The 108,129-nt window shown below is 47.9% G+C and overlaps 9 protein-coding genes, 1 long non-coding RNA gene and 3 other non-coding genes across 34 annotated transcripts; 5 read left to right on the forward strand and 8 right to left on the reverse strand.

Annotated features, from left to right (window-relative positions):
* Window positions 1–24,792: 24,792 nt before the first annotated feature.
* TRNAR-CCU lies at window positions 24,793–24,865 on the reverse strand. Its single transcript has one exon. It is a non-coding gene; the product is annotated as a tRNA-Arg (tRNA).
* A 313-nt stretch (window positions 24,866–25,178) lies between these two features.
* TRNAQ-CUG lies at window positions 25,179–25,250 on the forward strand. The gene has a single exon. It is a non-coding gene; the product is annotated as a tRNA-Gln (tRNA).
* A 651-nt stretch (window positions 25,251–25,901) lies between these two features.
* Window positions 25,902–37,208, forward strand: LOC112903374 (probable inactive protein kinase At3g63330). 9 transcript variants are annotated; one of them, XM_025972620.1, is made up of 20 exons: window positions 25,902–26,322; window positions 27,038–27,287; window positions 27,402–27,511; window positions 27,598–27,732; window positions 28,582–28,813; window positions 29,772–30,142; window positions 30,701–30,777; window positions 30,927–31,080; window positions 31,458–31,638; window positions 32,289–32,514; window positions 33,373–33,807; window positions 34,013–34,070; window positions 34,190–34,277; window positions 34,594–34,665; window positions 35,120–35,203; window positions 35,314–35,457; window positions 35,912–35,987; window positions 36,404–36,486; window positions 36,586–36,640; window positions 36,814–37,208. In XM_025972620.1, the coding sequence occupies exons 1-20, from the start codon at window positions 26,025–26,027 to the stop codon at window positions 36,871–36,873; spliced, it is 3,189 nt and encodes a 1,062-aa protein (XP_025828405.1). In that variant the 5' UTR covers window positions 25,902–26,024; the 3' UTR covers window positions 36,874–37,208. The 9 variants fall into 9 exon arrangements, 5 of the variants coding, with proteins under 5 accessions (XP_025828405.1, XP_025828403.1, XP_025828406.1 ...); XR_003230792.1 differs by having other exon boundaries at window positions 25,909–26,322; window positions 35,120–35,244; window positions 35,381–35,457; XR_003230795.1 differs by lacking the exons at window positions 36,404–36,486; window positions 36,586–36,640; window positions 36,814–37,208 and having other exon boundaries at window positions 25,909–26,322; window positions 34,594–34,655; window positions 35,381–35,457.
* Window positions 37,209–37,272: 64 nt separating this feature from the next.
* On the reverse strand, window positions 37,273–41,901 carry LOC112903375. 2 transcript variants are annotated; one of them, XM_025972625.1, is made up of 5 exons: window positions 41,266–41,901; window positions 39,190–39,836; window positions 38,768–38,964; window positions 38,247–38,635; window positions 37,273–37,688 (listed from the first exon to the last, which is right to left on the reverse strand). In XM_025972625.1, the coding sequence occupies exons 1-4, from the start codon at window positions 41,831–41,833 to the stop codon at window positions 38,257–38,259; spliced, it is 1,791 nt and encodes a 596-aa protein (XP_025828410.1). In that variant the 5' UTR covers window positions 41,834–41,901; the 3' UTR covers window positions 37,273–37,688; window positions 38,247–38,256. The 2 variants fall into 2 exon arrangements, with proteins under 2 accessions (XP_025828410.1, XP_025828409.1); XM_025972624.1 differs by lacking the exon at window positions 37,273–37,688 and having other exon boundaries at window positions 37,851–38,635.
* A 1,629-nt stretch (window positions 41,902–43,530) lies between these two features.
* LOC112903303 (ADP-ribosylation factor-like protein 5) lies at window positions 43,531–46,308 on the forward strand. The gene is made up of 2 exons (XM_025972543.1): window positions 43,531–44,028; window positions 45,759–46,308. Exons 1-2 carry the CDS (start codon window positions 43,837–43,839, stop codon window positions 46,119–46,121), a joined length of 555 nt encoding a protein of 184 aa, XP_025828328.1. The 5' UTR covers window positions 43,531–43,836; the 3' UTR covers window positions 46,122–46,308.
* A 5,347-nt stretch (window positions 46,309–51,655) lies between these two features.
* LOC112903161 (pentatricopeptide repeat-containing protein At4g13650-like) lies at window positions 51,656–61,734 on the reverse strand. 10 transcript variants are annotated; one of them, XR_003230744.1, is made up of 5 exons: window positions 59,638–61,734; window positions 57,009–57,114; window positions 55,632–55,814; window positions 54,113–54,301; window positions 51,656–52,073 (listed from the first exon to the last, which is right to left on the reverse strand). XR_003230744.1 is itself a non-coding variant. In XM_025972377.1 (2 exons), exon 1 carries the CDS (start codon window positions 61,712–61,714, stop codon window positions 59,660–59,662), a length of 2,055 nt encoding a protein of 684 aa, XP_025828162.1. In that variant the 5' UTR covers window positions 61,715–61,734; the 3' UTR covers window positions 58,467–58,602; window positions 59,638–59,659. The 10 variants fall into 10 exon arrangements, 3 of the variants coding, with proteins under 3 accessions (XP_025828162.1, XP_025828164.1, XP_025828163.1); XR_003230743.1 differs by lacking the exon at window positions 51,656–52,073 and adding an exon at window positions 52,522–52,687; XR_003230742.1 differs by lacking the exon at window positions 51,656–52,073 and adding an exon at window positions 52,576–53,991 and having other exon boundaries at window positions 55,632–55,801.
* LOC112903162 (beta-carotene isomerase D27, chloroplastic) lies at window positions 52,101–57,292 on the forward strand. 2 transcript variants are annotated; one of them, XM_025972381.1, is made up of 7 exons: window positions 52,101–52,592; window positions 53,835–53,974; window positions 54,150–54,242; window positions 54,509–54,570; window positions 55,659–55,765; window positions 57,019–57,108; window positions 57,192–57,292. In XM_025972381.1, exons 1-7 carry the CDS (start codon window positions 52,286–52,288, stop codon window positions 57,230–57,232), a joined length of 840 nt encoding a protein of 279 aa, XP_025828166.1. In that variant the 5' UTR covers window positions 52,101–52,285; the 3' UTR covers window positions 57,233–57,292. The 2 variants fall into 2 exon arrangements, with proteins under 2 accessions (XP_025828166.1, XP_025828165.1); XM_025972380.1 differs by lacking the exon at window positions 57,192–57,292 and having other exon boundaries at window positions 57,019–57,182.
* A 5,509-nt stretch (window positions 61,735–67,243) lies between the features above and the next one.
* On the reverse strand, window positions 67,244–70,041 carry LOC112903131 (serine/arginine repetitive matrix protein 1). 2 transcript variants are annotated; one of them, XM_025972347.1, is made up of 3 exons: window positions 69,815–70,041; window positions 68,449–69,702; window positions 67,244–68,365 (listed from the first exon to the last, which is right to left on the reverse strand). In XM_025972347.1, exons 1-3 carry the CDS (start codon window positions 69,977–69,979, stop codon window positions 67,526–67,528), a joined length of 2,259 nt encoding a protein of 752 aa, XP_025828132.1. In that variant the 5' UTR covers window positions 69,980–70,041; the 3' UTR covers window positions 67,244–67,525. The 2 variants fall into 2 exon arrangements, with proteins under 2 accessions (XP_025828132.1, XP_025828131.1); XM_025972346.1 differs by having other exon boundaries at window positions 67,244–68,368.
* A 15,393-nt stretch (window positions 70,042–85,434) lies between these two features.
* On the reverse strand, window positions 85,435–89,419 carry LOC112902535 (probable histone H2A variant 3). 2 transcript variants are annotated; one of them, XM_025971655.1, is made up of 3 exons: window positions 89,332–89,419; window positions 89,065–89,201; window positions 85,435–85,860 (listed from the first exon to the last, which is right to left on the reverse strand). In XM_025971655.1, the coding sequence occupies exons 2-3, from the start codon at window positions 89,167–89,169 to the stop codon at window positions 85,564–85,566; spliced, it is 402 nt and encodes a 133-aa protein (XP_025827440.1). In that variant the 5' UTR covers window positions 89,170–89,201; window positions 89,332–89,419; the 3' UTR covers window positions 85,435–85,563. The 2 variants fall into 2 exon arrangements, with proteins under 2 accessions (XP_025827440.1, XP_025827441.1); XM_025971656.1 differs by having other exon boundaries at window positions 89,318–89,419.
* Window positions 89,420–89,711: 292 nt separating this feature from the next.
* Window positions 89,712–94,556, reverse strand: LOC112902534 (GDP-mannose 3,5-epimerase 2). Its single transcript, XM_025971654.1, has 7 exons — window positions 94,349–94,556; window positions 93,277–93,672; window positions 92,308–92,401; window positions 92,079–92,208; window positions 91,856–91,988; window positions 90,345–90,552; window positions 89,712–90,243 (listed from the first exon to the last, which is right to left on the reverse strand). Exons 2-7 carry the CDS (start codon window positions 93,669–93,671, stop codon window positions 90,088–90,090), a joined length of 1,116 nt encoding a protein of 371 aa, XP_025827439.1. The 5' UTR covers window position 93,672; window positions 94,349–94,556; the 3' UTR covers window positions 89,712–90,087.
* LOC112872494 lies at window positions 91,181–91,287 on the reverse strand. Its single transcript, XR_003224688.1, has one exon. It is a non-coding gene; the product is annotated as a small nucleolar RNA snoR97 (small nucleolar RNA).
* Window positions 94,557–94,765: 209 nt separating the features above from the next.
* Window positions 94,766–95,342, forward strand: LOC112901913. The gene is made up of 3 exons (XR_003230432.1): window positions 94,766–94,858; window positions 94,958–95,006; window positions 95,102–95,342. It is a non-coding gene; the product is annotated as an uncharacterized LOC112901913 (long non-coding RNA).
* Window positions 95,343–103,124: 7,782 nt separating this feature from the next.
* On the reverse strand, window positions 103,125–106,517 carry LOC112902799 (3-ketoacyl-CoA synthase 20-like). Its single transcript, XM_025971979.1, has 2 exons — window positions 105,622–106,517; window positions 103,125–104,193 (listed from the first exon to the last, which is right to left on the reverse strand). The coding sequence occupies exons 1-2, from the start codon at window positions 106,381–106,383 to the stop codon at window positions 103,390–103,392; spliced, it is 1,566 nt and encodes a 521-aa protein (XP_025827764.1). The 5' UTR covers window positions 106,384–106,517; the 3' UTR covers window positions 103,125–103,389.
* Window positions 106,518–108,129: the final 1,612 nt, after the last annotated feature.

A 108,129-nucleotide genomic window follows, 5' to 3' on the forward strand; every position in this document is an offset into this window, starting at 1 on the left:
TCGATATGGTAAATTACCAATATGATGGTACAAATGATGGAAGCTAGATCATGAATTTGAAAAACCCCTTTTTTCGGGATAATTGACCCTGAAAAAATGATTAATCGAATATTTAATCCAAACAGTCCACCAAATGACCCCTCATCTTCGGAATATTCCCTCAAAAGACTCTTGACCTTCGCAACAGTAGAACTTTACCCCAACCGCTGGTTATTTAACCCCACGGTAACTGCCAAGTAAAGATTGTGCTTCCAATCTGCAAATTACCAAGAGCCTCAAAAAATCCCCAAATTGAGCCGTGCGCCCGCCGCCATCCTCCCGGCGAAATCCTCCCTCCCCAATCTCCCCGCCCCTCTCCCCGCAGCCCCCGAGCAACTCGTGGCGAGCGGGTCCGGAGATGGCGCCCAAGAGATCAGAAATCGAAGGGAAAAAGAAGGAGGCGCAGCCGTCGACCGGGGAGTGGACATACAGTAAGTGTTCCCTCCATGATCTTAATAGGCTAGTTTCCGAGGGGTTGCTGCAAGACAAGAGTCTTGTCAATTGGCGCCCCTCTTTTCGTGAACCTTTCCCTATGAAAAATATTGACGAAATCATCACATTTTACCATTTTGTCGAATGGGGATTGGCCCTCCCCTCTTGTTATTTCTTCCGCGGCCTTCTGTATTATTACGGGCTGGAGCTCCATCACCTCAACCCGAACTCCATCTATCACATTTCAATTTTTATCCATTTCTGTGAAGCTTTCCTCGGAATCGAACCCCACTGGGATCTTTTCCACTTCCTCTTCCGCGTCAAACCACAGCCCACCTGGAAAAACCTTTCCGTTGCAGGGGGCGCCGGCATCCAACTGCGTCAGCAGGCCGGGGATAAATATCTATCATACAAATTCCCCTCCAACCTTCCCGGGTGGAAAAATCACTGATTCTATATCGAGAGCCATGCCCCCCAACTCCCAGCAAAATCAAACAATCCACCTGTAGTGAGGCCGGAGTGGAATCTTGAACTTTCTAGGGGAGATATGGATCAAGTCGAGGAACTATTAGACATCATAGAGGCACATAAGATGACAGGAGTGACCGGCGCATCTGTCATGTTCTCATTTTTCAAACGTCGAGTCCAACCCATCCAACTGCGCCACAAGCTCGGATTTAAGTACGCGGGGACTGAAGATCCTTCTCGCATGTGCGCAGAGGAACTACCAGACGAAGCCGCACTCCTCTGAGTCCAGCAGGTGCTATTAGACGTGGACGCCGTGCCTTATGTCCCAGGATTGTTTTGCGCACGAAATCCGCCCAAACCGGTAAGTATTCGACTATTTTTTGTTGAAGACGAACTCTGTTCTGCCGTTGCTAACTGAAAGCCTTCTACAGGGACACACAGAACTATACCGCAGCTACCCACTGCAACCCGACATCCCCCGACCAGACCACCTCCTCCCCAGCGCCGCTGTCGAAGCAAAGAGGGCCCGTATAGCCCAGGCTCTGCGTAGCAGCGACTCCACGGAGGACGAGAACCCCCTGGTGGAGAAAGAAGCTGAAGGATAGGCGAGAAGGGACAACTCCTCCGGGCCAGCCGTGGAGTTGACCGAAACTATACCTTTGGTACCGCAGGGTCGTCGGTTAGTGCGGAAGCGGAAAGCTGAAGCAATCAAATCTTCCAGGTATTGATTTGTTGCTTTGGTGAATTGCTGAACATCAATATTGTTATACGCTGACAGTGTCCTTTTTGTAGTCCTTCCACCTCTTCACCCAGGACCGAGCCCGAAGAGGTGGGAGCAGCCCCATCAGCCGCCGCAGCTGTCACCATCGCCGTGGCGGGGACCACGCCACCGGCTGGTGAAACCCCGCCGCCAGCAACAGAACGCCGCGACAGGTATTACGGGTGAAAAGGGCCGTCAAAAAGAAGTCTACACTGTAAGTTTGCATCTAGTTACATAATAAACATGTTGCTTTTTTCGACTTGCATAATGACAGACTCGACTTCATCAGGGCTGCAAGCGCTGTGAACCTCCAGCTGAAACCGGCCTCGACTACCCCAGCCCCCGGGTCATCGACCCGAGAAGAGTCTACAAGCACAGGGCCAGTCACAGCAGCTCCAGCCCCTGAGCCGTCAGCCCCTGAGGGGTCGACGCCCGTGGAGCCAGCCCCCGAGGCGGACGCGACGCTGCCCGACTTGCCGCCTCCCGAGCTCCAACAAGTCGAGACCGGAGCCGGTGGTAGGGAACAAGTCGAGGCCCCTGATGCCGCTCCTATAGATGGCACAGGTAAGCATCTGACCGCCCACGGCTTACTGCCGAGACCCAGGCGCAATATTCTGAAAAACATTTTGCACTTGCAGGTGCCCAGCAGACACCACCTGAAGAAGCCGCCGGGACATCAAAGGGTCCTAGAGAAATGCTGAAGGCCGGGCCCGGATACAAGAACATCATCAACCTGACCTGGTGGATGACCCGAGGCTGACAGCCGAGAACATAAGGGGCTTCAGGAAAGCTTACAAGGAACTGTATGACTTTACCATGGTAAGTCCCGAGTATTCGTCTGCTTGCATGCGTTGTCGAATAGTTTTGACTCGATCTCCTCTTTTATGCAGGATGTGATCACTGACTCCTAGAAGAAATCAGAAAAACTACGGGAAGTTGTGAGTGATCACCAAGAACTTGCTGCTCTAGAAAAGCGCGTCGACGACGAGAAGACGAAGAACTTGTATCTCGAGAAAGCCAACTCCGAGCTCCAACAGCAACTTGAGGAACAAAAGAAGGCGCTCGAGGCACAAAAGAACGCGCACCAGGTGCAACTCAAAGAGCAAAAGAAAGCGCACTAAGGTAAGCCATTGCTCCCCTCGAGTACTTGCACTTATCAATTCATCCTGGATTCTGAAAAACTTTTCACCATAGAACTTAGGAGAGTCTTAATGTGTAAAGAAGAGCTACTTACTGATGTGAAGAACCTGCTCTATCGCCGTACAGATGACGTCGAGAGGCTGCAGAAGGTGATCAGCAATACTGAACAACAATTCGCCGACTACCTTCAACAAGTCAAGACGCTGGGCGAAAAGGACGAGCAGCGGCAGAAGGAGCTGGAAGACCTCAGGGTGGCTGCCCGGGGGCTGGTGGACATGGTGGATCCCCTAGAAGAAAGCGAAGCGAGCCTGTGGCCCCTGCTAGAGCGACTCCGCGAAGCCCCGAAGAAAGTGCTCAAATTCCTCACAGAGGCTCCGGTCGCGTGCGTCAGCAACGCCCTTGCAATTGTGAAGTCTTTTTTATCGGACGCGCGACTAGAGATATTTGCTCAGGACATGGCTATGGATTGCACCGAGGATCAATTCGACCGATACCTCCAAAAAGCCCAACCTGTATCAGAACAAATAGTTCAAAGTGTACTGCAGGATTAGGGTGTAAGAGACAAGTGCTCATTCCCCTGTATTTGATGTCTCTACTTGTGTGTGTGCCTTGGCTGAATTGGAATCCAGGCTTAAAGGCTAAGTAGTAGACACTACCCCGGGTGCAGCGACCCTGAAGGTAGCCATAGCTCCAAGTAGGAACTCATCTAACAATTTAGCGACAACCCATTCGAGCGGGTCTAAACTGTTAGGAAAGAATGCAAGCACCGTTGCGAGATTGCCGTGCGTAAGGCAGAAAAACAGAACTACTCCGAGTGCATCGACTCTGGATGTAGTCGAGGTCGCTCCTCATATGAGCGCGCTCCACGAATTTAGTAGGAACCGAATAAGTGGATCAAACTCGTTGGGAGCAAACGCAGGCATCGCCGCGGGTCTGCCGTGTGTAAGGCAAAATATGAAACTACCCTGAGTGCAACGACTCAGGATGTAGTCAAGGTAGCTCGTCATGTGAGCCCATCCAACAAACTGGGTATAAACCAATCGAACGGATCGATTTTGTTGGGATAAATGCAGTAGTGAGCGACCATTCAAGGTCGTGGCGGAAGTCGATTTGTAGAAGGTAAGAACGGAGCCGAGGCTTCAGTCAAAACAAGAAGTCGATAAGATATGAACGTGGCCGTGGCCTCCATAAAATTCATGACAAGGAGTCAATTTATATAAATGTTGCACGTGGTCGTAGCCTCCGTATGTTCATGAAGAGATGTACAACCCGAATCTTGTGGCATATGGCCTCCAAATTGATTCGAGGAAAAAGACTGCCTAGGCGCTCGGAGATTCAGCTATCCCCGGACATCTTCTCATGGGTAGAACTTGCGCAGGTTCTGGATGTTCCAAGAGTTCGGGATATCTTGGCCATCAGGGTATTCTAGTCGATATGACCCTGGCCTTGTAACCTGCTTGACGACGAACGGACCCTCCCACCTTGAGTTGAGCTTGTGTAGGCCGGACTCATCTTGGATGCGACGTAGGACCAAGTCGCCTATGCTGAATGACCGCTCCTTCACGTTGCGATCGTGATACCGCCGAATCCCCTGCAGGTATCGAGCATATTGAACAAGAGCGGTGCAGCGAGCCTCCTCAACAGAATCGAGCTCTAATTGCCTCGCCTCGTCCGCCTCGCCTTCGTTGTACATTTTAACCCTTGGGGATTTCCACATGATGTCGGCCGGCAAGATAGTTTCAGATCCGTACACGAGAAAAAACGGAGTTTGCCATGTGGCTTTGGACGACTGAGTCCGAAGCCCCCAGACGACATGTGGCAGCTCGTATATCCATTTGCCTCCCTTCTTGCTGTATTCATCATAGAGTCTCTTCTTGAGGCCCTCAATTATCATGCCGTTCGCCCTTTCGACTTGTCCATTGGCCCTTAGGTGTGCAACAGAGACATATTTAACCTCGATGCATGCATTTTTACAGAACTCCCAGAACTAGTTGGCCGTGAAATTTGATCCCAAGTCTGTGATGATGGTATTCGGGAAGCCGAAGTGATGCCAGATATCAGAGATGAAATCAACAACCCGATCTGGTGTAAGCTTGGCTATCGGCTTGTACTCGATCCACTTGGTAAACTTGTCGATAGCCACCAACACATGGGTGAAACCGCCTGGCGCCGTTGTGAAGGGCCCAATCATATCAAGGCTCCAACAAGCAAAGGGCTAGGATGGCGGTATGGTGATGAGGCCGTGGGCTGGAACATGAGACTGCTTGCCGAAGAATTGACAGTTTTGGCACCTGCGCACGAGATCCTCCGCATCGGATACTGCAGTGGGCCACCAAAAACCGGCCCTATATGCTTTCCCCACCAACATTCTTGAAGCTGCGTGGTTGCCGCAGACACCCTCGTGGATCTCCCACAGTATGTCGTAGCCATCTTCCTTTGTGACGCACTTCATGAGAACACCTGAATGGGCACCACGCCGGTAGAGCTTGTTGTCGACTAAGACAAAACCCTTACTTCTGTGCATGATGCGTGCCGCCTCTACGCTCCTGGCGTCAATTCCTGCCGGTAGCCTTTGATCTCGGATGAAGTCGATAAAAGCCTCTCTCCAATCCTCCCGCAGTGCCATAACCTCTCGATCGGGTTGTTGGGGACCCGCATCGATGGTTACCTATGGAGGAGATTTGATGGATGGCTGCTTGAGCTCCTGGACAAAGACTCCCGGTGGAACCTGAGCACGAGTTGACCCCAGCTTGGATAAAATGTCTGCGCCAACATTGTGCTCTCGTAGCACATGATGAACCTCCAAGCCGGAAAATTTGTTTTCCAACTTGCGCACTTCCTGCACATAGGCGTCCATCGTCTCCTTGTTGCAGTCCCACTCTTTGTTGACTTGCTGAACAACAAGAAGACAATCGACATAGACAAGTAGTCATTTGATCCCTAGTGATATCACCAAATGAAGCCCGTGAAGCAATGCTTCATACTCGGCTTCATTGTTGGATACCTCCTACAGGATCTGAAGGACATACTTCAATTGTTCACCTCGTGGAGAAATAAGAAAAACTCCGGCGCCGCCGCCATCGAGCTTGAGGGACCCATCAAAGTACATGGTCCAGTGCTTTGGCTTGTCGACTGGAGTTAGGACTTGATTCTCCCTCCATTCAGCTATGAAATCGACTAGAGCTTGAGACTTGATTGCAGTGCGTGGCATGAAGTCGATTGACAAAGCCCCCAGTTCCACTGCCCACTTTGATATACGCCCCGTGGCATCTTGATTATGAAGAATATCCACCAGCGGGAAATCCGTAATCACAGTGATTTTGTACTCGTCGAAATAATGGCGCAGCTTTCTTGATGCAATTAGAATTGCATATAAAAGCTTTTGAACGACGGGGTATCGTATCTTGGATTCGGAGAGTACCTCACTGATGAAGTAGACAGGCCTCTGCACTCCAAATGCATGGCCTTCCTCGCCTCGCTCGACTACAATAGCACTGCTGACAACATGAGTTGTTGCCGCGATGTAAAGTAGTAGATCTTCCCCCGGCAATGGTGCTGTAAGGATCGGAGGAGACTGAAGGTGATGTTTCAGATCTTGCAGAGCCCGCTCGGCCTCCTCCGTCTATTGGAACTTATCTTGGCGTTTCAGGAGCTTGAAGAAGGGTAGTCCTCTCTCCCCGAGTTGGGAGATGAACCTATTCAGGGCTGCCATACAATCTGTTAGCTTCTGCACATCCTTAATTGTGGCCGGAGCCCCCATATCAGTAATGGCCGAAATCTTTACAGGGTTGGCTTCGATGCCCCGATTGCTGACGATGAACCCAAGCAATTTCTCTGAAGGTACTCCAAAAACGCACTTGGTTGGGTTGAGCTTCCACCAAAATCTACGCAGACTGCTGAACATTTCTTCCAAATCTGCGATCAAGTCATCGGAATCCCTGATCTTGATGACCACGTCATCCACATAGGCCTCAACGTTTCGATGCAGCTGATCCGTGAAGCACATCTGGATCGCACGCTGATATGTTGCTCCTGCGTTTTTCAACCCGAAGGACATGGTTTTGTAGGCATATGTCCCATACGAGGTGATGAACGCTGTCTTGATTTGGTCCTCCTCCTTGAGCACAATCTGATGATATCCTGAATAGCAATCAAGGAAACAAAGAAGGACACAACCAGCCGTCGAGTCGACAACTTGGTCAATGCGCGGGAGCCCAAAGTGATCTTTGGGACAGTGTTTGTTGAGCTCAGTATAGTCGACACACATTCTCCATTCATTATTCTTTTTTCTTATAAGAACGGGATTAGCTACCCACTCTGGATGGATTACTTCTTTAATGAATCCAGCCCCAAGAAGTTTAGCTATTTTCCGCTTAATCGCCTCACGCTTGTCGTGGGCAAACCTTCGCAGGCGTTGCTTTTTCGGCACAGCCTTTGGGTGTACATTCAGACTATGCTCGATCAGCTCCCTGGGCACCCCTGGCATATCCGCTAGTTTCCATGCGAATATATCTTGGTTAGTGAAAGGATCGATGGACCAAGAGGGGGGGTGAATTGGGCCTTTTTCAATTTCTAAAACAAGATAAAACAACCTTAACCTATGCAAAAACTAGAAAGGCTCCAATTCACCAACCGGATAACTAAACAACCTACACAAGCTAGTTAAGATGAAAAGAGATAAAGCCTAGCAAGGTAGAGCTAACTAGTGATCCCTAAATCAAGCACATGAATGAATTGCATGAAAGATAATGCTTGAAATAAGTAAAGTGGACAAGGGACAACCGGATTTTTTCCCGTGGTATCGATGTGTTGGCACACACCCCTAATCCACGTTGTGACACTCACAAAGAGTATTGTCACCTCCCAAGTCACCAAGACGAGGGCACTCACTAAGAGTCTCCGTTCACCATCCCGGTGTGGTGGAGATCAAGCCACGTACAAATCTCTTCTCCGGGCTTCCACAATCCTTGGCAAGCTCCGCGAGAATCACCTCGATCACCAAGATCGCCTAGGTGATGCCAATCACCAAGAGTAACAAGCTAAGGCCTTTACTTGAGCAAGAACCAATCACAAAGAATGAATGCACACAAGCTTCTCTCTACTCAAGTCCTTAATCTTGCTTCTTGAATGATTGAATGAACAAGTGTATGAAATGTTGAAGCTCAAAGTGGCTCTTGGCTAAAGTATGTGTGTTTGGATGTTGCCTGGTGCCAAGAGTGGTAGAATGACCCATTGGAGGGGTATATATAGGCAGCTCACACGAATAGAGCCGTTGGAGAAAAAGCTGCCAGAAAAACTGCGTAGCGCCGGTTAATCCGACGTCCCTCCAATAGTCATCGTCGGTTTATCCGGTGAATGTAAACTGCCACTTCTGAAAACTAGCCGTTACAGCTTGGGCAGATTAACCGTCGTTGCATCGGTTTAACCGGTGAGTGTAATCATCCATTGATCAACAGAAATACCAAGTCACTGGACAACTGCACTGACGTCCAAATTCAAATAGCGTCGGTTTAACCGGTGAGTGTAGTTGTCCACTGATCAACTGAAAACCGAGTCTCTGGACAACTGCACCGACGTCCAATTTCAAATAACGTCGTTTTAACCGGTGTATTGACTTGTCCAGACCTGCTGACCTCGTTTAACCGACGTATATAAAACTTGAGGCGTCGGTTAATCCGGTGATAAGGATTTTTCTGATTTTGCCTTTTCTGACTTGAGTCTTGAATGAAATCCAAATATTCTTGAGATATAAGTTGAGATCCACTTATTTGAGCTTCTGGAAACCTGAGTGACCATTGTGTGCATCCATTTTCAAATGACCATGTCCATGCTCAAGTTACTAAGCCTAAACCCCTCTTAATAGTGCGATCACTACAAAACTATAAAACCTATACTAACCTAAGTGTCCTTCTCAACCTTATGACACTTAGGACTAGAAAGATCCTTAGTCTTGACACGTTATAGAGTTGAATGCCGAGATCGCCTTTTTGAATAATGAAAATTAGGGGCCTCTTTTGACATGTAACCAAATGAGCAATAATGATCTATAAAGCTGCACAAACTCATTAGTCACAATAATGGTTGTCATTAATCACCGAAACATACCTTAAGGGCCTAGATGCTTACAATCTCCCCCTTTTTGGTGATTGATGACAACACTGACATAAATAACGAGAGAGCGAGAAGGATATGGCAAGAATAAACACAGGCAAACTCGAAAGAAAGGAACCAAAGAGCTCAAAGGCTTAAACGAAATCCATAGATATGTCTCAAAAGCTCAGCATGCTCAAATGACAAATGTACATATCCATGAACTAAAACCAAACATAAGACAATATATAATACAATAAGAGACAGCAAAGTCCTGATCGAGCTCTCTCTAAAGCTACCCTCCCCCTGACTCCCTCTCCCCCTTTGGCATCAAAGCACAAAAAGGCTAGCTACTGATCCGGGTGCCGCGGGACGGCGAGGAAGCGATCCGGGTCATCATCATCGTCGTCGTCGTCAGATGGTGGATCCTCAGTGACTGACGGTAGCTGCTGATCTGAAGGGCCTGCTGGTGCTGAGCTGACGGGAGGTGTGGCTGTCGTCGAGGCTGTCGTCGAGGCCCTGGTGCTAGCACTGCCTGGGAGAGGGTCCGTGGAAGTAGTAGCCGGCTCAGCAGAAGATGTGTCAACATCTGAAGTGGTGAGTGCTGATGCTGCCGGCTGTGACGACTGCTGAAGTAAGGACACCTCTCCGCCTCCCCCTGAAGGTAGTGGCTGTGGTACTGCGGGGAGGCCAACTGACTGCACTGCAGAGGGTGACTCCTGGAAGAGTGAGGTCGCAGGCAGTGGAGAGAAGAGGGGACGACTCGCAGACCCTAGAAGTGCTGACAATGAGAACATAATCTCTGGGGTCGCGGAGGAAGCTGGAGCAGTGGAGGCCGGAGCTGGTGTAACTGCGAGTGGTGGTGCTCCGGCGCCCTGAAGGCCTGACTGTCCTGGCTGCTGAGGGGCGAGTCCGGTGTGAGAGTATAGCTGTGAAATCATCCCGAACATCGCCATCATGCCCTGCTGCATCTGCTGAAACTGAGCGTCCGTCCTCTGAGAGACTCTGTCAATAAGGCCGACGAAACGCTCCTCTGTAGCAGCTCGCTCTCGGGCGGCCTCCCTCTGAATCTGTGCAAGCTGGGCCTCATGGGCTCTCCTGGCCTCCTCCTGGGCTCGACGATCCTCTCTCTGCTGTGTGACCAGCTGCTGTAGAAGTGCGGTGAGCTCAGACGGCTGAGACACCTGGGACTCTGAGACTGTAGTAGCAGCAGCTGTCACTGGAGCTGGCTCTCCTGAACCTCCTGCCTCGTGATCATGGCTAGCTGGAGCAGGTGCAGGGAAGTATTCCTCGTCCTCGGAGGAGTCTGACTCTAGGTCTGACCAATGAATCTCATCATCTCCCCCGGGAAGCTGTGCCTCTGCAGCAAGTAATGCCTCGTCCTCCTGGGCCACTCGGGCCTGTACCTCGGGTGAGAGTCGTGCCATGGCAGCACGATCTGCCTGTCTCCCTCTCCTCCTGTCAGAGGGTGCTGTCGGGCGGTAGACGGGGAACCAGGGAACCTCGTCCTGTCTGAAGACTGCACTGACGGGTGACTCAGCTGGCACTATCATGGAGCAAATGAAACTGATCCAGTGAGCATAAGGAAACTGTCGTACTACGCCCATCCCGTCAGTGATAACATCCTCGATCTCTGCCAGAATAAAATCAACAATATCGAACGGCTCGTGAGTGAGGATGTGAAGTAGTAGCAGCTGCTGCAGACCAGTGAACCCCTCTGGGTAGCCACTCCTCGGGAGCAAAGTCCTCCGGAGTGCCATGTGAACTGCGTAAGCCTCTGGGGTCAGCAGGCTAGGAACCCTGGCGTAGGAAGCCGGGAAGGGCTGGCGGAAGCACTGTGAGATCGCCTCGTGAGAAGGTGCAATCCCGCCAATCATGGCCCTGCGAGGTGGATCTGCATCACCGTATACCATCTCGTGCAGGGAGACGTCAACCAGGTCAACTCCTAGAATCCCTGCGAGTGTCGCTCTGGACAACCCAAACACCTGCCCCCCAAACATGAAGTGAACTGCTCTGCGCTCTGGGGCAATCCAAGCTGTGGCGTAGAAAACTCTGACCCAGTCCTCAATATATCTGTTCCTCTCAATCGAGAGCAACCTGGGCAGACCTCTGAAGTGGTCGAAGTGCTCGCGGACATCAGCTCCCCCTGCAGCTGTCCTCAGTGAAACCCAGTCCAGTACTCGGTGAGGGAAAATCCTGTGGCCCCGCCTCTGGTAGGTCTCGTAGAAACTGGCCTGAAGAAGTGTCCAGAATCTGCGATCGACCCGGCTGTCTCGTGTCACGGGAAACCACTCCTCCTCCTGTACACTCCACCTGAGCCTCTTGACCTTCGCCGCATTGGCCTTGGTCAAGTTCTGGAGCAGCACACCTGGCTCCAGACGCACGACAGTGTCCATGCGGAACACTGCGCGCTCGGCCGCTAGGGCCTCGGCTCGTCTAGCTGCTGCTGCTGCTGCGGTGGACCTGCGAGGCTCCTGAGGCTGGTGGCCTCCTCGCGTCCTAGGTCCGGTGCGACGCTCGGTCGCAGGTGAAGTCTCCTCTGCGGGGGACGTCTGCCGGGTGCGGCCAGAACGTCGTAGAGCTGGTGACTGAGGTGTAGCCTGCCCCTGAGACTGCTCTGACTGCTCTGACTCTGAAGCTGAATCGGACTCTGCCGCTGAGAGTGACTGCGCTGACTCTGCTGCTGCTGCTGCGGCTCTGGTGGCCCTGGCACCTCTGACTCGGCCCATTCCTCTGCCTCTGCCTCTGCCCCTGGCTGCTGGATCCCTGATCGCGAACGGACGAGCACGGCCAGACGCCTGCTCCTCGGCGGCCTTAGCCACCATCTCGGCCCTCTCGGCCTCTCTCGCTGCGCGAGTCCGCTTGCGAGCGGGCTCCTCGACAACTATCTCCTTCCCCTTCCTCTTGTCACGACCCATCTCGACACAGTGAGTAACACGGACGCGACGATGCGGTGGCAAGCGGGCGACGCGGTGATGCGTGGGTGGCACAGCGTGGAAAGCGGCAGTGGTGGTGACACAGTGCGTGAGCAGCGCTCGGGCGCAGGCGTGAGAGCGGTGGAGCGCGTGCGCGCGGGTGGCGGTGTGACGGCGCGGAGGCAGTGCTGGTGGTGCACGTGCGCGGCTGGGCGCGCGGTGGAAGGCGGCGGCGGCGCGAGGGCGCACGGGCGCAAGTGAGGGGCGGTGCGCGTGCGCGCGGGCGGCGGGTGACGGCGGCGGCGTGCAGGATGTGCGGGTGCGACGGTGGAAGACGCGCGGACGGCGGCGCACGGACGGCGAGCGGCGGCGCGTGCGGGCGGCGCAAAGCGGCGGACGGCGGCGGCGGTGACAGGAGCGAGGGCGAAGGCGAGGGGTCGAGCGGGAAACGAAAGCGTGTGAGGAGACGCTGGCGGGCAAGAGAGAAATATGACATGTGGACCCCGCAATTTTTCTTATCGTCGGTTGATCCGACGCTTAGGTTTTGAACACCGGTTGATCGCGTCGGTGTAATTTACCAGAAACCCTGCCAAATCTGTGTCTGTACGCCGGTTGAACCGATGATTTGAAATGTGAACTCGTCGGTTGAACGATGCAAATAACAGTTGATTTTCAGGTCAAAGTCGTGTTCTGTTCATCGGTTGATCCGATGCTGCAAATTTTGTATACGCCGGTTGAACGCCTGAAATGACTGAGCTGTGGCTGACACTTAGTAACGCCGGTTAAACCGATGGGTATAGATCCATTGAACGTCGGTTTAACCGGTGAACCCAAAAACCCTCTCTCAGCTCACTTTTCTATGCTAAATCCAATGAACTTATAAGATTCAACTAAACTCAAGTTAATGGACTTGCATAGGCGACTTTACCCCTCAAAATAGGATAGCTTAATAACTTAAATAGTTTTTCTTTTCAAAATCAAGGATAAGTCGCAAGAGAGACAAAGCGCCAATTTAAAATGTATGAGCCATGTCATAAGAATATTGAAGGAGGAAAGCTTCAAACTCACAATGGCATTGCTCACTAGGCAATAACGCACCTAACACTTTACTCTTTTCACTTTTCATGAATTAAGATCTTTCACGTAAAACAAGTCTCATTTTCATCAAGTGATCTCCTTTGTGACTTTTTCGCATGCAATGATAATGCAAATTACAAACACATGCGAAAGAAAGGTAAACATGAGATGCACAACTATTTGACAAGAAATGCATAGAGAGAATTTAAGATCTACTTGTCAAGTTTGATCCCACGGAAAGCTTCATCATGATGAGCCTTTCTACAAGCCTAGAGGAAAACAAGTGGACCACCACCTCTAGCTAAACCCTTGCTCATCACTATCTTACCATGGTTAGACAAGTGTCCTATATGTATGCATTTTTCTATATGACATGGCAACTTACATGACGTTTGCCGCATCTAACACATTTAGCTCATTTCTTAGCCTAACAAAGGTACTCTCGTCTAAAGGTTTTGTGAAAATATCCGCCAATTGCTCCTCGGATCTCACACCTTGAAGGGAAATGTCCCCCTTGGCTTCGTGATCACGCAAGAAGTGATGGCGAATATCAATATGCTTTGTGCGAGAGTGTTGAACCGGATTCTTGGCAATTTTTACGGCACTTTCATTGTCACAAAGGAGTGGTATTCTTCCTAGTTTCACACCAAAGTCCAAGAGGGTTTGCTTCATATATAGAATTTGGGCACAACATGCACCGGCAGCTATATATTCTGCTTCCGCGGTGGACAAAGCCACGGAATTTTGCTTCTTACTCGACCAAGAAACTAGAGAACGCCCAAGCAAGTGACAACCCCCGGAGGTACTCTTGCGATCGACACGGCTTCCGGCAAAATCCGAATCCGAGTATCCCAAGAGATCTAAGCTAGCGCCTTTGGGGTACCACAAGCCTATGCTAGGAGTGTGCTTGAGATACCGTGGAGGTGCTTGGTGTAGATGAGGAAGGTCCTCCCCCTTGATCATTGCCTTCATGCACCTCTTCCGGCTTGATATCCCCAATGGACATCTTCTTCAAGGCTTCTTCAATCTCTTCATCCCCTACATTTTCATAGCCAACAACCTCCTCTTGGGAGCCATTAGATTCATCAAACTCCACATCACATGTTTCTTCAACTAACCCGGAGTTTTGATTGAATACTCTATATGCTTTGGAGTTTGACGCATAACCAAGAAAGAAACCTTCATCACATCTACTTTCAAACTTACCGAGCCTTTTCTTCTTATAAATGAAGCATTTGCAACCAAAGACTCGAAAGTATGATATATTTGGTTTCCTCCCGGTGATGAGCTCATATGGAGTTTTCTTGAGGAGTCGGTGAGGATACACTCGGTTGGATGCATGACACGCCGTGTTGATTGCTTCCGCCCAAAACTTCTCGGACGTGCCATAATCATCCAACATTGCTCTTGCTAGGGTGATGAGTGTCTTGTTCTTTCTTTCCACCACACCATTTTGTTGTGGCGTGTAGGTGGCGGAAAACTCATGTTTGACTCCTTCTTCATCGCACCATTCTTCAATCTTCATATTTTTGAACTCGGTGCCGTTGTCACTCCGAATCTTCACGATTGGGGAATTACATTCCCTTTGAGCTTTTCTTGCAAATGACTTGAAGATTTCCGGAGTTTCACCCTTATCGCCTAGAAACATGACCCAAGTGTAACGTGAAAAATCATCAACAATTACTAGGCAATAGAGGTTACCACCAATGCTCTTGTATGAAGTTGGACCAAAGAGATCCATGTGAAGTAGCTCGAGCGGCTTGGAGGTAGACAACATCGTCTTGATAGGATGATGAGTTGCAACTTGTTTTCCGGCTTGACATGCTTTGCATAGCTTGTTCTTGTCAAAAGTGACGTCCTTTATGCCGGTGATCATCCCTCTCTTGTGGGCTTTCTTGAGGTTGCTCATGCCAATATGAGCAATTCTTCTGTGCCAAAGCCACCCAAGAGATGACTTGGTGAAGAGGCAAGTCATGGTGCTTGTTTGCTTCGAAGAGAAATCCACCAAATAGATATTGCCATGCCTAAACCCCGTGAATACCAATGACTTGTCTTTTTCATGAGTCACTACAACACCATTCTTGTCAAAGGCACACGTTAGTCCAAGATCACACAATTGTGCAATAGAAATGAGGTTAAAACTAAGTGCTTCTACAAACAAAACATTTGAAATGAATAAATCTTTTGAAATTGCAATTCTACCCAAATCTAAGACTTTCCCCTTAGAGTTATCACCATAGGTGACATGTTCATGATCGCCGGGGTCTTCAAGTGAGGTGAACATGCTATCATTGCCGGTCATGTGTTGAGAGCAACCGCTATCAAGTACCCAATGTTTTCCACCGGCTTTGTAGTTCACCTACACACATGAGAATTTATTTTTGAGTTTTCGGAACCCAAACAAGCTTTGGGCCTTGCACATGTGTGACAAGAGCTTTTGGGACCCAAAGTTGCTTGGGGAGCTTCTTCTTCGACTCCTTAGCAATTTTGCCAATGAACTTGGCCTTCACCTTGCCCTTCACTTTACTCAAGAGAAAATGATTATTTTGAAACATTGATGAGTAATTCTTGGGTAATTTAGGAAGAGGACGTGATGGTAAAGTGCACTCCCTAGTGTGGTGCCCGGTGACTTGGCAATGTTGGCAATATGAGCCAACTTCCTTGATGAAGCTTGTCTTGATCTCCGGAGAAGGAGTTGTAGCCATGTTTGGCTCCGGAAATGAACCAAGACCTCTCTTACCATAGTCACGGGCATTGTTGAAGAGAATCTCCTTGTGGATGTATTCTCCCCTTGAGAGTTTCTCCACACTACTCTTGAGGCTTGCCACTTGATCCATCAATTCCTTTTCCCTAGAAGAGCCAAGCTTGGGCACAACATTAGTGGCATATGCATCAATGAGTAGGTCATCACATGAAGTAGAAGCATTGACCTTTTCATTAACAACTTTCTCAAGACTTGGGTCAATTACTTCATAAGCAAATTCAAGTTCTTGATACTTGTGAGCCAACTCCCTATGCTCTTGTTTGAGCTTTTTGTGGCTCTCTTCAACTTGCTTAGCAAGTACAAGTGACTCATTGTGCTTTTTGAGCAAGTCATTGTACTTACTAAGTAAGTCGGAGTGGGCAAGCTCTAACTTGGCATGAGTGCTCTCAAGAACTTTAACTTTGCCCTTTTCCCTCTTGATGACGGATGTATACTCATTGATGAGGTTAGTAAATTCATTTGGATCAAGCTCTTCATCACTATCATCTTCATTATCTACCTCACATACCTTGGTGTTACCTTTTGCCATGAGGCACATAGGAGGCGGAGGTAGAGATGGTTCTTCATTGGTGAGGGCGATGGTGACAATGTCTTCTTCATCACTTGAGTCTTCGCTTGATGAGACATCGGTCACCCATTCTTGTTTCTCCACCAAGAAACTTTTCTTGGTATGCCCTTTCTTCTTCGGGAAGAGCTTGGTCTTCTTGTCATGGGTCTTCTTCTTCCCAAATCTCTTGTTTTTGTTTTTCCTCTCCTCTTTTTCATCATCGCTTGAATCATGGCGATGCTTACTCTTGTTGTCCTTGCTTCTTTTGTCCGGCTTGGGGCAATTTGGACGGATGTGTCCTTTTTCGCCACAATTGTAGCAAATCTTGTTTTTGACATCCATTGGCCGGAACATTCCCTTCTTGGAGTCAAAGTTGAAGCCCTTTTTATTGATCTTCTCATTCAAGCGTGTGAACTTTCTCATCATGAGAGCAAGCTCTCCATCATCTTCAACATCGGATGAGCTCTCATGATGATCATCTTCTTCATTGCTTGAGCTTGAGTCTTGTTTGACCATCTTGAGCTTGCGGGATTTGTTTGTCTTGGTCTTTAGAGCAATTGACTTGCTTGAAGTTGGCTCTTCGGTCATACCAAGAATGCTCATTTCATGAGCGCGAATTTCTCCCACAAGTTCTCCTACTTCCATTGTGGCGAGATCCTCCTTTTGAAGCATAGCATTGATAATGTTATACTTGGGCTTCGGAAGGAGCATGAGGATCTTGCGGTTGATGGATGCACTGTCAATTTTGGATATTTCAAGTGCATTAATGTCCTTGACAATGACATTCAAGCGAGAATACATATCATTGCAATTTTCATGAGCTAGCATTTTGAAGGAATCATACTTAGCTCTAAACAAGTGATATTTTTGTTCACGAACTTTGGTGGAACCTTCATGTATTTCAATGAGTTCCTTCCAAATATCACTTGCTAGGTCCATGCCATTTACTCTAGCAAAGACCTCCTCACTAATAGCTTCGAAAATTGCATTTCTAGCTCTAGCATTCCATTTTAATTGGTCGGGGGTGGGATCTCCGGTGAACCCGACTTTAGTTGCCAACCACACTTCGGGGGCAATCGCATCAAGGTATGCGGCCATGCGAACTTTCCAATAGGCAAAGTTCTTGCCCTCGAAGTGAGGCGGCGAACCACCCATCTTGGCCATAGCTCTAGGCGGTGAAGCCTAATGATCCAAATGAGCAACCTGGCTCTGATACCAATTGAAAGGATCGATGGACCAAGAGGGGGGGTGAATTGGGCCTTTTTCAATTTCTAAAACAAGATAAAACAACCTTAACCTATGCAAAAACTAGAAAGGCTCCAATTCACCAACCGGATAACTAAACAACCTACACAAGCTAGTTAAGATGAAAAGAGATAAAGCCTAGCAAGGTAGAGCTAACTAGTGATCCCTAAATCAAGCACATGAATGAATTGCATGAAAGATAATGCTTGAAATAAGTAAAGTGGACAAGGGACAACCGGATTTTTTCCCGTGGTATCGATGTGTTGGCACACACCCCTAATCCACGTTGTGACACTCACAAAGAGTATTGTCACCTCCCAAGTCACCAAGACGAGGGCACTCACTAAGAGTCTCCGTTCACCATCCCGGTGTGGTGGAGATCAAGCCACGTACAAATCTCTTCTCCGGGCTTCCACAATCCTTGGCAAGCTCCGCGAGAATCACCTCGATCACCAAGATCGCCTAGGTGATGCCAATCACCAAGAGTAACAAGCTAAGGCCTTTACTTGAGCAAGAACCAATCACAAAGAATGAATGCACACAAGCTTCTCTCTACTCAAGTCCTTAATCTTGCTTCTTGAATGATTGAATGAACAAGTGTATGAAATGTTGAAGCTCAAAGTGGCTCTTGGCTAAAGTATGTGTGTTTGGATGTTGCCTGGTGCCAAGAGTGGTAGAATGACCCATTGGAGGGGTATATATAGGAAGCTCACACGAATAGAGCCGTTGGAGAAAAAGCTGCCAGAAAAACTGCGTAGCGCCGGTTAATCCGACGTCCCTCCAATAGTCATCGTCGGTTTATCCGGTGAATGTAAACTGCCACTTCTGAAAACTAGCCGTTACAGCTTGGGCAGATTAACCGTCGTTGCATCGGTTTAACCGGTGAGTGTAATCATCCATTGATCAACAGAAATACCAAGTCCCTGGACAACTGCACCGACGTCCAAATTCAAATAGCGTCGGTTTAACCGGTGAGTGTAGTTGTCCACTGATCAACTGAAAACCGAGTCTCTGGACAACTGCACCGACGTCCAATTTCAAATAACGTCGTTTTAACCGGTGTATTGACTTGTCCAGACCTGCTGACCTCGTTTAACCGACGTATATAAAACTTGAGGCGTCGGTTAATCCGGTGATAAGGATTTTTCTGATTTTGCCTTTTCTGACTTGAGTCTTGAATGAAATCCAAATATTCTTGAGATATAAGTTGAGATCCACTTATTTGAGCTTCTGGAAACCTGAGTGACCATTGTGTGCATCCATTTTCAAATGACCATGTCCATGCTCAAGTTACTAAGCCTAAACCCCTCTTAATAGTGCGATCACTACAAAACTATAAAACCTATACTAACCTAAGTGTCCTTCTCAACCTTATGACACTTAGGACTAGAAAGATCCTTAGTCTTGACACGTTATAGAGTTGAATGCCGAGATCGCCTTTTTGAATAATGAAAATTAGGGGCCTCTTTTGACATGTAACCAAATGAGCAATAATGATCTATAAAGCTGCACAAACTCATTAGTCACAATAATGGTTGTCATTAATCACCGAAACATACCTTAAGGGCCTAGATGCTTACAGTTAGCCCGTAGGAAACTGACGAGCGCGAGTTCCTATTTCTTACCTAAGCCCGCGCCGACAACGGCGATCTTAGATGGATCACCCTCCTAGAGCTGGATCGTCTTGAGGGCCACGTCATCTGTCGACTGGATGCTCGACTTGCTGGCCTTTCTTGAAGGAATCTCCAGCCCAGACTGAGAGAGCTGCTACGCGGCCGCGAGTACTTCTCCCGAAGCATCTGGCACACGAGTAGTCGAAGCGTACTGGATCGCCTCCTGATTGCAATCATACGACTTCTTCAAGTCGCCCCGGAGAGTGAGTACTCCACTGAGTCCTGACATCTTGAGAAGCAGATAAACGTAATGTGGCACTGCCATAAACTTGGCAAGTGCCGGACGACCCAATATTGCATGGTAAGAAGATTCGAAGTTAGCCACTTAAAATTTGATGAATTCAGTGCGGTAGTTCTCCCTCGTGCCAAAGGTGACTCGGAGAAATATCGTACCAAGTGGGTGTGCCGCGTTACCTGGGACGATGCCGTAGAAGGGGGACTTGCTCGGAACCAGCATGTCCTTGAAGTCCAGGCCCATCTTCCTCAGAGTGCTGGCGAAGATGAGGTTAAGACCGCTCCCACCATCGATAAGCACCTTGGCGAGCCTGACCTCTGCCACCACAGGATCTAGAACCAGGGGGAACTTGCCGGGCTCCGAAAAGCTCGTCCACTTGTCGTTGCGGGAGAATGAGATGGGGACCTCCGACCAACGGAGTGGTCGTGGTACTGCCGGCTCAACGGACATGATCTCCCGAAAAAGCAGCTTCCGGTCCCACCTGGAGCCGAAATCCCCATCACCTCCGAAGATGACGTTGACGGTCTTCGAAGCGTCCTGGAACTTGGGGTTGCGCCCTTGGTCCTCTTGGTCGTCATCCTCAGGTTCTTTGTCCACAGGCTTCTTATTCTTCTTACCATCACCAGAGTTGCTGAACGTCCTCTGGAGATGGTAGCAGTCGATGGCCGCATGGTTGGCACCTGGATGCCATGGGCACTTCTTCTGTAGGAGCTTCTCGAACTCTTCCTGCGTTGTCGACTTCTTGCCCCGCGAGGGACGATCCATAGCCGCGATGAGATCATCTGGCTTGCGTTTTCGGGGTGGACCCGAATAGTCCCGCTGGTCTTTGTCGTTGCGGTTGTCGTTTAGGTGCCTTAGATTGCTATCTTGGCGCCGCGGGAACCGCTCCCGCATCTTCTCCTCCTGCTCGGACCAAAAGTGCATCATATCACGAAGGCCCGCAACAGTCTTCGGCCTATTCCGCCCAAAATCCCTGGAGATGCCTGGGTCGGTGATACCGTTGTAGAAGCAGTCGATGATGTCGTCCTCTAAGATGTTCGCGATGGTGGCGCGGACGTCGAAGAAGCGACGTGTGTAGGACCGCAGGAGCTCGTTACGTTCCTGCTTACACTGAGCAAGATCCTGATGAGTACCTGCGCGAGCAATCGCTCCCTGAAAGTTGTCGATGAAGACCCTCTTGAGCCGTTCCCAGGAGTCGATGGAGTTGTTGCTTAGGCTATCCAGCCACGTGAGCGGCGCATGGTCCAAAGCCATCGGGAAGTAGACGACCTTGGTGATGTTCGAGCCCCCTGCGACCTCAATGGCCGTGGAGTAGCAACGTAGCCACTGCTGAGGAGCCTGCTTGCCGTCGTACTTGGTGATGCCGATCGGCTTGAAGCCCTCAGGGTACTTGTAGCTGCTAAAACGTGCAGAGAAAGCTGGGAATCGGTCGCTACAGTTAGTACCTTCGGTTTCGACTTCTTCGCGGACCTTGCGCCTGGAGGAGATCACGGACCGCGCGTCGCGGCCTTCATTGATGTGCTGGCACAGGTCTTCTAGAGGAAGCCGATGGTTGACCTGTCGCGGGTTACCCCCTGGAGGTGGCTGTTGCCTCCCGCAAGGGGTCTGGCTCCCGTGAGCGTTGTCATTGTTGAGGCTGGGCTGAGGTTGAGGACGTCCGCCAGCCGTTCGGCTGCGGCTCTCGCCTACGCGCTCATCCCTGATGGTGGACGCCAGGTTATGCTGATCCAGCTGGATCTAGGCCCTCTGCGCGTAAAGAAGTGCTTGATGCACGTTCGGGTCATTACTGCGCTCGAGGATGGTCGTAACCCTGGCGATGTTGGCCACCGGAGTCCTGAAGCCTCGTTCGCTTACGGTGGTGAACTCAAGATCAAGCTCGCGATGCATAGATCGTCTGCGCTCGTTGAGCCTTCACCGCCGGATTGTGCGGGCCCTGTTCCTGGCCCTCCGTGCCTCACGATCGGCATCGTTCTCGTCGCCGGCGTTGGCTATGACCTCGTCTTCGGAGACTGCTTCAAATTCGACGATGGGAAGATCCCCATCGTCCTCGCCTTCTTCTGCCATTAGCACCTGACGGGAAGCGAGCTCAACGGAGCTCATGTCGACTAGTTCTGTCGACTCCTCTGCCACAGTAGCCAACGGCCTACCCTCCTGGAAAGGCAGAGGCTCGAGATGGGCCACATGTCGAGCCTTGGCCTCGAGTAGATCGGAGAGCCTCATCCCCTTCCAATGTACGAAGCGCCCCTCGGGTGTGGAGGTGATCATTAGATCACTGGCGCCAAAACTACCCGAGGCCCCCCGACATGCGGTGGCTTCGGGCCCTCCAAGTTGGAGCAGGGAATCCAGGTCCTCCTCTAATGCAGAGAAAGACTCGGAGAATTTGGCCCCCTGAAGATCAGTGGCCAAGTTGCGTGAACTGAGTTGAGATCGGTTACGCGGATCCTTAGATTGGAACGAATCCAACCCAAGGGAAGTTGCCATAATGCTAGATGAAGTTGAGCCTGGAGCAGACTCCACCTCAATCTTTGTTGCGGAAGCATGGGTCGACAAGTCGTCGAGCCCGTCGACGAACTTGTCGAGGTCGCTGCGGGGATCCGCAGCGAAAATCTTTGGCTTCATGTCGATGAGGAATCGACGGAAGTTGCCTGCACCGTCTGCGATGCAAACCCACGAGCCAAAAACAAATGTCGTGCCCTGAGAGGGAACTAACCTGGAGAATTGGAAAGTTGCCATCGAGCTCGCCGGTGGATCTTCGATGCGCTCCCCTACCTAGCGCGCCAGCTGTCGGTGTTTTACCGACTGCCCACCGAGGGATATACCCAAGGTGGTAAGTTTTGGTGAGGAGACGCCGAGATCAGGAACTCGAAGGTGCAAGGAACACAAAGCACAGGTTCGGGCCGCTAGGTGCGTAATACCCTACGTCCTGTATGGTGGTTTGTATTGCCTTTGGTGTAGTTTGATCTGTAGATCTTGTTTTGAGAGGGGTCCGTATCCTCCCTTATATATCCGAGAGGCCAGGGTTACAAAGATACTAACCAACACCAGCTAAGGAACCGTACCAAAACATATCTCGAGTAGATTCCCTCTGTACCGGTTAGCTCTATCTCCTACTTAAACGAGATAAATAAGAGATAAGATGGACTTAATCTCTTAAACCTCTTTAAACTACGTTATATACACAATCCCGTGGCCCCGGATCTGACATCACTTTCTCTAGGGATACATGAAGACCTTCCATCAATTGTAGTACCATGGAACATCTCAGCAAGATGATCAAGATAAGTAGGCATAGCCCATATGAATTTCTTTCACTCCGAATACTTTTTCTGAAATGCTCAAATCTAGGCACATATTAGACAAGTGTACTTTTTCTGAAATTTAAATCTATATGAACAGACTAGTGTACTGGATGAATAAGTACCTGTGTGTTTATGACCCACCAAGAATCATCTGCTATTATGCATCCATTATCTCTTCGGCCTAATCCAGATTCACCATTGGACCAATTGATCCACGTGTACATAACTTTGCCTTGGGTATATCTATTCTTCAATTGCTTGATATCATGCCTGAGGTGAGTCCGATCATAATATTTTTGGGCTCTCACCTTGTAAGCACGACTTTTCATCTGCCCATTATGGCAATTCCCTTCCCTAATTTGTTCAAGAGCAAGTTCACATAATATGTGTGTATTTTTTTCGGTCCAATTGGCCTTGTCAAAATGGTTCTAGTAAAGGAAAAAAATTAGCGACAACTAAATAACAGATTATCTACAAGCAACCTAACTAATTGAGCGCCACATTTTACTATAAAGCAAATGATGAATTGGATCTGTAAGAGAAGTTAATGATCTTACCGAATGGTTCTCCTCGTCCACCGAATGCTCTCCATATTCCTCTGTAGGAACGGAGCTGTTCGTGGCAGATGTGGATCCACGGCCTTGGAGAGCAGCCAGCCTTCCACGGCCGCCACCACCCACACCTGGAGGAGAGAAGTAGGGAGCGGATCCTTGTGGCAAGCGGCCGGCTCCCGCTCCATTGTTGACCGTCCTGGGGCGGCGACCTCCTAAGCGCCCAGACTGGCATCCTCCATGGCCGGATCTGCTACCACCACCGCTCGAACGAGGAGGCTGGAACAATGCACGGGTGGATCTACCGCTACCGCCGCCGGCGCAATAGGAGGACGTCCTCCCACGCTAGGAACTCCATCTAACTGCAGCAACCCCGAGTACTAGCCAATATGGGGATAGCCGTCGCTCATGGAATTCAGATCTAGGTTCTCCATTTGAGACCTAGGATACCACGGCTGCTGCGAGAACACTCCAAGATCCTCTTCATCGTTGGCGGCGGCGGAAGCGTTGAGGTGGGAAGCCGTCGAGGAAGAACTCCCCTGAGAAAAAAAAGTTATGGTACCCGCCCCCTTGCCTGTCCATGGTGGATCCGGCGTGGAGAGGAGCGAGGGCGTCGGTGGCGGTGTGGGGAGGAGCGTGGGTGCTGGCGCTGGCGAGGGACCAACGGTGGCGGTGGCGGAGGTGGGGGCAGAGGGCAAGGGAAAAGCGAGGGCGAGCGGGCGTTGGTGGCAGCGTTGAGAGGAGCGAGGGCGTCGGTGGTGGCATAGGGAGGAGCGAGGGCGTTGGTGGCGGCGTGGGAAGGACCATGGGTGCGGGCGCTGGCGGAGGGCGAGACAGAGCGAGCGGGCGAGAGGGAGGAGGGTTCATGAAGAGAGGGAGCAATAATGAGGGGCAGCACGGGTCAAAGTTCTCTTTTAGCTCCTTTTAACTCCTCTTCGTGGGCTAAAGAGGAGTTTTGACCTAAAGTAACTAAAGTTTAGTCAGTTTGCTTTAGCCAGTGGGATCCAAACGGAACCTTAGCCACATGCTCTTGTTGAGTCTGGTCGAGCTCGGATCAAAGCAAAAGAATAGTGGATTTTTGGCCCTAATCCAAACCTGTAAATGATCGGACCTACTCTGTATCAATTTTATCATAGAGTTTGAGCAATAAATGAACGAGCTCGCTAGGTGTATTCATCATAAACTGAGTCTAGTAGTATTATATAGTAGTATTATATGCTATTAGCTGGTCGGGACCGGATTATGGGATTATAGGAATACATGAATAATTGGATTCTTTATAGTCTAACCCATAATCGTCTATTATGGAATAGCTATATATCTTTATTCGGTTTTCATATAACATCTTAAGACTCTAACTAACCCAAGCACCACCCTAATATTCTCACCCTCTTTTTTCCACTCTTATATGGAGAATAGGTGAGATAAGAATCCGAACTATATGTATTTCAAAGCGGAGAACGGGTGTTTAACCGACACGTGTGATGATGTCCTACTTGCCATACAGTTCTGGTGAAATGGGTAAAAAAAATGGGAGACGGGTGGCAGAAAAAAAAACGCGCCAGGTAGGGGTCGAACCTACGGCCTTCTGCTTAGGAAACAGACGCTCTATCCACTGAGCTACAGGCGCCTCATGACTTATTGTTAACTAGCTGCTCCTTGTTCGAGTCACTCCCGGTTCTTTGCAGAGGTTTGAACTTTGAAGCGCGGGCGAACCTGCTACTCTGCCTACGGGCTGCGTGCGTGCAGTTCCGGGCTTAAAGTTCCATGCTTGTTAATGAGCACTGTCGGTGGAAGGTTAAGGATCCGTTACAGTTTTTTTTGTTCAAGTTTTGTGCTATCGCTGGTACCAAACGACTCGAGGTTATGACTCCGCAGGACTTGCCAGCGTGACAAAGTATGCTTAGTTTAAAAAAAATAAGGTCCGCTAACCAGGCAGCTGAGGTCCCATGGTCTAGCGGTTAGGACATTGGACTCTGAATCCAGTAACCCGAGTTCAAGTCTCGGTGGGACCTTTATTTATTTTATTTTTCAATTTTTCCCTTTCAAACATGTTTACATTTTACTATCTCTCTCACCCAAAGAATCGACCAAGCCCTCGCCTCTTCTTTGATTTTGCTGAACGGAGCCGACGCCGAGGGGAGGCAAAGCTGAAAGCTTCCCAATCTGTGTCGCCCACGGATTCCAAACCTGATGTCACTTCCTTTTCGATCTGGAGGCAGAATCTATCCTGTTCTGGTGCTGAAGCAAGCATCAAGGATGACGAGAGATGACGGACCTGGCCTCTACGTTCCCGAAATGAAAACCTTGCTGTTGCAGACGTGGAGCTTTTTTTTTATTTCCCAAGAGAACTTTGCTTACCTTTATTTTCAGGAAAAACAGTTAGCTGTGCAAGCATTGCATTGACAATGCGGAAGCGGTGTCGTGCTTGTGCATCCATCACTCCATCAGAGTGATCAGACCATCAGGGACAGAACTCAGAAAAGAAATGGTCATGCCGCGTTAACAAATTAAGGCTGCGTTCGTTTACCACGGAATGATGGCTTGGAATAATTCCGAGTCGGATTACTTCACAAATTTATATAAACTTTCATCAGTTGGAATAAATCCTGGAATGTTCCGGCACAACCGAACGGCCCCTAAGGAGGAGAAAATCCCGAAGGGGCGAAGGGTGTCCAAGACGGCTGCACTTCCGTTGCGTTAGATTTATCAGGCGTCTGATTTTTCTTGTTTTCTTTCAGTCGCCGTTATCATCCCCTCCTCCCACCCTCGCCGGCGGCGACTCGCTGATGTCCTTGCCCGTCCATGGCCTCCTCCTCCTCCTCCTCGCGCTCCTCGCGCCTCCCCCGCGCTGCGCGGCCGAGTCGGCGACGTGCCTCGCCGTGTACCGGGAGGGCGGCGCGCCGGCGGTGTTCCAGTCCGCGCACTGCCCGCGCTGGACGCTGCCCCCGCCCGGCGCCGGCGAGGGGCATGGCGGAGGGGGCGGGAGCTCCCCGATGGGGTGCCACGTGGCGGCCGACCGCGGCCGCCGGCGGTCCCAGGAGGACCGCGCCGTCTGCGCCCTCGGCGTCCGCATCCCCTTCGTAGGTACCAGCTCCTGCCCCGCAGCGTGAACCGACCAAGTTTCGATTTTTAGTGCTCGAAATCAGCCAGTGATTCATTCTGGGGGATTCCATGAACTGGGTTGAATTGGGGATTCTGTGAACTGAGCTGTGAATTTCTGGGTCATCGTTTTAGCCTAGTATGCTGCAGCACAGCACAGTTATGTGCCATGAGCCCCAAGCTAGAAGTATAGGCTGAAATGGTGTTTTAGAGTTGTAGTTTGGGCAGTAGTTCAGTATGCTTGTGATTGCGTGATGTTGCTTCACATTGTTTCCAGAGAGATTGGTGGTATGCAAAGCACTGAAGTGCTAACTAGATGCTAATTGCAAGATAGTAACACCAGGAGCGTACTCAAGGTTTATCGTGCAAAGATAGTCACCGTAGCTGGGAGTCGAACAGTCACACTGCGTTTTCTTGAGTTACTGTGGAGAAATGCACCATAGATTTTATTTCGTCAATCTGAATTAATTGTTCAAATGCCTTATGCCGACCAGTCTACCCCAGAGGTTACAGCTTCTGGTTGTGCAACAGTGGTGAGGGCCTCATGCAGTCATCCCATGGGATGGCAGATGGCTGTTGTGTGCTCAACTAATATTAATAGAATCTCATTTTTTTCAAAAGCATTTTATACGCGTTACTCTTTAACATGCACTCTATTTGTTTGTAAGTTGCCTGTAGCTAACTTACTGACATAACACAGAGCAGATGAGGATTAAAGAGGTTGATGTGGGAGTGGTTGCTATATTTGATGGTCATAATGGAGCTGAGGCTAGTGAGATGGCTTCCAAGCTTTTTCTGGATTACTTCTTGCTCCATGTTTATTTTCTTCTCGACGGTATATACTCCATGATGTTCAGAAAATCTACTGGGAAACTTACATATAGGGAAGTTGCTATCTTTAACAATGTATTCAATCTGTACAAGGATGACCAACCCAACCACAGAGAGGGGTATGTCTTTCTTTGCAGATGCTATTTTTTCTTTTTCATATATAGCATGATTTTTTGAATGATTCAAGCATGGTTTCAGGGTAACCAAACTTGCTCGCTGATGATAACTTGCAGGTCATGTTGGACATCGCCAGCTATTTTAGACCGATCATTTCACATGGAAATTCTGAAGGAATCATTAACTAGGGCAGTTCATGATGTCGATTTAACATTCTCCAAGGAAGGTCTCATGTTTCATCTGCACAGTTCAGTTTTGTTACACAGATTCATACATCTGAAAAGGATTCTTCTGTGTGTATAATGCAGGAAGCTTCGCAGAAACATTTTGAGTCTGGTTCAACGGCAACTGTGGTCTTGATAGTTGATGGAAAAATTATAGCTGCCAATGTAGGAGATTCAAAAGCTTTTCTGTGCTCAGAAGGACATGATCCACACTGTCGAAATAGTTAGGTTTCTTTCTTCTGTTGTTCAAAGTTCAAACGTATTCACCTCTGCTAGATGGTTCCTTTTTTTTTGTTTTTGGTGGCTTTCATTCAATCCCTCTCTTCCTTCCATCTCTCGATGTTTTAGTTGTTCAATGATATGTAGGTTACCCGGGTACAATTAGCCCTTACCTGCATTGAAATATCAACCCATTTTTTATGTTGTTTGACATCCTTAGATCCCTGTTTTAATGGTATCTATTTACATCATAAATCACATGATTTCACTATACTCCTGTAACAACATGGCGAAAAAGGTGCACAGGGGCTTTGATGTACAAAGTCAAACCATCATAGAAATCATATCATTGATAATTCCTTAGTTATCGTTTAGGCTATTTTTGGATATTGCGATGTTGTCTGCATTCTTTTTCTTTTTATAAGTGTGACCTTGTTCCTGTGCAAGGTTCTCTCCAGCACTGCATCATATTCTACCATAAGGCCTTAAGGTCACATAATTTTGTTTCACTTTACCAGCTGGTCTTGCACGTATTTTTTGTGAAATGGGCTTTAAGGTGACATTGCTTAGCTACCCTCATGTAATATCTAGTTTTCTTCTTGTGGTGGAATAGTTTCTGCTTGGTTGCTGGATAATAATTTCCTAGGTCGCAATCACCAACCACTCAAAACCAATACTGGCTTATTATGCATGAATTGGAGATCCTGAAAAGTAGTATGCTCAAATTTTTCATTATTTTTAGGGAAGAAGAAATGATCCGAGGTCATATTTGCTTTACATATGTCTATTTGCTTATTAGCCTTTGTTCTAGCGCTTTGGACAAATACTAATATGAATGCTTGCATTGTATCAGGGAAACGGAGAAGAAGGAGAAACCCAATCAATCATGAAGAATTTGCCTTGGAAAATTATGATGGACCACTGTATCATGCAAGGGAGCTGACCAAGGATCATCATCCTGATAGAGAAGATGAGAGAAGCCGCGTGGAGGCTGCTGGTGGTTATGTTATTGAGTGGGCTGGTGTACACCGTGTTAATGGTGAGCTAGCGCTCTCAAGAGCTATTGGTGACCTTCCTTTCAAAAGGTTAACATGCAATCTATTGAGCTTCTCTCCATCTCAGCCTCACTTGCCTGTTCCCCCACTTTTCTTTCCACGTATTCACATTGTTTTTTAAAATAAACTAGTCATAGATCTGCATGTTGCTGTCACTTTGTGGCTGGTGGATCTTTAATAATGGATTGATTTAAAGCTCGCAGTTCATACAAAACCATCAGGTCTTAGAGGAAACCCAAAAAAAAGGTGCGCAAGCAACTATCCCAAGCCACAACTGGCATCAGGTTTACCATGACATGTGATATGTCCAACCAAAAGGAGACTTTTGAACTGACTAGCTAGCACCCATGTGAGACTTAAACTGAACAAATGACCGAATACACTAAAACAAGTTAATGTGACATGAAAGCTTGCTCATGTGCTTCAGTTTTTAATGATCAGCAGGGCAGAAGGTGTGTATCAGCATATGCCTGTTTCCCGCAACTCATGCACATCTGCACCACCTCTATGGGGATGAACATGGGTAACATGGTGAGGAGTTGTCACATAGACAGATGACCCATTGTTCCCTAGTTCATAGCAACTTATCCAACTCCAACCCCAATTCCGGACAATACAAGGAAAACTAGATAAAAAATAAATCAAAAACTGACTCGAGGATGCCAATCACTACTGGCCCCTCAGCCAAGAAGATCAGTGTCTGCTTGATATCCTGTTCTGGTTTCCCATCTTCATGTTATCTACGCTGGTTAAGAGGGAACATGTTGTCCATTGTGATTTCATTTAAGGGAATATATTTAATTACCTGTTAACCATTATATGTTGTGGCATTAATTGAAAATAGATTAAGTTGCCCCTGAGGGCTGTGGCAGAGTGCTAGTCCCATGTTAAGGTGGAATTTCCTCAAATGATGAATATAAGAAGTTATTTCTCCATTTAGTAGAGTTGTATGGACTGGCTGAATTGATCCTTCTAATTGTTCTTGCAGGTATGGGGTAATATCGACACCTGAATTGACAGGGTGGCAGATCCTGTCAGAAAATGACACTTTTCTGGTTGCGTCGTCTGATGGAATTTTTGAGAAAATGACTATGCAAGATGTTTGTGACCTGATGCTGCATGCGAAATTGCGTATTAACCAGGATTTAGGATCATCTGCTATCACACAACATAATTTGGCAGACTATGTAGTTCGTGTTGCTTTGCAGAAAGGCACAACAGACAATGTGGCTGCTGTGGTTGTTCCATTGGGACCACCTAGTAGTGCCGGTACGACGTTAGAAGATTGGTCTCAGTTTGAAGGAAATCTCAAGACATCTATTTCACCATTACAGAATATTCCATACCAATTGAAGTTTGGTAGTCTCACTGATCATTTACTGTGCTTGTTAATTTTATTGTAACTACTCCATAGTTTGTGCATTTCCATATGTAATTGCACTTATATACAATTTGATTTTGAGTAGTTGCAAAAGACCCTAACAATTTGCTAATAGTGTTCATTTTCTGCATATCAAAGTTTACATAGTGCTCCGTAGTCAATTGACTCATTTCCCAATTGTTAACAATATACTCGACAACCTAAATAGGAATATCAAATCTAACAGGATAGCAATTGGGATCTCTTTTATTCAGATTCTATGTTGCTTTCCTCTTCTGTTGCTGCCCTGCTGCTTTATTTTTTTCCCCAATATCTGTTAGTCCTTGCTCCTTGGCTTACCCATCCGACTATCTCACTATACACAGTACACCATAAATTGAGTTCAAGTTCTCATCTGAAGTCATGTCTCTAGTTTATTTACATGTATTTTTATGTGGGTAGATGGAGTCTTTTCATCCGTTGTTAGCATGGAGTTATTCAATTGTTCATGAACTCCTTGTACTTGTCTTCACTTACATGTATTTTCATATGGCTAGCTGATGATGGCACTAGTTCAGCTGTAATTGACATGGAGTATTTCAGGCGTTCATCAACAAAGTTCCAGAGGTTCTTGGTAAGTGAGAAATAAATCAACTATTCATTGTGAATGTATCTTCATTGATATTGTCTGTTTCATTTAGCATATATCTTCTTGTTCGGTTTTTGCTTTTCATGATGAGTTGGATGATGCTATTTGAGTTCAATTGCTTCTTCTGAAATTAGGTTGAAGCAAAACTTAAGACACTCGGTTGTTTCTACTTATCCGAGAGTCTGGATGAAGATGTGGACTATATATTTAGGGTACCAGAAGCATACCAGCGTGAAGAAGCCCATGACTTCAATCACGTACCAGCTGAGACTGCCTTGTATTCTGATGGTTAGTTGTCTGTTTTTATATGCTCATGTCATGGATAGATCTTTTCAGCAATAAATCCTTACATCTGTTCCTTTTTCCTGTGGGGGTTAGCTTGTTGGAATGTGTGACCTACTTGTTTGAATGGCTTATCATTCAATCCTAACTGTTTATTTTTTTTGCAAAAAAATCTTGACTGTTTAATCATCTTCCAAGACTGAGTATATTTCATTTACCTATATTAGGGGGACATCCAGCACCTATCTGGGCACCTTTTTGAAACAGTTAAACGAATTGGTTGCTTGAGAAGGCTGTGGAGTTCTGATGTGATGCCTGACTTGTTTGATAGCGTCTTTATCTTGTTCATGACTTCAGCTGTTCCGTTCTACATTTGTGTACAGGTAATCTTGAAAAATACAAGGACAGACATTTTTGCTTGTACCTTGGTCATCAAGATGGTGAAATGGGGCGGTGCAATGGTCCTGAAGCAGTGGCAAATTTTTTTGGTTTACTTGACTCCCTTCCTCACAATGGAACCAATTCAAATGGTTCACACTCCTTTGGCAACAAGATAGATTTCAGGTACCATTCCATTTCTCAAGGAAAATTCGGAATACATATTTTGAGGGGAAGTTCTTGGCTAGTTGGCCTCTAGTACCTTCTTTTTTACATAATTTACACTTAGCTTATCTGGTTATCACCTAATTATGTTATAAAGTTTAGGTTTTTTGTTGTTCATTGGACTTATCACTTAAATTATGCTGAATGAATATCAACTTTTTCTATGTTTACCAACCTTGAGCACATATTGACATTTGTGCGGTTGCATGCTCCAAGTGTAGGAATGATTTCTTGTCAGATGCTATGCAAAACATTAGCTGCTTATCCAAATAAAAGAGCATGTTTAGGGGGGTAAACTGCAACGCAGAATTTTTTTTATCCATTGTCTCATTGTAACATTTATGAAACTACTATCCTCGAGTGAACTGTAAAATAGGACTACTTCTTGAAAGTTTTATTGGTCTGATCAAGGGTGGGATGTAGTTGATGTGAGCTCTGAGGACTGGAATGGTCCTTTGCAATCACTTTCCCTGGAATGTGTATGATGATCTCTGTATGAAGTAGTGGATGAGATTATCAACTACATTGCTAGGATTGGTGTGCAGTTTCATGGTAATAGTTCAAGTTTTATCCACAAAAATGTCATTTTCTTTTCTTTTAAACATACTCAGGTACAAGCTTAAGAGAAGATTCGATCGTGGTTCATATGGTGAAGTCTGGTTGGCATTTCACTGGAATTGCTCTGAAGATATAGATTTTCGTAAAGAGCCTCGGCATTTTACCACTATACCTAAATCAGACTCTTATAACTGCACAAATTCAAACACAATGCCATCTGATGAAGATCATGTCTCAGACACAGTAGATGGTGATTTGTTCATACTAAAGCGCATAATGGTAACTTAAATTTTTTATGCATCAATGAACTACCTATCTGTATGTCAGTAATATTCCCTCTGCATGCCCCATTTCTGCATTAGGGTTAAACAGTAGTAACTAGTAAACTTGAAAAGTGCCCCTATATCTAGCAGCTCGGAGCCTCCTTATGCATGCACTAGAGGAGCATTTGCCGGCAACCTTTAGCTTTAGGGCAAGCTGCCTTGCTTACTACCTCAGCCCTTGCCTGGAAAACTTAAAACTACTGTGTCCCGTGACCTTTCAAATGTGCTCGTGATCATGAAATATAAGCTCTATTTTTCTCTATTTTTCTCTGTTACAAACACGGGTTGTGGTGAAGGTGGATTCATTTCTCCTCTTGGGAAAGAGTAGTCCCATGAAAGAAAACTGACTGAAAAATCAGATGAACCCAAAAGGGCACTCAATGGTATGTTCAGTTTAGAAACTAGCATTTCAGCTGATTTAGCTACTTTTGGCTGAAGCTGGGAAGGTGCCCAGATATCATGGACTGTTGCAGTCCAATCCTGAAGTTTTATGTGGGTTCTACCGTGTTTAGGATTTGTTACAATTTAGGTTATTTGTGATCCTACTATCTTTAGCTGATTTATTCTAAGTGAGGTTAGGTGTGCAGTAATTATTTATGGATTCTGATTCATTTAACTCACTGGAATGTTCTATACTGAACCTCTGTTATATTTTATGCAATTCTATTATTCACAAAGCAAACATTTTTTATATTTTGAGCATTCTGTTATTCACAAAGCAAATATGTAAAATAATTTTTTTATTATTTTTAAAACAAGTACTGATGCTAGAAGAGTCTTATTATCCTATCTTAGACTTGATTCGAAACTGCAGGTTGAGAGGGGAAATGCTGCTTACTTGAGTGGATTGCGGGAGAAATACTTTGGGGAATTATTTTCAAATGCTTCCAGAACTCTTGAAGGTTTGTTAAGGACAGAATCTTCATCGACTATCTTTTCAATGGACATACCATCAGATCCTGATATCCTTCTAGAAAGGAACATGTCAGTTACTGAAGAACCACTCAAGCATGTGGCTAGGTTTATAGAATCTTTTGAATCAGAATCAAGGGAAATTTGGCTTGTGTACCAGAATGAAGGCCGCTCATTATCAAAACTGATATATACAGCTGAAGAAACAAAGTTAGTCACTGGCAACAATAATGAGAGGGTCAGACATATTCAAGTTCTGCACCCATCAAAGTGGTGGTATTGGTTAAGGACAACAAAAGCTGGGCAAAATCAAATGCAGAACCTCTTATGGCAGCTGGTATGTTTACACTGACTCTGGTTCTCCTGTGAACCAAGTGCTATGCATGCGTTTTAGTCGCTTCTCACTTTGATTGTTTTTTAGCTCTTGCTAGATTTAAGCTGTCATCAATAATCTAAAAATAAAAGGAGCAACAATAGTTCTGCAACTTTGTTACTTCTTATTGTTAATTTTGCATATTACTTACAATTTTTCTCTTCTCTAGCTGATGGGACTGAAGGCTTGTCATGATCGTAATATCACTCACAGGGATATCAAACCTGGTACAAATGGCATTGTTGCCTTTTATTTCCTTATTTTCTGTACTTCTTTAATCCTTTTCGTTTGTAGAAAATTTCTATTAACTAAGATGTTAACATTGCTTCTTTTTGCACCATGGAAGAGAACATGATCGTTTGCTTTGAGGATGTGGATACTGGAAAATGTCTAAGAGAGGTTCCATCTGAAGCAAAGCAAAATAAGCTGAACATGTAAGATTAATTCTTTCTATACTTACATGGTTACATGTTCTCTTTTTACAATAAGTTAGCTGCTGAAATGTTGGTAATGTTGGGTAGCTGACTTTAGTGGCTGAGGCACTTTTGCAGCTGTGGGGCCAATTAGCACCCACAGAATGTTGCAAAGAACCCTATATCACATGTCTAAGATCAATGGAAAATCGGAAATTCTTATATGATCCCATGATTTTTCAGTCTAGCTCCACCTCTTCTCCTTTGCCTGTCTTAAAATTGTAAGAAGCATGCTGGATTCTTCTGTTACTAATGAAGCACAACCTTTTGTACACAGGCGTCTGATTGACTTCGGCAGCGCCATTGATGATTATACATTGAAACATCTTTATGGTTCAGGTCCTAGTCGGTGTGTGATAATTTTCCTTTCCTTCCCTTCAGTATATGGTTGGAGCATAAAATTAAGATCTTGATTTGAATTATATAATTATGTGATTTAGGATCAGGAGTAATTATAGGGTCTCTTATCTGAATTTCTTAGTAAGTCTTTACATTTTCCTATTCATCTATCCCATTCGCACCCATGCTAGTGGTCCATTGTAAAGTAGGTCCTTCCTTTGCCAACTCGAGTGGTTTTCTTCCCTGATAGGTTTTATAGCTCAGCATGGCCAAGGACTAAACCCAGTTCAAGAACTTGAAATAATATGTGCCTGTTATTTTGTTTTCTAACAAGATGTTGTATAGAAGAAAGCTTTCCTCACAGCATTTCCATGTGCTTGTTCTTGACCAAGATTTAACTTGGGTTGCATGGTACTACAACTTGTTTGGATCCATTCTAACTCAATCCTGTACTACAACTCCAGATCTGAACAGACTTTTGAGTACACTCCTCCAGAGGCTCTCCTTAATTCAAACTGGTTTCAAGGATCAAAAAGTGCAAGACTGAAGTATGTCTCTTTTATCAAGTTCTTTTGCTTTACTAATGGTGGTATGTGCTAGTATGTTTGGTATACAGCTGCACTGCAACTCACTGAAGTTTTTGTTTAACTATTTACAGGTATGATATCTGGAGTGTTGGAGTTATCATGCTAGAATTGATAGTGGGTTCTCCCCATGTTTTTCAGATAAGCGACCGTACACGTGTTTTGATGGATCACCATCTTGAAGGTTGGAGTGAACAAACAAAGGAGCTTGCATACAAGTGAGACGATGTTTTCTCTCTGTGAAATCTGTATTAGCAAAGTTGATGCAGTCTGCAGTTCTGCTTCTCTTTGCACGCCCAAGGACATCAAAGATATTTCAGATTTAATGGATTAATATAAACTGCAAATATCCTTCATGGCTATTGGGTTATCCCAAAAGATTAGTACGGACAAAAACCGTATAAAGGCCATGCCTTCTTTTCTAGGAAACAAAATAAATTGATGGCATACTGTTAGTGGAAATTTAACTCACTTATTGAAAACTTTTAAATTGTTGTATTCTTGTCATATAGGAAGTGCATTGGTGTTTCACTTTGTTGACATGCCACATTGACAATATCTGATTTTGGGCCCTCTCAAACCATCAGTATCAGTGTAGTGGTAGAGCCATGGATAATATTCTTCTTGAGTAAAAATGATTGGCGTAACATTCCTTTTCTGTTCTGATGTTAGGTTGAGATCATACATGGAGTTGTGTATTTTAGTCCCAGGGATTTCTACACAATATGGCAGTGGAAGCTCAGAACAGGTCAGTACAGAGAAACCCCATTATCTGCTACTCAGCCTGTAGTTGAACTGATATGATCCTGTGCAATCTCGACGCTTCTTTAAAAAAATGGGAGATAAATGAACATATTGTTGCTTTGTTTCATGAGAAGTGCTCCAATACTCCTCTTTATAAGACTGCACAAATCCTGAAGCAAACTTAATTACTTAAGCGATTTTGTTAAATATTTTAATGTTAAGGTACCTGCCTGGGCCTGGCCATTCCAGCTCTTGCCCAGGCAAGATCATCCAAACTTATGCCAGCATCAGCAGATTCCGGCAACGTTGGCCTTTTGGCCTGCATTTGCATTTGCATTTGTGTCATTATTAGTTACTATAGCTGAAACTCCCAGGAGGTTACGTGCTAACTCATGATGGCTTTCTTTTACTCTATTTAAGGGTCAATTTGGGTTAGCTTCATGGAAATGCTCTGAAGAATCATTTGCGCATCAAGTGAAGATCAGAGATCCTCTTAAAATTGGGTGCCGCTTTTTCTCTGGCCCACATTTTTTTATCATCCCAGAATATTTAGACTACCCTTTTCTTATCTAATTAATCCTGATGTTGTTAATGTCTCCCAGCTTTCCTAATTTATGGGCATTGCGACTTGCACGCCAGCTACTGGTGTGGCATCCTGTAAGTTTCTTGAAACCCACTGTTCAATTCTTTCAAAAGGTCTTCTGATTAGAAAGAGAATGGTAGCTACATAGGACAATAGTGGCTTCCTGACATGGTGCTGAATCTTTTGTTATTGTTTTGTTTCCTTTTCCTCGATGTGCTCCTGTTCCATCAACACTTATATTTTGCAGGAGGACCGCCTCAGTGTCGATGAAGCACTTAATCATCCTTATTTCCAGGAGCCACCATAATGCAGAGGTGATGAAAATAACTGACCAACCAGTGAATCTCTTAACACAGGTCGGATCATCCATTCGGTGCGTCTGATCAGCAAAATATGTGAACTGTTTGTAGATATCATGATTGCACAATATGGCGTTGTAAAAATTTGACATGAAACAGAGAAAACACGTGTATAACTAGCAACTTAGATAGATGTAGTCATATAGAGTTGCAAAGGAACAGAAGCGGTTGTGCGAGTAGCTGCTTGAGTACCAACCAAAAATGCCCTTTGGTAACTGAGGCCAGATATAAGTTCAGTTGAATCTAGTGATACTGCAAATAGTATTATGATGCTACTCGATCTCATCTGCTGAATTCGAAGTGAAAAAAGGGTTCTTTGCTGGGTCACAGCTTATATGACAATCACATGAAAACCAAAAATGAATGCATTTTTTGAAATCTGAGAAACATGTGAGACGATGAAAGCCGGTTCAGCTCAGCCAACAATTAATGGCAACAGAAGCAGGTCAAGTTCAGAGAGTCCATCCTAGGATCACACCCCTATTCCAGACAACACGAGCCCATCCAATTAAAGTTCATCGATCTTCTCCCACCGCAGACAGGCTCTACCATCAGCAACCGAGCTATTCATCATGGGTTCGGTCGGGACATGATCGACGGCGAGCACCGCAAGAAATGCAGCAGCACCGAAGGGAATTAGGCTCACCTTCAGCTGGTCAGGCTGAAGCAGCAAGAGCAGATTCAGGCAGGCAAGTTCTGTTCAGCGTCCTCAACTCCTCATTCGGCCACAGCCGTGCCTAGGCTCCAAAGGGTTACCCGGAATCTGCATAAACAGTATGAATGCTATAAGTTCAGACCATGAACTTTGATGGTCAACACTGACTCCTGGAGCCGTTCCTGATCTGGGAACAGCAGCCTGGAATTATACAACAACATATCTCAGTTTCATGACCGGCCAAACACATTCCAAGCAGCAAATGGCATCTCCAGAAGAAGGTAATGACATTAGACTTTAGAGTATAGATATGGGAATCAGCTCCAGGCACTGTGACTATCTTAGGGTACAAAATTTGACAGCATAGCCTCCTTAGGCGAGAAGTTGAGGAAAACAAAGATAAATGTTTCGTAATAAGTACATAAAATTCTATAATTTTATCTATCCGTGTCTATCTGAATACCCAGTCCAGGCATCAACATTCTGACAGTCACTCTGTCACAGCAGCACATGAGCTAAAACCAGCCATGTTATTGTACAAACGTGATGACCTCTTCAGCACAACAAAAAATTAGAGATGGACGTGAGCTAGATGAGTAGCCAACTACTCAGATTATGCCATTAACTGAAATGTCTCTGAATATCTACTACTACTATAGTACTAACCCTTCAGACTTCACTTCCGGTGCGGCGGCTGCCTCTTTACTGAACGGAGCTGCACCGAGTTCTCAAAGCAGTGGTAGAACCCGAAGTGTGGAAACCGCTCATACCATGTCTCCTGAGGGACGTGTGTGTCCCAGTGCTCACCACTGCTGCTGCGCCCGTACTTATGCACCCACCCGGACCCGTTATGCTGCTCACCCCAGGTGCGGTTCCATCGGTCTCCATACTTGCCCGCCCACCACGTCTCTCCCTGCTTGATTCCATGGCCGCTCGGGTCAAAGTGCTCATCCCACTTGTCGCCCCACTTGGACCACCCATCACCCTCTGACCGCTCAGCCCACTTGTCAGTGTACTTAGTGCTTCCACCGCTGCCGTCGTACGTCTCGCCCCACCTGTAGTGCAGAGGAGGGTTGGTGGATTTTTATTTGAGCATGCAACTCATAGTATGAACATGATGCACAAAACACTGAAATTTGTTGTTCCTGGAAGTGGTATAAATCATGATAGGAGTGAAAGCTCTTTACCTTTCATGCCAAACATGAGCATGCCCAACATCCAGTGGTGTATCTGGATCCAAGCTGCACCATTTATCAGCCCATTTTTCAGCTTTACCAGTTGAATCATAATGCTCAAACCATTGCTCTTGCCACTGCTCCCCTTTCCCATTTTGTCCCCACTTATCTGCAGTCTTCTCCATATGCATAACCCCACAGGTGTAATCCTGCAACAAGTCAAAAAAAAAACTCACTCATGTTCTGGGAACGTGTTTACTCACTACAGTTTACTTATAGTTATCCCGGGACAGTTGCAGAGTCACAGATGTGGATATCTCAAGCCAGATAATGCTAACAGACATTAATTGACATACTGCAAATACTTTATAAACTAGATTGAAGATTTTGCATCCAGTGAACAGATAGTGCTACCAAATATGACAGCAATTTACCTGCCACATTGACTCCTTCCAGTATTCCCGCCAAACATTGCCTGCAGCATCACGCCCCGACTTCTCAGAACCTAATTCTTTATGATCAAACCGGTCTGAAGCCTCCCAATACTTGTCTTCCCATTCAACAGCACCGTCAGCACTGACTCCTCTAATAACGGTCCACTTGCAAAGTACACCATCAGGCCTTTGTTCTACACCTGTTTCCTTCCACCACATTGAACCATCAGGATGTATTCCATGGGTTGATTTATCATCACTTTCACTAAGAGCTCTAGCTGCCTCAGCTGCATTTTTCGAGAACTGTTCTTCAAATGTCTCCTTTGCATCAGCCGCTAGATCAGCCTTGGAATCCACATTCTCAGGCTCAGCAAATGACTGGAAGGGAGGAAGAGATCGATCTTCCTTCTTCTCAAAGAAGGCGGTTTCAAAAGGGAGTGATAAATAGTCCGCTGACTTTTCCTTTTCCAACAGATCAGGCTGACGGGAAACAGGATCCACTTTCTTGGATGGCTTCAAACCAGTACCGCTTTTGCTAGGTTTACTGCTATCTCGCACTGGTGGTAACCACGACCAGAAATCTGGACCTGGAGTACCAAGCTTGGAACTTTCCTGCTTGTAAGAAGATGAACCCCCAGATTCTGGCACTGAATGAAGAACAGATTGCTGATCTCAGAATGGAAGCTTACATTGTAAGTAGATGGATGTTATTGCAGTAAGTAAAATGTTATGGCAAAGCATACAGCATAAGACCAAAGATAACCTTCATGTTCAACAAACAGGACAATTTTGATGTGACTTGCAACTAGAAATGCCTTGCAAGTGCACAAAACCTATGACGGGGATTTCCAGGAACCAGTTTATCAGAAGTATAAATGTTTTTAATCCAAATCATCCTTCAGAGAAATTAGATAATTATGGGCAAATTTCTCATGCTGGATGTAGGAAACATAGACTAACAACTTTGCTATATAGAGAGGACTAACAGGTGTTGTATTGGTTAGTTAGCAGTTAGCACTACTTCTAGTTTATTTACTTGATACAGTAGCCACAAGTGATTTGAAAAAAAAAATCATATTTGATACCAAAATTTCCTAAATGGTTTCAATTTTCTATATACAGATAGGAATACCAAGCAGTACTGTTCTGGTTAGTTAGAAGTACTGCTTGCCAGTGCACTATAAATAATCTGAAATAATCAAGAACTTGGCGTTGCATTGACAAAAACAAACATATTTCATAACAAAATTGTCTCAGTGAAAATAAAATAAAAAAGAGTATCTATGTTTCCTAAAAAGTTGCTTCACCTAGAGGTAACAGAAGTGTAAGCACACTACTAAATTTGGCATGTACAGCACAAAACAAAATACAGATCCCTAGCATCTGCATGCTATTGTGAAAACGACAGGACATTCCAACTGCAACTAACAAATGCTAGCGACAATCATCAAGCTCCTCCGGTTTCAGCTCAAGTCATCCACGCATACGCATACCGACACCCAGCAACTTCATTCGATTTCAACATTGGTTTCATTCGCACTGCTTATTAACAGGCAAGCCTTATTCACTTATATGCATACCAACAATCATCAAGATTCTCCAGTTTCAAATATAGTTATATCCACTCATACACATGCGGACACTCAGCAAAATCATTTGATTTCAACTTGGACTTCATTCATAACACTTACTAACAGACAATCCTCCAAAATTCCAATCAGCGCTCTGGGTCCATCAACCAATGTATGAATGTCCCTTAAGGTTCAGAAGGTCCATCAACCAATCGACAAAAAAGATCCCTCATTTAGCCTATTCAAGTTACCATTTTTTTTCTTCCAAGGATTATCCAATATATTTATTTGAAAAACTAGGATTTATCCAATATAATGCACTCATGATTTACCCAATATAATGCTTAACAGAGCACCCTTATTAGCAACTCATGATTTCTTTGCACTCTACCACGCTGACATTAAAAAGGAAGCTCCTTTTACGCGTAATCAGCAAAAAAGGATCACGACGGGTAAAAGGAGTGATCTTTAAACCATCTCACGTACACCCAGTCGAAACCAGTACCTTCCGCCGACTGCGACACCGGCGCCGGCGCCGACGTTCTGGAGCCCCGATCCGATTCCTTCGCGGCGCTGCCCCCAGCCGATCCCACCTTGGCACTCTCCGCCCTCTGCGGCGGCGTCTGGGGCGGGGACGGCGGCGGCGACGAGGCCGGGGCCGGGGCGGGGGCGGGAGGCGGCTCCTTGAGCACGGCGCGCGCGGCGGCGAGCGCGGCCGCGGCGCGGTCGATGACCTGTCGGCGCTGCACGCGGTCGCGCTCCTCCCGCGGCACCCGCAGCAGGTCCTCGAACCGCGCCGTCCGCCTCTCCACGACCTCCACCGGCGGGGCCGCGGCCGCCTCCGCCTCGGCGGGGGCGGGCGCCTGGAGCCTGCGCGCGAGCTCCGCCGACCGCCGCTCCCGCTCCACTGCCTTCCTCCACATGTCCAGGTACGAGCCCCCGCCGGCGCCCCCGCCGGCGGAGGCGGGCGAGGCGGCGGCCGCGCGGACGCGGGCACTGCGGCGGCGGCCGAGGAGCAGGGAGAGGCGCGGGGCGGCGGCCGGGGACACGGATGCGGCGTTGGATGCCGCCATTGCCTCGGGCTCCGGCTCCGAGTCGTCGAGGAGTGTGCCGGGGGGGGTGAGGACTGAGGAGGAGGCCGAGGAGGAGCAAGAGTGTGGAGGGGAACAAAAGGGCGCGGGGCGTGGGCCCGGTCTCTGCTGACGTGGAGCTGAGCAAGTGGAGGAGGCTGTGGTGCGTGTCGCGGCGTCCCACGTGTCATCACATCCAGATGAAGGAAGCTCTGGACCACTGGAAAGTCTGGAATGGACCAGATGGGCCCGGGCTGGCTGGTTCTTGATGACCTTTTCACATCCGGTTCTCTGACCTCTGCCTTCTTGTCTTGTACTAATCCGGAGCAGGATCAGGTTTTCCGTTCTCATTTATTTCTCCATATTATCTCCTATGTACAGCAGTTCACATGAAAACGAAAAACAAAAAATCAGGTTGAAATGGGAGGAGAATGTAGTCCTTCATTTCTCAGGTGGCAATTAGCCCTCTATAAACTCCATCAAAATATTTTGCACCCAAACATCAAAAGCAAAAAACTCCTGTAGCTGATTCACCCGATACACATCAAAATTTTCGAATCGAAAGCAACTTCATATTTGCATCAAGCAGATGGGACACATGCACATGAAGCAAACTAACTGTTTATAATAAGATCATGTATGGCCTATTTGTGGCTCGCTAGAATAGATTCCAAAAATATTCAGTGTGCCTGATGTGGGAGAGCACGAGTCTACACCTTCCCCATCAGAGATCTTTACCTCACTCTCCACAAGATGCAGCCAGTGTGCTACACCTGGATTAACATGTTTTTTTCATAGCGAGATGAACCCGAAATTCATTACTTAGAGCAACAAAATTACACTTTAGTTCACAAATTTACAGGTCTTTCGTTCAACATGAATAGTATTTGTTTTTCATGATACCTAGAAGCATATTAGGGTATCAGAAAATAAGGGGATTTTAAAATTTTAGAGCCGGCCTTATATATAACAGCGCCGGTCCTAAGAGGGGCAAAAGGTAAAGATCCGACTTCAAGCTAAAGATCGGGCCATAAGCAATAAAAAAAATCAGCAAAGGACGACGATGGGACGAGGACGCGTGCATGCTGCAGCTTGGCGTGCAATCGGCAGGGGATTGAGAGAAAGGAAATTAATTTTTATTCGAAACAGGACCCACCTCTTGAGGTCTGATCGGTCTTAGGCTAACCATAATCACATAATCACAATCGGAGTTTCGTATGACTGTGTTTTCAAGAATACCACATCAGCTTCGAGGATGAATGAAATATTATACCTCAATGGAGAGTTTCATTTTACTATTTCCAAAACTAATCAGTGTAATTAAATGCTAGTTGATCTATTAGTGTATAGGATCCTCCATGAAACAACGGCGGTCACAGTGGTCGTTTTACGCCATTTCCAACGTTTTGGAAATGAGTTAGCAGAGTGTCGTCGTGATGAAACTGGTTCCTTCTCTTCCCTCATTAAATCAGTATCATATTATCAAAATGCTGATGTGTCATAGTAATTAATGCTATAAAACTCATCATAAAATCCCATTGTGATTAGCTTATGCAATTATATGCTGGGTGGGGTCCAGTCTGAGGGCGGGAGCGGTCGGACATGCTCCGGATGCTCTTATGCAATATATGATATGCTGCCATGCTGGTAATCTCTATTTAGAAGAAAGAAAAGAAAAGATAGACACGGCCCGGCCCGGCCCGGCCCTAAAGCACGCGCTCTTCCCTCTCCCAGCGACTGACGAAACTTCCTGCCACGGACGGAGCACGGATATTCCCATCCATCCGCCCGCTCGTCCGGCAGGTGACGACGCGTCAATCGATTCCTTCCTCCACCTCCTCCTAACCCGGCGACGCCGGTTTCCTCCTCCAATCCACACCCGCGAGAGATCGATCGATCGCCCGATCGATCCGACCCCCGATCCACCCGGCAACCGACCGACCGCCGGCGCGCGCGCAAGATTCAGATTTGCCCCGGCGCGGGGGAGGGGCCGGACACGAGCGAGGATGGGCGCGTGGATGTCGCGCGTGTGGTTCCTGATGTTCCCGGCGCGGGAGTACAAGCTCGTCGTGGTGGGGCTCGACAACGCTGGCAAGACCACCACGCTCTACAAGCTCCACCTCGGCGAGGCCGTCACCGCCGCGCCCACCATCGGCAGCAACGTCGAGGAGGTCGTCTTCAAGAACCTGCGCTTCGAGGTCAGCTTCCCTCCCTCTCCCTCTCTCCTCCCTTGCTCCCCCGTCCGGGCCACAGAGCACGAGTATTAGACTGGATTCGCTGCGCGGCCAGCTTGCTCCGCACCACGGATCGAGGTAGGGCAAGAGGCGCGTTTGTCGGTTAGGCTTAAGATCTATGCTCTACAGGTGGGGGGAAAGGTGAAATTTTGCTCCTTTTTTTATTTACATCCCTTGATGCACAATTCCTAGGAAGATTGAGATTTCCTGAACTGCAGGGAGATTATCACGTGACCGCAAAGCCACCTGTGTTGATCTGAATAGGGCTGTGTTCAACTGTTCATAGCCATTGTGGGTATTGGGGTTGTGTTACTGGGAGCACATCAGGATTTCATCGTGTAGGATGAATAATGCAGTACCTGAGATCTGCTTATAGCTTGTGTGTCGGTATGATGCCTGTGGTGAATACCGAATGGATTCACCAACACTTAGTATCGAGTGGTTATGAGTATATGATCTGTCCTCGGAAACCGTTTAGCCCAACCTTTCAATCTTCCTGCGATGGCCAGGTGGCATACACAAAGAACAACGGTGTCTCTGTTTCATTGTGGGAATTATTCCAACTCGGTTTCTACTTTCTGTCCTGGCTCAAGCAGACAGCTCTTTCTTGTTTCACTGACCCATAACTGAATATGGTACCCAAAGAAATGAATCTTGTCATGACATATTTGGTTGGGTAACACACTGTAGTAGTTCAACCTCAAGTTCTTAACTAGTGGATTTAATCTTTTTCTTTTGTTGTACTCCTTCAGCCTCCATCTTTGAGGTTTATGGGCTTTGAATAGTTCTGCTATTTCCAGGGGAGGGCATACAGCTCTGGGTAAAGAACAGTTCAATTTGAAATATTAAACTGATCTTCCTTGTACAGTGTGCTGTAACAATCAATTGAACTCTATCAAAAAGGGGCAAAAAATAGAATTTTACCACATGCTTGCTTTAGAAGATTTGAGTCCTCAAGTTACTCTCCAGAAGTTTTAGTTTCCTTTGACTAAAGTGTATATCATAACTCTTTGGTGGCCTGTGCTAAAACTGCTAACAAAATTATGATTTTTGTAATCATACTTTTAATTGGAGAATCTATTCTGTTGACTGCTTGAGTGCAGAAATAAATTAAAAGAATCGATTCCCGGACATTGGACAACTCGTACCAAAGTACCACTTTATGGTTAGTATTTGCACTTCGTAATGGAGGCAATCATTTACTTCATGCTTTCTTGAAGGAAACAAAAACGTCTGTTTTGGGCAGTTGCTAAAAGAAGATGCCATAGAATCCTGCAATTTAAATATGCTTGGGACAGGACTTGTGTACAGTATACACTTGCCTCATGGAAAGATATATTTTGCTGCAAGTTGCGTGATCTTGTGAGTGGCGATGTTTATCATGTTACTTATGTAGTATCAACGTCTTTGGGTTTTTTCATGCTGCAGGTCGATCATATCTTTTACGTTTTGTTTCTTAGCAATATCAGTGTTACGAATACTAGTATTGTGTGTGAATCTGCTAGCGGCCAATAGAATGTTTCACTTGGAAACCTTGTATTTTTCCGGTGCTTCGCCTATTATAAGAATTGTACTTCCATATTAGGATGGTGTCCAAATGATTGTATCTTTAGCTGAAGAACGGCCCATGACCCAATACTTTTTTTGGTTTGTGAATGCATTGTTAGTACTAACATTATGCATGAATGCACCAGGTGTGGGATCTAGGTGGACAAGAGAGCCTACGAACTTCATGGGCAACATACTACCGAGGAACTCATGCTGTCATCGTAGTAATTGACAGCACCGACCGCGCTCGGATCAACATCATCAAGGACGAGCTCGTCCGGTTGCTCCAACACACTGATCTGGAGGGCGCGGTTGTTCTCGTGTTCGCGAACAAGCAGGACCTCAAGGACGCCATGTCCCCCGCCGAGATCACCGACGCCCTCTCCCTCCACAGCATAAAGAACCATGACTGGCACATCCAGGCCTCGTGCGCCATCACCGGTGAGGGCCTGTACGACGGCCTGGGCTGGATCGCCCAGAAAGTCGCCGGCAAGGCTACGGCAAGCTGACGCGGATTGACTCTGTCCATGGATTTGTTGAAGGTGGCAGGATGGGTTTGTTCTTGCTGCCACAACCTTTAGTGTTTGTTTTGTTTATGTTGCAAGGCTGCCTGAAAACTGTGTCTGTATTCCAACCGATCTGAATATAAAAATTGAAAGTAGCAAATTTGCATGGCGTCAAATATGAGATTTTATCCGATTCTTGTGCAAACACTTCTAGTCAGAATCTCATGAATCATGAGTCGAGTTAGGTTTACAGTGATAAATGTTAAGTGGAAAGAGATAAAGAGCCTTTCAAGGTGAGTTGCAGCTGACTTGAGAAACATTTGTACTGTGTACTGGCTCGTTGCACACTCAACTGGCACCTGGAGGCAGGTTGTCAAATGTCTACTCTGCCCCTCGTCGGTTTCATCTGATGCGGCACGAGGTCGCTTCAAGTGGTTATCCTTGCGTGGCTAGAATCGTCCGTCAGCGAGCACAACAGCAGCAGGGATCGCCGGATGATGGGGCTGGCTGCTGCGGCCGTACACTACAGTGATGTCACGCTGGATAGGAGTGATAACGTGTCCGATGTTTGCGTTTGAAGCAACTGCAGAATGAAGGCTGTTGCATCAGCGTACGAATGAGGGCCAAAGGACCTTACAAATTTTACGCTTAATTATGACGCACCGGCAGTCTGTTCTGATAGGATGTCACCAAACGGAACTGTCGTGAAACATTTTTAGCCTCTCATAAAACTCATATTTTGGAAGAATGAAGCGTGTCCTATTGGTTGGATTACAATGTTGAAAATTGTGTCTGCTGCCACCAATCAGAATTTTAACCAAGCAATTTTGCTTCTTTTCTTTTTTGGAAAAATGAGCAAAGGAGGAGCGACATTGTGTATAGGAATTGATACTTGGATTAAAATGTTGAAAATTATGTCTACTGCCCTCAATCAGAATTCAACCAAGCAAATTTTTTTTTGGAAAAATGAGCAAAGGAGCGATATTTTTGCGAGTTGCAGCAGAGGGGTCATATAACGTCGGAGCTATTTTTTTTAGAAAGGAGGCGAAGGAAACATGATTTGCTCTTTCCATTTTATCCTTTTGTTCATGGTGGCGACACCATACCAAAGGGGGCAGAATGTGAGAGACGGGCGTTTTAAAGTCGTGTACCTTTTAGTAGTTAGAGCTACGTCAATTGTGACGCATTTAGCGGCTAGACTCAAGTCAATGATCAAAGTATTAGCAACAAAATTATGAGTTCGAATTTAGGGGAGCTATGTGTGGAAAGGGACGGGATACAAATTGGATAATCTATTTTTGACATCCCCGTCTATATTTTATTACGAGTTCGAATGTCCTTGAATGCAAATACAAATCATAATACTCACGTCAACATATCTACAGGATTTAGTTGTATGCCGATATTCTACAGCTTTAACGAGAAATTGTAAAACAAAAACAAATTGACACGAGCATGACAAGAATCAAACATAAGAAATCATTTTTAGTAGATGATAGAGAACCACTTTTTGCACGAATTTTGGATAATTGGATATGAGATGGAAAGGTTAGGGGTTTTTTTCCTTTGCTACAATGTATGCCATATCATACGAAATAATAAAAGAAAAAAGGTAAGATCGAAAGAATTATGTGATAGAAATTGAACACCAGAAAATATCATAACATCATTCTACTCACTATTGTTTTTCATAAAACTACTTCTACATATTCGGATAGAGCATCCACATTATCCGTATTTGAGAATTCGGATAGATCAATATTCATATTTGGAAAAATGAATCTAGATGTATCTATATTGGCATTCTATTTGTTAATATAATACAAATATTCCTAAAACTTACAGTCATTCGAATACGGATGTCGAATAATACCGGTTTCTACCGTCTATTCCCACCGCACTCTACCATCACCCTAGAGAGACTGCTCATCAAATAATGCTACCTCTGCCCCCTTCCGCTGATCTCACGGCTACTGTGATGACACCCAACAGTACATGCCGCTTCAAACTCCAACTCTCCAAGTGAAGTGCCTTGCTTGAAAGGTGAACTAGCACCTGGAGACTGCCTCTCAAATGTCAACTCTGCCCCCGGTTGGCTTCGTCTAGTGCGGCACCAGATCGTGGGCAGAAATGTCCGTCAGCATCAGCAAGCACAAGTGAGGCAGGGACCGGTGAATGACTGATTGCCCTGGCTGCTGTGACCGTACACTACAGCAATGTCACGCAGCATGCTGTGCGTCTGAGGTTTGCATTCGAAGCAACTGCAGAATGACGGTCGTTGCATCAGTTTACGAATTAGGGGCAAATGGCAGAACGCGTATGATGCCATTGGCAGTCAGCCAGTCACCAGTATGTCCTGGGACGAGATAGGATGTCACCATTTCTTGCCAAAATGCCTCTTTTCGCCTGTAATTGTGCCCCTGAAATATAGGTTTATCGAACCCTTATGGGGCAACGTGATTTCTATTTCTTTTTAAAAAGTACGGGCTCGAAGCTTGACACTTTCTTAGAACAAAGCTCGGAGGACCTCGCTCCCATGTGGTTGACGTTTTTACTTTTTTGAAAAAAGTAGGCAAAATAAATAATTACGAAGCAAGATGTAACAAGTTAGCAACGATGAATCTAGTGACTCAAGTCAATGGTGACAAATATTAGAGAAAAGATGCAAGCTCTACCATCATCTCATCTCAAGACGGTTCGTCAAATGTCGGCTCTGCCCCTCATTCCACCCCATGACTACTACTACAGCAACCGGCGAAGCTGGACGAAGCCACGAAGGTCTCGTCAGCGTACACTGTCACTTTCCAACCACATTTCAAAATTTAGATATAAATCTATTCTAAATTTATAAAATTTTATACACCACCAAGCTATATTTTTATTTATTAGCTCACTCAGAAACTATCTCTCTCGTATGATCAACAATAGTGTATAAATATATTCCATATATAATTATATTAGCTTAATAAATTTATGTCTAAATTATGATTATTAGAATGTAATTCAATTCCAAGATTCCAAACAGGGTCTATATGATTTTTCTTTCAGGCAACAAACAAAGATCCGCTAAGGCTATATAGGTTTGGTACTTACATGATAATAATACAACCAGTCACAAATGCTTGACACTTTGACTGGGATCCGATCGGCTTTAGAGAATTTGACTGTAATAGCTTTTGAAATATTTGGCAGGAAAACGAAAAAGTCGTATGCGAAGATTGTTTTGAAAAGCACTTTCATAGTGTCATACTGTAACTAAATTCTTATAAAAGTAGTGCTCAAAGTTGCACCTCGAAGACAATGAAAAAAACCGTCAAGTACTTTTTACCTAGGATTATTTCTCATTTCCATACGTGGTCTAAGTTGGTCGGCAAGTTATAAAAAAAAAAGCCCTACTAGTGTTTCATTTTGCAAGTATTTTTACGCTGTCCTGCAGGTCACTGCATCATCGCCTTGTTTTCTGAGCCAACCATGTCCTACTAGTTGGATTATAGTGCCCCGGTAGTTTCCAAAATAGTTGTGGTCATCCCAAATCTATAGCTGCTCCCGAGATATTCCCCGAACAAACGATGGCATTCCTGAAATGTCTGAACCTTTTTGCCCGATGACCACTTGGAAAATGAAACATTGGTTGCTAAGCAAAAACCCAAAGGCAACAGGGACACAGGTCTCTTGTCCATTCTCGCGCCATCCCTTGTGAGAAACGTCTGACCTAGTATTATTAGGCTATAGCCACCATTCGAGAAGCACCATGTGGAGTTAGGGGTTCAAATCTTGACACCGACCTCATCCAAAAAAAAAAGCAGTATTTCCGGGTGTATGTAGTTTGAGTTCGTACATGATCCAAAAGTTTAAGCTGTGTTTCAAAAAAAAAACCTCCTAGTGTTATCCCAAATCTTTGGCACGGAGCTGTCCGGAAATATTCCCTGAGCAAACGATTATATTCCTGCTGGTGTGTCCGAACCTTTGTGCGTGAGGTTCAATTTTTTTTTTGAACGAAAGGTTCAATATTTTTATGCCCGAGGTTCAATTAAAGAATGAAATTAACAATGGTTACCAAGTAAAAACCAAAGGTAAAAGACACAAGCCTCTTGTCCATTCTTACCATCCCTTGTAGGAAACGATGACCCAGTACCATGACCCGGGAAGTGCCATTTGGTGGGGTGATGATTGATGAAGCCGAGGTAAGTGTTCAAATAACTCTTAACCCCGACCTTATCTACATCCACATCATTGGAAGATATGTATCCACAGTTTGTTATGTGTTTTATTGCCAACCTATATTTGGGTGTGTTTGCCGCCTACGTTAAACAGAGCCACACCCATGCATGCATAATCTTCTCTTTGTGTGTGTGTTTTTGTGTTTGTAGCTGGCTGCCAAGTCCGACCCATCTAGTTAGGCAGTCCTAACCAATACATTACCCCGCAGCTTCCATACTTAGATCCCGATTAGGTCCAGGTGCTAATACGTAAAAGTGCTAAACTTTAGCACTAGCTCATCCAAACAGAAGTGCTAATAGGGTGGACTAAATTTTGACCAAGACTTAAAAACTTTAGCATATGCATCAGTACTAATACGTGCTAAAGTTTAGCACTCAACTTTAGCTCTTCCAAACACACCATTAAAATTAAAATTATGTCATATAGACGCTACACATAAATTAAAATTATATTTACAATAGGTGGTTTATTAAAAATAAATAGAAAAGATCCAAATTACTCCCCTCAAGTATGGCTAAAGTCCGGATAACCCTCTTAACTATCTCTTGATTCAATTTGGCCCCCAAACTAAATCATCTGGTTCAATTTACCTCCTAATACAATTTTATCTTTTTTATTTCTTCACGTACAAGCGGAATCTTAATTTAAGATTGGATTGCAGCGGGAATCACAATGTATGTCAAAAAATATATTATAAATTTTTAATCATTATTTTTTCTATAATTCTGTATTATAAGTTTTAATTTATTATTAAATATCATATCATATCAAAATAATGATGAAAAAGTCTTGATATATTTTTATAAAATATGCTATATGTCTACTATCATCCTGCAAACTTTAACTCAAGATTTCGCTTGTGCATGGATAAATAAAAAGAGAAATCTTATTAAGAGGTAAATTGGACCAAACAACATAGTTTAGGGGGTAAATTGAACAAAAAATAGGATTTATCCGGACTTTGATGATACTTGAGGGAAGTAATATGGACTTTTTCCAAAATAAATTAGCATCCAATCCTCTATCTCCTCTCTCATTTCCCCTCCCTATCTCCCTTCTCCCCTCTTTTGTTCTCGTGCAAACATGTTTATTGGATGAGAAACCATTTCCTTATTTCTCCTTATTAATTCTCTCGTCACCGGGTTGGGATTGCTCAATAGTGGCTACTCCGCTACTGCCTAGTAAGTGATATTGGTGCACATTAAAGTGGCCAGTGCATAGTTAGTGTTACCAGGGGTTAATAAGGTAAATCAATGGGGCATTAGATGATGATTAGTAGCGCATTAAGCAAAACCAAGCGTCGCGGTAACCGATTCTTCCTCCACCTCAACAACAGCATCATGAAGTAACCATACCAATGGCAGGCCAAGCTGAACCAATCCAAAAAAAGAAGAAAACAGGGCATGCGTGTGGATCGGTTGCGTGCCTCATGTGTGCAGTGCCTTCCTAGCTAGCTACTAGCTCTAGTAGTAGCAAAAGAAAAAAAAAATCTCCGACATGTCACTAGCCCGTGTACAGTGTGGTGTTTACATGGTCGCATGTGCGTATATATGGGTGCAACGTGTACAGTGTACATCAACAGGGAGTACCTTGTTGCAGCCTCGTGATGGGGAGAAAAGAAAGAGGAAGCCGAGCAGTGTGTCGTTGCATGATTCCGAGCCCACCACGGCGAAGATGCCGCCTCCCTGCGGTTTTGGGCACTTCCTGCTGCTGCTCGTCATCACAATTTCCAAGCTGTTTCAAAGAAAAAAAAGAACAAAAATTGCAAGCTGCGCCTCGATCGCTCTCAATATATAAAAGTCAAACCACAACGCCGGCCTATATTACGACACCTGCTGCTGCTAAGCATCCTCTTCCTCCCGCTCCAGCCTCTCTCCTTCCTCGCTCTCTCGACGCACACGAGAAGAAGAGCGAGAGACGGGGAGGTCGCCGCAGCCACTTCCGCCATGCTCCTTGCAGCAGCTCACGCTCATGGCAGCGGCATCCAGCCGGCGGCACCACCCTCTCCGACGAAGCGACGGGGCTGCTGCTACACGAGGAGGGAGCGCGGGCTTTCCGCCGTGCGGGCGGTCATGGCGAGGCCGCATCAGGACGTGGTGGCGGCGCCACCACCGGCCAGCAGGAACATGGTGACGGCGGCGCCACCGTCGCCACCGCCACCGGTGAGGGAGACGACGACGACGGTGTACCGCGACAACTGGTTCGACAAGCTGGCCATCGGGTACCTGTCCCGGAACCTTCAAGAAGCTTCCGGTACTCCTCGCGCCTACGCATTCTCTCTCGCTCGCCACCTTCGGAATGATCGAAAGCTTCCGCGTGCGTAGCCAGCAGCCATGGCGCCTCCATGACTGCGATTGGATTTGCATGAACCAAGCTGAATAATCCCATGCTTTTGGAGAACTGTTCATGTTTTTTTCTTTTCTTTTCTCGGATTCATTCATGCGTCTCTTTTGATGTGCTAGTATTTGGCTTCTTTGCTATAGACGTACAGTGGTGTGTCCTCCTATGCCCATGTCCATATTTTAGCAATGGTTGATGTTGATGATCATGCAAGCGACTGCATGATGTGACGCTAAGTTTTCGTCCCGAGCCTACAGATTCCCTCCTCGACTTCTACGGACTGGTGCCGATGCCTATTTGAACCTCTTACAAATTTTAAATTTGTGTTGAATTTGCAAGTGTTTTTTTTTTAAAAAAAACAATTTGTAAGTGTTTGTTGTGTTACTAGTCCAAAAGATGCGAAAAGCTTGTTAAAATTCATCCAAAAGGGAGGTACAATAAGGTACATATATATAAAATTATGAAACGGAAGTGCATCATCAGCATATCGGCAACTAAGAGAGGTCGAAACCTGCGATTCGCACAGGTGTGAGGTGCGCATTTCTAGGAATCTAGTAGTGGATGAATCTATCCTTAATTTTGGGTTTTCTCCTCCAACCTTTTTCCTCTCTCGGAGCTAAGATACCCAAGAAAATGGTGGTCGACCTCCAAAAAGACATCATGCGTGCAGATTTTTTTCCCTTCAGTAAAAATCAACCACTTACCCTCTTGTAATTTCTACCTGTTTAGAACAATTAAGCATCCTTCACAGCCCACTTAGTTAGCCGGAGGAAGATTCTCTCGTCACTGGAGGAGTAAATTAAGGCCGTAGTAGATCCCTGTACTTCCGCGCCTTATCATAAACCTTAACCGTCGGATCTGAACCGGACGGCCTAGATCGACTGCACAATGGGACCGACACCGCGTTGTCACACCGTGTCCGGTCGTCAGCACAGTGGCCGCCGCGGTGTCCTACACTGTTCTGCACGGTGCCCTCCGCCCCTACCAGACCAAACCCCATGCTGGCCCTCTCAGTTTTTCTCATCCTCTCCCCAGCACGGCGCTGACAGCGGACAAAGGCATGATGAAAAGCATGGGAAAGTTTGTTAACTGGTTTCCCTACAGTCTTGTGATTGATACTCCTACCAGCGTGGATTCAGTGGATGTGTTACGCAGGGCTGAAGAACGGAAAGGACGGCTACGAAGGCCTGATAGAGGCGGCCCTCGCCATCTCCGGGCTGTTCAGGGTTGATCAGCAGTGGCAGACTGTGGCCACCGCTCTGGAACGCGCGTTCCCCAGCTACATCCTCACAATGGCAAGTGGTTTTATGCTCTGGAAAAGTAATGTCCATTGTTGCAAAGTTGGTAAAATCCTTTCAAAATGACAGGAGGTATACAGACAGTTCAGGAAGTAGGGTATTCTTTGAATAGAAGGTAGAATTATTTAATTTTACCTTTGCTTGGATTGACAGCGTTCATTCTGTTGGGCAGATCAAGGTGATGATGCCGCCTTCAAGATTTTCCCGGGAGTACTTCGCAGCCTTCACCACCATATTCTTCCCTTGGCTCGTTGGACCATGCGAGGTATAACACATCTTTCTCCTCCATATTATAATTTATTTGAGGAATGACAAAGGAATAGCCTGAAACAGAGTATTGTTTAAGAGTTCATGCATGTTGAGCATCTAGTGCATATAGTAGTGGAAAATGCAGTCATGGATGCAACATTCTCCAATATGTTTTTTCCTTTTCTTTTTGTGTGTGTGTGTGTGTGTTCTCTTACGTATACGCGTCCCAGCAGTATTCATAAAGTTGTACGAGTAATCATTGTGTCACTGAACGAATGCAAGGTCAGGGAATCGGAAGTTGATGGAAGGAAAGAGAAGAATGTGGTCTACGTCCCCAAATGCAGGTAAACCGTTCAACATCCAGATTCTTTGATTGCATGAATAAGCTAGATGCAGACTGCATTCATTGCATAAGTTTAGCAGGTATAAATATATGGAAAAAGTCCATTTTACTCCCGTCAACAATTCACTTTGTCCGCTTAACCCCCTGAGCAAAATTTAGGCTTAATTTACTCCCCCAACAATTCCAATTAGTCCAATCTAACCTCTAATGCTTTTTTTTGTTTCTCCGCGTATGAATTGAATTTTAAGTTCAAATTTTGTAAGTGGATAGAGAACATGATGCCATATGTTAAAAAATATATTAAAATTTTTCATGGTTATTTTCATAATTTGAAAATATTTAACACAAAATTTTTCCAAAAAATATAATTCTGCATGAAAATATTCATAAAAAATCATAATGTATTTTTCTAGCATAGGGCATCATATTATAAGTTACATTGCAAAATTTTAAGTTCAAATTCCACTTGTAAGTGGAGAAATAAAAAAGAGAAATATCATTAGGGGGTAGATTGGACCAATTAAAATAGTTTGGAGTAGTAGCTTGAGTCTAGGGTACTAAGCGGATAAAGTGAATTGTTGAAGAGAGTAAAATGGATTTTTTTCCCCACTTTTTCCTAAATATATATTGTTCAAACAACTTCTGGGTGTCAAGACTTCATAGCTAGTATAAATTCTTAAGGTCTATCTAAATATGATTAGGATTGCCACGTTATGAATCTGCAGCGTAAATTAGCTCAGCATAAACTTTTTGCAATATGTCAATCTTTACTCAAGTAAAACCACTTGGAAAAGGTGTGGAAGAACTAAGGCTCAAATGCAACATGTACTGCCCATGTCGTAATTGTGGCGAACTGGGCAATCCTACTCATACTCCACAAACTAGCTATATAAATAGGGATACATTTAAAAATAAAAAATAACAAAAGGTACAGGCTAGTGCGATAGACAATTCTATCCATGCAGTGCGACTACTCTTAGAAACAATCTAGAAAAACATAGTAAGGTGCAGGCATATCAAAAAAATGGTGAAGAACAGGATAGTGGTACAGGTATTCCTGACCTTTTCTTCCTTATCTTACTCTGACAGATTTCTGGAAAGCACCAACTGTGTTGGGATGTGCACGAATCTTTGCAAGATCCCATGCCAGAAGTTCATCCAAGATTCACTCGGCACGGCTGTCTACATGTCTCCCAGTAAGTTCCATATGTTCTTATCCATGAGACGATAGCCTGAGAGACTAAACTAAACATATCAATGAGTAAAACAGCGTGAACACTTCGATTTTAGAATACAAGAAAAATAATCAACTCCAGCCAATGAATAAAGTTCGGAAGAAATTAGTGGACTGGCAGTCAATCAATCATCATCTCAAATTCAAATGTGTCAAAACTTTAACTGCAAGTTCCTTTGGTCACTAGCCTAATTGTTCGATAGCTGAACATTATACTGACTGCGGCCAAACATAATTGAACTCAGAATATGACCTTCCACTTTAAGTAGTACTGGTGAAAGTCTTTGTATTGGACATCTCATGTAAGACGTCCATACCCGCACAACTCTTCCTACTATCTCTGAAACGGAATCTTAACGCTGAAAGCAACGCATCAAGATTCTCAGTCACAAAAATACAGAAGTTAGCTACTTAGCTTGATGTGTTAAATCTCATATCCTGCCAGTACACCTTCTCTATTGAGGCACTATGCCTTTTCTGGGCATGGGAATCACAGGCTGCCATTTGGGGGACAGAAAAGACTGAAGTGGGACCAACATGTTTGCAGGTTGTAGAGCAATTGCAATCAAGTTGTACAGAGAAAATGGGGTTCCTCCTACTTGTAATTCTTAGTGGGAAAACTGCAAATAACAGAAACAAGTTGATAGTAGTGTCTTTTCCAACCATTCCACAATTCAGTGGTTACCAAGTACAGTACAAGAACCTTTACTTAACACTACAGAGCCATCATGTTTCAATGATCAGAGCAATATGATTAAATCTTGCTTATGAGAAGCAATTATTGTGAGTGTTGACTCATTCTTGGTGAAATATTTCAACAACACCAATCATTGTTTTGAGGTCAAAAGATATTGACATTTAATGACATCAGTACAGATAATTGGAGATCAATTGGTGTTGGAATTTGCTATGCCTCCTTTTGTCCTGCCAAGTGGTTATCACTGGTAACAGCCATTGAATGTTAGCTTAATGGCACCGCTTATGGTCTGCGGGCTAATCTTCATTACTTTCTCCACTTGCAAGTCAGTGTTCCAAACCTGACTAAAATATTTTATTTCTGAATCATAGAAAAGCAAATTTTATGTTTAAGCAGTTATTTTTGTACTGAACTGGTCAAAATAGGACACTAGCTTATGTTCTGTTACAAAAAGCTCTATATCAGGGGCAACAGAATAGCATGTACTTATGTCTACTGTATTAATTACCATTGTTCAGATTTTGAGGACATGAGCTGTGAGATGATCTTTGGACAGCAACCTCCTGAAGATGATCCAGCACTGAAGCAGCCCTGCTTCCGTACAAAATGTAAGCCTGCACCGAGACATCTGAACCGGTCTAATCAAATTTCCAATTAACGCACTCATACCCTTTTCTTCCTGTATATGCAGGTATTGCAAAGCAGAATCGTCAAGTGAATTGCTCTATTTGACTTGAGAGGAAATGTAAATTATTAGACTAAATATCAGTAAAATGCCCAAAGTTCCATGCATTCATGTTATTCCCTTAGGATGCAGCATCAGGTTCACACATAGATTCTTTTTACTGGCGATAACATCAGAAGGCAATTCTAGTATACATTAAATTGTTAGGAAACTGGTTATATGGTTGATCCAGAGAAATTGAAGAGGGAATACAAGACATATTTTTGGAAAATACAAAGCATTTTGGTGCATCCTTAATAAGTTATACAAGAAGAACCTGAGAAAAATTTGAAGAAGTTGGAAGAAAGGAATCATACCAGAAATGTTCATGTTATGAGGATGGTCGAACTTGTTAACAAGAAAAGAACTTGGTGAACGAAATATAAGCGTGTATTAAGAATTATTTGGTGGAGCCTGTTGTATAGCTCTCAGGTTTAAGACAACTCTCATCTGAGTTATGAATCAAGTTGATATGCAGATTCCTCTATCAAAGTTAAACTACAAGCCTACAGCTGATAGACTGGTTTAAATTTAACTGTCACATATCACAGCTGGTTTCAGATTTTGTGGCTTCATATCAGAGTTTCTCAATGTATTGTGCAAGTGCAATAAAGCAGGACGTTTGCTCAATAGCATGAAATAATTGGAACATGTAGTACTTTCAATTGTAACAGTATGGCAGATTCATAACTTTAAGAATCTCCTAAGTTGTAATGCCGATTCAATATGTTATGTTTGAAGGAAATTTATCAGAATCTTCTCAAATTATGGACTAAACTTCCAGAAAGACAGTCATGATCCTAGGAAAAAGAACAGGTCTTTCCACATCTTGATTCTAGAATCGGTGGTAAAATAAATCATGAGGGTCTTGACTAAAAAAGCAAAAGGTCTTGCAACTTTAACATTATTACAGATGAAGAAAACGTGGGAATGAGGGATCTAGCAGTCTGAAGATGCCACTTTCTGCAACCTTGAGCACTTACAGCATATATTGACATAAAAAATTCATAGAACACAACAGAGTCTAGACAGGGATTAACCATTAGCATTCAGTTACAGACATGGGTTTTGTGCACTCTTCTGGGTTTTGCCTACCGAGTTTTTTTTTTGCATGATTTGCCTTGAAGCTATTAACTTAGTTGATTTCACCACAAATTCGTAGCAGGTACTGATCAAATCTTCCCGGTAAATTTGCTAAAAGAAAGGGTTCTAATTTGAAGAAGAAAATAACCACTAGGCAATGATTATCTGAGGGTGATTTAAGAGGAAGGAAATGAAATAAATACAATTTTTCTAACAATCCATACTGCGATGATATCCGACAAAAGAACTCTCTCTGATGGCATTTAGCAAATTTTCCGAGGCTTTTTTATGGTACCTGAATCAACAGAGACTATGATATATTTATTATGAATTGTAATTGCAATAGCAATAAAATGAACAATCAGCATAAGGCCCAACATAAGCCTCAAAATTTTCAACCTTCTTGATTTGTATTTGACCCTGTGATACTTTAATAATTATAGGTTTAAAACATGCCATGAGCCCTAATAACATAGCCCTCAATAAGACTAGCTCCAGAAATCTCTATAATCCCCATAGTATCAGTTCTCTTTAAGCACTACAGGGTTCAAGAAGAAGTTGAATAGTCAATGTTTACTTGGCCTAACCTAGAAAAGAAAAGTAGGCTAGACAGAATAATAAATGTAAACTAAGCAAACAAAGAACATGCTTTATAGCATGGATCTCAAGTTATTGGTGCAGCTGTGCAATGTGCTCCACTGAGATGGTGACCACTGACTGTCAAATAGAATAACAACAGTAATTATCTTTCATGCACATAGTACAATACTTAGTGTTCATCCTTAGAAAACGCAGTAATAAAGGGACCAAGATGGAAACCTTTTAATGAACACGGATATTTATATATCATCTATTCGACAAAGTACAACAGCCCTAACTCCTAACTCACTCATTAGTTGCAATCACTTAATATTGAATTTGGTAGCACTCAGAGGATCTCTAGGTTTAGCATAATAGTCTAGATGCTTCATTAATTTGCTTTTTCCTGCCCTCTGTTCTCTATAAAAGAGGTGGCGCCAAATGTCATTCTTGGTCTAACTGTAATGATCATATTACCATTTTCCCCTTCATTTAATTTTGATCACGAAAATGTCCATTTGTGAGCTTAATCCTGCCAGGCTGCTTGTTAGCCACAGCAAACTTTCCTAATCTCTCACATGAAATCCATTGATAGACCGGACCCACATCGTCAGTGACACAAGCTGGAAATTTTCAAGTTTGAAATGGCATGAGAGGACCTTATTCCTTAATATTAACACAAGAGATGTTTATATGGAACAAGAAATTCCAACTGAACTTCGTCAATTGACATTTATTGATATAATCATACCTTCTAGCATATATTGCAATCTTTAGCCACTTTCAGTCCAGGTACAGCCTGGTCTCAAATCCAGTTCTCTTGACATCAACAGTCTCAAGACATCATCAGCATTGTCCCTTCTCCCAAGTGAAACATAAATATCAGCCAGCATTTTATAGTTAGCTCTGTTTTCTAGATCCAAGGACAAAAGATGCCTGGCTGCTGCTTCTCCAATCACCAAATCCCCCCATGAACGGGAACCACTTAACAATGTCCCCCACATTATAGGGTTTTTCACGTGTTCAGAACGAGAATTCTGGATCAGGTGGTATGCATCAGTCAAGCGACCAGCACGACAAAGCATATCAACAACACATGATATATGCTCAATATGAGGCTCTAGACCATACTGTTCTTTCATGCACTTAAGAAAGCCAATTCCCTCCTCAACAAGACCTGTGTTTTTATAGGCAGCCAGCACAGCAACAAAAGTATAGTGATTTGGTTGTACTTCTGTTTCCTTCATCAGCTCAAAAAGCTTGACAACTTCTGCAGCAAGTCCATTCCATGCATATACCTGCATCATAGAAGTCCAAGAGATTGCATCCTTGTCCATAATCCCAGCAAAGGCACCAACTGAAAGACTAAGACTCCCGCACCGACCATACATGGAAACAAGTGAATTAGCAATCGTTCGTTCATTCTGGAAACCCCTTTTGACAATCTGAGCATGTGCTTCCATCCCCTTCTTCAGCGAGGGAATCAGCGAGATCATTGGTAGGATCTCCAAGAATGTAACAGCATCCGGATCAATGCCCATCCTCTGCATTTCTATTGCAAACCAGATTGCCTTGTCCATTTGTCCAAGCTCTCCACATCCTTTGATCAGGGCATTCCATGCAACCACGTCGCTTCTAACCTCTGCAGATCCATGAAGAAGACAATCAGACCAACCTAATTGTCCGCATTTTGCGTACATATATATCAGCGCGGTCAATACAGAGGGATCTCTCTTGAATGCACTGCCATTACACAATACATAGTTTTCTTCAATCCATTTTCCTTCTCTCCAGTTCCCCAACTCAGCGCAGGCCATTATCACGTTAAGCAAGATAGACCGTGTGACCAACACCTCCGAATTCAAAACCATCCAGTGGAAAAGCTTAATAGCATGTCCCGGTTTGCCATTCCGAACAAGTCCACCAATCATCGAGCTCCAAGTAACAGAGTCCTTCGCCTCCATATGCCGAAACACCGTCACCGCCTCGCTCAAAGAGCCCAACTCCGCATACATCTCCAGGAGAGAATTGCAAACGAAGAGGCTGCAGTGGAAGCCAGACTTAACCACAACGCCGTGCATCATACCTCTGCCCCTCCAAGGACCGAAGCCGGCATAACCAGAAACCAAGCTCACGAGCGTCGCCTCCGTCGGCCGCGCTCCATCCTCGGACCTCATCCTGCCGAACATCTCCAGGGCCTCACCCAGGCGCCCCGCGCGCGTGTACCCGCCGATCAGCGCGTTCCACGCCACGGCGTCCGGGCGCGGCACTCCGTCGAACACCCCCCGCGCGGCGCCCATGTCCCCGGCCTCAGCGTGCATCCCGACCAGCGCCGTGGCGACCAGGAGGTCGGACGCGAGCCCCGCGGCCGCGGCGGCTGCCCCGACCCGGCGGCCGATCTCGGGGTCCGGGGCGCGCGCGCAGGCCGTGGCGGCGAGGTGGAACGTATGGCGGTCGCGCGGGCAGCCGGGGGGCATGGCGCGGAAGAGCGCGGCCGCCTCGCGCGGGCGGCCCAGGGCGAGGTAGGCCCGCAGCATGGCGTTGTAGAGGAGCGGCTTGGGCGGCGCCGCCGCGGGGGATGAGGAGGAGGTCGCGGCGGCGGCGGCGGCGGCGGCGTCGAAGACCCCGCGCGCGGCATCGGGGTCGCCGAGGCGGGCGTAGCGGGCGACGAGGAGGGAGGCGAGGTAGCCGTTGGCGGCGAGGCCAGAGACGACAGCGAGCGCGTGGGGGAGGCGGGGGTCGGCGGCGGCCTGGGGGGAGGAGGAGGAGGTGATGGCGGCGGCGAGGGATTCCTTGAGGGCCTGGTACCGGTAGGTCACGGTGGGCATCTAGCTTCGGGGATTTTTTTTTTCTCTTCTCTTTTTCTTTAATAATCAGACTCCGTGTTTGAATTTAGGCGCGAAATGGCCTCTCGTCGTAGGGACTAGGGAGCAGGACGGGAATGGGGAAGTGGGAAGCAGAACGGTGACAATGCAGCGGCGAACGGTCGTGATGATCGAACGACCCAAGGAAATCACAAAAGCCAAACAAATCAAATTTATCTGAAATATTGTTTATCTTAGGCCTCTTTGGATTGAAAGAAAAAAGAAGAGCAAAAACATGAACGGTGTGCAATTATATAATATATATATATATATATCTTGTCCAGTTATTATAGCACCATATGCATGGTTTGTGCTCCTTAGATTGTTTCATTTTTATCAGAATTCAAATTTCTATAACTTTGACCGAGTCTATAGATATTATTATAATTTTTTATAAATTTGATCAAAATAAAAAACTGTTTGACGTAGGATTAAAATAAAATGGCTTACATTTTGGAATGAGAAAGTAGTAATGAATATTATATAAAAATGCCCCTTGAATTTCTTTTGAGTCAATTCCTTCTAAACCGCTACGAAAAAATACTTTCATCCTAGTCTCATGCTAGAGATGAAGCAATAGCTCATCCTCGATGTTAAGCTCTAGTCGTATGAGTAATAAGATTATTGTAATAGGAACAGGAAGTAAAAAAAATACTCATGAAATCTGGATAAGAAAACTCTCCAAATAAAAACTTAAACTACCATAATAATTATTATTTTTTATTATTATATAAAGACAAAGAATCCTAACTTTTTAAGGTCCTATGATGCGCTATGATGCGCGTGGAGCCTATAGACAGAAACGAATCGGTCATACAATCCCTTGTGGCTTCGAGAACGAATGGCCATAACATAAATGAAGCTGCGAGGATTTTCTTTTTTGAAAAAAGAAAAAGAAATAGCATAAATTCATAACACATGCGCGTCAATTGAACATCACGCCAGTCCCTTGTAAGGCTTGTTATTAATTAGCTGGTCACTTGTCCCATCTCCTCGTGTGTGCTAGATGGCTAGTCCAAAACTCTCCACAGTACTGCTGCAAACTGAATGTATAATTTGTGAGTAGCTTCGGAAAAAAAGAACAGAAATGTGACTTGTGAGTAGGGGCATGTGCCCCCATCCCTACGCACTCCAACCAGCGCACACAGTATGTTACTATTCATGGTGCCAAAGGAAGGACTTTTAGCGTGACAAATTGGTGGGAGCAACTCAAATACAAAAGGTATTAGTACATATTCGACGCAACGAAGTACACTGTTGTGACAAAGTTCAGACATATCTTTGTTGTGGTACATTTCACATATGCACCAGTGTAAGCCATGCATTGCCACTTGTCGTTACATGTGCATTGCCTAGTTATAATCTTTAGGGTGAGAAATTAGAAACAATTGAAAAGAGCGGTGGGTTGAGCAGTGGGCGGAACTGGCCGTATAAGGATAAAGACATGTAAGGTATAATAATATCTTCTATTGTCCACACTAGAAGAGAGCGAAATTGCGCATCGCATGATCTTATACAACCACAGTTCGATATTCTACACGCGCGCCGGCATGTCGAACGAAACATTCTGCGGTTGGGTAGTCCAAACTGTTTCCAGCTAGTGCTTCTTTTAGAAATAAGGGGGATGCTGCAGAAAATTTTAGTTCAAGTTTGGCAAAATAGCCAATTTCATCTTTCAACTTTCCTCCCAGGCTCACATTTGTCTTGAACTATCAAATGGACCAATTTAGTCCTCAAACTTTTCATTTAGGCTCAATTTAATCTCTAGGGTGACGTGGCATGCCATACACGGCATGCCAAGTCATACGCGTATGTAAGATTCTGGACGTGTTACCAAGTCCAACAACGGCATGAACTCAAGTGGTATACTAATTCATAATTCACTGACATAGCTAAAATAAGTTATTGATGATCTTGTGTCTATGAATAAAAGGTTTACACTTTTGTTTATTCATATATTCTCATTGTTTGTTGAACTATATTTTTTACGAGACATCAAATTTGAGGAAAAATCAGAGGTAAAAAGAGTCTATTTATATCTGTTGTCTCACTTTTACCTTTTGCATCATCCATTGTTGAGTAGGCATGCCACATAAGACTAGCGATATAATTGAGCTTAAATAGAAAGTTTGAGGACAAGATTGGTTAACTTCATAGTTAAGGGATGAATTTGATCCTGAGGCAAAAGTTGAGGGATCAAATTGCTTATTTTACCTTCAAATTTCTACTAAGTCACTGGATTCCAATTTAGCAGTCGCTCGCTAGAGCTATTGCGGGCGCGCGATGCACCTGACGCGCTCCATTCCATGGGGTCCACCTTAGGACGCCCCCACCTTAGTGTGCGTGATGCGCCAATATCCTTCCACGTGACATTTATTTTTTTCTTTTTTTCCTTAATTTCTCAACATGTGGATAGCTACAATCATTAGCATGGCCAGATTATTAGTGCATGAAATGTTTTCTTCTATTTCTGTTTCTTTCCTTTCATTTTCCATATCTTCCTTATTTAACATGTGGGTAGCTACAATCATTAGCTATATGGCTAACCAATTCATATTGAAAAGTTTATCTAGAATGAGTTATGCACAACGTTGTGCAGAAAAAAATGTGTGTATAAATTTAGATGATGCCGATTACTTGTACAAAGTTGTGTTAGAAAAATTATGCGGAGAAATTTTCATTATAAGGGCAAAATTGGTCAATTTCATAGTTGAGGGATGAAGTTGATCCTGAGGCAAAAGTTGAGGGATGGGATCAAATTGGCTATTTTGCCTTCAAATTTCTACTAAGTTATAGAGATTTAGATGGATCCCAAAACCCTCCATCCAAACAAGACGTGAACAGGGCCAGTAGTGCCCGCACGTCGTACGGTCTTGCGGCTGCAGCATGGTCCTCTCGCATTTCCAGGTCCTCATGCATGCATGCACCCACCGCTTCATGAATCATGAGGCTGTTGTATATCGATCAAGTATCCACGCATACAGTGACGTCGCTGGTCCACTGGTCCTAGGCCACCTCGAATCACGCGCGCCGTCGTCGCCTCCTGACCTGATGACCGGCGGCAGGTTTGCCGTGCACCACTCCGGGCGCGCCCATGCACGACGCATGCATGCCAGGCACCTCCCTCCAATCATTACGAGCCGGCGCGGCCGCCGGCCGGCCGGTCGGTGTGGTATGCATGGTAGCCGCTGCCGGAGTACCCGTCTGCCGAGCGAGAGGGATCGGAGGGGACCAATCGGTGACACGGTGATGATCGATCGAATTCGAGTCCATCGGAGTTCGGGCTTGCAACGCTGACGGCGACGGCAAAGAGTGCCGTCTGCTCATTGTTCTAAGCTCTGTTCCTGTGATTCCGTCGGAGTGGACTTCAAACCCAGGCGCCGTCGAGTTTCTCGGCCCAGCTCGGCCTCACCGCCCGTTCGTTCGCGTGTCCGTCCAGTTCAGTCCCCAGGCGCATCGGACCCACCAGGGTCCTCTCCTCCTCTTCCCGTCCGGCCGCCAGCCATGGTCCATGGCTACGCATCAAGCATCACCGTACTCTCACCACCGCCAGACGATCAGAGGGCCGGCTCGCGGTGACGACGGCGCGGATCGACGCGACGTGGGCCCGATGGTCCTCCCCCTCGGCGCTGCCTGGAGCCCTGCCCTGGATCTCCACTACGCACGGGGATCTTAAAAGCTTGGCACCGGCAGCCGCGCGCCCTTCTTTCCCGCCTGACGCAGCGAGAGGTCTGCCCGTGCCCGGCCGTCGTCACCCGATCGGCGCCGCGCATCATCACGTTGCGGCCGCGCCCATGCCATGCCTGCCGCGCCGGCCCTGCGACCTGCGTCGTGCGCATGCATGCGATGCGTTGCGTTGCAGCCGCAGAAGGCAGGCATGCAGCTAGCTCCAATCATTGCAGGCCGGTGGCCCGCTCGCTGCCGCCGGGCGGGGCGTAGGCCGGGGGGACCATGCGCCGGCGGTCATTGATCCTTGATCGGATACATCGGAGCTCCGACGCCGGCAGAACGGCTGCTGCTGCTGCCGTGCTGCGTCACGCGCAGCGGCCTGAGACGATGAGCTACGCGCACTAGCTATCTACTAGTAGCTTGCCAAGGTGCGGTGGGCGCGGCGTGGCAGGCAACGGCTACCGGGCCGGCGGAGTAGCAACTCTCCGCTGGGCAACGGTTAGCCTTGGCCCACCCGATGCGTTCGCTCGCCGCCGGCCGGTCCGGCGCGGGACCATGCCATGGCACGGCGCGGCACGGGAGGCAGGTGGCGCGCGTGACGAGACGCGACGTGCGCGCGCACGGACCCAACCGAACCAATCAATGAACTAACCCAGCGAGCGAGCGAGCGAGCGAGCGGGAAAGCCTGGCGCCGCTCGTGGCGTCGCGCGGCCCGGTCCGGCCCCGCTTGCTCTCCGGCCGGGGGACAGCGCCGCGCGCGCCCGTAGCGCGGGCCGGGCTGAGAGAGGGCGAGCCTGCCGTGGTCCTGTGGACTCCTGGTCCTGCTCCGCGCGGCCCACCGCTGGCGCCGTCGGCGTCTAGCATGTTTCAGCGCCGCACTTTTGATTCGAGGTCGCGCCCGCGTTCACGGCGGATTCGCCGGTGGTGTCGTCCCGCCTGCCGCCGTGGCGGTGTGCGCCACGGAGGAGGAGGTGGTCGGGATCGGTCGCGGCGGTTCGCCGACGGATCACGCACGGCACGGCGCCTCTCACCGTCGATCAGCCTGCTCCTAACGCATCCGACGATTGCCATGACCGATCGCGACCGAGGTCACCGTCCACCCGGAGGAGAAAGGGGACACGGACACCACGGCACGACGCGCTCGACGGAGCACTGAACTCCGAACAGTCGCAGCACGGCGCCCGCCCGTCTTTCCCCAGTCCGACGAGACGGATCCGGGCCCTGTTCCCGGTTCCACGGCGACCACTGTCCACTGCACATCGCACGCCGGCCAACTCAACACCCAACAGCCAACAGGAGCTCTGCTCCGTCCAGCCGCCCAACCAGAGCCGCCGTCGCTCTCATCTCAGCAGCCGTCCCCTCCGGAACGCTCGGAGAGCTCTGCCTTCGCTTGCGTGCTGCCCCCGCCATCAGTTCCGCTGCGGCGCCGCCCGCGCAGCCCCAGTCAAGGGACTGTGCGAGCTTAACTGGCAGTCAGGCGCGGGGCAGCCTTTCAGCTTCACGCCCCTGTGCCGCCCCGTGCTGCGCTGCGCAGCAGCAGCGCCTGCGGCTGCATCTGCACCTTCCTCCCCACGAATAATGGCGCCATTCAAGCTGGCTGTACGACGGCGAGGTCAAGGGGCCGATCAAGGATTCAGGCGCGCTTTACGCCGCCTAGCCCCGGTCGTACCGGTACTACTGCCACGGTCGCCGCTCTTCACTGCCGCCACATGCCCGGAACAGCAACCCGATCACACCATCTTCAGAATTCAGAAGCAGCAATGGCGGCAGCTAGTAACCACTGGTTGGTAACATGCGGCGATGACGCGAGGACAGGGACGGAACGGAACGAAATGGCATCCTTGAGTGGAGTGGTTAAAAACTGCTCCGTCATTACATGGAAACACACCAATTAGCAGTAAATTAACATGGCCTAGGACTAGGAGTAAACACTAAACAGCAGTAAATAACTAAATAATTTTACATGGCTCTCTAATACCTAGTAGGAGGAGGAAGAACAGCAGAGCAAGAAACAGAAATTACTAAGCGTCAAATCCAATTATTTTCTCCCTTTTCGCTCCTCTAATCCTCGCTGACGACTGGCTCCGGCGACTCTGGCCGGTATGATCAGAAGACCAGCTTCCGGCGCGGGAGGGGCCGGTCCGCGTCGGCGAGCTCGCGGATGGTGTCGGCGACCAGGTCCCTGAACACCATCCGCTCGATCTGCAGCACGGCCTCCGCCGCCTCCGCGCCGGACACCACCCGCCGCTGCGTCGCCGCCCACCGCCCCTCGTCCGCCGCCATGTCGCGCCGGATCGCGCTGCACGTGACGGCGTTCAGGTCCTCGGCCTCCTCCTCCCCCGCCGGCAGGCGCGGCGCGGGCTCGGCAGCGCGCCGGACCTCGGCCCAGACGTAGTCCACGAGCTCGGCGCCGCGGAGCCACGCCGCGGGCTCCCAGGGGCACGCCGCGCGCTGCCGCTCCAGCGCCTCCCCCACCGCGCCGCACAGCAGCCTGCGGTGGTGCCACGTGTCGCCGGGGTCGCCGCCACGCTGGCCGCGCCGCTGCTCCGCGGCCTTGTACACGTCGGCCGGGTCCCGCAGCCTGCCGCGGGCGCCACCGAACAGGCGGACCAGCTCCGCCACGTACGCGTAGTCCGGGTCGCCGCTCGCCTCGGGGCCCGCGGGCCATGTCCCTAGGGCCCACTCGTCATCCTCTGGGTCGGACGCCGTCGAGGCCGCCGGCTTTGGGCCCGCTCGACCAACGCTGCTGCTGAAGTCGATGGCACGTTTCGACCCCGACGACGACGACGGCGAGTCCTCGTCGGCGAGGAAGGCCGCCGCGTCGAGCACGGACACCGGGCTCGGCTGCTGGTCCGACCCCGCCGCGTCGCTGCCGGTGAACGCCTGGATGCTACTCAGGAGCTTCCCGCACCGCTCCAGCAGGCCGCGGTCCGTCCGAGAGTCCGGCTGCTGCATTGCGAAATGGAATGTTCAGAGACGCTGCGAGAAACATCGCAAGTTCAGGAGGGGAGGAGGAAATGGAGGCTTACCGGCTCCAAGTCCCAGCGGGAGGACGCGCTGAAGGAGCTGCTGCTGCCGCCGTCGGAGAAGGTGGTGGAGGCCTCGTCGTCGGGAGAAATTGACGCGGCGTTGTGCGCCGCACGGCGGCCAATGCGGGCGCGGGCGCCGGCGGAGTCAGAGCCGCTTGGCCTCCTGAAAGGCGGCGGCGGCTGCTGCTGCTTCGGGGACTGCACGGGCGACACGCGCCGCTGCGGCGAGTGCGGGCCGCGTCGAGCCGGGGATGCCGGGCTCCGTGCGGGGGACGCTGACGGGTCGGGCGACCGTGGGCGGCGGGCGCGGTCGACGTCGACGCGGAGCCGCCGCGCGGGCGTCAGCCGTGCAGGCGGCTGCACCTGCGGCTGCGCGCGGTGGTTCGGGCGCATGACGACGATGGGCGGCGGCGGTGGAGCGGTGCGGACGGGCGGCGGCGGCGTGGGGGTGTGGTGGAGCAGGCCCTTGAGCTGCAGCGCCTCCAGGATTTGCTTCAGCGTCTCAAGATCCCGCGCCGGCTCCGCGATGCCGCGCTTGCGGAGGCGGCGCTCGATCTCGCCGTAGAGCGCGATCTCGCCGTGTGAGCCGGCGGCCGCCGGGTCGGCGCGCTTCGCGGGCTCCGGGAACACCTCGTGCGCGTCGAAGCGGCTGCGCCTCTGGAACGCGCGCGGGCACCCCGGATCCGGCGCCCGCCGCATCGCCGCCTCCGCGGCCGGTGCCGGCGCCGCTGGCGGCGACGACCGCTCCATCAGCGGCGGGAGCGGCGACGCCGGTCGCTCGAAGAAGGCAGGGTCGACGAACCGGAAGTGGGACGGATCCCGCGGCACGCGCTCGGAGGCCGACCGACGCAGCGCGGCCGGGCTCGCGGCGCCGTCCCCAGCCGCCGCGGCCGCCTGGCCGTGCGGCAGCGCGTCGAGGCCCATTAGCCGCGCGACGACGCTGGGCGACCGGCGCTCGTCGCCCGCGCCTCCCCCCGCGGACGGCGACGGCGGCGCGCCGGGGGCGGGCGCCGTCCGGATCTCGCGCGGCCGGAGCTTTCCCCTGGCGTCCACCACGGCGCGGCTGTCGAGCGAGAGCCGCGGCAGCCGCCACGACGGCGCGGCCCAGCCGCCCGCCCCGCCGCCGTCCTTGGGGTCCAGCGGCGGCAGCTGCAGCGACGGCCTCGGCGCGGCGGGCGGCGTCATGTCCGGCGACGACGGCGCCGGCGTCGCCCGGTCCAGCGGCATCGAGCGCTCCGACGGCGTCGCCGACCCCTGCACGCGCGAAAAACACAGCAGAAGCAGCAGCCGCCACCATCATCAGAAACCCCGCCACCAGCGTCAGCCGTGAGCCTGAGAACGGAGCGGGCACGCGCCGCGCACTTACGCTGGAGCCCGAGGACAAGAGGCGGCGCGGCGAGCCGTGGATCCTGCGGCCGGAGAGGATCTGGGGGCGGTCGAAGAGGTGGAGGAAGCCCGCCATGCAGCCCTGGTGCATGGGCCGCTCGTCCATCCGCCGCTCCTCGTCCTCGTCCACGCCCATCGCCACCATCTCCCCCGCCTCCTGCGCTTCCTTCTCCTCGGCTCCGCCTCCGCGCTGCGGCGCTCTGGGTGCCTCGACGCTCTGTTCGGCTCCCGCTTTTGGGAGCGATTTAAAGCGGTGGCGGGTGGGGAGCCCCCGAGTCCCCTCGCTGCCCCCGCTCCTCCGCGCGTAATTACGTCGCCTGCCACCGCCGCTCCGTGCCGACGCGTCGGGGCACGAGCGGGGGGGAAGGCGAGACGTTGGTGGCGTCTTGGGACGCGAGGCGTCGTCGACGGGGGGCGCTAGCTGAGGATGACGCGTGGGGTCCACAGGGCAGGCTTTTCTCCTTTTGTAGGGGTTTTTTTCTCTCTTTTTTCACCAGCGGCTTGTTTAAAGGTTGTCCGTGAGGCAGCTCGTGCGTGCGTGCGTGCGTGCGTGGGTTCACTCGGTCGGCTTTTTCACAGCGAAGCTTGGCTGTGCTTGGGATAAATTTAACGGTGCAGTTGGCCCTGATCTTGCCGTGTTTGGAGATGATACGGCCGGCTGTATGCTCGGGGCAGATCGCAGATGCGCGTAGCCCTCGCGTATTCTGAGCGTGTCACGCCTGCTTGAGAACGCATGGAAGTGTAGCAGAAAGTTGAGACACGAGAGAGATTCTTTTGGCATGTCAGATGGTGTCCAGGCTAGATGCATCCAAACGTTTTCAGTCACGTATAATAGCAGCTAAAGAAAACAAAGCATGCTTTCGCAGCATTGTACTAGTTCGGGATGATGCTGTTCCGTAATGTTTGGAAAGAGTGGGAATATTGCTTGGTTTGTTGAGGCCCGGCACTCTAGACAGCTACCGCGGGGCGACAACCAACTCATAATATTTGACATCCAATTCACAAGATTTTTAGAATTAGACATCAAAAAATAAATGTTCCATTTGGGTAATTTTTAATAGTTTTTATATTATTTTATTTATTTTGTTCTCCTTTCTTTTTCCTTCTCTTCTGGTTTTGGACTGACCCGATCGCTCTCAGTCATGTTAATTACACTCAAAACAGAATTGAGAATCATCGTTATTGCGCCACCTCCTCTGCATATGGCCTAACTGTTGTAGCACGATTCGCTCGTCATGGGCCGCATTGCTCGTGCCACGAGATTGGTGAGCTTGTAGATCAGATCGATCCACGCAGGATTAGTCCGCTTAGGCTATTCGTCGGTGTGATCGGCATCGATGAGCCATATCACCATGCCGAAGATGTCGGAAGATGGTAGAGCAACTCAATATGGGGGATGATGGCTTGGAGGAGTGCGCCGAGCGTGCCCTTGAGGTGTAGCCGATGCCAGTTCCACGGCAAGCACAAAGTCTAGAATGTTGCTCATGTTGGCGCCATGGCAGAAGGTGTCGGCCTCGTCCATATCGCCACACCGCCTCCGATGAACCCCTAGGAGAGGGTGAAAGACGAAGTGATTCAAGGGCACTTTCACGAGTTTAGATTGGAAGGGGAGAGCAAAAGGAGAAGAGAATAAGTTAATGAGAAAAGAAAGTTGAGGTGACAAACACCTGATAAACTAAAGTTTTTGACGCTCTATCATGCAAAGCATGTGAATTGGGTGACAAACCTAGAGAGCGTCACGAATTCCATGTCAGATTTTTGAATCCCGCGAGCCTCCTCGGCCTCCCTTGGATCCGTCTCGACCTTATTCTCCGTCCTCAAGCCCGTCGGTTCGGTGGCGGAGCCAGAATTTTAGAGTTAAGTATTCCTATTTCCAAACCATAAGAAAATACTCAAGAATTCAATGTGCATCCTATCTTACGTGTTTTGAGCTCTTAAAGTTCATCAATTGATTCTTCTTCAATTTATTGAGCTCTACAATATACAGGAAGGACACAAACACTAACTAAATAAATTAAACTAGAAAATTTAAGAAAATGAAATTTTGCTCACTCGATGTTCGATGCTAGACTGTTGTTGGGCGCTGGATTGCCGCCCTGGCGCAACAACTCTCAAGAGGCTTAGTCCTAAGGCCTTGGCAGCCAGGCCCTTATGTTGTCCTGCTGTGCCACCACCAAGCTGCCTCTTGCTGAGTGCCGACGCTCACAGTTCATCACTCGAATGTAGCCATGGAAGGTGCTCCCGCCGCTCGGGCGCTCATCCTCATCGCCACCCTCCGCCGGTTGTTGCTCACGCCGTCATGGCATAGGTCTAGCTCAAATCAATTTTAGAGAACAACGCTATGTAATGTGGGAGATGAGCGAGAGATATGCTGCACCCCTAACGAGTGGTAGTGGACTAGCTTGCGGTCTGCAGAATCAGGTGGAGCGAGGAGAGACTGGGATTGCGCTTTGGACTGAATTCTAACTCGGGAACATACTATTTGACCCAACATAATTTATACTCATGTATATATTTAACATATAGTCGATTTTTGCTGGAGAAAGTTGGATATTCCCAGGAATATCCAGGAATTAATGTAGCTCCGCCCTGCATCGGTCGCGCACGATCCGTCGATCCCGTATCCACTTTGATCGTTAGCTTTGGACTCCATCGTTCGTGCTGGGACGGATCAAGTCGTTCTCGTGGAACCAACTAAACTATCCTCCAGTCCAAACGTCATGAAAGCGCTGCACCCTCGGTGCGAGCTTGACTCTTGGCGCCGCCGCTCGCACGGCACGTTGCATCAATTCATCCAAACCTCGGAATGGCTCAATGGCACCGGACCTTTAGCTAAAACCCGGTCGCACACGTTGTCAGAGGGTTCGCCGTCACACCAGCTGGCTGCACGACCCCGTTACCCCCCGGCCGTCTCCAACGCGCGTCGTCGGGGAACGGCACCGGTGCTGCTTGCCACCGCCGTGCTGTACCACCACCACCAGTGCGTGTCCACCTGCTGCCTGGCACCAGTGGTTGTTCCCGTGCGTGCAGCGGTCGACCCGCCCAGCCCGAGCTCCCAACCTCCAACCCCCACCGGTCAGGTCGGCCTAGCCAACCCGGAGGATCCCCCAGGCACCGGTTCGGCAGTTCCCCACGAACCAGACGGCCACGCACGGACGCACGGCGTACCGCTACGCCTCGGGACGGCGGCGGCGGCGACCAACCAGTAGGCAGTAGCCGACCCGGCCGGTGGACGAGCCCGGCGCGGACTCGGAGGCGGGCGGCCGGGCCTGCCCTGCCCCCGTGCCCTCTGCCGCGCCTGCCGGCCCCCGTGCCTGTGCGTGCCGCGCGGCAGCGGCCGGCGGCGGCTAGCGACCCGCCCGCGCGCGGCCTTGGAGCCAGCCCAGCCGGTTTGTTCTGCTTTGCTGGCCTGCCGCGACCGCGACCTTTGACCGCCCCCGGGGGGGTGGGGGGTGGGGGGCGCACTCACGGCGATCTCGACGCCCGCCCGCCCTGCGCATGTGGGCGCCGGCGTGGGTGCGCGCTAGCTGGGGGAGGCGGCCCGTGTCGCCGCCTGCTCCCTTTGCCGAGGGCGGGCCGGCACGGGCACGGGGCGTGGCAGTGGCCGTGGCCGGGTGCCTGCCCGTTTGCGGTGGCGAGGAGAGCTGCCGCGTCGTCCGCCCGTACCGCTGCGCCCGAGCCGAGGAGGGCTGCAGCGGAGACGACGGCGGCGGACAGGAGGATTTACTCGCGTGGTGTCGTGGGCTGAAACGGGCAGCTTGATCTGCTGCGGTGCAGATGAGGCTTGACTGCAGAGTGAAGTCGCTGAGCTTGACGTTAGAGGATCTGAACTCCCCCAACCCCACCCACCCGATCTCCTGCATGACGCGCCGCTGACGTAGATCCTGATCGAGGGAGCCACAGAGAGAGAGAGAGAGAGAGAGAGAGAGAGAGAGAGAGAGAGAGAGAGAGAGAGAGAGAGAGAGAGAGAGAGAGAGAGAGGCTGCAGTGAAGCTCCGGACTAGCTAGTGGATTCCTACTGTTACCATGCTATTTCCCGGCCTCCGGATGCAGTTAAACTTGCCCAGTAAATCCCGAGCATAGCAACGAGCTGAACAAAAAGATAGGGGAAGATCGCGGGTGCAGGAAGCGGGAACGCCGTTCTTGGGTTCGAAGGGCGGGTGGTGCCCCTTTTTCGCAAAGGCAACGTGGGGGTTTGGGGCTCTCGAGGCCGTGATCCATCATCCCGCACCACGCACGCAGTAATATATGTAAGCCCAACCAAGCTGGATTACCGGCTCGCATTGTATAGTGCCAACGTGCACGCCGCTAATGGTTCGGGTGGTTTGGATTGGCGATGGGGGCCGTGGAGCGCGTGGCCGGGAGATTATTACTCGAGATCGAGGGCTACGGATGGCCTAGCCCACGGGTTTAATTTTTGTTTAGAGGTGTTTCGGATCGCGATCTATCTTACCGGATCTCCGTTGGTTGGGTCCGAGCGGTTATATATGCTAGGATCGTTACGGTTGTATATGCAGTCACTAATCATTGCAAAGATTAGTAAGTAAGTTGCACATGGTAGTCGATCGGTGGTTTGTGAGAGATTTGTTTTGACTTTTGATTGGCTTCGAAGATAGTCACGGGGAAGATACTGAGCCGGCCCGCAACGCGATTAGAGAACGGAAAAATATGTCCGGCCCTCCCGCCCGCCGCCCGCCGCCCTGTCCTGGTCCCCGGAGGCCGCGCCGGAGCCCATCCCCTGCACACGCGCGGAACAGGCCATGACCGAGGACCGGACCGGATCGGATTGGCGCGGCGGGCCGGGAATATTCGGGGCCGGCCGGGTGACGCGACCCGCCATCCCGAGCGCCCCGGGGGGGGGGGGGGGATCCGCTGAGGTCGGCGGTAACGGACGCACGCACGCCCCGTCCCCGTCCGTCCGCGCCGGCGTCGCGTCACCCACTGCACCCCGCTGGCGCACACCACCCGTCCCGTTGCGCTACGGCCTGCGGCGCCATGCTGCCCCATCATGCGTTCAGGCCACGACGCACCTCTCGGAGTCGGAGCAGACGCCCCGCCCGGCAGAGCATCTTGGCGCCCGCGCTCGATCGCCGTGACTCGACGGCCGGCAGCGCGACGGCGACGAGCAGGCATGCATGCATGGTGTTACAGTGGCAGGCGGAGACCTGGTGAGACCTCGGTAAAGGCTCACTTGGAGTAGGCCTCCTAGGTTCCTCTGGGGCACCCGGCGCGTCATGTCACCACCACCGCCGCCGCCGGCCGGCCGGGCACGGCATGGTCGAGTCCCTCCTCTGCAGCAGCTTTCGCCAGGCCGGTGCTTTTAACCTCGCCGCACGCACTCGCACCCCAAGAGAAAAAGGCTCACCCTGCTCTGCTCTGCTCTGGCCTGGCCGGAGTACCACCACCACCTACCCGTCGGCGGTCGGATGGGGGCTGGTCAAAGATTTGGTCAAGCCGGCGTCGTCGTACTCGCGCGGCGGCAGTACTAGCGGATGCGCCAAATGCAGCAATTGAATTCTTGCATGCATGGCGCGGCCGGTACGGGCCCGTCGGGCCTCCACCGGATCAGCGGAGAGCGAGAAAAAGGTCTCTGCACTGCGGCGAGCCTTGTTGTCAGCACTCGCTGCTGCGGCGAGCTGGAGGGCGTGCGTTAATGCCTCTTTTAGAAAAAGACTGGGGTGGGGTGGTCAGTCAGCCTGCGGAGACCGGGTGGGACCGGGGTGTCAGCTGAGAGTCAGGGTCAGCGCGACTGCGCGAGTCAGTCGGAGAGCACGGAACCCAGGACGCAAGACCAGCTGAAACCCCATGTTTCCTCCTCCTCCGGCGCCCCATGTTTCCGTAACCCCGTCCGCCATGCATTGCATCCTCTCCCTCGCACCCGTCCGTCAAGAGACGCGCGCAGTGCAGGACCGCCGCTGCCGACGCGACGACGTCGACCGGACGACGGCGTGCTCCGCCAGCCCGCCGATCGCCGTGCCCATGCATCGACCCCGGCCGTACGCACGCTGGACCCCGCCGCGGCCGGACCACGCGGCGAGGATCTGAGCCGCCGGAGAAGTCCCTAGCGCCGCCCAGCCGGCGCGTTCAGCGCGGCCATCATTCCCGGTCGATGGACCCGGCCGGCCCGGCGAGCGCGCGCGAGATCGTGGAGATTCGATTCTTCCCTCCCGCCTCCAGCTGCTTATCCGTTTGAACCGGACTGGATCCGAGCTTTTCCCGCGCCCATCGCTTCACGAACCAACGAACCGTGACGGGCGTGGCGTCGCCCACCCCGCGGGGCTTTTCCAAATGAAATGATTCGCGCGTTACGTTGGCGCCGTTTGCTCGATCCCACCCTCCATAACCCGCCCATTCTAGCTTCGGCCTCCGAGCCGACATTCCCCTGGCCCCGCCGGCATCTCACATCTCAAGCTAGGAGTAGTATAAACAAAGGCCAGATCGGAAGAACGACGACGAAGCGGCACTGCACTGTAGCAGCGGCATGCTGCGTGCTGCTGTTTCATGGCGATCCACCGATGCAATCGTTGTGCATGGCCGAGGTTGACCTTTTTTCTCGTGCATGGCCGGCAGGCCCCTCCATGCATGCATTGTGCCATTGTTGCCGCCCTCTTCTTTCTGCCCCGATGCTTTTTAGAGAGCGAGGTAGGCATGCAGCTAGCAGCTGAGCATGGGTGGCGACAGTGAGGTCACAGTAATCATGCCGTCCAAGCTTGGGACTTCCATGCCCAACCGACTATCCCGGTCAGTCGATCGCCATGTGGTGTGCAAGCAAGAACGTTGAAAACAGAACCTATGGACCGTGTGGTGTGCTGGATTTCGTTCATCATCACCAGATCGATCTTCTTCTCTGTTTGTTCGGCAAAACTCTCGGAAGAAAAAACTAGTGCACAAGTTTGCATGGATTACTTCAAAAATACTTTGCAGCATACCTGTTCCAACGAGTCATCACTTGATGAAGTCCTGAACAGTAGCAAGACGATGGCCAATGCAATGATGGGTGACGCCCTCTCCCACGTGTACCCCGTTCACAGACGAGACGATCGCACCTTAATTGGCGTCTTCTTCCTCCCCGGCCCTCTCCACTCTCCACTCGTACCTCCCTCCCTACACACTCCCATCCTCTCGTTGCATCCATCACTCTCACTCTCACCCCCCGCTGTCTCCAAAAAAGCCATGGATCATGCGGCGCGCACGAGCCATGACAGGGCGCCAAAAGCCCTAGCTTTTCTGTAAAGCCGCCATGGCCTCGACCTCAGATCTCGCTCAGATCATCGCCCGTCGCCCATCAGGCCGTCGTGACGTGCTCACATGCGCGCACACGCCAAGGCCTGCCGCGGAAAGCTGGCGGAGGGGATTAGCCGTTGGAGGGGCTGATCCTGGCCGTCCGATGGGGCACCGGCAGAAAGGTTAGAAGGGATCGTAGGGTGGAGGAACAGAGTGGCCTCGTGTAAAAGTCCTGCGAAATGCCGTCTGCGGCGGTACGGCAATTACGCTTGTCTTACACAGCTGACGCTGTCACGACTTCCTAGGAGCCTCAGCGGCTTGAACGTGCACAGCCAATGGAGAGAGAGAGAGAGAGTTATTGATAAAAAAAAACTGGAGAGAGAGAAGAGAGAGAGTATTTCTAGTATTTTCCCAAGCCTCCCATGTTCTCAAGTCACCTTTTGCTCTGCCACATCCGTTAGTCTTCGCATCGCTTTCTCTCCCCTACGACCAGTCACAGAGAGTGCTGAGAGCTCGTCGGTATTAGTTTAGCAGATTGGACTAGGTTGTCAGTGCTTAATCATGCTGCACAGCCACACTGTTCATCGCATTCACCGCAGATGCATGCACTCGCCAGCCTGCACGAAACGCAATGTTGTTCTTCAGATCTTGCCCGATTTTTTCCCCTCCCGGAAACATGCACATTTTTTTGCTGTGAAACTTGCAAAATAGTTGGAAAAGAAATTCAGGTTCATCCTCTCTTTTACCAACGGAAGAATTGCTTCTCTGAAGATGCCATTCAACGCATCGCTCTTTGTTTTTGTACCAGTAGATGGCCTCTGCATACAGGTAACCCACTGCACTGCTGTAATATGACACGCCTCATCCATGTGCCCTCCAAACAAACTTTTTCCTCGGAGATCACAGCTACATGTAATCTAACCTAATCCCCTCAGTAACCCTATCACTTAACCACCGCCCCAAGAGCCCCTTTGGCGATATTCTTTGTCTGATGCCTCGTGCCTGCCTGCCTGCCTGCAATCGGGAGCTGTGCCTCAATCATGGTGAACATGGGGGCTTCAGGCTTGTGACTGATTCCTACTGCTTGCCATGGCAGCAGTCAGTCAGAGGGTAGGCTACTCACATCTATGTGAGCATGGACAGCTAACAGAACACTGACACCTTTCCCTCATTTCTTTTTACCATCATGGGAGGAGGAGGAGCAGCTTTCCATGAGCCCTCCGGGCTCATTCTACTACCATGGGCGGCGGGCTACACCTGCTCCAGGACCATGCCTAGAGAATTTTGGAAGGAAATGCTCGTATCCAAATGGACTAGTGGTGGCGCATGAACCCTTTTTTTTTACACAAGTAGAGTTATGTTATGCTCATAGCTAGGTTCCTTACTATTTCAGATGTGCACTGTATTTTTTCCCTCCTCCTCTGGTTCCATTCCTCTTGCATTGCATTGGAGAGGAGGGGCAGGAGTGTACTATGATTTGAAAGCATCTTTTACTGTTGCACCAGTGAGGTGGGCATGTGCCATGTTCTTGAGGGAGTGCAGCATAATTGCTCACAACCCTTGCGGTGCCAAGGGTGATCTAAAAACCTACTCGCCCTACCCTAGTGATCTAGGTATAGTGATCCTGATTATTCACAATGCTAACTTATTATATATAGGTTGGCATACCATCAATTCCTTGCATTCCATTTCCATAATAATTCAGTAACAACCCTACATTGCAGTGGGTGCCTACTGCCTACACACTTCTTTGTTTACACGACTGCTAGAGCTCCTCGACATTCTTTGATCTAATACTTTACTTTATTACAGCAAGAAGCAGCGTATTAATTCCTAATCGCATTGTTGCAGTGGATAAAATACTGCAATAGGTATAGGTGAATGTGAAGTTTCTGCTGGTACCAGCGACCGTAAAGAAACATCATCAAATGCCCAATCAGTGGCTAAGCTGGGAACGTATTTCATCCCCATTGGGTCCTAGCTAGGGTTTAACCACTAGCTAGCTACTGCAAGAATAATTACACATGAAAAGTCTCTCTTCGGTAGGCTGATGTGCTAGTGCTAAAAGGTGATTGCACTGTTATAACTTCACTGAATCCTGAAGGGTTTCTTGAACTTTTTGGTACAAAGTCTTGAGCTACATCATAGGGCAACAGAATTTTAACACCAACGCATCCAACTATAAATTTCTCACCTTGAGGTAATTTGTATATCTGCATGTCATCAGTAGCTATACCCCATTGAACTGAAGTAATATAAACAAACAAAAATTACTGACAATCACCAAGGACATTCACAAGAACCATAATGGTCATTTAGTGTGTCTGTAACAAAAGCTAATCTGCCCCCACATTTTTTTTATTTATTCACCAAAAGCCAGATTTAGGACCACATGTGAGCAGCTCTGCTTGTCCCTGTCATGTCCAATAGGAAGCAGCCATAAGCACCACACTGCCAGTACTGCCATTCAGATTTCAGAGGGGCTCGTGATGACATCACACGTCTCTCTTGGAGGGGCCCACCTTGCCATTACCAACACTTGCTATGGTCATGCTGCCATGGCAGCATGGCTCCTCAGCCTCAGCTCCTCAAGTGATTGGAATGGAGTATCTTTTCCATTGGAATCCCTGCAGAAACAAAGGAATCGGGCATGTGGCTGCATCAGACATTGCCCGTCAGCAGTTAGTTAATGAAGGAGCCAGCCAGGGAATCTTTCTGCACTGTGGCATCTGCTGACTGTTGCTGTGGTCTTGTGGTGGTAGAACAAGTGAAGCAGACTCAGCAGACGTGAATGAAATCCATGGTCCTTGCCCGCAAACACACACCGCTGCGCTGTACAGAAGGTGGTCAAGGACACTTGTTGAGATGATGTGGAGAGGTCCATATACCAGCCTGCAGAAACTCTGCTCCTGATTGAGCCCATTCAGTTACCACCTTGCTCCTTGCAATTGGTAGGGGGAGACATGGCGTCAGATGATATGCAGTACAAGTGTCTCCTGCTAGTACTGTTCCCTGATGTTAAGGCTCATGGTTTTACTGTCACACCAATGCTGATGAAACAGTAGTGGTGGTGCCTCACTGTTGCATTGAATTGCCTTGGATTACCTGATGAATTGCCTCATGGTTAATCTGAACAGCACAAGATCACCTTGGATTACTCACTTTAGAACTATCCAAAACATTGCCTGTGGCCATCTTATCTGGGAATGCATGAAGCGATCAGAATCAGCAGCAATGTTCATCTACATGTCTATTTTGTTCCTGTCTTCGAAAAGGGAAACCCAATAAAAATCTCTAGGTGGATTTGGTCGGGGATTAGCTGTTTACAAGCATGGCCAATGCTGTTCAGTGTTCACCCAGGCATGGCTACATGAGCATCACACAAACATGCAATGCAATGTGTTAACAACAGAAGAGGGGATCTCACATCACATGGGGTTGCTGCATCTGCAATCTGCATGTGCATTCTTGCATATGCCCTTGAGACAAAGTCCAGTGCCCATGATATGCATAGCCAATCACAGTCCCTAGTCTGAGTACAGCAGCAAGATTACATTTCTTGTGCATTTGTTTTGGTCTCACACTGGATCAGATGCGGTGCAGATGCAGATGCTGGTGGTGGTCCATGGCTGCAGGACCGGTGTGCACATAGATTATGTTCTTCCTCATAGGAAGCAGCAAGGAGTGCTAGTAAAAGGGTGACTGATGGATGCATTTGAATAGTGTTAGTTTGGGCGATTTGAGACCTTGGTAACTGGAACCAATGCTGGTGACCACAGTAGTGATGTAATCTGACATAATGCTGTGGTTTAACTAGGACAAAGTGAATAAGCAAATGGGCAGTATAGTACTGTTCAAACCTGCAACTGGATATGGGTAATCGAGGCTGGATTCCCTTGATCGATGAGGATAATGCATGTTTAAACCTGCCATTTTTTTTCCTACTGCACCATGCACTAGAAATATAGCTTGAAGAAGCAACTCAGGCAGTTGAAATCCATCTCTGTTTTCTTTCATGTTTACTTAGCATACAAGTGTATTGTAAGAAGCAAATCAGTGGATAACAGAAGGCACGCAGTAATGATAAGAAATGTTTTTTTTTACCGAACTCCCCGAACATTTAGGAGAGTGTGTATTTGTAAAAGTAAGTGTTTGTACAAGAAGCATGTTTTCTTTGGATGTAAAATGACCTCAACACCAAGCAGTAAAATTAAAATGCTTGAAGGTAAATTACCATGACCTTGGGACGTGTAACCAAAGTAAGTCATGTGAGTTACTTTTGGCTTTAGGCCTCGTCTCCGAGGTAGGCACAGCCATGAGAGGACACAGACAACACGGGCACTGATCCAGCCTAGAAATCCTAGTGTGCAGCATAGGAGGTGGCCACACCACACCACCCAGTTTTTTGTTCTGATTCACCCCAGATTGTCTGTGAAAGCTCTGAATTCCAAGTCAGATCACCAAGTGCCTGTAAATATTACAGGACTAACTTACTCTACTTAGCAGTAAATAAGCTCTACCACTGAGTTTTCACCTTGTTACTGCTACCCTGCTAGACATCATCTGCAGAAAAACCTGTACTGGTTTCTTGGGGACTCAAAACTTTGGAGCAAAGCACTTGGCATGGTGATGTGCAGCACCAGCACTGATGTGTTAGCAGTTGTGGGGGTGTGTGAGGGTGAGGTCATCGATCATCATAGAGAGTTGTAGCTCCTACGAGGCTACTGGTAAGGAGTACTCTGCAGCCTTGCTGCATACACAGCATATACTGCGTACATTGGAGTAACCACGCCTCAGCTGTCAGTGGACTTTCTGTCGGCAACCTCTCTTGCCAATCCAACTCACCTCACTGTGTGAGTTGATAGTTGTCCTCACTGCAGATTCCCTCTCTCTATCTAAAGAAAATATTGGCAGTTGTAAAACCTATTTGGCGCCAGACAACTGCTGCCTCTTGAGGTGTCTAAATTCATTGTTTGCGACCTTGTTGCCTGTGCTCTGTATAGTCTAGTCTGTGGCCAAAACTGGTGAAAACTGAATACTACTATCTCACTGACATCCTAGTAGACAAGTGGGACCCTCCCAAACATGTACTGTACGTCCACTAAGTGTTAAGGTACAACTGCCAAGAACATTCGGTTCACAGAACTTATCGAGTTTCATGCACCAGCCAGTTCTCAGAAGTTACCGATGCCGGTTAATTTCACTCATACTGATTTGGATGCAGCAGATGTGGGTTCAGCATATGAACAGCAAGCAGTCTGTGGGTATCATGCCCATGAGTGAACTAAACGAGTGAGAAGAGAGCACTGATTGGCAAGTGCCCATGTCCCTTTTGGGCCAGCATGACAGTGACCTGAGAGAAGGCCAACCGCATTGTTCATCCACGCATTCAGTTGCACGAGAGGCCGAAACCAACTGAGAACTGATAAGATCAGCGAGGTCCCTGCCCCACAGCCCCAGCAAGCATCAGCAGCATGGGGCTGAGCTAGCACATGGACATGTTGTGAATTGTGGTCTCAATTTTTTTTCGAGAGTACGAAGGAGAGCTGCGTATAGTATAGAAGGAGACTTGTGATCTCTGTCTTGTTACACTTTTCCATCTGTGCATGAGCTTTTCTTAGACTCTTACTGGGGAGAGTGGCCAAGGCGTCCTAACGAATCATACGTGACTATGCTAGTCCTTGCAGGGAGAAACTTTTTTCTTGTTCTTCTCTCGGATATGCCTTGCACGTTACACAGGTAAACTATAGCTTAGTAACTTTGCGCGATGAAATGTGCAATTCACTAGCGTCCTTCCTTTCTCCAATGGTGGTGGAAACAACATGTGCCAAATCGTGACGCTGAAAGTTTCCATTCCACCATGCCGCGTTGCGACACTGCTTAACTGGTGTTAACACGTGACAGGATCCATGAAGCAGCAGTTCTGGGGACTCCATGGTACCCCCAGTGCTCTGCTTCTTGGCTTGGTAGGAAGGAATCCTCCAGTGGTGGTGGCTGGCTGCCTTCTCCGATACTTGGTCCCAAGGCTATGCCAGAAATAAATCTAGTAGAAAGCTCCATGCTCTTCTGAATATAAGATGGCACTTGTAGTCATTGCCACTAGTCCACCATGTTATTGAAAAAACTCTGATATTTTTGTGCCTCGCTAGGTATATTATTTGATTTGGTTCCCTCTAATATCTCAATCGAGCAGGAAATCTGTAGTAAAAGGATTGCTGAACTATTCAATTCTCTCATGCCATTCCCTCTAATATCTAAAAGCATTGATAGTGGTATGTAGCTAGGGTGTGGTGCATTTTCTCATGCCATTGCTTTGGGGTCGACCTAGAGGTACCACCGTACCACATTAGTATACTAACTTCTAGTATCTAGGTATAATACTTCTGTGCCTCACTAGGTATATTATTTGATTTGGTTCCCTCTAATATCTCAATCGAGCAGGAAATCTGTAGTAAAGGATTGCTGAACTATTCAATTCTCACTGGAGTAGCTTTAAACCTTGTGGTCTCACATATATATAAATATAAATTCAGACTAGGAAGAAATGGCAGGATATATATGAAATCCTCATTTGTTCTATATTCAGGTAGGAGTGGAGTGGTACTTCATTTGCATGAGCTTGCTGAAACTTCGACATGATGCCTGCATGAACAAGGATGGAACACATGACACTGCGGTGGGAGCGAGGCTTCATTATCATTTTAGCATCAACATGTGTTTACCCGCAACAAGCATCGCATCTTATCACTTCATAACAGACAATGCTACTGCCTGTTCAAAGGTGGCTGATAGTGCCTGTTTTTTTTAAAAAAACAAATAATAGAATCACCAAAGGTTTAACCTCTGTACGAATGCCGCCGGCGATTCGTCGTCATCCTCTGGGTCCTACCTGTCCATGAATGAATGGAAGGAACTCAAGGAAGTGATCGAGAAGAGTCGTCTATAGAGTAGGCAAGTGCCAGTGTTTCTTTTGGGCCAGCATGACAGTGACTTGAGAGGAGGCCAAAGGCTTTGTTCATCCATCCAGGCACGAGACGTTGAGCCTGAAGGCTGAAACAATCATCCGGTTCCGATGAGATCAAGGCATGAGTTGCCTGCCCCAGCAACATCACCAGCATGGCCGCCGCATGGGGCAGCAGCCTCACATGGATGTGTTGTGCGATCGATCCATCGATCTCTGTCAGTCTCACCCTCTCCTTCAGTCTCACTCACACACGCTCAAGCCCCACACAGCAATTATGCTCCCTGTCATCTTACGCTTTCCACTGTGTCTTCTTCAGCCTTGCTGAACTTCCAAACAAAGCACAGCATGTGACCGAGGGCTTTGCCGGGAGAGTCAGATCTCTTTCCAGATGCCACAAACTCACAATGTTCTTGGAGTAGGTTGCGCATTGCGGCATCCGCTTCAGTCGATCTTTCGCGCGGGAAGCACAAAGGGAAGGCTGATGGATTGGTGAAACCCAGCATGCATGGCAGCTCAAGGTGAAACCACCAGGATGTCCTGCAAATTAAAAGACTGAGCTGAAACGGAAATTGTAAAAGACCTGTTGTCACATGAAAGTGCAGTGTTTGTTGGTCCCTGGGATTTGTCTTGGGCACAAAACAGGCCATGTTCTCTTTCTCGATGTGACCATGGAACGGCATGTGCGCTGCTCGTGGTGCTGACTGCTGGGAGCCTGATAGTTTCCGTGGCAAGATGCAGTGTGCCAGTGTGTGCCAAAGTGCCTGTAGTGGTGTTGCCACGTGACAGGATGAACCGAAAGGTTTGGGGTCGCCATGCTACCCCCAGTGCTAGATTTCTTGGCATGTTAGGATCGAATCCAACCAGTGTGGTGGCTCTGAAAGCTGGTAGCGTGCTTGCCTTTGTCCAATGCTTGGTCCCAAGGCTATCACAAAAGCTCAGCACAAAGCTTTTTTCTTTTTGCTAGAAATTCCTATGCTCCTACCGTACCACGGCGCAATGCTTTAGGGAGTTAAACATCTAACAAGATCAGCTTCACTCCAGACGCACATGGTCGGCGTGTACCTTTTCTCATGCCACATGAGAGTAAACTACAAAAAGTTCTCCAGCAGTTGGGCTCTCTATCTACCATGACAGATTCATTTCTAAAGACAAGGCCCATAAGACATTCATGAGCCATGAACCTCGGCCCTAGGGCTTCTTGCTCCACAGATTAGCTGGGTTGTGGTATGACGAGAAAAAAACACAACAGAATTCAGGGCATCCTTTCCTCTCAGTAAAATAAGCCCAACCACGCAATGAGCCCATTCCCAGCAGAACCCATTAACCAGACAAGGCAACAACAAACAAAGAAGCCTAAAGTGGTTGAAATGCCATTAGTCCAAAGCATCTCACAGATTACAATACATGCGCAGGCATAACAGGTCTGAAATTTCTCAGGTTACCAGGTTCTTTTCATATAGGTTACCATGTTCATTCAAACTTCTCAGGACCAGGACCCTAAACTAACAGCGCAAACAGTCAGTGAAAACCATAGATGGCGTTCATTCCTTGACAGTCTTGTTGATGAGCGACTTGTGGATGTGGGGGATGACACCACCACCAGCGATGGTGCCCTTGATAAGGGTGTCCAGCTCCTCATCCCCGCGGATCGCCAGCTGGAGGTGGCGGGGCGTGATGCGCTTCACCTTGAGATCTTTGCTCGCGTTCCCAGCCAGCTCAAGCACCTCTGCTGTCAGGTACTCCAGGATCGCTGCCGAGTACACAGCCGCGGTTGCTCCCACCCGGCCGCTGGCCTGGGCCCTTTCTTTCAGCTGGCGATGGATACGCCCGACAGGGAACTGCAAGTTACACATAATGGATTAGCTTAGGGTGATAAGTTAGAAAGTTAGCAGCAAACTTAATCAACGATTTACTTGTACATTGACTATTCAATATTCTTCTGAAACAATAGTACCAAGACATGCTCTACATATTAAGCTCAAAAATAACAACATACTTGACCAGATTATACAATCAGGCAAACTGCAGACAATAAATTCAGCAATAATATGTCAAAATACAAATAATCACATAAATTTTTGTGGGATGTAGCAATGCAGATCAATGCCTAAAAATACATGACATGACAAGCTATCAAGCGTTGCATCAATAAATTGGAATGACAGCATCAGTCCAAACAGATACTACAGCTACATAAGGGCACACTGGTGACTATGGTGTCTTATGATTTGCAGCCCAAGGCCCAAGGTCCTGATGCCTATAGAGGCCTCAGCCCAACATCAACATTTAAGGCTGCGTTTGGTATAGCTTTTGGACCTGCTTTTGCGGTGGAGAAGCAGAAAGCCGAACCAAACCCCTCCCACGCGCAGCAGCTTTTTTCACCGCAGCAGCTTTCCCCCCTAGAAATCCCACAGCAGCCGGACCCTTGCTTTTGCTGCGGTAGGAGCAAACCAAGTTGGAAAAAATTACAAGTATGCCACCGCCGAGTACTGTTGCGTACCGATTCGTTTTCTATTTTCCTCTCTCCCCATCGATAGAACTGGAGGTACTGCTCTTCAGGTTGCGCCGCCGCCGGGGTCCCTTGCTGCGCCGCCGCCGGGCTCCCCCCGGTTCTGCGCCCCTCCGTTCCTTTGCCGGCTATCCCATGGGACTTCTCCTGTGCCCCCATCGACAGCAGCTCGAGGTCCTCCACTAGTGCTCCCCTGCCGGCGACGCCCCCCGCCCGATCCCCCATTCTACGCCCCTTCTGACGACGCCCGAGGTCCCTCCGTCCTGCTCCCCTGCCAGCGACGCCCGAGGTCCCTCCGTCCTGCTCCCCTGCCAGCGACGCCCGAGGTCCCGCTGTACTGCTGTGCTCCGGCAAACCAAGCACAGCATCACTCTCCGGAGACCGCACAGCATCACTCTTCTTCAACCGCGACGCGAAGCAGCAAACCAAGCACCGCGCGGTGGTGTCGTCGTCGTCGTGCCGGCAAAACAATGGCCTTGGACACATTCATCATCTCCCACGGCTCCCCCACGCTCTCCATCGACGGGTCGCTGCCGGCGCGCCATTTCCTCTAGTCGTGGGGGCCGGCCGGCCTCGCCAGCCCGAAGCCGCCGCGCGCCATCCTCGTGGTCTCTAGCCCCGCCGCCGCTCGCCCTGCCGTTGCGCTCGTGCCGCCGTCGCTCGCTCCGCTGTCATGCTCGCCCCGCCACCGCTTGGGAGCTCGGTGAGATTGGAAGAAGGGCTGACAAGTGGGGGGCTACCTCCCAGTGAGTGAGGAGAGAAATAAGAGATAGAAAAGAATAAAGAAAATTTAATCTTAAATATTTTCATGTACAAAAATAAAAATTTAAGGGAACAAAAGTTTTTAATTTGCATATAAACAATACATAGTTTCTCCACAGCAGACAGCTCACAGCAGTTTGAACCAAACGACTTTCAGCTTTTCCGCAGCAGACTACTCACAGCAGCTTTTTTACAGCAGCTTTTTCACAGCCCACAGCTGAACCAAACACACCCTAAGAGAACTTGGGGGCACAAAAGTGGGACAGATAAGATTTCCACTTTGTGAATCACAAGAAAAAGGAAATCATGCAATGTACAGAGTACTATTCAATAGAAACAGGGCACACTTTGTTTTCATTCTAAAAAAACAGAAACAGGGCACACACGACAGAAGCTGCAACCTTGATATGAAAAAAAAGCAAAAGTTTAGTTTCCCAAATTCAAAGGAAGAAGGAACCATAAATAAATAAAACTACATTGTGCATCCAAAACATCTAGGGATGGGATTTTCTGACAAATTCAACTGGTTAAGTATAGATTATCATGCAGATGGAAGTTTGAGCTAGGAACCAAACAACATACCAGTATGCAATTTCAATTATAAAATGATGACAAACTTTGAAAAAAAGTAAACACTTCTGATATTCTGTAGCATACAATTTAAATGAAATACTAGGAGATAAATAACCATTAGCGACCAGGATAAACCACAATGGCAGCAAAAAAGAGTTACCCACTGGCTGCTAGCTAGATGACACAACCGTGCAAGGTTAGCAACACAAGGAATCATTTAATCATCCAAACCACAAGCAAATGCACCAATGTCATTTTCGAATTCTGTTCAATATACATAAGCCCTCAATTAAAATTGAATATGTGCTTACAAATTCCACTACTTCCATTGACAATTCGCTATTTCACATGCATCAATTTTGGCTACCTTTGTTGTATTTTATCTTGACAATTAGGTTTAGTGCCCAGGGATGGAATACACAGGAAAGACGCTTCAAACTACTCAAGAGCTGATGCGAAACATGTAAGTTCAACGTCAATGTCTGCACTTCAATTTATGTAAGGTACTCCAAACACAGAAATAATGCGTATCCACAGTTCTAACACCAGATGGTGCCAGCTCTGCAACTCATGCATTAAACTATATATATTAGCAAAAATTCATTTAATTCTTTGCTTAAAGCTTCAATCCCTAACGCACTGCAAACAAACACCGGCAGAGTGTCTGCACGTATAGATGCCATAACAGAGGAACCAATACAAACAATTTGATGACCAATCCATCACCAGTTCAGAACTGTATGAATCACCTAATTCACAATCTGGAATATAGTATCACAGCCACACATGCCGTGTTATGACCATGACAGTGCCCAGAGACCAGAGTACATGACTAATCAAGTAAACCACTAAATTAATAAATAATCTTTCCAGTCATCCCTACTGGTGCAGCGATGTACCTCGTACGTGCATGCTCTGATTCCAGAGTTCCATGCCAACTGCCCACGACGCATGCTAACACAGGAAATTCCCCAACAAAAAACTCGAATCTTTCCCGCTAATCCTACACCCGAGGACAAGAACAACGCTGGCAGACATGCTAAACCACCACAACGCCATCCACACCCGCAATGCCAAGAACAAACAAAGCGCAGACGCCGCGCAATCGGGGACGCCAAGAACGAGCCCTAATCACGCAAGGGACGAGACGAAGCGACGAGCCGAGCGAGAAACAATGGGGCGGAGAAAGGGGGGCGACCTGGAGGCCGGCGCGCGAGGACCGGGTGACGGGCTGCTTCTTCTCCTTGTCCATGCCGGCTGCCGTCTTCGCGGCGATCAGCCCCTTCCCTCCCTTCCCGGCCATCCTGCTCCTCCTCCTTGCTCCCGCAAACGTGCCTGGAAACGGAACGAAAACCCCAACGATTTCAAGAAAACCACCCAGAGAAAAACACCGGGAATTTCGAGAGAAACCGCAGGCAAGAACAAAGGAGCGCGGATTCCGGTTGAGTTACGGTTCGGGGCTCACGATTCGAGGAATGCGGCGGCGGATTCGAGCGAGATGAGCAGAGGGATTGCAAGAGGCGGCGGGTTCTTGCCGGTGTTGGGGTTTTCTCTTTCCCTTCGTTCTCCGTTTCTTCTCTCTGGGCAAGGGTTTATTATACGAGGAGAGGAAGCATTTTGGGGTTTCGGGTTTGTCGATGGGCTTATGGGCCTTTTATGGGCCAAGTAAAAGAGTTCGTCCCGGCCTCAAAACCCGTCGTCACGGACTGGGCTAAATAAAAAGTCCCCCCAGGTGACCGGCCTGCCCTGTGCTGCTGCCTCATCCGTGCATCAAGCTCTGATGGTTACCTTAGTTTCACCACGAAACTTTCTTAAGCATGATTTCAAGACACCCACAAAACCTGATCAAATGGAAATGCTCAACCTTATTTTATTCATCCATTGCTATTGTGAAATAATCTGACACCGGTTTACATATGTGTTGTCCCTGTAATATCCTATAGTATGAAATAGACACAAAGAAGAGGAAAAAACATGGAAATGACTAAGTGTTCGGACAGGATATTTTGTCAGAATGTTTTGTATTTCTCCAAATTTGGACTAAGTCCCATGACCTTCCGATAAAATATCCACCATCCAAACAGTCCCCTTGTAGAGTCCGAAGTGAATCAAGAAATGGTGTAGGTGGTGACAAGAATCATGGCAACTGCAACCACCAGGTATACTTGGTATATCATGCTCTCTGCCGAGGCCTCAGTGACTGACTGGTGCCGCGGCGAGGTCACTCCTTGCCATCAGCAGCACGGAGGGAACCGAGCTGAACAGGGGCCTGAGTCTGCACGACCTTGGATGATCCGTAGACCGATAGGTCCATGCCCTCAGCCTTCTCCTTCTCAAGCTGCTCCTTGATCCAGAAGTATGTTATCCTCAGTCCGTCCTGCAGGAAGAATTGAATTCAGTGTGACGAGTGATCGGATTATGTAGGTGTAAATTCAGGACCTGAAGCAATGGTTGTATGTGTGACATTTGGTAGAGTACCTTCAGCTTCATGGTCGGAGCCCAGCCAAGCTTCTCCTTGATGAGTGTGTTGTCTGAGTTGCGCCCACGCACACCCTCTGGCCCAGGAATGTGGTGGATGGGCAGCTGCTTGTTCTCAAAGCTGAGGACTATCTCGGCCATCTCATTCATACTGACCATCTCATCACTTCCAATGTTTACAGGCTCACGGAAATCAGACTTTGTTAACCTGATGCATTTGACAAAATAACAGCTTAGTTCACCATAATAGGATAACTGCAGGCACAATTATTTCCCTTAAAACCAAAAGCTACTCCACATGACTATTGCTATCTCCTTGTTCTGAAAGACTTATTTTCACTTTCATTTGAACCAAAAGTGAATAAACCAGAACTTACATATGCCTTTGTAAAAATGTGTGAAGTAATAACGCCAAGAAGGGAACAAAGATTTGCTAATGACCTACTGTTTAACAAATAATATTTGCTAGCTTATTAATTGCTATTATATATTTTGCTGTTTTTCAACTCCAATCTCTGGTGTACAAGCAGAGTCAAAGGTGATGACAGCAACATATTTCATGAGCTTTGGTAAATCCTCGCTGCAGATGTATATAGCTTCAAGGATAATTAATCAAAGCTCAAAAGTAAAGGCTACATTCAATTTTTCAATTTTAGTACAAGTTATGATGTTTTTTCAACTCCAATATTTAATATTCAAGCAAAGACAAAGGTGACGACTGCACAGACTTCCTGAGCTTCTGAAGATCCTTGACGCAGTTGTATATGCCTTCAAGAATACTTATTCAGAGCTCAGGAGCAAAACACTAAATTCACTTAATTTTTTTGTTTTCTATGAAATGTTGTGCTGTTTTTCAACTCCGATCTCTTATGTTGAAGCAGAGACAAAGGTGATGAGAGCACAGACTTTGTGAGCTTTGGAAGATCCTTGCCGCAGATAAACATAGCTTCAAGGATACTTATTCAAAGCTCAGAAATAATAAAAAAGGGACAAAATTCATATTTTTTTCATTATCTTTTTTTGGCAGTACAGTATTTCGTTTGGGTAGAGAATGCAATGTTAGGTTGCAGTTGAGGTTGAACCGATGCGAATATGGCTGTAGCATCCAATCTAAATAGTGACATTAACAACACAAATTACAGGACATAAGCATATTATTTGCCTATTTCAGAAGGAGCACGTCTGTTTTGTAAGTGAAGAACTACGCTATATATGCCTTCTAGAATTTGCTGCATAAATTTCTAAAGAGCCAATAAGTGGTGATCGAGCCGACAAAATTTTTCCAAGAATGGCCTATATAAACAGCCGATGCCCATATAAAACAAGTTGATCAAAGCATATCTTTTCTGTTCACAACAACTATGTTTCAACAGAAATTTCCAAGGCCTCTAGAAAACTGCATGTCTAAAAGAGAAAACTAATCCTTGTCTTGGAATTTATTGGCAAGATCCGCTGTGAATATGTTTGATCTTAATCTAAGATATCTGAAAGATAGATAAAGTTTTACTTACCTAAGGACACCCTCGACACATTCATCAATAAATGTGAAGGATCTGGTTTGCAGACCATCTCCCCACATCTCAAAGCGCCCTGTGGAGGTTAAAGCCTTTCTGCAGAAAGCAGCAGGTGCCTTCTCCCTTCCACCTATAAATAGCCAAATAATAGACATAAGTCAACAACATTTAGAAAAAAAAAGATCAACAAAATATTACTAGTTACTAGATAGAATCTTACCTTTCCATGTTCCAAAGGGACCATATATGTTGTGAAAGCGACCGATCCGGCACTCAATGCCAAAATCCTTTGTGTAGTGCTTGCACAGTTCCTCAGTAGCAAGTTTCTCCAAGCCATAGGCATCTTGAGGCTAAAGATTATACATCATTTAAATTAGCATTTTTACCATAATAGCTAAAGTAACTGATAATTAACACAGGAGCATGAATCAATGCGAATGCTTAGAAACCTCTGCAGGCCAGGCATCTGACTCCTTCAAGCTAACTACAGTCTCCAACTGCTTAAATTCAGGATAAATACAAGCGCTTGATGCATAAAAGAACCTGCAAGGGAAAATATGGAGAAATTATAAGCCTTTGTTTCAAGAGAAAAGCTCTAAATGAAACCCTGCTATTTTTCAACAACAATCTGGTCTAATTTGGTATTCTCTAATGTAGTAGTTTGTTATGAGACATTCATACCAATTCAAAAGTTAATTAAAATTCTATGTTTCCCAAATTTATGCTTAATTTTGCTATTGCACCTTGCATTATTAAAAGGGAGGGCAAGTATGAGTTCATGTTTGGAAGATCTTAGTACTATCTAAGTGGAGAAAAAAGGTCAACTCCTGTACTTCCAGAGGCAAAGAAAGTGAGCGGAAAATCCCGCAAATCATGTTTGCAGATACTTCCATAAGCTATGTCAATCTAACTGAAAAAAATGCTATGTCCAGCATGTGTCCCACATGATAACTGACTATATTACTTTCCTGTATTGTCATTTAGCATCATCAACTCAGCCTAGCTGAAAATACACCAGTGAAGACTTCCCTATGTGGTGCTGTGGGCCGATTTGAACCCTTTGTATCCACATGAATCATTCTGCTATGAGATGCCAGTGTACATGCACACATAGCAAATGCAGTGTACATGCACACATAGCAAATGTAATAACTTTCCATGATATGGTAGTTAATGAAGAACATTTGTTCCTCAAATCTAGGAATCTAGCAAACTTCTTAGATCAAAGCAAATAAATGGGCAACTGTTTATCTAGCAAACCGATGCTTGATACTCACAATACTTTGCAGTTTATTTGCACTTGAAGGCTTTCTCATTTAACTAATTTAGCATTGTAGACATGGTAAAACATGGTAAACAAAGAGCCACCAGGGGGGTCAAACATGGTAAACAAAGAGCCACCACAGGTGAGAAGTTACCTCTTGACGCCATTAATTCTAGCAGCCTCAAGCATGTTAAAGCTGATCATGGTGTTGTTGTACATGATCACAGAGTGGTTGGACTGGATGAACCCCATCCCACCCATATCAGCAGCAAGGTTGAACACATGGTCGACCCCCGTGGTCACCTTGAGGCAGTTGTCCATGACCCTCAGGTCAACGAGATGGAACTCGTGGCAGAACATCTCCTCAGTCATGTGCTCGTTCTTCTTCCAGTCAGAGGCGATGATGTAGTGGCCCTCGCTCTTGAGGCGCCTCGCAATGTGGGAGGCGATGAACCCGCCGGCGCCCGTGATGGAGATCCGCAGCTTCTCAAATGGCCAGTAGGGCTCCTTCTCCAGCTCCGCGTACGTGTACTCCTTGTTGAGCGCCATTCTGCGCAAGCCAAAGGTCAAGATTTAAGATGTAAAACTACTCAAATAGAATCCACTATGACCTCCTACAGCTCATGGGCCATGAGCACGAATCCCCAATCTTTATAGGAAAATAAACTTCCAATGTCCTTCTCCGGAGCACAGGGGCCAAACCCCCGGTTCCATTTCTGCTAAACCAAATCAAAAGTATGAGAAGCATCCTCAGCAGTCATGCGCTTTACAGAGATTCTCAACTAACACAGTCGACTCCATTCATAGGATTAACTAACAGCCATTGTTGAACTAGTGGTGTTGCACCTGCACAAGTTCATACTAGCAACTAAAACACCCCGTATCCCCCTAATACGTCCTATGGGTCAACGCAGGTCGATATTCCGCAATGGACGCAGCAAGAAAGATTCGGATCTGATTGGTCTCGGTGAAGAACCAACTCCTACATCAATGGAATCCATACAACCAGGCGAACAAGCAAGCCGGGCTTCCTCTCGAAAACAAGAAGAGGAGGGCGCCGGCCTTAGTGTCCCCGGCGACGGCTCGAGCGAGGCAAGCAATGCCAAGGCACGAGCGCGCCACCCCAAACCAAGCCCCAATCCTAGAACCCGGTGCAGTAGAAGCCGAGCGCTGGCGAGAGAAATTAAAATTTCCCCCAAAAGGAAAAAAAAAGGAGGCCGCTTTACCTGGCAAACGAGGGGGTAGCGTAGCGGCGCTGGAGCTAGATTCGGGAGCGAAGGAGGGGGGTTCCTGATGACAGGGGAAGCAGCTCGCCGGATCTCCCCTTCCACCTCCGGCCGCTCTTAAATACAGATGGCGAGGTAACTGATGACCTCGTCTCGTGGAGGGAGGTGGAGGAGCGAGCGAGCGTGTGGTGGGGACGTGGGGTGGCTTTGACTCTGAACCGGAGGAGGGCTTATCCCGAGAAAAAAATTTCGTGCGGCGGCCCCGCAAACTGCTGCAGTGCGACGCTTTCGCGGATTCCTGCCACGTGGAGGAAATTAGCATGTAATGGAGACGGAAATCCACGGATCAATGATGCGGACGAGGCTCGGCTCGTATATCTTCGGCTCGTTTTGCAGCCCCATCACGTCCGTAGCACTTCGGCTCGTAATCAGAATCAGATCAGGATGGCCTTGGACCTTTCTTGCACCTCCCGCCCGGACTCATCCGCCGGCAAAATACGCCGCTGCCAGGTTAGACCTCCGATTCCTTCTCTCCCAGATATGTGTCTTGCTATCATCTGCACCCCACTAGGTACCTGCCGTTGTAAAACTTTTTGAACTTTCTATCAGCCGTGTTGTGCCTTTTCCCAGGATTGGTGAGTGTTCGATGAAATGCCAAGTAAGAGCAATATTCAGTACGACACCATATAAGTTCAGTGGATTCAATCATTCTTTTTGCACAAATTCATGTGTAAAATTATTAATGTTTTTCAGTGACGTGAAAGAGATGGTGGTGCTTGGATATTCAAGAGGAAGTCTCAAGTAGCACTTGATCAGAAGTTGGAGCAAGAGGCTATTGATTACAAGTTCTGCTTGACTCTGATGAGGGATGGAGCAAGACGTGTTGAAGAAAGTCCCTTTGTGAGTCTGATTTAGGTGAAATAGGAAGATGAACCTGTGTTCAACAAAGTCATGCTGCTGCTGCTAATGTCTACTACGCTAGTGCTAGCGTGGGCTAACAGAAACAAAGCAACTGTTTTATGAAACAAATACACAACAGCTGTTGATTGAACCTGCTGCGATTTTGGTTTGCAAACAAGCATTGCTACGTCTTCCTTTGTACATTCTAAAGATCTGTGTGCAGACACATTGAGAGGACGTATAATGTTTTTCACACTTGTATGGAAGTAAAATATTGAATTCGGTAATCAACTTTTATGGTTGTTGACCGCAAGATTATTGCAATCTGTAGAGCATGTCAGACTTATTGTGCTCGGCGAGATTATTGTGAACTGAAAGAATTCGAATTTCTGAACTAATAATAAACAGTATTAGCTGGCACTAAATTAGCCTTAATCTGTCAGCTTACAAATGAAATAGTTGCATTATATTACAAATAACCAGCACAACAGCTGTCATATCTTTTCATTATTTGGCACACCATCAAAATGTAATTTCCTAACAGCTGATGCGGCATCTTGATGCACTCCAAGTAAAAGTCTTGTGTATTCTCCTTGCACACCACGGGTATCCATTCCTGAAGCACTCACATACATATTAAAGTGTGGTATTGTAGCACTACGATAATTACTTTGGATTGATGGAATTGCCACAGTTGAAGGATGGCCGGACATATAAGTTGCTTCATGCCTCTGTTCAGTTACAATTTTATCTTCTTCTCCTGTAATCAAGCGATACAAGTTAAAACAACCAATAAATTAAATGGGACACTACATATTCAGAAAATTGCTACAGTTTGTAGGATCAATACCTTTGCTGTTGCCACTTTTCTTTTTCTTTCCTTTCCTCTTTTCGAGTGATAGAACTGATCGTTTATTCTTTAGGCCTTTTACCACACGAGGCACTCTAAATGATATTTTACCTGATATTGTGTTTGTAGAACGGTCCGTCAAAACTGAAGGAACATCATTAGTTTCTTGCACCTTGCTTGTAGAATTATCTGCTTCTAAGTCCAGCTTATCTATAGCTTTCTCCAAATCATCAAGAAGCTCTTTTGACAGTGAACACTTCAATGCTACAGAAGTTGCCTTTCGTGAGATACGTGCAGCTTGGGTTGTCAAATTTTCCTTCTTTGCTTCTTGCCTCTCAACAAAAAAATTCTCGTTTTGCATATTTCGTCCATCTATTCAGTATATATTGTGATGGCAAAATAAAAACATCTTTTATGTTGAAGACTTTGAGGGCATGCTTGCATAATATACCTGACATAGATGGGTGCTGTTATTAGTTACTTTGGATTATCAAAACAAATTATAATTCAAAATAACTACACATACCTATAGATTCATATTTCCTGCAAGAACATTTGATGGTCATATCTGCAATGTTGAATGTAACCGTTGCTCCATGAGAGGATTGCATGTGTGTAACCATGTATGTTAAGACTGACCTCTCTATTTGTAACAATTGTCCAGTTAACAGAAATTGATTCTTAAATTCTGTCTCAAACTCCGAGAACATTCTCCTTGTATATGATTCAGCTGCAGTCTTTAACATAGGTAAATTGGGGCTGTAAGTAACTGGGATCTTTCGGCGTGAATGAAAATCTGCATTCAGCTCATTTTCACGGAGACTAGCAGATACCTTCTCACATTCTACAAGTAGCTCCGAAAGACCGAGTTTCCTACGAAATCTTTTCTTGAAAACATTATTCATTCCTTCACTCCTTTGAGTAGAAGTCATATCAGCTGTAAATAAGTCACGGTAGATAATTGCCCATTTTTTTCTCAAAGCATATAGGTGTGACATCCACTTATTTTTCTCAAGATTATAATCTATCAACAACTCTTGCCACTTCTCATCGAAGTCAAATTCAGATCTGTCTTCATAAACACAATTCTTAAAAGCAGGTAGAAACTTCTCAGGATGCTTCTGAATTACATGCCCAAGATGTTTAGCAGCATTTAGATAAATATGCCATATACAAAGACGATGTCTTGTGTTTGGTAGTACATAGGCAATTGCACCCGCCATGGCTGCATCTTGATCTGTGAAAATTGTTTTTGGATGCTTGCCTGACATTGCTTCCAAAAAGGTTTCAAATAGCCAAACAAATGATGGAATTGATTCATCAAATATCAATGCAGCACCAAAAATTATTGTTTGCTTGTGATGGTTGGTGCCGAGGATTGGAGCAAAAAGCATTTCAAACTTATTAGTTTGAAATGTGGTGTCAAATGACACGGCATCACCAAAGCATGCATAATCCATTATAGACTGACCATCTGCCCAAACAAAATTAGCTATACGACCGGTTACCTCATCAAGATCAACTGCATAAAAAAATGTAGGATCCTCTATTTGCTTATTCCTCAAATAGTTGCATAGTGTCTGCGCATCATTGGATTCTAAATACTTCTTGCGCTCACGACCAATTTCGTTATTGCAATCTATCTTAGTAAATGGCACATTAGCAGCTCCTCCGTAAAACTCCTTCATGAACTCATACACCTGGGCAGGCCTCATCCCAGCCTCTCTAATCTGTCCAATTAACTTCCAATCTGCTTCTGTGACACGCCTTTGTGACCTTAGGTTTTTCTTCTTATTGGGACGCCTTTGTGACCTTAGGTTTTTCTTCTTATTGGGACTAGCAAGATAATGATTATGTTCAAATATAACCTTCTGCACTACCCAAATCCCTTCTTTACTAACACTGAATTGAACACGAGCTTCACAACTTGTCCTAGTCATGCCTTTTAATGGATCATCTTTTGCATTTCCTTCGTAACTACAAACTAGATATTTCTGAGATAAGCTACGATCCGATCGGTATCTCGTCGTGCTCTTTCTAATACTAAATCCAATTTTACCGGCATAATAATTGTACATGTCATAAGCACTGTCCTCTGAATCGAAAGCCATACCAATTGCAGGAATAATCGAAGTTTGACTGATTTTATCATTCACCTATTGTACACGGGTTAATAAAAATAAGTACACATGTTTATTTTTCCATGAGAATGAAAAATAAGCACATGCAGGATCAAACTACCCTAATATAAAAAATAACAGATAAACAGACAACTATGAAGGCCTTACATGAGTTTTGCTCGCTTCATCTCCTTGGTTCCCGATAGTTGCATTGTTCAGATCATCCTCGGACCCGACAACTACTTTGGCCGCGGATTGTGTAGACGGAGGTTCAGGTGCATCATGATCTCCGTCAATGTCCATGTGTCCTAGAGTTGAGGACAGCGAGGGATAAGTTTCCATGGGGGTGTGGCTGAGGCGATGGCGTCGGCGGCGTGGCTGAGCTGATGGCGTCGGCGGCGTGGTTGAGGCGGCGGCACTTTGTCTCAACAGATCGATCGCGATCGAGGACGTGTGCTGGCTGAGGCGCTAGTTGAGCCTGTACTTGAGGCAACGTATTCTAGATACGAGCCGAAGACGTACGAGCCGGAGCCGTCGGTCCGCATCATTGATCCGTGGATTAGTTTCTCCGTTAGATGATAATGAGCTCCACGTGGCTGTAATCCGCGGAGGCGTCGCACTGCGGCTGTTTGCGGCACCGTCGCACGAAATTTTTTTTCTCCCTTATCTCGTTTTTTTCTTTGTTGACAAAAGGGGTCCCCGCTTTATTTCCAGGAAACAAAGCACAATATTTTTTCAGCCCTGCGTATTCGAAGCACGCCCGCTAGGTTCAGAAGAGATTACAATCTCAGAAGTGGAAAGATTTGTGAGAACAGTCGGTGAAGCAGGTACAGTAGCAGACGATTCACCAGCCCCGTGCATTCGTAGAGAGCATCCCAAGGCAATGCTTCTGAACTTGACTTGTTCCCCACCGATGAACTCCACATGTGTGAGATCCCCTGGCAGCTCCAGCTTGGTTTGCAGAGCGGCTAGAGCTTGGTTCAGTGTGGCCAAGTCTCCCTCCACGAACAGAGGCCGCCAGTTCTTCATTGTGTTGATTAGTCTCCTCACCAGTGGCTTCTCCTCCATCCGAAGTTTGCCATGAAAACATATTTCATTTCGGAACTTCCATAAGCACCACATTAATGCGGCCGAGAAACTGTTTATAACCTTATTTTTGTTGTTGCTAACCCACCAACGGGCTACAGATTCAGAATCTGCACCAAGGTTAACCAGGAAGGTATCTGACAGTTAAGACCACAGCACTTTGACGACACAACAGTCAAAAAATAAATGGTGCACCGTTTCCTGTTCAGTACAAAACTGGCAAGGTTTATCATCAACATTTTTCCTCTTGGCTAGATTCCAGGTTTAATTCGAAGGAATTCACTGGGATCCAGCTTAGGATCTGTAGATTAGGAGGGCCAACTGCACTAATCATGTGATTTCCTTTGTAACAGGGGCCAAATCCTCCTCAAAAGTCCGCAACTGCTTGTGTCATTTTCTAATGCTTCGCAGAAAATACTACCACCATTGTTACTGTTAGTCACACACTGAAATAAGGTTACATAGCTGACACTGACTTGGCTGCCGTCAGCTGCACTCAACTAAGTTTGTCTGTACTTGAAAAAGGCCAAACCATGCTTGAGTACAAATTGAAGGGAAAAAAAGAACAAAGTACGATGAGATAAAAAGATCATCATGGTTTGGCACAACCGAGGCGTGCAACGCGGCGTGGATTGTTGGCGAGCACGCATACATATGGAGGTTGGAAATGGAGTCCATGAAACACGCATGACCTAGGTTTACTAAAATCATTAACAAATTGATGATCTGGATGTGCTTGACCTAGGATTCACCACTTTGCTTCGCTAGGATGGAACACAAAACTCGATCTCCAAGCAAGACTAGCACCCGTTTACCCCGCCAGAAACCAGTGGCAAATCTTCACGTTCGGTATATATCTACCTTGTTTGTCTCACAAAAAAGAAGTAGCTATCTTGTTCAAGCATCAGTGGCTCAATGCAGTTGCCAATTTACAAGGTCAAATACCAATATAGTACTTATTAACACCTCTAAATCAACAGTCCATCAAAAGTATTATCAAGATATTGTGAATCCATTAAGTAAATCTTATTAATACATATATTTGGAAAATGAAAGTGATTAAAAAAATTGTGTACAGGAGAGCGTGCATGCATGATATGAATGCTCATGGGTTCTTCTTGGTAAGCTATGTTTTGACTACGATTTTCTGTGGGATAATACACAAAAGATGTCACGCCAAAAATTAAATACTACAAAAAATATATGTGACCGTTTTCAAGTATTTTCATATCTTAACTTCTTAAGTGTTAAAGTATATAGATATATTGTTCGCACTAAAATTTAGTAATTTTATGACCGATGGAGTATATGAAAAGAAACTGATAAGGAAACTTTTGGACTCTACAAAAGAAAAATTGGAGCCAGTGTATGTTAATATTTCGTTTAGATTTTTTTTTAGGAAAGTTTTGCACGGACTCAACCAGGAGTATTAGTCCAGGGTATAAATATATACCCCTAACCAGTAAAATTATCTCTCGATCAATATAACGTTCAACGCGTCGCCACTCTTTTTTCTGAGGTTTCGTCCCCCGCGGAACTTGGCACCTGGCGTGAGGCTATATCGCTTCGATCTTCGGTGAAGGATAAACCCTAAGTGAGGCTACATCGCTTCGAAGGCCGCGGAGGCCGTGGCCAAAGGCAAGGCGAAGCTCGAATACCGAAGGTCCACGAAGAGGGAGATGGTCGGGCCAAGGTGGGCCCGAAGGGCGTGATGAGCTGTAAAGGGTGATTAGATAGAAAATTACCATATACCCCTGGAATATTCTTGGAATGTAGTAGTTGAGGGGTAAAAAGGTGTAATAACCAAAGGGGTAGGTGAACCGCCACTATAAATACCCTTGTAATTGTAGTTGATGGGGCGGTTGATCCCTATCATATAGAATATCATTTTCTACTCCGAAGGGTTCTTAGTGTGTGATTGTGCCTTTGTGTCATTTTGGGGCTTTTGTGGTGCTTCTTCATTCCAAAGGGTACTCTCCACCAATAGTTTTGGCGCCCACCGTGCTTCGCCAACAGACCACACGGCACAGAAGAAGAAAAGAACCAGCACGTCGACGAGGCACGCGAGTGATATGCAAGCTCTCGTCACAATGCCGGAGCAGAACCGGACCAACACCAAAGAAGGCGAAGTAGAAGAAGTGGCAAACAGATAGCTCAAGATCCAGCTCGAAGGCATGGAGTGCCAGCAGAGGACATCACGGCATACCAAAGAATCAAGGCCAAGCTGGCCGAAGCGGCCGTGAGAGCACGTGAGGCCGCTCGAGCGGCGCAGCCGTCAACATCCCACATGCAGACAAGGGAGAAGGGGAAGCGCCCGAAGGGTCTGAAGCGGAGGCCATGAGGCAGTACCAACGGTTACAAGAAGATGAGATGCGCTGTCAACTGCAACAGCAAACACAAGAGAAGAGGAGGCTGCTGGAACAGGCTTATTGCCCAGAAGATGAAGAGTCGCCAGAAACAGAAAGCCCACAAAGAAGGTACCCTGAGGAACACATGCGATATGAGGTGGTAAGGCTAAAGGAGAGGACAATTCATATCCAAGACGATCCAAATGAAGATTCCGAAGGAGAGTATAGACGCCGAAAAGAGCATCATATGACGTCGAGGCGACGCGAGGACCCACGGTCACCGTTGGTTGTCGAATTTGAAGAAGTGCCATGGTTAAGCCTAAGCCAATGGAATATTATTTATCTCAAAAGTACATCAGCTCATGTCTCAAATATTTATATTATTTTATGGCTAATGATAGTATTTACATCTACATCATTCACATCTGATTATCTGAGTCTAATTTGTAGTTATAGCCGATTGATCTGGAGACTATAAATAATCGGTTGTGTTGCGCGCGAGGGGATCATTGTCAGTCGATTTTTTTAGGAACATGTATATACTTCCACCATTTTGAAATAGACGCTATTGCTAATTTGGCAATAGCACTAAAGGGGAGAGAGAGAGAGGGGGGGAGACCGGGTCTCATGCAAGAAATTGTTTGTTTCGTAAAACCTCAAGAAGAAACTACGTAAAATCTATCATGATGGATATCACAAATATCCGAGACAAGATGCGAGAAATGGGGGAGGAACAGGCTTAGGGAGAGATGAAAAGGATGATCGGAGGAGTTTCTTTTCTAGACACATTTAGGCACAGTGCATTATAATTCCGTAGGTGGTGCTTATGTAGTATGCCATATCACGAACACTACCGTATAGTTTTTCTTTTAAGATTGATACATGTCTGTCTGTCTCAGTGGAAGTAGTAGCAGGTCAGACGCACACAGGATCAAAATCATGTGCCCATATCGTAGTCATGCTCTCGTAGGGGATTAGGGGTTGGTTTAATTAGTCGTGTAGGACCTACTGACCGACTGGTAAACGTTACACGCTGTCACGCTGGACCTTTGAGCACGATGGACGCAACCCATGGCGCAATCAAGAGGGAGAGCAGAGAGCAGAGAGAGAGAGAGATCTTCCCTTTGCGGCGTGCACGCCAAGCGCGCGCATGCATGCTCGTGCCTCGCGTAGCACTTCCGTGACCGACCGTGCGCGGACCCCGCCGGTCAAGATCAACGGGGCCTCGACGGCGACGACCTCGGAAGCCTGCAGCGCCGTCACGTGCCGCGCAGCTGCGGATTGCGAGCGGGAGGATCGAGAGAGTTGGAGACTGCCAAGTTCATTCCTCGGTGTTGTTGAAAAAATAGATAAAATGGTTTTGTAGCCCAAGGTGCTTGTTGGGCCAAGTTGGGCTGCTCAATGAAAATGGAAAATTCGGCACCACCCAATGGGCTAGCTCCCACAGTTGGGCTGATCCATATACTTTGGAGTATCGAATACGGCCCAACGTCCGGCCAATGCTTACGACATCATAATCAGTTCTGGGTTTGTACAATTTTGCAGTCCGCCCGGCCTTATTCCCCAAATGCCACATGAACCCGGCCCAAAGAATCAACATTAGGTCAGCTACATCTCAAACCAACCACCAAACTTCCTGTACGTTTACATCACACTTTAACAACACCTTCACTCGACCAACACACACTTTATGACTCGACGCGCGCTCCATTTCTCCACACAGTTCAAACAAAAGCCTCACGACGCCGGCGCCGCGACGACGCTCTCGACCTTGGGCACCTCGACGGGGAACCTGTGGATCTCCTCCACCCAGGGGTTCCCCACCTCCTCCGCGGGGTCGACGTCCCGCAGCGCCCGCCACACGGCGCTGTTGCACTTGAACCCGGACCCGAACGCGATCTGCCACGCGCGGTGGCCCCGCCGCACCCGCCCCTGCGCCTCCGTGTACGCGAGCTCGTACCACAGCGAGCTGCTGGAGGTGTTCCCCCACCGGTACAGCGTCATCCGCGACGGCTCCATGTGCCAGGCGCTCAGCCCCAGGCTCCCCTCGATGGTGTCCAGCACCGCGCGCCCCCCGGCGTGGATGCAGAAGTGCTCGAACGCCAGCTTGAAGTCCGGGAGGTAGGGCCGGAGCGAGCGGAGCCCGAACACGCGGCGCCCGACCAGGGACGCCAGGAAGAGGATCTGCTCCGACATCGGGAGGACCAGCGGGCCGAGCGTGGTGATGTTGGTCTTGAGCGCCTCGCCGGCGACGGCCATCAGGTCCTTGGACAGCGCCACGCCGACGCGCCCGGACGCGTCCTCCTCCTGGAACACGCAGCGGTAGGCGCGGTCGTCGGCGCCCTGGTGCGTCCGCACCGTGTGCACCAGCTGGTACTTGGCGCGGCGACGGGCAGCGCCGCCGCGGTTCGTCAGGAGCACCGCCGCGCCGCCCATCCGGAAGAGGCAGTTGGACATGAGCATCGACCGGTTGTTGCCCCAGTACCAGTTGAGCGTGATGTTCTCCATGCTCACCACCAGCGCGTACGTGTTACGGTGCACCTGCAGCAGCCATATGGTCGACCGGTCAGATTGATGATGATGAAGATCAGATAAGTAGTGGTCGTCGTCGTCGTCAACCCCCCGTGCGTCCGCCGGCGATCGCCCCAACCACCGGAATTTATGGCGACGACGCGCGGGTGGGCGTGGCAGGGCATTCACTCCGCGAGCTTTCCGTCAGCTAGCTGTCCTCGTCATCAATGGCTGATGACTAGCCGCAGGGACCCTGCTGCACGCCCATGCGGAGACCACCACCCTGTGGTTGCAAGCAAGGCAGGCGATACGTGCAGCAGGCCAGCGGCTGGCTGGCGACCTTGAACTGCGTTGATGTGGACGAGCCACCCACCGGCCGGTCGCCATTACTAACGTTACGAGAGACAGAGAGAGAGAGAGAAGAGCAAGGACGACGACGAAGAAGAAGCAGTGTTGGTTCAGCTAGCTGGTGATTGGCCATCAGCTGGCCTGGACCCATCTGATCGCACACGTCGACGGCCTCTCTAGACGCTTCCTGCTGCCAGGACCAGTTAGGGTGTGATCTGGAGCTACTGATTTTGGCAACCTGCTGAAACCGGCAGATTTTGTCGCCAAAAAAAAAGATGGTTTCTTGGTCCTACAGTCCTACTAATGGCTAGTACTTGACTACTTGTACTTCATTAGGACCAAATAAACATATACATTTTTTTTTAGTTTTGAAGACAAAGTCGCCAAAATTTTGTGGAATTTAGCGAGCTTGTATAGTATTTTTCAGTTCGCCAAACTGAAATGCTTTACTAAACTTTCAAACTTTCCCGAATTTTGCTACAGTATGTACTTTCATACACATCTAAAATTTGCTTAACAATGATATCAGGCAGCTTGATTTGACACAAAACAAATCTCATGAATTTGCTACACATTATTCACCATCGCTTTCCTTTTTTTCAGGAAAAGAGATGATAGCGATAACTAGTAATCCACAATTAAACAAGCCATGCTAGTCGTAGTACTCCAAGTTGATGCAGTCATCAGCCCAACACGCATAAAGCAAGAATGATTGATGCCAACTAAATGAATCCCAGGGGTCATCAGTCAAAGCTCGTCACAGCTCCATGGACCCGGTTTTCGTACCACCAACCTTTCAACCACTGCACGAGCGACACGACTGACATGGATCGTGCACCCGTGCAACCGCATGCAGAGTCAACGCAAGTCGAAAGCACCCTGCCTCATCCGTGCACTCGATCTCCACCGTCCGTTCCGGGATCACCGGTGGCGATCGATCGAGTTTCAAACCCCCAACCAGCACCTACCTCCAGCGACGGTCGCTGAACAAACCCACCAGAACACGCACACTCACCTCGTCACCTCTCGAGAACTCTCGATCGCGGATGCCAAGAAGCAAAAGATAAAATCCTAACCAATCGCTAACGATGACGGATCTGGGTTGGTTACCTGGAGCAGCTGCTTGGCGAGGTCGATGGAGATGAGCCCGGCGCTGCAGCCCATGCCACCGAGGTTGTAGCTGGCGACGTTCCCGCGGAGCTTGTAGTGGTTGACGATCATGGCGGAGAGCGACGGCGTCGGGTTGAAGAGGCTGCAGTTGACGACCACCACCCCGATGTCACGCGCCCGGACGCCCGTCTTGGCGAGCACCTGGTCGATGGCCCCGAACATGACGGCCTCCGCCTCGGCGCGGGCCTCCGCCATGCACGGGTTGGGCGGCGAGTTGAGCACCGCCCGGGGGAAGTAGGTCCCCTGCCCGAGCCCCGACCGCTCCAGGATCTTGCGCTGGAACGCCAGGTTCTCGTCCGTGAACACCCCCGCCGCCGCCGACTGCCGCATGAACGTCTCCCGGGTCACCACGTGCTCGGGCCCCGGCTTGTAGCACGCGAAGTCGAGGAGGTAGACCGCGCGCGGGCGGCGCGCGAGGTAGACGGTCGCGAGGACGGCGGCGAGGCCGAGAAGCGCGACGGCGAGGGGCGGGTTCGCGGTGAGGGCGGAGCGGGCGGCGGCCGCGAGGTCGGGGAGCGGGTGGCGGGAGAGGCGGTGGGCCAGGGCGGCGGCGAAAGGCGCGAGCAGGAGGTAGAGGGAGTTGGAGACGGCCAGGTGGTAGCACAGCTTGAGCGTGCTCGGGCGGTGCCGGGCGTTGCGGATGACTGTCGGGCTCCCGGCGGCGCCGGCGGGCTCCGCTTGCTGCTGGACGGCGCCGCTCATGGTGCCCGGCCTAGCGCGGCGAGGTGGAGAAGGACAGGGCTAGCTAGATGAGCTGCTGTGGGGTGGAGAGAGGAGTCGGAGTCGAGGACGGAGGGAGGGGAGGGGGCGTGTGGGCTTGGAAGGTGGGGCGGGGAGGTTGGGCGCGTATATATAGGGGTCGCCGGGGATGATGGGGGAAGGGAAGACCAGGCGGGCACGGTGAGCCGGCCGGGCGAAGGGTTTGGGTGGGTGCAACCACCGGAGCGACCATTAAGACGGTGGTGGTGGCAGAGGGGAGGGGGGTTGGGGCAGCGCCCGCCCAGCCCAGGCGGGTTCAGTTCGACCGGCCCGGGCGAGTAAATGCGCGTGGCAGCGGGGGCAGGCGGCGAGTTGGCCGCCGGCCTGCTGACGACGCGCGGCGCCGCCCGCGGGGTCTCGGCGCGGGCGCGGCCGGCGGCCTGGCCGCGAACCTGCCGCGCGCTGGTGCTGCGGTGCCGACGTGCGCTGGGCTGCCGTTGCCAATTGCCATGCCGCTGTCCTGCGCTGCTGGGCTGCGCGTGCCAGTTGATCTGGTTGGCTGTTTCGCCTGTTGCATGCAAACTGTTGTGCAGGTCGGTCTTCCTTGCCAGCTTCACGAGTTGGCAACGGTCGTCTAGTTAACCAGCTCAAAATTCTTTTGCCATCAAATTTTTGCTTCCGTTAGTACCAGCATAACCTGGAGCTTGTAACATGGTAATTCATGCTCTAAATTTGGCCAATCTTGATCTTTCTTGTTCAGTACTCCTAGATGATTGGTCTCCTGCATCTGGCTGAGCCAGGCTCCCATGTTTCAGCATCTTATGCGCTCAGCGTGTTTGGTTGTTCAGCCTGGTTCGTGTGATGCGAGCTGCGCTTGTCCGGAGGCCTGCATCTCTAGTTCAGCCTGTCTCAGGTGATGCAAAATTAGCAAGCAAACCTGGCTCGCGGGATACGAAACCCATCAGCGTTTCTGCGGAGCCTGGCTCGGGAGAGGTTGTTCCACCTCAGCTAGGCTGCGCTGATGCGAGCTAGGATGCCTCATCCTAGAAACCAATCGGGCCCTTAGCGGATGATCTTCCGGTTTGTATTATGAACTAGGTTACTGAGACATCTCGGTACGTATTTAATATTTTTTTGTTTCTGCTAAAAAAACAGAGGTGCATAGAGCTGGTCTTTACCTTATGTAGAAAAATAACCCTTTAATTTTTTCAATGGGCATACGGAGTACCCTCTTCTCCCGAAAAAATGTGGTGCACCTCGACAACTTGCCCAGGTGCATCGTCGTAGTTGCATTTTTTAGGACGGAAGAAGTAGGTGCTTAGAGCTAGTGATTGTGTTAAAAGTAGTAGTAATACTTTATTTTCTACCACGGCGTATGGAGCATCTGTTGGAGGACGGTTCACATTTTTTTGCCGTGTAAAAGAGGTTTTAGTTTGATTATGGTTGTTAAAGCTAAGTGCCATAACACTATAACAGACACTGCGCTTTTGAACCTTTCTAAGAGCCCTTTTTTTTTGCATTGGAGAGGAGCTAGTCAAGAGTGCTTGCGTTACTCGTGTCCTTTACGTCTTGGATGCACTCAAAATGTACAGGGGACAATCGTGGTTCTAGGCCCTGTTTGATACTTGCGCTAAACTTTAGCTCAAGGGCTAAAGATCAGCCCTCAAATGCGGGCTAAAGTTTAGCCTCTTTTGCTGTTTGGATGCAAGGGTTAAAGTTTAGTCTATCGGGTGCCTAAAAAGACCCCTT

The sequence above is a fragment of the Panicum hallii genome, chromosome 8 (assembly GCF_002211085.1).
Source record: "Panicum hallii strain FIL2 chromosome 8, PHallii_v3.1, whole genome shotgun sequence".
Classification (NCBI taxonomy): domain Eukaryota; kingdom Viridiplantae; phylum Streptophyta; class Magnoliopsida; order Poales; family Poaceae; genus Panicum; species Panicum hallii.

What these genes read in the sequence shown, in the direction of transcription:
- LOC112902799 (XM_025971979.1), bottom strand. Translation starts at nt 106,383, where the DNA reads ATGAGCGGCGCCGTCCAGCAGCAAGCGGAGCCCGCCGGCGCCGCCGGG. An exon ending in TCGCCAAGCAGCTGCTCCAG is followed by an intron (nt 104,194 to 105,621) that starts GTAACCAACCCA and finishes TGGCTGCTGCAG; the next exon opens with GTGCACCGTAACACGTACGC.
- LOC112903131 (XM_025972346.1), bottom strand. Translation starts at nt 69,979, where the DNA reads ATGGTGGCGATGGGCGTGGACGAGGACGAGGAGCGGCGGATGGACGAG. An exon ending in TCTTGTCCTCGGGCTCCAGC is followed by an intron (nt 69,703 to 69,814) that starts GTAAGTGCGCGG and finishes TCGCGCGTGCAG; the next exon opens with GGGTCGGCGACGCCGTCGGA. An exon ending in CCCGCTGGGACTTGGAGCCG is followed by an intron (nt 68,369 to 68,448) that starts GTAAGCCTCCAT and finishes TTCGCAATGCAG; the next exon opens with CAGCCGGACTCTCGGACGGA.
- LOC112903161 (XM_025972377.1), bottom strand. Translation starts at nt 61,714, where the DNA reads ATGCCCACCGTGACCTACCGGTACCAGGCCCTCAAGGAATCCCTCGCC.
- LOC112903303 (XM_025972543.1), top strand. Translation starts at nt 43,837, where the DNA reads ATGGGCGCGTGGATGTCGCGCGTGTGGTTCCTGATGTTCCCGGCGCGG. An exon ending in TCAAGAACCTGCGCTTCGAG is followed by an intron (nt 44,029 to 45,758) that starts GTCAGCTTCCCT and finishes TGAATGCACCAG; the next exon opens with GTGTGGGATCTAGGTGGACA.
- LOC112903374 (XM_025972620.1), top strand. Translation starts at nt 26,025, where the DNA reads ATGTCCTTGCCCGTCCATGGCCTCCTCCTCCTCCTCCTCGCGCTCCTC. An exon ending in TCCATACCAATTGAAGTTTG is followed by an intron (nt 30,143 to 30,700) that starts GTAGTCTCACTG and finishes TCATATGGCTAG; the next exon opens with CTGATGATGGCACTAGTTCA. An exon ending in TCATACTAAAGCGCATAATG is followed by an intron (nt 32,515 to 33,372) that starts GTAACTTAAATT and finishes TCGAAACTGCAG; the next exon opens with GTTGAGAGGGGAAATGCTGC.
- LOC112903162 (XM_025972380.1), top strand. Translation starts at nt 52,286, where the DNA reads ATGCTCCTTGCAGCAGCTCACGCTCATGGCAGCGGCATCCAGCCGGCG. An exon ending in GGCTCGTTGGACCATGCGAG is followed by an intron (nt 54,243 to 54,508) that starts GTATAACACATC and finishes AACGAATGCAAG; the next exon opens with GTCAGGGAATCGGAAGTTGA. An exon ending in GTCTACGTCCCCAAATGCAG is followed by an intron (nt 54,571 to 55,658) that starts GTAAACCGTTCA and finishes TTACTCTGACAG; the next exon opens with ATTTCTGGAAAGCACCAACT.
- LOC112902535 (XM_025971655.1), bottom strand. Translation starts at nt 89,169, where the DNA reads ATGGCCGGGAAGGGAGGGAAGGGGCTGATCGCCGCGAAGACGGCAGCC. An exon ending in CCTCGCGCGCCGGCCTCCAG is followed by an intron (nt 85,861 to 89,064) that starts GTCGCCCCCCTT and finishes TGTAACTTGCAG; the next exon opens with TTCCCTGTCGGGCGTATCCA.
- LOC112902534 (XM_025971654.1), bottom strand. Translation starts at nt 93,671, where the DNA reads ATGGCGCTCAACAAGGAGTACACGTACGCGGAGCTGGAGAAGGAGCCC. An exon ending in AGAATTAATGGCGTCAAGAG is followed by an intron (nt 92,402 to 93,276) that starts GTAACTTCTCAC and finishes TTTCCCTTGCAG; the next exon opens with GTTCTTTTATGCATCAAGCG. An exon ending in CTCCGACCATGAAGCTGAAG is followed by an intron (nt 90,244 to 90,344) that starts GTACTCTACCAA and finishes TTCTTCCTGCAG; the next exon opens with GACGGACTGAGGATAACATA.
- LOC112903375 (XM_025972625.1), bottom strand. Translation starts at nt 41,833, where the DNA reads ATGGCGGCATCCAACGCCGCATCCGTGTCCCCGGCCGCCGCCCCGCGC. An exon ending in GGTGTCGCAGTCGGCGGAAG is followed by an intron (nt 39,837 to 41,265) that starts GTACTGGTTTCG and finishes TTCTTCATTCAG; the next exon opens with TGCCAGAATCTGGGGGTTCA. An exon ending in GCTCATGTTTGGCATGAAAG is followed by an intron (nt 38,636 to 38,767) that starts GTAAAGAGCTTT and finishes TCTGCACTACAG; the next exon opens with GTGGGGCGAGACGTACGACG.